Source organism: Halichoerus grypus, chromosome 6 (genome assembly GCF_964656455.1).
Source record: "Halichoerus grypus chromosome 6, mHalGry1.hap1.1, whole genome shotgun sequence".
NCBI lineage: Eukaryota > Metazoa > Chordata > Mammalia > Carnivora > Phocidae > Halichoerus > Halichoerus grypus.
Window position 1 is genome coordinate 83713455 of NC_135717.1, and position 109944 is coordinate 83823398.

The following is a 109944-nucleotide window of genomic DNA, read 5'->3' on the forward strand; positions in this document are numbered from 1 at the left end:
GTGTATGGTGTAAGAAAGTGGTCCAGTTTCATTTTTCTGCATGTGGCTGTCCAGTTTTCCCAACACCGTTTGTTGAAGAGACTGCCTTTTTTCCATTGGGTATTCTTTCCTGCTTTGTTGAAGATCAGTTGACCATATTGTTGAAGGTCAATTTCTGGGTTCTCTGTTTCGTGCCAGTACTATTATCTTGATGATTACAGCTTTGTAATACATCTTGAAGTCTAGAATTGTGATGCTTCCAACTTTTGTTTCCTTTTTCAACATTACTTTGGCTATTCAGGGTCTTTTCTGGTTCCGTACAAATTTTAGAATTGTTTGCTTCAGCTCTGTGAAAAATGCTGGTGGTATTTTGATAGGGATTGCATCGAATGTGTAGATTGCTTTGGGTAGCATAGATATTTTAACAATATTTGTTCTTCCCATCTATGAGCATGGAATGTTTTTCCATTTCATTGTGTCTTCCTCAATTTCTTTCATAATTATTCTATAGTTCTCAGAGTACAGATCTTTTACCTCTTTGGTTCGGTTTATTCCTAGGTGTCTTACGATTTTTGGTGCAGTTGTAAACGGGATCAATTCCTTGATTTCTCTTTCTTCTGCTTCATTGATAGTGTACAAAAATGCAACTGACTTCTGTGCATTGATTTTATATCCTGCCACTTTGCTGAATTCCTGTATCAGTTCTAGCAATTTTGGGTGGAGCCTTTTGGGTTTTCTACACAGATTATCAAGTGATCTGCAAAGAGTGAGAGTTTGTCTTCTTCTTTGCTGATTTGGATGCTTTTATTTTTTATTTCTTCTTCTTGTCTCATTGCTGAGGCTAGGACTTCTAGTACTATGTTGAACACCAGTGGTGAGAGTGGACATCCTATTGTGTTCCTGACCTTAGAGGAAAAGCTCTCAGTTCTTCCCCCTTGAGGATGATATTCCCTGTGGGTCTCATATATGTCCTTTATGATGTTGAGGTATGTTCCTTCTATTCCTACATTGTGGAGGGTTTTTATCAAGAAAGAATGCTGTATTTTTTTCAAATGCTTTTTCTGCATCTATTGAGAGGATTGTATGGTTCTTATCCTTTCTTTTATTAATGTGGTGTATCATGTTGATTGCTTTGTGGATGTTGAACCACCCCTGCAGCCCAGGAATAAATCCTACTTAGTCGTGGTGAATAATCTTTAAAGTGTACTGTTGGATCCTATTGGCTAGTATCTTGTTGAGAATTTTTGCATGTGTGTTCATCAGGGATAATGGTCTGTAATTCTCCTTTTTAGTGGGGTCTTTGGTTTTGGGTTCAAGGTAATGCTGGCCTCATAGAATGAGTTTGGAAGTTTTCCTTCCATTTCCATTTTTTGGAACAGTTTCAGAAGAATAGGTATTAATTCTTCTTTATTTCAAAGAGAGAAATAATACTCATCTATTTATTCATTTTAGAAATATAGATTGAGTTCTTATTTTTGCAAGGCAGAGCACGATCTTAATTTTAGAGAATTAAGTCCTGATATCACTATTTGAGACATCTCTATTTCAGATATACATCTCTTTATCTCTATTGATCTCTATTTCCTATTTCATAGGAAACTCAAACTTAGAATGTTCGAAAATGAGCTCTTGGTTTCCCATCTAAAATAGTCTCGTGCTGCCGGTTTCTTCATATCCAGAAAATTAAAAAAAAAAAAAAATTAAGGCTAAATTGAAATCTTGTCATTCCTCAACTCAAAAGCCTTCACTGGCTTTCTATCTTGCCCAGAATAACATTTAAAAATCCTTATCATCTACAAGGTATCACATGTTCTAGCCCGTCTACCTCACCGACCTTCTCCCTGCAAATGCACATCCATTCATACTGGCCTCTTACTTTACACAGTCTCAAAATTCAGAGTCTTTATCTTCAAGATGACTTAGCCTGGACCCTCCTCTCAGATATCTGCCTGGCTCAGTTTTTCTCTTCTGTGAGGTTGTTGCCCAAATGTCACCTTCACAGAGAGGCTTCCCTAATCACCTATACTAATCAGTATCCCACCATCACTCTCTATTTCCTTATCCTGTTTTTGTGTTTCTCCAAAGCACTTATCATATGATATGCGATGTATTTGTTTATTTACTGCTTCTTCCCATTAGAATATAATATATATGTGAACAGGAACTTTGTTTTTTACTACTTTATCCCTACCCAGGAGAAAATTTGCACATAATAGGTTTGCAATATATGTTTTCTGAATGAGTATTAAATGAGGCATTAGGTTAAATATAGTTTGTATCAACAATGCTTATTTGTTTTATGAATTACACATTTAATTCTGTATTGCCATACAAGCTTGAGTATCTAACCTCTGAAGCCTACATCAGTGTTTCCTGAACAGATATATCACAAAATACTATTGTAGCAGTTACTTATAAGTACCACAAAAAAAATTAGTTGGAAAAATCCTGCATATCCTCCAATATCCCACTTTGAAGATTCACAGTGCATCTTGTCCCATAAAGTCCTCAGATTCTTATATAAGTTAATCTTAAAGTTGAATAAAACACTATTCTGAAATTAATTTGGGTTGTGAACACCTTTTTTTTGGTATACCCATGTGATAACTACATCCTATAGAGATGTCTTCAACAAACCACCAATGCTTTAGTCCTAAGGCCTGGGTTAGGCCATCAGTTTCCCAAGCAGTGAGGACTCACAGTTACTCTGGTGAGTTCAGCTCTGAGCCCCACTGATGGTTACAGTGGTTCAAGTACCAATCTATCCCATTCCGAATTAATTAGGAAATTCATAAAGAAGAGTCAAGCAATCATCTTAGTAAATAAGCTAAAACTGTGGGGAAAAAATGACAACCACATCATTTATATTGCAGATATGTAGGCACAAATCTACCTTTAAAATTTGCCCACTTCCTCTCACCCACAAGTAATCTGGTTTCTTTTAAATGAAATGTATCCTTGTTCATTATATTCCAGATTGCCATGTAGGGAACTGAAGTCATATTCTACTTTTAGCCATCTCCTTTATGCTCAGAAAACAAATGATGTTAACCGAAGACTCTGTACAATTCTGAATGTCACTTATAGTCAGAGAATGCATGACTCAGAGAAACCACACTGCCTTAAAAGAAGTTTCTAATCATCTTGATTTATTTAAAACCCTCAGCCTCCATACAAATAACAGATTTAAGTCTTAGCCTAATGTTCCTTTCACTGGAATATTTCTGAAAACAATTTTCTAGATGTGATAGCTCAGTTCCCCACAGTGAATGAATGTTTACAGATTTTTATATGCTAACTGCATAGTTCACACCATTTCTGCTCTCTTGTGTTATAAAAGAGAACAGCTGGTGAACAGCTGTATAAGAGAGCAGGCATCATAAAATTAGGACTGGTGCTCAGGCTAGGGCCTGAAGATAGACAAGAATCTCCTGGAAATATTGGGCAAGTCACACACTTGGGCATTATTTTTTTTCTTAATAGTAAAATATGCTGACAATGATACACATTTCATAAAGCTGTGACTTTGAAATGCAATAATGCATGGAAAGATCTTAGTATTCTAGAAAACACTCATTAGGTGTCCAGTTTCACACTCACTTTGGTATCTAATATCTATTATATCATCTCCTGAGGCAGGAAGAATCACATTTTGATAGGTTTTCCCAGAAATAAGCAAAAACAAAAAACAAAAAACCTTAATACCAAACACCACCACCATCTTCACCACAGCTTCCTGCAAATTGGAACTGTAACAACTCTCTGCAACTTGAACAGTCTCTGTGAATTTCAGGACTGAGCTGGAGACAGGAACTGAAACCATCCTTTCCCTAGGGAATAAAGGAGAATTCACTAGCATTGGTCATCTAGAGATGGTACCTTCATTTTGGTTTTCACTAGCCCCAAGCTGAATGGCTGCATGGCATCAAGAACAAAGGATTATATAGAACAATAGGAACACCTCAGTTGTGACAGTCTAAAGTAATTTTTTGAGGAACTACAGGAAATGAAAATAAAGTATTTTTAAATGCTCCAGAAAAAAAGTATTTGGTATTATACTTGCTGATGGCCTCTTTGCAGTCATAGAAAACCATTCCCACGCATGAATGATAAAGCAATTGTTTCCAGAAAGCAATTAAGGGACCACCATTGCGGATAAGCTTAGTATTAGAAAGAAAAATGTGAAGAAAGAATATGCTTATGCTAATAAATATGCTTATGCTAATAAAAATACATTTGCATCACAACTTTACTGCAAAGTCAGTCCTGAATTTGAGTTAAAAGTATGTATCCAGGGGGCGCCTGGGTGGCTCAGTCGTTAGGCGTCTGCCTTCAGCTCAGGTCATGATCTTGGGGTCCTGGGATCGAGTGCCGCGTCGGGCTCCCTATTCCACGGGAAGCCTGCTTCTCCCTCTCCCACTCCCCCTGCTTGTGTTTCCTCTCTCGCTGTGTCTCTCTCTGTCAAATAAATAAATAAAATCTTAAAAAAAAAAAAAGTATGTATCCAGGTATGTATCCAGGACCCTGTGGACAGCGGTGCAAGGGGACCCAGGGCCCGGCACTCTCCGACCGGGGGTATAGCTCCATGAATAACTTACATAACCCCCCACATTGGACTATCTGGAACAGGAGCGGGCTCATCATGCAAGAAAAGGGACAGTTACAGCCCTTGAGAAGTGCGTACTTGAGCTTCCCGGAAAAGGAAGAGGACTGGCAAAGGGAGGCCAGGTTCGTGCTGAAAGAGTTTGATGCTCTAACGCGAAAGACAGAGCGTCTACGGCAGCCTGCTCCTCCCTGGGGCAGGCTGCAGGAAATGGAGAACTTACTGGTCCGAGTATGCAGCCACCAACCTGCAGATGCAGCTGCCCTGACCGACACATTTCAGCACGATACGTATTGTGGCGATGCTTCCAGGCACCAACACACGCCAGAATGGGAGACTCGTGAATCTCAAATACTGGGAACTGATTGTTGCACTGGAGAAGTGGAAGAGAGGGGAGAAAGCCACGCTAGAGAAGCAGGGCAGGGGTGAAGTACGTCAGCAGCGACACTGTGGCGTTCTGGGGTGTCTACCCTTGCTCCTTTCCTTCTGCCACGTGCAAGGGCGGCCACCGTGCAGCACAGCGTTCTGCTCCCGCCACCCTCTGGGCGGGATGCAGGGTTCCTTCCTTGACCCTCTTCAGCTATTAAGGATGCAGTTTCTTGGGAGGATTTTTTTTTTTTTTTTTTAAGCCGTAATGTTCTATTAGGCCGAACAGCACAACCTCATATCTTAGCTGTAGGGGAAGACTGTTTTTAAGGAAGTCAGCTATAGTATTGATCCTCGCTGGAAGTAGTTTTCTGTTTTTATCGTTCCCTAAATAAATTCCGTTTTCTCCTCAAATTACGTCTCTCTCTCCTACAATTATATTTAGAAGTTGACAGGTAATGGATAGAACTGCCTAATGATGATAACAGAAAATAGCAATATTATCGAGGTTTCATGCTGGTGTGAGGGTCTCTCTCACAAAGGGAAAGAAAGTGTTTCTTGTATCCAGTTGATACCTTGGTATGTGTTTGGGATTTGGCTTGTGTCTGTATTTAGTAAGCACATATTATTTATTAGCAATGACCCATAATAAAAAATACTTGCCATTTTAAAAGCAAAAAAAAAAAAAAAAAAGCATGTATCCACAAAATATTTATTTTAAAAAACTTCTTCCAGCTGAGCAGTGACCATCCTTAGCACTGTGACTGTGGTCTTGAAATGATATTTTCCACTAAGAGAAAGCTGAGTTTCTCATAAAAATGGATGATTTCATATCTGGGGGAAGGAATGTAGAGGATGAGCCTAGAACCATTCCAAATAGCAAGGAAATTATCAAATACTTCTAGGGTCATGTCAAAAATACTCAGAAGTCAACTTAAAGAGTCTTTCTCTGGTTAAAAGTGATATTATTTGAGCTTTAATATGAAGAATTCTAATGGATTGACACCCATCAAATATCTTTAAATCCATGAGTTTATAATGGTATTATAAGAACTAATTGAACTACCTTCTGAGAGTTGCAGAGAACAAATTCATGAATGTTGATAATCAGTAAGTAAGTTGAAAGAATCAGGTATATATCCTGCATTTCTCAGATGAAATGTTATAGGTACAAGAGTAGAGAGGAAAAAAAACTCTTAATAAAAGTATCCCAGCTGATAAATGACAAATAAATTATACACCTACAATAACAGTATCTTGGAACTCAGTGCATTTATGGATCTAGTCATCAAATACCCACCAGTGGCTACTCGCATCACAAGAAGAGAAAATTGTGTGATAGAGTTATGCAGCTTCTGGGTACTGAAATTCTTACTAATGAAAAGAAAATAAGTCATAAGATTATTCATTTTGAATAGAATTATGGCTTTTGAAAGGGTTCATAGTATAATAAAAGCTAGAAATAAATTATGTATTAAGAAAAATTACCATAATTTAAGAATACCAAAGATAGAAGGAGTATTTTTAAAAATTCCAGAGAAAAAGAACAAATCTCCTACAAAGGAAGAAAAATCTGATTTACCTCATGTTTCTCAATAGTAACATTGGATGCAAGAAGACAATGGAATAATATTTTTTATCTATTTTTTAAAAAGTATTTGGAATCTAAAATTTGTATCCAGCCAAATAGTCTTTTCTATACAAGAACACTATATAAATATTCTACCCAAATAAATCTATCACTGAAAATATAAGTGATAAGCCCTTAAACATATAAGTAAATGCAGGCAAGTGCTGCCAAAGAAACAAGAAGGGAGAATCAAACATTTTAATAAAATTTATTGTTTTATAAAATGACCTAAGACCTTTAGTGAAGTTTATTGTTGTCTCAGAAAAAGCTAAGACCAAAGAAATTTTTAAAGGAATGTATATCTGTAACAATCTAAAAGCTTAAGTAGAGACAATAGCAACGTGGAGCCTGGGGACGAAAAACATTAAGAATGTGCTAACATTGCATGTCTTTTTAAGGAGAAATATAAGGACATTGGTAAGTGTGTGAGTTATTACTTATGTTTGTCAAATATTCTAGTTTTACTATCTTCTGATCATATGGGATGATTTTACTTCTCAGTCCCTGAAGTTAAGTGGAGTCTTGTGGCTCCTTCTGGCCAATAATATGTGACACGTGTCACTTTTAGGGCAAAGTATTTAATACCAATGAGAGACCCTCCAGACCTGTCTTTCCCCAACAGTCATTGCCATTATTCCACATAGTGGCTGTTTCATCTGTTTTGGCTGCCAAGCAAGGAGAATTGTAACATAGAACCTAGCAAACTAGAAATTGTTATGTGGCATGAGAAAGAAACATTTTGGTTTGTTTTGGTATAATTGTTTTTCATAGTATAATATACTCTATCCTGACTAACACAATGTCTAAGAAATTAATAAGGGCAATAATCACAAGCATGAATCTGAGGTTAAGAGTAACCACTGTAAGCCAAAAATAAAATGTAACTTTTTAAAGTAAGAAAATATTTTGATTAACCTAATGAAAAGCAGGAAGCAATTTTTAAAAAGAAATAAAATTGAAAAAGAGTACACTGAAAATCTGAAACAAGATGATAACTCAGTATAAAATTATCTCAATAAATATAAATGGGTCGAACAAACTATTTAAAAAAAAAAAAAAACAGAGACCAGGGCACCTGGGTGGCTCAGTCATTAAGTGTCTGCCTTGGGCTCAGGTCATGATCCCAGGGTCCTGGGATCGAGCCCTGCATCAGGCTCCCTGCTCAGCGGGAAGCCTGTTCTACCTCTCCTGCTCCCCCTGCTTGTGTTCCCTCTCTCGCTATACCTCTCTCTGTCAAATAAATAAAATCTTTAAAAATAACAGAGACCAAAAAAAAAAAAAAAAAAAAAAAAAACCAAAGAAATCTTCAAGTTGGATCAAAGGCTGCTGTCTACAAGAGACATGTAAAACAAGTAGAAACATCAAAAAATGTTGAAAGAATGAAATGAAATAAAAAATGAAAGAAAAAAGATAAAAGAAAAAGATTCAGGCAGTATGAACAAAAGAAAGCTTGACTATCAATTTGAAGTTCTAATAAAATAGAATTCAATGCAAAATAATATTATAACTGATGAAAAAGAATGTTATATATTGTTGAAAGGAGCCATAGAAGAAGGTTTAATCATAATAGTGGAGAGAGAGAGAGATTCAAAATATATGAAAGAACAACTGACAGACATAGAGGGAGAAACAGGTAAATCAAAATTTGTAGTTGGAGATACTAGCACATTTTTCTGAACTGGTAGATTAAGCACACTAAAATTAAGCAGAGACATCAAATGTCTAACCAATTCAAGTAATAAGCTTAAAATATTAAGCCATTCTTATTCATGCACAGCAAAGAATTCTCTTTTTTTACTTCTATAGGTTTTTTTGTAATTTAATAGACATTATTTTTTAGAGAAGTTTTAGTTTCACAACTAAATTGAGTGAAAATACAGAGTTCCCACATATTCCCTCCAGAAGCATACACACAGCCTTCCCCACCATGAACACCCCACACTAGTGTGGTATATTTATTAAAATCAATGAACCAACACTGAAATATTTTTATCAATCAATGTCTATAGTTTATATTAGGGTTCGCTCTTTGTGTTATACATTCTAAAGGGTTTTGACAAATGCATAATGATATGTATCAACCATTATAAGATGTAATAGTTTTCACTGCCTTAAAAATCTTCAGTGCTCCATTTATTCATCCCTCCCTCCCCTCTGAAACCATGGCAACCACTGATCTTTTTACTCTCTTCAAAGTTTTGCTTTTTGCAGAATTTCATATAGTTGGAATCAGATAGTATGTCTTCTAGGATTGGCTTCTTTCACTGAGTAGTATGACTAAGTTTTCTCCATCTCCTCTCATAACTTGATAGCTCATTTCTTTTTAGCTCTAAATAATATCCTAAATAATATTCCATTGTCTGGCTATTTATCCATTTCATACTGAAAGGGCATCTTGGTTGCTTTCAGGCTTTGGTGAGTATGAACAAAACTGCTATCAACATTTGTGTGCAGGTTTTTGTGTTCACATAGGTATAAGTGCCTGACAGTTTGGTTTTGGTTTTCGTTTTTATGGTAATGCAAATGTCTGACTTAAGCTTTTAACTGAAAAGGTGGCTATGTCAAATAAACACATTGCCAACAACATAACTAGATAAAGAGCCAGACCTTCTGTTGGCCACAGTGTCAGGAGTTCCATAGGTGAAATCTAAAATTGGCCCCCATACACAGAAGGCAAGGAGAGACTGAAGAAAGAGGCTGACCACTCCAGATTGTGGGTGGCAGTTTTAAGAAGCAAGGAACTTACATATGAGGTTTGTCTTGATTGACTAAAGACAAGTAGACCACCACACTTGTTCGCCAGAATTTTAAAGTTTATATAAAGGGCTTAGTGAGATTCAATCACACAACCACGTCTTCGACCTGTCCAGATAGTCTCAAAAACTCATTACTCTCTCAAAACTACATCCTTAAAATGATTCCCAGTACAGACCAGGAGGCAGAACATACACCCCAAGAACAAGAGAGGGAATGAGAATTACTAATTACTTGGGTCAAGCTCACAGGGCAACCAGTGGTCACATCCTTTTGATGGCCTCCTCCAATATTGCCCTCCACTCCCTGAAGTTTCGTTTTAGAGATCTTTGGTTGACTTAGATAACAGACCATTTGGTTGCTTGTTTATCCTTTTCTATGTTTTAAATACCACTCTTACGTTTGTTTTAAATTCACCAATAAAGAGGTTAACTCACAAAACTCTAGGACCTTCTCACCTAGGCCTACTCCCCAATAAAAGCAGAACTCCAGGCTTATTCACTCTCTCTCTCTCTACCCCTGACTTTACTGTGTGGCCCCAGGCATGCTGGTACCCTCCAGGACTTGTGAGTATTAAATCTAATGTTGTTGTTGTTGTTGTTTCTCCCCAAAGTTTCCTGATGGTTATTGCTGGGGGCATCTTGCAATCGTAAGGACCACAAAGGCTGGTCCAGACAACATTGGTTCCAAAAGGGGAGATGTCTGTGTGGATTTGCAGTGGGCCCATGTGAACTCCCCAGGCATGTCTAGCTGATAGCATCACTTATTGATAGGCTGAGACCAACACAAAACGGGGTAAATAGACAAAAATTACTGAAAATGACTCAGATGTATAATTTGAGCACCTGGGTATATACTGAATCCATTTACTTAAATGGGGAGCACTAAAAGAGGCAGTTTTTTGGTAAAATCTAGGGCCTCCTTTCAACATTTTAAATTCTTACTAAAGATCTCCAAGCGAAACAGCAGGACCTACTTACTTGGAACTCAGAACAGAGTTCAAACTAAATGGAAATTTAAACATTAGAACAGGAAGTCTGATTACACATCACAAAGCAGTGTCTTTCAATAGTATTGCATTTCACAAGCAAGTCATAAAAAAAAACCCTTGCCAGGGGTGTCTGACTGGCTCAGTTGTTGGAGAATGCGACTCTTGATCTCAAGGTCATGAGTTTGAGCCCCCTAATGGGCAAAGAGCCTACTTAAAAACAACAACAACAACAACAAAACACCCTTGTCATATTTCCATTATGTAAAGCTTTGATGAATCACGGGTAAAGAGGAAGAGGATTAGTTCCCTTACACTTCAGCATGTGTTTGTTAGTCTACAAACTTGTATGTTTTTACAAACCACCAGAACACAAGCCTTACTCCTGTTCTCCTACATTTATTCTGTCTCATGTGTTTTAAAATTAAAATCTGCCAGCATGACTCTGACCATTTAATGGCAACTCTCTTCAATCCTCCTAAATATATTCACTCTTCTCTGTGTCCAATCTTAAGAAGGAAAACTTTGCTATCTCAGAGTTTGAGAATATTTGTTTATTTTATTTATTTATAGGTTTGTGTATTTTTTCAATGTCCATCCTGTTAAATTGTAAGAGTTACAGTTTATTTATTTATTTATGTTTTAAGTAAGCTTTGTACCCAATGTAGGGCTTGAACTCATGACTCCAAGATCAAGAGTCCCATGCTCTACAGACTGAACCAGCCAGGTACCCCAGAGTTATAGTTTAAAGCAGGAACTGTTATGGGGCACCTGGGTGGCTCAGTTGGAGACCAGGAGACAGAACATACACCCCAAGAACAGGAGTGGGAATGAGGATTTCCAATTGCGTGGGTCCAGCTCACACAGCAACCGGTGGTCACCGGTAGTCACATCATTTTGCCCACCTCCTCCAATAAAGAAAGAAAAACTTTTCTCCAACAAAGAAATAAAAATCTTCACCAATGGGGATCCCAGATGATGGAGCAGCCCAGAGTCCCTGCTGCTATGTCTCTTTCCCAAGGCTGGAGTTGTCCTCAGTGATGACACTTGCCCTCAGGGGCCCCAGTCACAGCTATGCCCCATTCTCCAGGATCCGGATGACACAGCACCTTGCTATATGCAGACCAGAGCTGCTGCTGCTCTACCTGCTGGGTACCAAGTCATGCTTTCACTGCCATTATGAGTGTGAGCTGCAGGGTTCTGACCCCACCCTGGGGTTCCAGTTCTCCGCTCTAACCAGTCATTGCCAGGACTGAACAGTCATTTCTCTGCAACCCATCCCCTGCGTTCTGACATGTCCCTAATGGGCCACCACCAGGGATGTGCTGCTGCTATCCTGTTACTGCCCTGGGAAAAGAGCTGGACTTTGACCCAGCATGCCCAGGCTGTGCTGAACAAACTAGAAGTTCAACAAAGAAATAAAAATCATTAAAAAAACAAACAGAAATTCTGGAGGTGAAGCATACAATGAATAAAAGCAGAAATACAATAGTGAGCTTCAACAGCAGCCTCAGTCAGGCAAAAGGAAGAATCGGAGAACCCGAAGACGGATTTCTTGATATTATCCAGAGGAGAAGAAGAAATTAGAGTGAAAAAGAGAAAAGAAACCCATGTTAATTATGGACCTCATAAAGAAATCATATTCACATTATGGGAGTTCCACAAGGAAAAGATAAGGAGAAATGGACAGAAAATTTATTTAAAGAAATAATGACTATAAACTACTCAAATCTGGGGACACATATGGACATTCAGGTACAAAAAGCTCGAAGATATCCAAACAGATTCAGCCCAGAGATCTTCACTGAGATACATAATCAAGCTCTCAAAAATCAAAGAAAGAGAATTTTGAAAGCAGCAAGGGAAAAAAGGCTCATTGCATACTCCCCAGTATCCCAATAAGGTTATTAACAGATTTGTCTCAAGAAACCTTGCAAGCCAGGAAAGACTGGGATAATATATTCAAATGCTGGAGAAAAAAACAAACAAACAAACCCTTTCAGCCCAGGATATTTTACCAATGAAGAGGAGATACAGTATTTCCCAGACAAGCAAAAGCTGAGGGAATTTATCACCACTAGATATGCCTTATGAGAAATACCACAAAGAGTTTTTCAAGCTAAAATGACAGGATGCTAATTAGTACCATGAAAACATATGAAAATATAATATTCACTGGTAAAGGTAAAGATATGGTCAAAGTCAAAATATTCTAATATTGCAATGGTGGTGGGTAAATCACTTTGAACTATAGCTATTAGATTAAAGACAAAAATGTTCATGGCTACAATATTTTGTTAATGGATACACAATATAAAAAGATAGACATTGGGACATCAACAACATAAATTGCAAGGGGGCAAATAAATGTATAGAACTTTTTTATAAAATTGAAGCTAAATTGTTATCAGATCAAGGCATATTGTTATAACTATAAGATGTATTATGAAAGCCACATAATAATCACAAAGCAAAAGCCTCTAATAGATACACAAATGATGAAGACAAAGAATCAAAGTATACCATTACAAAAAAATATTCCACTCACAAAGAAAAACAGCAAGAGAGGAAGAACAAAGGAACTACAAAATAATCAGTAAGCAATTAACAAAATGGTAATAGTAAGTCCTTACTTATCAATAATTACTCTAAATGTAAGTGGTTAGGGGCGCCTGGGTGGTTCAGTTGGTTAAGCATCTGCCTTTGGCTCAGATCCTGATCCCACAGTCCTGGATCAAGCCCTATGTTATTTTCATACCACTTGCCATACCAGGGAGCCCGCTTCTCCCTCTAACTCTGCTCCCCTGCCCCTGCTCTCTCTCTCTATCTCAAATAAATAAATAAAATATTTTTAAAAAATAAAAAATAAAATAAAGGTAAGTGGTTAAATTCTCCAGTTAAAAGACATAGAGTAGCTAGATAGATTTAAAAAACAAAAAACAAGACCCAACTATATGCTGCCTACAAGAGACTAACAAGCTTTAAGGACACCTATAGCCTGAAAGTAAAGGGATGGAAAAAAATTGTTCCATGCAAATGGTAACCCAAAGAGAGCAGAGTAGCTATACTTTTATATAAAACAAAATATGTGTTAAGTCAAAAATGTAACAAGAGACAAAAAAAGTTGTTATAGATGATTAAGGGATCAATTCTTTAAGAAGATATACCAATTACCAGTTGTATGCACCCAATATTGGAGTGCCTAAATAGATTACACAATTATAAATGTATCTGAAGGCAAAAATAGATAGCAATGTAATAATTGTAGGAATTTTAATACCCTACTTTCAAAATTGAATAGATCATCCAGACAAAAACTCAACAAGGAAATAATTAATTTAAACTACTAAGATTCTGACTGATTTCACTTCTGGTCACCAATTTCAATTCTGTATGAAATTCCAAAATGGGGAGGTGAGCCCCACACCAAAAAGCAATTCTCCAACACCAGCAGAGTGTCCTAAAACTAAACTCAATTCTAATACTATCTAACTGGAGGTAGTGTCAGATCTCACTGCCCTCCCCCCCGCCCCCAGCCCCAACCCAAACTTCAAATGCAAGTTGTTAAGTCCAGGTTCTCACCTCTGCTTCTGAGTGACTGGCTATAGATCTGAGGTTCCCATGACCCCCTCTTTGGACTTGATTAATTTGCCAGAGGGGCTCAGAGAACTCAGAGAAACATTTTGCTTACTAGATTACCAGTTTATTATGAAAGTATAGCTCAAAAATAGACAGAAGAGATGCATGCATAGGGCAAGGTATGGGGAAAGTTTCAACTTTCTAATCACATGGTTGCTTTTCCTTGCAACCAGTCTTCATCATTAGGTGCTTTCCAAAAATCACCTCTTAAATATACCAAAAGACACCTATCTCATTTTCATCACTTAGGAAATTTCAAGAGTTTTAGTAGAAAGAGAACAAATATATACTTCTTATTGTAAATCACATCACCATTATACTTCAGATGAAATGGGCCTAAAGACATATACAGAACATTTCATTCAAAATCATCAGAATACACATTCTTGTCAAGTGCACATGGAATATTCTCCAGGATAGATCAAATGTTAGGTCACAAAACCAAGTTTTAACAAATTTGAGAAAATTGAAATCATATCAAGTTATCTTTTCCAACCACAGTGGTACGAAAATAACAGGAAGAAAGCAAGAGAATTTATAAATACGTGGAAATTAAACAACACACTCTGGAACAACTAACGGGTCAAAGAAGACATCAAAAGGGAAATCAAAAACTATCTGTGGACAAAGAAAAATGAAAACACAATAAATCAAAACTTACGGAATGCAGCAAAAACAGTTTCAAGAGGAAAGTTTATAATGAAAAATTCCTGCTTTTCCCTCTGCCTGCCGCTCCCCCTGCTTGTGTTCTCTCTCTCTCTCTCTCTCACACACACACACAAATAAATAAAAAATAAAATATTTTTTTAAAAATCTCAAATAAACAACCTAACCTTACACGTAAGGAACTAGAAAGAAACTAAGCCTAAGTTAGCAGAAGTAAGGAAATAAAGATTATAGCAGAAATAAACTAAATAGAGACTAGAATGTCAACAGAAAAAATAAGTAAAACAAAGAGTTGTTTTTTTGAGAAGATAAACAAAGTTGACATTACCAAAAAAAAAGATGACTAAAATTATGATTAAAAGAAGATACATTACAACTGATACCACAGAAATAGAAAGGATCATATGAAACTACCCAGAATAATTATAACCAAAAGTTAGATAACTTAGAAGAAATTGATAAATTCCTAAAACACACAACTCATAAGACTGAATCATGAAGTGATAGAAAATCTTAACAGACCAATATTAAGCAAGGAGATTTGATCATCAATTTAAAATCTTCCAACAAATAAAAGCCTAGAACCAGATGGCCTCACAGGTGAAATCTACCAAATATTTGAAGAGTTAATACTAATCCTTCTCAAACTCTTCCAAAAAATTAAAGCCAAAGGAACACTTCCAAACTCATGTTATGAGGGCAGCATTACCCTGATACCAAAGCTAGATAAGGACACTGAAAGAAAACAAAATTATAGGCTAATATCCTTGCTAAACATAGATGCAGACATCATCAAAATACTATCAAACCAAATTCAAGAGCACATTAAAAAGATTATAAACTATGATCAAGTGGGACTCATCCTTGAAGTGCAAAACTGTTTAAACATACACAAATCAATAAATGTAACTAACACATTACAGAATAAAAGAAAAAATCATATGATTATTTCAATCATGTAAGAAAAAACATTTGACAAAATTTTGAATTCTATTTGATAAAAGTGGAGAAAATTACAGTAGAAATTGATATATTAAAAGGGTAAGAAAGAAAGCTATTTTGAGGGACACTTGTTTAAAAAGCTGTATTGGAAGTAATGAAGAGATGTCTCCATTTCTTTTTTTTTTATAGATTTTTTAAAAAGATTTTATTTATTTGAGAAAGAGAGAGCACGAGTCGGCGGGGGAGGAGTGGCAGAGGGAGAAGGAGAAGCAAACTCCCTGCTAAGCAGGGAGCCCAACCTGGGACTCAATCCCAGGATCCCAAGATCATGACCTGAGCCAAAGGCAGACACTTAACCAACTGAACTACCCAGGTGCCCTAGATGTCTCCATTTCAAGCAAGAATTTACACAATAAACTACAAGGAAACAGCTCCCGAAGGGTGGAATGGAAATGAGAGAGATACTCTGAGGCTTCTCCTGGGACCACCAGCTCTTCCTTCTGTCAGATCTGCAAAATAAAAGCAGAAAGCCACAATCTTCTCAATCTAATGGTTCAGGAAACCAGTTTCCTAGAAGTCTGGAGCATGGAAAGAGATGACTAACAACCTAAGATTAATAATAATGGGCAAAATGTAAGCTAGAAGAATCCTAGAAACACCTTCTGAACAAATGGCCAAATATAAACTTTGGCAATACTGAGAAGTCCATACTGCCTATTTTCCTATTCTCTTTCTTCTTGAATGGCATTCTCCCTTTACTGCCCTAACTTTCCCCAAGCTTTACTATTTTCTCCAATTTTTCATCTCCCAGAATTATGGTTTTTTTTTAATCTTCCTAATTGCTCATAAGGCTCAGTTGTTTCTCTAAATTCATCTTTTCCTAACATATTATCATGCTCTGATCTCTACTACAGTACTAAGATGTGAATGTTTGTTCATACACTGAAGACATATAAATGAATTACCTTCGTGTCATATACATGCTTGTCTTTTGAAAGATCTAACATGGTAATTAAATAGAGAAACTTAATGGGAAACACCAGGTAAATGATTTTAACATATTTGGAGAAATCCTTAACATTTTTTTATTTTTTAATGTTCTTTTGCTTGCATTTTTCTGAATATAAAGGAAAAGCTTTTAAATTTTGGGGGGACTTTAGCTCTTACTTCTTTTGAGGTGAATTTTATATCTGAAGTTTCCTAGCCTTTAAGAGTACAATGACTAAGGTCCAATCTTTCTGAATAAATCCAGGTTTCCTGGATAAAAACGTCAGAGAAACAGACATAAGAGGTTCCTGGTATGCCTTACGAGCACAGTGTTTCTAGAAGAATAACCTCAGAGTTGTGGGTGGAAGTGAGAACTTATTTTCTTTTTCACTTCAGTGAGGGGGTAGAAGTAAAACCAAGAATGGAGGATTAGGAAATGATGTTAATTCCAAGAGTGATGTTCTATAAGTAAGCAAACAAGTGAAAGAATTATACAATTAGATAATCTTAGTACTGTACCCATGAAGTAAATGTCTTAGGAGGAAACATAAGTCATTTCACTCTAGGAAGATAAGCAACAGCTCAATTTTACAGATATGAATTAGAGTTTAAGGAAGGAAATAATAAATAGCATGGGATCCATGAATATTCTATAGTGTGGGACATGCTTGTAAAAATAGAATCCTTGAAGTTTCAAGAACCTTAGAAGATTGTTAATCAGTATTCATGAGTCAAGTACACATTGACTCATGAAGCACACAATGGAAAAATATTTCATGATTTTCTTGGCTAAATAACAGTAGAATTTCCAAAACAAGAAAGGGTGACATAAGAGTTTTGGAATGTCAGAGGCAGGTTCCCTGTCTTCAATACCAATAACTCAGTGAGGCTCTCTAAATCATCCTTACCCCAAATCATTGATCAAAGCACGTTCTTTTTTTTTTTAATTTTTTTATTTTTATAAGCAAACAATGAATCATGGAACGCTACATCAAAAACTAATGATGTACTGTATGGTGACTAATATAACATAATAAAAATAAATAAATAAATAAATAAATTCAATTAATTAACATATAATGTATTATTGGTTTCAGAGGTACAGGCCTGTGATCCATTAGTCTTATATAACACCCAGTGCTCATTACATCACATGCACTTCTTTTTTTTTTTAATTTTTAAATTTTTTATTGTTATGTTAATCCCCATACATTACATCATTAGTTTTAGATATAGTGTTCCATGATTCATTGTTTGTGCATAACACCCAGTGCTCCATGCAGAACGTGCCCTCCTCAATACCCATCACCAGGTTAACCCATCCTCCCACCCCCCTCCCCTCTAGAACTCACACGCACTTCTTAATGTACATCACCCAGTTACCCCATCCTTCCACTCCCCTCCCCTCCAGCAACCCTGTTGGTTTCTTATGATTAAGAGTGTCTTGGGGTGCCTGGGTGGCTCAGTCATTAAGCGTCTGCCTTAGGCTCAGGTCATGATCTCAGGGTCCTGGGATCGAGCCCCATATCAGGCTCCCTGCTCAGCGGGAAGCCTGCTTCTCCCTCTCCCACTCCCCCTGCTTGTGTTCCCTCTCTCACTGTGCCTCTCTCTGTCAAATAAATAAATAAAATCTTTAAAAAAAAAAAAAAAGAGTGTCTCATGGTTTGTCTCCTTCTCTGGTTTCATCTTGTTTCATTTTTTCCTCTCTTCCCCTATGATCCCCAGTTTTGTTTCTTAAATTCCACATATCAGTGATATCATATGATAATTGTCTTTGTCTGATTGACTTCTTTCACTTAGCATAATACACTCTAGTTCCATCCACGTCATTGCAAATGGCTAGATTTGGGTTTTTTATGGCTGCATAATGTTCCATTGTGTATATATATACATATATATATATATATATATATATATATATATATATACCACATCTTCTTTATCCATTCATCTGTCGATGGACATCTGGGCTCTTTCCATAGTTTGGCTATTGTGGACATTGCTCCTATAAACATTGGGGTGCAGGTGCCCCTTCGGATCTCTACCTTTGTATCTTTGGGGTAAATACCCAGTAGTGCAATTGCTGAGTCATAGGGTAGCTCTATTTTCAACTTTTTGAGGAACCTCCATACTGTTTTCCGGAGTGGCTGCACCAGCTTGCATTTCCATCAAAGCACATTCTCAAGGAAGTAGTATTAAATATACAGAGACTTGAATAATATGAGATTTTGTTTTCTTGATGGGACTTTTCAAGTGGAAGAAGAGTTACTGATAAAATGAAAACTCAGGAACAAGCTAGAAATAGTACAAATTCCTTCAGGGTTCAGTGAGATCAATAGTTTATTCAGGAAAAAGGAAGAGTAGATTCTGCAATGTCACTATCAGTTTTCAGGTCCTCCTGGTAATGGAGGATGCAATAAACCAAAGGCTTGAGAATAATTTAAGGTCCAAACAAAAGAGCAAAGACATCTACCACATCAAGTCATGTAAGTATTAGACCAACTGATAGTTCCATTTTGCAACTTGTTCACCTATTCTTCATGCCCTTTTATTTTTTATTTTCTATTTTCAAGTGTACTTGACACACAATGTTACATTAGTTTCAGATATAGATTTGCCCTCTGGGTGCTGAGGAGAAGGGAAAAACTAAAAACAGGGGGGATGCTAAAGTGAAAATAAATTAAAATAAATAACAACATAAAAATATGGGCAAGATGCCAAATTAATATAAAGCAAGAGCAGACCAGGATGTGTCCTAGGTCACAAATGGAGACAGCAGAGGATCTCTGGACTATGACCAGGTACAAGTACAAAAACAAAAGATCACAAGAGAAAATCCTAGATAGACTGGCAGATTTGGAGGGAATATGTATACATTGTTCAAACAATGAATAGTGTTCCTTGTCACTTGACCGCCATCAAGAAAACAAAATCTCATATTATTCAAGTCTCTGTATATTTAATACTACTTCCTTGAGAATGTGCTTTGATGGAAATGCAAGCTGGTGCAGCCACTCTGGAAAACAGTATGGAGGTTCCTCAAATTTATGATACAAGAAGATTTTCTAGATGCAGTTTCAGACTCCACTTGTTATTGTCAATTCAAACTCTTGAGCAAGAAAATTTAATCTTTCCTCTAATTAGCAGGCACACATCTTTACTGAGGAATCCATAGATGTTTTCTGAGAACAGAAACTCTGGGTAATTTAATTTATTGGTTCATAGACTACACTTTAGGAGCAGCAGGGGTATACACTGGGAAAGAACTTACCCTTGTATCATAAATTAGATATTAAGAAATATGCAGAAAGTATGAATTTCTGTTCAAGCAGTTGTATAATAAACATTAAATTTTTTTTCTGAATCAATTTATTTTTACTGTTTATCCACATGCCATTGGACTAGACTGGAAGAAATGTGACCTTGGTTATGTTGAGATTCTCCTCTGCCACAGAAGACATATCAAGTCTCCTCTAGTGGGTCAGAGCTGAAGGCAATCAAGACCCATCAGATTCAAGAAAAACTTTTACCTCTCCCTTAATTGCCCAGAAGAATTTAGATAGAGGGCCTTGTCCAGAAAGAGAACTATCACCAGTGATAACTACAAAGAATATGGGTTAGGTATGATAAACTGAGGTTGCGGGGGCAACTTGGTGAGGCCTGGAGATCAAATTCCTCTCTGTGTCCCACTGTCTCTGCATGGCATGGCAAACATTTGTTTACCACATATTTGCTCTTCCCATCCTGTGAATTGTCTTCTTCCCTTTTGAAGTACCAGACCCTTAGCACCTTCCCCTTAGCTCAGAATGACATGTAAGCTTCAATTGCCTGACTGCTGGTGGGTCTTATATTTTTATGGGGCTGCCATATGTACATAATTAAATTTGTTTTCCTCCTGTTAATCTGGCCTATATTAATTTATTAGACCAGCCAAAGAACTAAGAAGGGTAAAGGAAATTTTTTCTCCCAAACAATAGTCAGGGGCAAACCAAGGGGAGCCAGGTGCATGCCCTTCATCCATTTCTCCACTAGTCATCATCTCTACCCACATGAACTCTCTGAGGCCCATTGGTTCTCAGCTCCTTTTGTTACATTATTTATTTGTTACCTCCTTTTAACACACTCCCTTTTTTCTCAGAACCTCTATTTTAATTTCTACTTTCTCCAAAATCCCTATAATTTCCTAAAGGTTATGATTTGGAAAACAAATGCTAGTAAGTCTAGTAAGCTACTGCTTCTTCAGCTCTGACACTTACTTTCCTTGTTGCAATGCATTATAAAATCAGCTTGCTGCCTGAATAAGAAGGAAGCAAAAATTCCCACAAAAAGGAATGTATATTTTGATCTCTGATGAGATATTTTTCACTATTCTCCCACTTTGAACATTCTTTTAATCAGTAATACTTGTGTTGTCCATAATTAAGAGTTCACTATAACTCAAGATAACCACCATAACTTGGGGTTCTGGGTGGTGCAGTTGATTGAGTGTCCGACTCTTGATTTTGGCTCAGGACATGGTCTCAGGGTCATGGGATCGAGCCCCATGTCAGGCTCTGTGCTTGCTTGGGATTCTCTCTCTCTCTCCCTCACCCTCCACCCCTCCTCCTGCTTGTGCACACCTGCACTCCCACTCTCTCCCAAAAATAAAAAATAAAAAATAACCACCAGGAGTCTGGTCCCTGGCCAAAAAATCTATGTGTAAGCTGGCAGCTTAATTCTCTTGTCAGCTCTGCTGAGCCTGTGACAACACTCAAGCTAAAATTCAAAGGAAGTATATTAGTTCCCTAATGCTGCTATAATGAATTAACACAAACTCTGTGACTTAAAACAACATAAATTTATTATCATATGGTTCTAAAGATCTGAAGTATAGAATGAGTTGGCAGGGCTGTATTCCTTTTGGAGCTCTAGAGATGAATCCATTTCCTTGCCTTTTCCAGCTTCTAGAAACCATGTACATTCCTTGATTCATGGTCCCTGCCTCCATCTCCAAAGCAAGTAGTGTATTTTCAAATCTCTCTCTCTCTCTAACTCTGACCCCTGCTTTTGTCATCATATCTCCTTCCCTGACTCTGATCCCTCTCCTTTTCTCTTGTAAGGTCCCCTTTGAGTCCATTAGGCCCACCCAGATAATCCAGGATAATCTATCTCAAAATCCTTAATTTATTAATATCTGTAAAACCCCTTATCCTATTGAATGTAACATATTCATTAGGTTTCTGGGCTTAGGGTGTGAACATCTTTGGGGGCCCATTATTCAGTCCACTATAGGAAGGTTCAAAATATTTTCTTGTTCCAGTAAAATATTAGATATATAGACTTCCATATCCAGTCACTTACAGACTTGATAAATTAGACCAGCCCTTTTGAGGAAGACAACTATAAAAAGCTAAATGAAATGTCTTTTTTAAATATCTTTACAACATCAATGGCTTTGTCAAAGATTAATTGACCATTTAGTTGTGGGTTTATTTCTGGGTTTTCTATGCTGTCCGTTGATATATGTGTCTATTTTTGTGCCAGCACCATACTGTCTTTATCACTACAGCTTTGTAATATAACTTGAAGTCCAGAATTGTGATACCTCCAGCTTTGCTTTTCTTTTTTCAAGGTTGCTTTGGCTAGTCAGGGTCCTGCGTGGTTCCATACAAATTTTAGGATTGTTTGTTTTAGCTCTGTGAAAAATGTTGTTGGTATTTTGATAGGGATTGGATTAAATCTATAGATTGCTTTGGGTAGCATGGACATTTTAATAATATTTGTTCTTCCAATCCATGAGCTTGGAATGTCTTTCCTTTTCTTTGTGTCATCTTCAATTTCATCAATGTGAGTTTTTGGGTTTTTTTAAAGATTTATTTATTTGTTTTAGAGAGAGAGAGCATGCACAAGCAGTGGGGAGAGGCAAAGGGAGAGGAAGAGAGAGAATGTCAAGCAGATTCCCTGCTGAGCACAGAGCCTGACACGGAGCTTGATCCTACAACCCTGAGATCATGACCTCAGCCAAAATCAAGAGTCAGACACTTAACTGACTGAGCCACCCAGGTGCCCTTCATCAATGTTTTATCGTTTTCAGAGTATAGGTCTTTCACCTCTTTAGATAGGTTTATTCCTAGATATCTTGTTTTCGGTGCAATTGTAAACGGGATTGATCCCTTAATTTCTCTTTCTGCTGCTTCATTATTAGTGTTTAGAAATGCAACAGATTTCTGTATGTTGATTTTGTATCCTGAGACTTTACTGAATTTGTGCATCAGTTCTAGCAATTTTTTGGTGGAGTCTTTCAGGTTTTCCATATAGAGTATCATGTCATCTGCAAATAGTGAAAGTTTTATTTCTTCCTCGCCAATTTGGATGCCTTTTATTTCTTCTTATTGTCTGATTGCTGTGGCTAGGTCTCCCAGTACTATGTTAAATATTTAACAGTGGTAAAAGTGGACGTCCCTGTCTTGTTCCTGATCTTTGGGGAAAAGTTCGTAGTTTTTCCCCACTGAGAATGATATTCGCTGTGGGCTTTTCATATATGACCTTTATTAAGTTGAGGTTTGTTCCCTCTAAACCTACTTTGTTGAGGACTTTTATCATGAATGGATGTTGTACTTTGTCCAGTGCTTTTTCTGCAACCTTTGAAAGGATCATACGGTTCTTCTCCTTTTTTTTATTAATGTGGCATATCACATTGATTGGTTTGTGAATATTGAACTTCCCTTGCAACCCAGGAATAAGTCCTACTTAATCATGGTGACTTATTTTTTTTGTATGTATTGTTGGTTCAGTTTGCTAGTATTTTTTTGAGAATTTTTGCATCTGTATTCATCAGGGACATTGGCCTGTAGTTCTCTTTTTTAGTGGAGTCTTTAGCTAGTTTTGGTATCAGGGTAATGCTGGCCTCTTAGAATGAGTTCCTTTTCTATTTTTTGGAATAGTTTAAGAAGAATAGGTATTAACTATTCTTTAAATGTTTGGTAGAATTCACCTGTGAAGCCATCTGGTCCAGGACTTTTGTTTGTTAGGAGCTTTGTGATTAGTGATTCAATTTCTTTGCTGGTTATTGATCTATTCAAATTTTCTATTTCTTCCTGTTTCAATTTTGGTAGTTTCTGTTTCTAGGAATTTATCCATTTCTTCCAGGTTGTCCAATTTGCTGGCATATAGTTTTTCATATTCTCTTATATTGTTTGTATTTCTGTGGTGTTGGTTGTTATTTCTCCTCTCTCATTTGTGATTTTATTTATTTGGGTCCTTTCTCTTTTCTTTTTAATATAAAGCAGGAAAGACTATGCAATGGGAAATAGCCTCTTCAATAAATGGTGTGGGGGAAACTAGACAATTAACATGAAAAAGAGTGAAACTGGACCACTTTCTTACACCATACACAAAAATAAATTCAAAATGGATTAAAGACCTAAATGTGAGACAGGAAACCATAAAAATCCTAGAGAAGTGGAGTAACCTCCTTGACATCAGCCATAACAACTTCTTTCTAGATATGTCTCCTGAGGCAAGGGAAACAAAAGCAAAAATAAACTATTAGGACTTCATCGAGGTAAAAAGCTTCTGCACAATGAAGGAAACAATCAACAAAACTAAAAGGCAACCTACGAAATGGCAGAAGGTATTTACAAACGACATATCTGATAAAGGGTTAGTATTCAAAATGCATAAAGAACTTATAAAACTCAACACCCAAAAAATGAATAATCCAATTTAAGAATGGGCAGAAGACATGAATAGACACTTTTCCAAAGAAGACATTCAGAGGCCAACAGAAACATGAAAAGATATTCAATATCACTCATCATCAGGGAAATACAAATCAAAACTGCAATGAGATACCACCTCGCACCTGTCAGGGAATGGTTAAAATAAAAAACACAAGACACAACAGGGGTTGGCAAGGATGTGGAGAAAGGGGAACCCTTTTACACTGCTGGTGGGAATGCAAACTGGTGCAGCCACTCTGGAAAACAGTATGGAGGGTCCTCAAAAAGTTAAAAAAAGAACTATCCTATGATCCAGCAATTGCACTACTAGGTATTTACCCAAAGAATACAAAAATACTAATTCAAAGGGAAATCTCTACCCCAATGTTTATAGCAGCATTATCTATGATAGCCAAATCATGGAAACAGCCCAAATGTCCATCAACTGGTTAGTGGATAAAGGAGATGTGGTGTATATATATAATGGAATATTACTCAGCCATAAAAAAGAATGAAATCTTGCCATTTGCAACAACATGGGAGGAGCTAGAGAGTATAATGATAAGTAAAATAAGTCAGAGAAAGACAAATACTGTATGATTTCACTCACATGTAGAATTTAAGAAACAAAACAAATGAGCAAAGGGAAAAGAGAGAGAGAGGCAAACCCAGAAGCAGATTCTGAACTATAGAGAACAAACTGATGGTTACCAGAGGGGAGGTAGATGGGGGATGGATTAAATAAGTGATGGGGAGTAAAGAGTACACTTGTTATTATGAGCACCGGGTGTTGCACAGAAGTGCTGAATCACTGTATTGTACACCTGAAACTAATATTACACTGTATGTTAACTAACTGGAATTTAAATAGAAACTAAAAAGAAAAATCAATGGCTAACAAGCACATGAAAAGATGCTAATCATTAGGAAAATGGAAATGGAAAATAAAAAAAGAAAGAAGGAAGGAAGGAAGGAAGGAAGGCAGGCAGGCTAAAAGACACCCAAATTAGAAAGGAAGAAGTGAAATTGTCTCTGTTTGCAGATGCTATAATCTTATATATAGAAAATCTTTAAGATTCCACCAAGAAGGGGTGCCTGGGTGGCTCGGTCGTTAAGCGTCTGCCTTTGGCTCGGGTCATGATCCTAGGGTCTTGGGATCGAGCCCCGCATCGGGCTCCCTGCTCAGCAGGGAGCCTGCTTCTCCCTCTCCCACTCCGCCTGCTTGTGTTCCCTCTCTCCTGTCTCTCTCTCCCTCTGTCAAATAATAAATAAAATCTTAAAAAAAAAAAAGATTCCACCAAGAAATTGTTAGAATTAATAAATTCAGTAAGTTGCAGAATACAAAAATCAGCTGTGTTTTTAATTTTCTTAATGATTAGTGATTTTGAGCATCTTTCCATACCTATTGGCCATTTATATGTCTTCTTTGGAAAAATGTCTATTAAGGTCCTTTGCCCATTTTTAATTGGATTTAAATTATTTAATTTAATTTAATTTTGTTGTTGAGTTGTAGAAGTTCCTTATATAGTTTGGATATTAACCCCTTATCTGTAGCTGGTTTGCCAATATTTTTTCCCATTCCATAGGTTGCCTTTTCATTTTGTTGATTGTTTCTTTTACTGTGCAGAACTTCTAAATTTGATGTAGTCCCACTTAAATTTTTGCTTTTGTTGCCTATGCTTTTGGTGTTATATAAATTACCTGTCAATAAACTACCTGGAAAAGAAATTAAAAAACAATTCCATTACAATGGCATAATAAATACTCTACATAATAGTAATAATAAAAAACTTAGGAATAAATTTATCCAAGGAGATGAAAAATCTGTACATTGAAAACTATAATACATTGATGAAAGAAACTGGGAAAGACACCAATAAATGAAAACATATCCCATGTTCATGGATTGGAAGACTTAATATTGTTAATATGTCCATACTACCCAAAGACATCTGTAGATTCAATGTAATCTCTATTAAATACCTATACATTTTCCACAGAAATAGAAAATTTGTATAGAATCCTAAAATTTGTATAGAATCATAAAACACCCCAAATAGCTAAAGCAATCCTGAGAAAGAACAAAGTTGGAATCATCACCCATCTTGATTTCAAACTATATTACAAATCTATAATAATCAAAACAATATGATATTGGCATAAAAACAGAAACATAGACCAGCAGAACAGAATAGACAGCCCAAAAATAAACCTATGCACATACCATACAATAAATATTTAGCAAGGGAGCCAAGAATACTCAAAGGGTAGTCTCTTCAATAAACGGTAAACTGGATAATCACATGCAAAATTGGAAAAATTGGGAAAAAATTGGAAAAACTGGATAATCACATGGAAAAGAACAAAATGGACCACTATGTTATTCCACTTACAAAAACTAACTCAAAATGGATTTAAAATTTGTAGGTAAGTCTGAAACAAACTTCTAGAAAAAAACATAGAGGAAAATCTCCTTGACATTGGTCTTGGCAATGATTTTTTTTGGATATGACACCAAAAGCATAGGCAACAAAAGCAAAAATTTAAGTGGGACTACATCAAATTTAGAAGTTCTGCACAGTAAAAGAAACAATCAACAAAATGAAAAGGCAACAATGGGCGCCTGGGTGGCTCAGTTGGTTAAGCGACTGCCTTCAGCTCAGGTCATGATCCTGGAGTCCCTGGATCGAGTCCCGCATCAGGCTCCCTGCTCGGCAGGGAGTCTGCTTCTCCCTCTGACCCTCCCCCCTCTCATGTGCTCTCTCTCATTCTCTCTCTCGCAAATAAATAAATAAAATCTTTAAAAAAAAAAAAAAATGAAAAGGCAACCTATGGAATGGGAAAAAATATTGGCAAACCAGCTACAGATAAGGGGTTAATATCCAAACTATATAAGGAACTTCTACAACTCAACAACAAAATTAAATTAAATAATTTAAATCCAATTAAAAATGGGCAAAGGACCTTGAATAGACATTTTTCCAAAGAAGACATATAAATGGCCAATAGGTATGGAAAGATGCTCAAAATCACTAATCATTAAGAAAATGCAAATCAGGAGAACCTGGGTGACTCAGTCCTTAAGTGTCTGCCTTCGGCTCGGGTCATGATCTCGGGGTCCTGGGATCGAGCCCTGCATCAGGCTCCCTGCTCGGCGGGAACCCTGTTTCTCCATCTCCCACTCCCCCTGCTTGTGTTCCCTCTCTCGCTGTGTCTCTCTGTCAAATAAATAAAGTCTTTTAAAAAAAGAAAAGAAAATGCAAATCAAAATCACAATGAGATATCACCTTACATCTGTTAGGATTGCTAATCTCAAAAGATACCAAAAGAAAATAAATGCTAATATCAAAAGATAATAAATGCTGTCAAGAATGTGGAGAGAAAGGGCTGTTGATAAGAATGTAAATTGGAAGAGCCACTATGGAAAACAATATGGAGGTTCCTCAAAAGATTGAAAATAAAACTTACATATGATCCAGCAATGCCTCTTAATGAGTATATATCTGAAAGAAATGAAAACACTATTTTGAAGAGATATCTGCAACCCCATGTTTATTGCAGCATTATTTACAATAACCAGGACATGAAGACAACCTGTCTATAAATGGATGAATGAATAAAAATAGTGTGGGATATATACAATGTAATATTCAGCCATAAAAATGAAGGAAATGCTGCATTGTGACAACATGGATGGACATTAAGGGCACTAAGCTAAGTGAAATAAGTTAGAGAAAAACAAATACTGTATGATCTTACTCACACATAGAATCTGAAAAAGCCAAACTTATAGAATGAGTAAGTCACAGGAATAAAAGACTCAGCATAAGGAATATAGTCAATGGTATTATAATAGTACTGTATGGTGACAGATGGTAGCTACACTTGTGCTGAGAATAACACAATATATAAACTTGTCAAATCACTATGTTGTATACCTGAAACTAATGTAATATTGTGTGTCAACTGTACTCAAATAAAATGTAAATTAATTAAATTAAAAAGCCACTCATACAAATAGACTTTAATAGTGGTTCAGGTGCTGGGGTGTAGTGGAAATGGGAAAATGTTAGGCAAAAAGTACCAACTTCTAGTTATAAGAGGAATATAAGTCCTGGGATGTAATGTACAGCATGGTGACTATAGTTAACAACACTGTATTGTATACCTCAAGTTGGTAAGAGAGTAGAACTTAAATACTCTGGCCACACACACACACACACAAAATGGTAATTATAAGAGTTGATGGATTTGTTAACTAACCTTTTGAGGTAATCATTTCACAATACATACATATATCAAGTTATCGCACTGCACACCTTAAACTCACGCAATATTATATGGCAATCATATCTCTTTAAAGCTGGAAAAACACTGTTGGAACTAATACACAAGGTCAGGAAAGTTGTAGGATACAAAATCGACCTCAAAAGTCAGTTGCATGTCTATACACTAACAACAAACAATATAAAAAGAAAATTAAGAAAGCAATCTCATTTACAGCAGTACCAAAAGAATAAAGTACTTAGGAATAAATTTAACCAAGAAAGTGAAAAACTTGTAATTTGAAAACTACAAAACATTTCTGAAAGGAATCAAAGAAGACACAATTTAAATGGAAAGACATTCCATGTTTACGGATGGGAAGGCTTAATATTAAGCTGTTAAGACTTAATATTAAAAGTTAAAATGCCCATACTACCCAAAGCAATTTACACAGTCAATGTCATTCCTGTCAAAAAAAATTTTTTTCAGAAAAAAATACTAAAATTCAGATGGTACCTCAATGGATCCAGGATAGTCAAAACGATCTTGGGAAAAAAAGGAACAAATTTGAAGGCCTCACACTTCCTGATTTTAAAACATGTTACAAAGCTGTGGCTCTCAAAGCAGTATAGTACCAGCACAATGACAGACGTATACACCAATGGAACAGAATAGACAGTCCCAAAATAAACTTTTGAGTATATGGTCAGATGATCTTTAATCAGTTTCAAAAACTATACAATGGGTAAAGGATAATCTTTTCATCAAATGGTGTTAGGAAAACTGGATATCCACACGCAAAAGAATGAAGCTAAACTCCTACCTGACACCATATACAAAAACTAATTGAACACAGAAGAAAGACTTGGGTGATAAGAACGTGTGTTCATCAGTCTGCTAGTCCATGGGTCCCGCCCTGGCTCATACAGCTTTCAGTCATGACTTGCTGCAACGTGCAGATAGGAAATCCCCCCAAACTTCCAGGCCACTGCCCTTGGGGATAGCACCTTCGAAGAGGTGAAGCTTTCTGGACTAGAGGGAAACACTTGGTCCTCTTTTTCTACCTGCATGGCTTTACCTTTGTCTGCCCCCCAGAGATCATCACTTTCAGCAAGCACGCTGAAGACTTCCACAAGCTGGGTTGTGAGGTGTTGGTCTCTGTCAACTCTCAGTTCACTCATCTGGCTTGGATCAACAGTCCCCAGAAGGGAGGAGGCTTGCCCCCAACATCCCCCTGCTGGTCAATGTAACCAGAAGCTTGTCCCAAGATTATGGCATGCTGAAGGAAGATGGAGGCATCGCCTACAGGGGCCTCTTTATCACCAACGGCAAGGGTATCCTTCTCTAGATCACTGTCAATGATTTGTCTATGGGGGTGCTCCATGGACAAAGCTCTGTAGCTGGACCAGGCCTTCAAGTACATGGATGAACATGGGGAAGTCTGTCCCACTGGCTCGAAGCCAGGCAGTGACACATCAAGACCAGTGTGGGCCAATGAATACTTCTCCAAATACAGCTAGGCTAGCAGACAGGTGGAAAGCTCGGGTTCTTGGCCCCAACCTGTGCCCCTACAGGGATAACCCATGCTGACCCAGGAAAGGCCAGACCTGCCCCTTCAAATTCCATAGTCCCTGACCCTGGAGAGCAAGGCCAAGGCCTTCTCATTCTCCCAGCTGAGAGCTGATGAATGGTGACCTCCTCCCTGGAGCCCACCTAGCTAGAGGCCTAGAGGTGAACAATAAAATATTAGGACAGGAAAAAAAAGGGGAAGAATGACTTAATGTAAGACAGAATACTGTAAATATCATAAAGAAAAAGCGTTATAACATTGGAGTTGGCAATGATTTCTTGGATATAACACCAAAAGCACAACAAAGAAAAGGCAACAAAGAAAAAAACACAAATGTAAGTATATCAAACTTAAAAACTTCTGTGCATCAATGGAAATAATCAACAGAGTGAAAAGGCAACCCATGGAATGAGAGAAAATATTTGCAAATCATATATCTGATAAGGAGTTAATATCTAGAATATATTAAAAACACATACAACTCAAAAACAAAAAACCAAATATCCCAAATTTAAAAATGGGCAAAGGGGGGGCACCTGGGTGGCTCAGTCAGTTTAGCGTCCAACTCTTGATTTCATCTCAGGTCATGATCTCAGGGTTGTGGGATCGACCCTGTGTCATGCTCTGCACTGGGCGTGGAGCCTGCTTAAGATTCTCTCACTCCCTCTCCTTCAGCCCCTTCCCTCCCCTGGACAGAAGGAAGGACGGAAGGAAGGAAGGAAGGAAGGTAGGAAGGAAGGAAGAAAGGAAAAAAAGAAAGAAAGAGAGAAAGAGGAAAGAAAGAAAGAAAGAAAGAAAAGAAAGAAAGAAAGAAAGAAAGAAAGAAAGAAAGAAAGAAAGAAAGAAAGAAAGGAAGGAAGAAAGAAAGAAAGAAAAAGAAAGAAAGAGGAAAGGGGGAAAGGAGACAGGGAGGGAGAGAGGGAAGGAAGGAAGGAAAAAGGAAGGAGGGAAAGAAGAAAAAGTCATTGATGGCATTTAAAAAAAAAGGGCAAAGGACTTGAATAGACATTTCTTTAAAGAGAGTATACAAATGACCAGCAACTATATGAATAGATCCTTTTGTTTATTATTTTTTATTGTAATTCCAGTATAGTTAACATACAGTGTTATATTAGTTTCAGATGCACAATATAGTGACTCAACAATTCCATGCATTACTCAGTGCTCATCATATAAGTGTACTCTTAACCCCCTGCACCTATTTCACCCATCCACCTATCCCCCTCCCTCTGGTAACCATCAGTTTGTTCTCTATATTAAGAGTCTGATTATTGGTTTGTCTCTCTCTCTTTCTCTTTTTCTCTTTGCTGGTTTACTTTGCTTCTTAAATTCCACATATGAATGAAATCATATGGTATTTGTCTTTCTCTGAATGACTTATTTCACTTAGCATCATAATACTCTCTAGCTCCATCCATGTCATTGTAAATGACAAAATTTCTTCCTTTTTGTGGCTGAATTAATATTCCATTTTATATATATACCACATCTTCTTTATCCATTCATCTATTGATGGACACTTGGACTGTTTCCATATCTTGGCTATTGTAAACAATGCTGCAATAAACATAAGGTTGCATATATCCTTTCAAGTTAGTGTTTTCATATTCTTTGGGTAAATACCCAATAGTGCAATTACTGGATCTTATGGTAGTTCTATTTTTAATTTTTGAGGAATCTCCATACTGTTTTCCACAATGGTTGCATCACTTTGCATTCCTACCAACAGTGCATGAAGGTATATGAACAGATTCATAATATTGCTAATTATTAGAGAAATGCAAATCAAAGCTATAATGGAATTATAATAATCTTATACCCATTAGGATGGTTGCTATCAAAAGAAAAAAAAACAAGTGTTGTCAAGAATGTGGAGAAATTGGAATACTGTACATTCTTTGTGAGAGTGTAAAATAGTACAGCCACTATGTAAAACAGTGTGGTGGTTCTTCAAATAAATTAAAATTAGAATTACTATATGATCCAGAAATCCAACTTCCAACGTAACTGAAAGCAATTCTCATAGAGACATTTGCACACCCATATTCACTGTAGCATTAGTCATAAAAACCAAGAGGTAAAAGCATCCCAAATGTCCAACACTTGAATGGATAAATGATATGCAGTATATGTACAATGGAATATTATTCAGCCTTAAAAAGGAAGAGAATCCTGTTACTGCTACAACATAAATGAACTTTGAGGACATTATGTTAAGTGAAATAAGCCAGTCACAAAAAGACAAATACTGTATGGTTCCACTTATACTCATTCAAGCAGAGAATAGCAGGCATGGTGATTGCCAGGGACTGTAGGGAGGGGGTAATGTGTAGTCGTTGTATAGAGTTTCAATTTTACAAGATGAAAAAGTTGTAGAGATCTTTTTGCAACAATGTGAATATGGATAACACTACTGAACTGTACATTTAAAAACAGCCTGGGTGGCTCAGTCGTTAAGCGTCTGCCTTCAGCTCAGGTCATGACCCAGGGTCCTGGGATCAAGCCCCACGTCGGGCTCCCTGCTCTGCGGGAAGCCTGTTTCTCCCTCTCCCACTCCCCCTGCTTGTGTTCCCTCTCTCGCTGTGCCTCTCTCTGTCAAATAAATAAAATCTTTAAAAAATAAAAATAAATAAAAATAAAAATAAAAACAGTTCAGGGCTGCCTGGGTGGCTCAGTCGGTTAAGCATCTGACTTTTGATTTCAGCTCAGGTCTTGATCTCAAGGTTGTGAGTTCAAGCCCCTCTTTGGGCTCCATGCCAAACAAACAAACAAAAAACAGTTCAGATGGTAAATTCTGTATTTTCTTCCACAACTAAAAAAAAATTTAATGCAAAATAAAGAAAAGTACCTACTGCTTCTGTGTTGATCACCACCAAGTGAGCACCCATTGCAACATAGCTCTGCTGACTCTTTGACCAAAAATTCTGTTCAGTAGAATGAAGTCGCAGTTGGAACCAAATGATTTCCAAGTACTTGGGCAACATGCCCAGACATTTCCTGTGTTTCATGAAAGAGAAGGATGAGTGCAAGATGGCATAAATAAGATTAAAGAGGTATTTTTTATACACAAAATTCCAAGGATCTGCATTTGTTTTCTAGAGATGGGTTTCTTATCTCATGTATTTACTGTTTCCCTGAATTATATAATTTGGGGCCATAGATTTGCTTTTAAATAAACATTCTTTAGCATTGAGTCTTCAATATTTACTAAGGTTTACTTGCATAATTGTTCTAGATTATCTGCAAAGAAAAATCATTATCAAGTTTTTTTCCCCCTGATTTTCAAATCCTTTATGCATTAGAAACACCAACGTCTCTCTGAATTTCAAATGACTAATACAAGTGAATAATTTTAGCATATATCTATATATATACCTAAATAATAAGTCATTTAGATTTGTTGGGGTTTGAGTGTTTTTAGAGCTATTTTAATATATCTGGTCTTCTTGGGCTTAATCTTTTGATCCATATTGCTAAGATTCATCTGTGTTGTTGTATGTAGGTCTACTTTATTTATTTATTTTTTTTTTTTTAAAGATTTTATTTATTTATTTGAAGAGAGAGACACAGCGAGAGAGGGAACACAAGCAAGGGGAGTGGCAGAGGGAGAAGCAGGCTTCCCGCCGAGCAGGGAGCCCGATGCGGGGCTCGATCCCAGGACCCTGGGATCACGACCTGAGCCGAAGGCAGACGCTTAACGACTGAGCCACCCAGGCGCCCCTACTTTATTTATTTTTTATGTTGTTATATCATTACATATTAAGTGATGAGAAACAATGTGTAGACTTTTTTATCTTTTATAACATTATGAGTTGAATAAAATAGATAGACCATATCTGTTTCATTTTAATATTAGCTGCTTTTAGAAGTCTATCTCAATTATGTATTCTGTTCATTATTAAAGATTGCTTTTCATAAAACTCCTCAAATCATGTATTAACATATTATTTTAATTTAAAAAGTCGAATTTGATGAACCGTTTTGGTGGTGGGGATTGTCTTTGTCAGATTATGTACTGCAGACATTTTTCATATGATGAATATGCTAAATCTCCAGCTCTGAGGTTGACAAAAATATTGAAAGCTGTGATGAATAGAAGCACTTGTCAAAAAGGTACACTCATTAATATTTTATTTTCCCAATTGTTCTGAGAATGGGCTCATCAAGGTACTTCGTAAGCATTAAAAAACAAGGGTAATTAATAGTCATTTGATAAGACTTACCGAAACCTTTTTTACTGTACCTCCTCAAAATTGAGAAAACAAATGACTACTGACTGAGAAATAAAAAACCATTTGCAAATTATTCTATTTGTTATTCTTTACCTTCAATAACACTAAGAATAATCTAATCAAATTCTCCATTAACACATCATTACAAATAATTTTTGATAACAGAATACTGTATGATTTTTGGCAAATAACTCTGAAAAAGTTCAAAAACTGGTGATAGTCTAACAAATCACCTTCTATTCCTATCTACTTATTTATATCAGTAAGATTTATCAGTATGTGTCACTAAATTAAAAAATAGGAATAGAATTGATACTGAATTCTCATTGTAGTAATATTAGGATACATCTGATTGCATTTTGTAAAGTCCCATTCATCTCATTAAAAGATGAGTTTCTAACAGTTTTACTTTATTGGTAATAATTTATCAAAATTTGTAATAAAGATGTGATGTTTTGAATATTATAACCTCATAATTGTAATTATAAGTCAATCCAGAAGAAATTTTATAACATGTAAAGTCTAATATTCCCCAGGAAATAAAAATATTGGACATATATTACATATTTTAGAAAACTGAAGAAGTATGATATAAAGTATGATATAGTTGAAGGGAGAAAAAGAATAATGTTGAACACTACATCAAAAATAAAATAAAATAAGGGGCACCTGGGTGGCTCAGTCTGCCTTCGGCTCAGGTCATGATCACCAGGTCTTGGGATGGAGCCCAGCATCGGGCTCCCTGCTCAGCGGGGAGCCTGCTTCTCCCTCTCCCTCTGCCTGCCACTCCCCCTGCTTGTGCACGCGCTCTCTCTCTCTCTTGCTCTTGCTCTCTCAAATGAATAAATAAAAAAATCTTAAAAAAAAAATAAATCTTTTAAAAAATAAATAAAATAAAAATTAAAAAAAAATAATGTAAAACATCCAACTGTTAAAGAATACATGTTCATATTTTTATGAATGATGGTAGTAGGGATAACACTTCTGTAATAGTATTTAAATACTAGAAGATAGACTTTAAGAAGAGATGTAAGAGTTTTTTAAATGTCAATATTTATAATATTTCATAACTTAAAGCCTTTATAACAAAGGCTTTTGTTCCTATAACGTGAACGTGATGAAAAACTTCAGATGTCCAAATAAATGTTATAAGGAGGCACATTGTCTTTCAAAATTCTTATTGGGGATTGGCAAGCAAAACAGTTTGAAAACCATTGGTCTAGGTAGAGCACAGGCCTACTGAAGAAACGGACTTTACCCAGACATCTGAACATCTCAACACTCTGACTGAGACTATGGGAAACAAATTGGAGAAGATACATCGTGGCTATCAATTATTTTTTAACTATAATCTAAGTGGAAATTTTGTGTTTAGACTTTTATTTTTCCTTTTCATTGTAACAAGAATTTGAGAAGATACTGTTGAAATTTGAGCACTTTTACTTGCTGACATGTTATTATATAAAATAATTTTATCATGTAAACTTGAATCATGTAATTTGAATTAGTTGCATTGAACAGCCTCATTGGACATGAATAATATTAGGTTGGATATACTTAAGGAGTAAATTTGCAGTCTCTTATGCCACACAAATGTGGCATTAATTTAATCAATATCCATCTCTGTCTCATTCATTTCAGAGCATTCCAAAAGCAAAGGCTAAAGCGTCCATTGCTGCTTCCCAGAGGCATTCTTTAAAACTCCAGTTGTGGGAGTGCCTACAAAGGGTGGGAGGAAGACTATCCTGATAGAATTATGTTTTCCTCTCCAGAAGGGCCAGCTCCACAATTGTTTGACAAAAGAATCCCAATGTGACAAGAGAACCAGAGGTCAGGGAGAGAAAGAAAATCATCCCTCACCACCCCATACACAATATTCTTGTCAAATACCAAAAAAGGGAAAATTCCAACATCTCACAGAAATACAAAGAAACATCTGCCCTCTTTACCCCTTATAGGTTTCTGCATAGAAGCAGGGGATCAGATTATTTAGTTCTTAAAGAAGTAAGAGTCTGAAATCTATTTGGATTTTTTTTCTTGGAAGGAGTAAGGCCGTAAAGACTACTACCAACATGCACTTGGCCTTTCTTTGGCTTTTTTCACTAGGTATAGTGTGAGGCAGGCAATGATTCTGAATTCAACTGTCACTAACTCTTCACATATGAAGTTACCAGGACTATATTTTAGAGTGAGGGCAGTCTCATCCTGAGCCATGTTCCAAGATCCAAACTGACCAGTAATAAAGCTGATTCTTGGAATGGAGAAGGCTATTATTGAGAACTTTAGCTATCAAAAAGAGGATTTTATCCACTTGATAAGGATGAGGATAATGTGAAACAAGAACTGTTATGAATAGGGGTGCCTGGGTGGCTCAGTCAGCTAAGCCGTCTGCCTTCAGCTCACATCATGATCCCAGGGTCCTGGGACCAAGCCCCACATAGGGGTCCCTGCTCAGCGGGGAGTCTGCTTCTCCCTCTCCCTCTGCCCCTCGCCCCCCAGTAATGCTCTCTCTCAAATAAATAAAATCTTCTAAAAAAAAGAAATTAATAACTGTTATGAATAACTTCTAGTGTTGCCTTGAGCAAATTTCATGGTGTATGTTGGTAGCATTTATTCAGATCAAGAAGTCTGGAGGAAAAATTGTTTTGAGGGTGAATCTAGAGTCTGATATGAACATGTAAGTGTAGAAATATCTTAAGGCAGAGATTTTATTTAAAAAAAAAAAGAATAAACCAATGTTGAGCTCAACCCTGTCCTCTCTCTGAGAAAAGGGAAAGTCTTTAGGCATTGCAACACCTTACCTGCCATGCTTGTCCCTTCACTGAAGCTGGTTAATATTACGTATGTAGTTCAGACAGCCTTTTGTCAGTTTTGCCATATGTAAAATGATAAGTCACTGTGAAGGAAGAAGGATTAGTATTCATGTTTTTGGTTTTTTTTACTATAGAGCCTCATGCTTTATATATCTGTACCAAGCTGGCTTGCTTCCAACCACCACCAACTCTTCTCTCTAGGCAAGCTCAATAAAGACCATGCTGAATTATTACCTATTTGTATTCATTAATCATGTTCGCTTATATGCCCGTAACATTTATCTTTCCCCATTGAAATTTAAGTTCTATATTCCAGGGCAGATTTTATCTGTTTTCCACATCAATCAATCTCAAACACCTAGAACAGTGATGCTCACGAAGTAATCAATAGATATTTGTTGACTCACTGGCTGTCTGTTTCTCCTTAATTTTAATAATCCTGAAGCAAGCTTGCAGATTATTTTGATATTTTCCAAAATTTCTGACTGTTGATAGCTACAGATAAACATATAGGGTAAATAACTACCAAGAGGAACCTTTAAACATTTAGACATTTTAAATATCTCAGATAAACATTAACTTTTATGTTTAAGGGTGTGCACTTTAAGCAAGACCTGTTCTCTCTCAGGTGCTGCCATAATTCTTCACTTACTCTTTCTTGTCCTTCTACTAATGAAGCTCAATACTGTCAAACCTTTCTATCTTGGAGTCCTCAATATCTGCTTCCTTTTAATGAAATAACTATTCCTAAGCCTCCTTCTCTTTTGCACTTGGCCGTGAAAAGTAAAGCAGACTTTAACTTAGGTGATAATTGTGTTTTAATAAAGACTGTGTGGGAAAAAAAAAAAAGACTTTGAGATTGATTTACATCTCAGAAGGAACTTCAAACATGGCCCATTTGACGTAGGAAGTCACTTTCACTCCCTCCCAGACTATTTGATACTATTTTTAATCACCTTATCAGCAAATAGAAAACCAAACTGTAGCTTAAAGAGCAAAAAGATCTTTGTAACTTCTCACAAAATGAACTTGAAGTATTTATTTGGAAGTAAATTGAATAGGGAAAAAATATGTTATTCCCTTATATCTTCAATATTTCATTTGAAAACTTTTTCTTCTCATACTGGGAAACACTCCCACATGAAAATCAAAGAGCCTAATCTCTATTATGATTATAAAAGTAATTATAGTTGCACTCTCAAAATAGGGTTTTTGTGCCCGCAGAACACGTGATCACTAGGGAACCCAGTAGCGGAAGACAGTGTCTTAGAGGGTGTCTACAACTAACACACATTCATATGTGAGGTCATGATGGGGAAAGTGCTAATAAAACCAGGTGGAGTAGATCTGGAAGCAGAGTCAATTATCAAAAGATGGAAAAAGAGGAGGGACAGGAGGAGGAGGAAAAATCAAAAATGGTATTCCAAGTCAGAGCTAACATATTAATGGGGTAAAAGAGAACATATCCTAGGAAATCTTAATAGAACATGATAGGAAAAGGAATCAAGAGATATGACACCCAATGAAGAACTTTACCCACACAGCTCGCAATGAAACAAGCACAGAGGAGTGCTATGGAAATCATAGCAACATACCAGGATCTCACTTGGGACCGCCATACTTATTTCTCTGTCAGATCAGCAAGAAAAATGCAGTTATCAGGGGGCCAGGAAATGAAAATTCCTAAGAAGCTTAGAGCAATGAAGAAACCAGATGAAGAATCTGAGTAATTAAAAACCTAAAACAAGAGGAGAGCTTAGAAACTCTCTCAGAATAAATAAACAGGTGCTGCCTCTATAGTCCTAAATAATCTGGGCAAAACTCACCCTCAGACACCTGTAATTTCCATTTCCTTATTCTTTCTTCTTAAATAATATATTAATGCATTGAGTCCCTGTTTTGCCAAAAACATCACTTTGTCTCCCTCTTCCTATACCACCGTATTAATATTTGGTTTCTTACTCTTTCAAGTGCTTCTGGCTCTGAGGAATTATTCTTTCTTTCAGCTTCCCATGACTCTTATTGTGGTGTCCAATCTTTTTCCCATCAATCTGTTGTCTACCCCTTCTCTCCAGGTGACTTTTATCATCTCACCATCACTTCTACCTTCTTCTCTGTAACTGAGAAAAGGAATGCTCACCTCTTCCTTAAGGTTGCCCTTCTCGTACCATTATGTGGGCTCCCTGTACTCAGAAGGTGTCTCAGACTCTTTCTCAGAAGATGTCAACTAGAGCTCTGCTTCATTCAAAGAGATCAAAGACAAACTGCTAAACACTCTTATAAGGCTAAGATACATAAACCATACCTTGAAGGGGAAGCTGTGGTTTGGACTAAAGTTTCTAGTGATTTAAAAATACTGGGAAAAATAAAAGAGGAAATTGGGGGGCACCTGGGTGGCTCAGTCATTAAGCGTCTGCCTTCGGCTCAGGTCATGATCCCAGGCTCCTGGGATCAAGCCCTGCGTCAGGCTCCCTACTCAACAAGGAGCCTGCTTCTCCCTCTCCCTCTGTCCCTGCTTTTTTTCCTTCTCTCGCGGTGTCTCTCTCTGTCAAATAAATAAATAAAATCTTTTAAAAAAATTTTTAAAAAGAGGAAATTGAGACACATATCCAAAACTGTCCATTCTAACTTTGACAAGAGCATTCAGATCGTGTGTTCAATTCCTGACATAAAATCTCTCTCTCTGATTCCTAGTTATTCTGGCATGCAAAATAAAAAATTTCATATGCCCTAAAAGAAATTTATTTGTAGGTCTTAAGTACTCACAAGTCAACCTTTATGTTGGATTTTAGGGAAAGCTTAATCCATGTCTTGAACAGTGTCTTAGGAAGTAAGCAGAAGTCTGACGGACTAGATATGGCTTCAATAATAAGGGTAATATAGAAATTACATAAAGATCCACAGACATTGTTCAGGAATATGATTGCAAAATGGAAGATTCTGGACTCTATCTGCAAAAGCAATGAAACATTCTTATTGCATCAAGACCAATATTGGGCATAGTTTAGTAATCTTTTATTATCTCCCTGATTAGGAAAGGGGGAGCTCGAAAGGGGTATAACATCAAAGACAGGCTTCATTAATTCCTTATAATTACTCAAGGGCTTGGGGATCCTTCATAACATACAGTCTCTAGAATGTAGATCTTTCTCTTTATTAATATCATGAATATCTCTACATTCTCAAGTGAGCAATCTTGAATACGAAAACAAACAAGCAAACAAACAAAAAAACCGTGCTATGGATAGGTGCATATTGAACTTAACAAGCTTTTAAAGTGATGGAATAGTTATAGCTAATGATAAAATAGATATTGAGAACCCTAGAAAATTTTCCCTGGTGTTGGTTAGAGATACAACAAGTCATAAAGGGAAAAGGAGAAGTGGTTATAAAACATCTCCATCGGCTTCCAGTTCCCCTCAGAGATAAAGAAACATAAACCCAAGGACTAACTCACTTGATGGTCCAAAGAAAACAGTTCTTGTAAACCATATATATATATATATATATATATATATATATGAAAATCAATTTAAAGACCTATTTGCTTCTTTTCCCATCTCCAATGTATGCTCCCCAAGTCACTTTTTGCTCTTGACCATTGTCCTGTGCTCTATTCCTTTGTCCTGTATACATTTCTAGATTACAGTAGCAAGCTTTGAATAGAGTGCTGAGATGGTAGAAGCAAAAGCAAAAAGGAGTAGTACATCAAAATAAAATATAAGACAAAAATTGATAGGGAGAAAGGGAGATTGGATCAAAAGCAGACTTGTGGTAGGTTCAGGTCAGACGTACAGATAAATGCAGCATATTTCAGTCTAATAAGGGAGTAAAGCAAAAACTAGCAATGGAAAAGATAATAACTTACACAGATTAAAAATAAAATCACATACTATTAGAGTCAAAGTACATATTGTTTTTTCAGCTTGAACTCTTTTAAAGGGGACATCAGAAGTGAATCAGCAATTTGAACCAAATCCCTTTTCAACAAAGCAGCACTGGTTTGCCCTTTTGAAAATTATTGTCCATGATTTAACTAAGTAGACCCAGTTTGATTCTCTTAAGAACTTAAAGACAATTAAATCAATAGTTGGTGGCAAGCATTACCTTCTAAGAGATACTTAGATATTCTTCCAAACAAATGTGTAGAGGATATTTTTGGTATACAGACTCACATGTACAAGATATATAGCATCTCATTATTTTCAATTTATGAGATTATTATTGTTGTTTCTTATTACCACTGGCAGATAAGAAATTTCCTATAAGTCATTCTTGGGATGATCCTTTGGGATTATATCAAGATGCTGGGGATTACCTAATTCCAAGAAATTTGGGGAAGAATGGCTGATCATTGTTCATGGATCCAGACAGGTTATCTGCCTCAAGTCTTCAGTGCCATGATAGCTCCCCAATGCTTTGAAGCCAACTTTCTCTGGCTAGTTTTTGTTGTTGTTGTTGTTACAAGGGTTGGTCTACAACAAAATAATTCTCCATTACTAGAAGTGGAACGGTTTATTTGGGTAACCTTAAATGATTTTGTTTTTCTTTAGCCCTTATAAGAGGACTATAGTAGTGAAATTAACATGTTGGGAAACTGAAATCAACCCAGATAAATAATGAAACTCTTCTAGGTCACTAACCCATTTGAAATTCTGATGAAAACTTCAGATCCATTTAAAGAATTTTTTTCACAAATGCAGGAAAAAAATTATATATTTTTATATATTTTTATTGAAAACTAATTTCCCTTGGCCAACAGACACATCAAAAGATGTTCAACACTACTAATTATCAGTGAAAATGCAAATCAAAACCACAATGAGATACCACCTTACACCTATCAGAATGGCTAGAATCAAAGAGACAAGAAATAACATGTTTGCGAGGATGTGGAGAAAAGGGAACCCTTGTACACTATTGGTGGAAATGTAAATTGCTACAGACACTGTGGAAAAAAGTATGGCAGTTCCTCAAAAAATTAAAAATAGATATACCACATGATCCAGTAATTCCACTACTGGGTATTTAGCCAAAGAAAACAAAATACTGATTTGAAGGGATATATGTACCCCTATGTTTATTGCAGCATCATTTACAATAGCCAAATTATGGAAGCAGCCCAAGTGTCCATCAATAGGCAAATGAACAAGAAAAATGTGGTGTGTACACACACACACACACACACACACACACACACACACAGAGGAAAATTATACAGCCATAAAAAATGAGTTCATGCCATTTGAGGCAACATGGATGAACCTAGAAGGTATTATGCTAAGTGAAATAAATCAGACTGAGAAAGGCAAATACTGTATGATTCCACTCAAATGGAATCTGAAACAAACAAAAATCACTGAACCGTGCTCTAAAAATGTTAGCTTCTTCCTTTAGACTATTGCATCTCAATAAAGTTTGGTCACTAAAAATAATATACTGTTTTATATCAGTCAAGATTTAATCAGACTTAGATAATTAGGAAATTTATTACCTTTAATTATTAAAAAGTCAGAGTAGAATATGCTTCAGTAATAGTTGATTCAGTGGCTCAACAATACCCATAAGAAACCAGATTCTTTCCATTGCCCTACTCTTCCATCCATGGTGTTCCTGTCATCCTAAAGCTACTTCCCCTCATAGTGATAGAATGACCATCAGTAGCAGGCAGGACTACATATTTCTCTGTTCCTATTCTTTGGGAGAGGGAGATTAGCTTCCTGATTCATCGGAGAACAAGGAGAGGTGATTCACTGGCAAACATGCAATTTGTGCCTATTCCTAAACCAACCACTAGGATGACGTTTTGATTGCCTTGGACTAACCAGTATCCACTCACAGAGCTGAAAGGTCACAAGGTACCTGGGCTGCATGAAAGTGACTCTCTAAATAACATCAAAGTTTTGTTTCTAAGGAAGAAGGTATAAATAGACCAACAATATGCACCACAGTACTAAATACTGGTTCTTTATTATATAGTTTCGTTTGCAACAATTTTTAACTGATGTAGAGCATTTCATTTTGTAGAGAGAATGTGATTAATCAAATATTTATACTGAACATTTGGCTTAATACACTTGGATTACTACATTATTTCTTCCATCCTTGAGTCACTGAATTCATCTTTGACAAAGTAGGTACCATGGATGATTTCTATATTGGCAAAGACAAAACTTAATTTATGTTTCACTATTATCATCAAGACAAAATTAACATTAACAAACCCTGAAGAGTTGTCATGTGTCAGCAGATTCCCACCTTCAGAGAACTCATCCAGGCTGATCATTTTCGCTCCGATGGGCAGAAGTATTTTCCCTGGTACTAAAGATTCCACTGTTACTGCCTCCTATTCCATTTACTAAGTGGCAGGTTGACTAAAAGGGCTTTAAGTGTTGGTAGATTTATCTGTTTATATGTTTGTTTTTAATAGCAACCATAAAGATGAATATAGGGCCTAAAATTCTAAGTATATTTCACTCATAAGCTTAAATATATCTGCTTAATAAACCAACATAAACACACTTTCTTCAAATAGTTTTGTCTGTAGTCTCTATTTTTCTTTTACCTCAAAGAGAACAATTACCTAAACTTCAATCAACATTTTAAAATCCACTTTCTAGAACAGTGGTCTGAAAACAATTTTTGTTTGGTCATACTTAGTATTTGAAAAAAAGGAGTGCTCAGCTGGATAAGCATCTGACTCTTGATTTCAGCTCAGGTCATGATCTCAGGGTCATGAGATCAAGCCCCACGTTGGGCTCTATGCACTCATCGTAGAGTCTGCTTGAGATTCTCTCTCCCTTTCCCTCTGCCCCTCCCCCTGCTCATACTCTCTAAATAAATAAATAATTGGAGAAATTGTATATGCACACTTATATCAAATATTTATTTAAGAACCACACACCTATGATGTAATATAATATGCCTACTATGCAAGAATAAGAAATTGTATAAAAAATAAACACTAATTTTGCATTTTATTTACTAATGATAAAATTAATCTATTCTCACTTTGTAACTGTCAATCTTTTTAGAGACAGCAATGTGATTGAATATGTTTCATTATTTTGCAGAATCTGATTCAAAACTAATATAATTCAAAGGTGTTTCAGGTATACATTGCTGAATAATAAACCACCCCAAAACTTAGTGGCTTAAAGCAACAATCTTATTTTTCACAATTCTGTCCATTCATTTGAAGTCAGCTAGATGCCTCTTCATTTTTTTTTTTTTGAAGGTCACTGACTTTATTGATTTAAAAAACTTCACAAGGACAGTGACTATTCTACCAAAAAAGGAGCCAAATAGCATAAAACAGACCAGTGGGGGCAGGGGGTGAAGGAAGGGCCAGGAATCCACTCGGAAAAGCTGGTAATTGTTGACACGAAACTGGCAGGGCAAGAAGGGAGATGCATGCAAGAGCGAGAATTTCAAAAAAGTTGAAATGGTGAGGGGAGAGAACTCCCGAAGACCTTGAAGTACATCAGAAGTGAGTACAACAACAGCAATGTCTTCCTTGGTAGAGGACAGGGGAGGAGTCCCCATGCGGCTGCAAACTCTGGAGACTCAATGCTGGGGCTAGGGACTGGGGGCTCCCCAAGAGAGCCTCACAAGAAGGCGTCACACCACTCTCGAAGGCACCCGAAGCAGTCCCAGGACTGCTTGGCATTGGCACCACATGTGTCCTTCAGCCATTCCCGGAAGAGATCTTCATCTTTCTTTAGCACCAGAAACTGGCCAAGGACCACATAGGCCTTGTCAAAGCCCCTTTCCTCCAGCTTCTTGCCCAAGACTTCACCAACCCCGGCCAGGCTCCCCACTGGCTTTTCCCCCATGGGCTCTGCCACGAAGTCTCGGTGCTTTTGGGAGGTTGTCATCTTGATCAGCTTAATCAGCAGCTCCGGCTCCTTCCTGTAACGGCTCCTCCCACCACGCGGCTCGCCTCTTCATTTTCATATCACTCCTTAAACACAAATCTTACACAAACTCTGTTACCCCACAATCTTGATTTAGTGGTGCTTTATGGAAAATTAAAGAAAATAGGATCTGAATCACATCCATAAAATGTAAGGTGGAGGTTAAAGTCCCAGCAGTAACTAATGTCACCAATTCTCCCTTGCACTTCAGTTCAAGCACACCCTCTATTCTGACAATCAAAAGCATTAGTAAAGTGGTTCTTTTTGCCCTTCACTCCAACCCCATATTATTGAAATAATAGTGGGAAAAGCTCTTTGTAAGTAAGGCTTACCTAGAATTCTTCCAGAATTGTAAGTTGCTCTCTGAAGAATAAACTGGTAAATTCTACATACAATGGATAAGATCAGATCTGTATAAAAATAACTCATTTTTAGATACAGTCAGGAAATGAGTGGCAAATGTAATTACTCAGTTGCATCAAGATAATCAGGGCATAATCTCAAGAGGTCACACTGGGATAGCCATGGCTAGAATCAGCTTTATTATGATCAATTATAATTAGCATATGAAAGCAATGAATAACAGGCTTTACTGTAAATATGTAAAAGTAAATATGTTATACATTGTAGTATAAATAAAATGGTCAGCAAGAACTTCAATGAAAAGGGGAACAAGAATAAACCAGGAGCCATTCTGAGTGGCAATCTACACACAGAAACTATAAAACTGAAGCAAAGAAAAAAACTAGGGATTATAAATCTATGTCAACTCACTAGTAGTTACTTCTAATTCTAAATCTCTAATGTTCAATTTCTGATTTCCCTTCGACTGTACACTGATGTTAAATGACAGTCTAAGACTGAACAGAGAATGTTAAGAAACCCAAATAGTCTACTGGGACAAAGCTGGAACTTAACTTCCATTGATGTGTATCATATTCCAACTGTCACATAATATGCTTCAGTTAAAGGTAATAAATATGTCTGAGAGGAATGGAAAGTAACAGGATTATTTCGCTTTTGACCAACCTCATGAAAAAAAAAAATCCAGACAAATGGAGGAACCCCATCATATAATTATATCAATATCTAACTCCTTAGCAAAATATCTAACTCCTCTAACAAAAATTTGGAAAGGATGCTCATGCTTCCTCCATGTGTCTGCAAAAGAGCTCTCCAGTATGGTCTCTACACATGGAGAAGGCACAAATGAATGAATCTGTATACTGATTCTATCATAAATGGAATAGGTGACAGCCTACTGAAAAATGCTATGAAGATTCCTTACACAAGACTTACACATGAATAAAAAGAGCAAGTTAGCTATCTCTGTAATAGTGGATACCAATTCAACTACATGTTCATGCAGAATGTTCCCATTCATAAGTAGATCTTCATCACCTTGCAAATCGACTTGTGATGTCCATTACAAGGAACATCGTTCCAGCCCCATTTTCTTGATAGATAACGAAAATGTAGCTTAACACAACCCTCATCAAGATTACTGGGTTCACCCGAGTGCCAAAATCTGAAAGGGAAAAAATGGATGAGGTTGTTTCTTCAAACAGTGCTTTGAAAAGGGCAAGGGAGGGGGCTGGGGCTGAACCGTGTGGAAGTCAAGGTCAGATATGCCCAAATCATTCCTTCTCTAATTCTCATGCAGTTTCTCCTCTACCTGAAGCTCTGGCATTTCCTCAAAAACTTACATCACCCAGTATTGTGTCATCTTATTGCATTAAACATTCTCCTAACAGATAGCCCTTCTATTTGTCCATCATTATGTCCTGTTCCCAAGGGACTGCCAGTCCATAAGCTCCCTTAAATGATGGAAAAGAAAGATTTCATCCCAGTCCCAAGTATCATTATAGTTGTTTCCTTTTTTTATATATATATTGCTTTTGGAGTCCAAAGAACTAGTTAAAACCCCTAAATCTGCTAAGATCCTTGTTATCTTAGATATGTAATTTAATTTCCCTGATTTCCATATCTAAAACATAGTAACTAGAGTCATATTCCTATATGTTTCACACAGTGATAGGAGGATCAAAGGTGGTATTGTACTAAAACGCACTGAAGTATTTAAGAGTTTTAAAAAAGACCTACGTAAATATGAGATATTGTAACTATCAGAAGTTAGCTCATTTGCTTTATGAGAAATATTAAATCAATAATCGGCCATGATCTTAATTGACATAAATTTTTGTTCTATTTAGAGATATAATGTAGTAATTAGAAGTACAGACTTCGGTGTCAAATAGAGCTGGATTTGAGGATCATTTGTTACCAATGCTAGATAATCTTTGCTGAGTTATCTAAACTCTCTAAACTCAATTTCCTCACCTCTACAGTGGGAAAAATAATACTGTGTGCTTCATAGAGTTCCTGTGATGATTAAATGAGATAATAAATAAAATTATTTAACCCAAGAGTTAAAAGAAGAGTAAGCTATTTTATTTTCATAGCTGATAGTTGTAACACTCTAAAATCCCTGCATGATCCAGGGCTCAGGATTCCTTTATCTAATTCTGTACTCACGTGACACTTTCATTGTATGGTGTTTGATCAACCCATTTCCAATCTCTTTTTCCCTTTGGGTCTGACAGCCCTATATAATAAGCAGAATATGTATCCAGGTTCTGGAAGATAAAATCCTAAAGGAAGAAAAGAGTTATAGCCTTTAGAGTATTCAGGTAGAACGGAGTTCTTTACAGCCTTAGGGAGAAGAGAAGAAAAGGAAAGGATCCAGGAAGAGCGACAGGGGGGCCCTGCCCAGAAGCTGAAGTCTTCTCCGGCTGAACAGTGCAGGATCAAAGAGATCACTTGTGAGCATGGTGCTTGGCTCAGTCTGCTCAGGCTGCTATAACAAAATACCACAGACTGGGTAGCTTATAAACAACAAGTTTCTTTCTCACAGTTCTGGAGGTTGGAAATTCCAGATCGGGGTACTAGCATGGTCAGGTGAAGGCCAGCTTTTTCTCCCTGTGTCTTCACATGGTAGAAGGGGCGAAGCAGCTGGGTGGGGTCTCTTTTATAAGAATACAAATGCCATTCATCAAGGTTCCACCCTCAGTATCTAAGCACGTCTCAAAGGCCCCACCTCCAAATACCGTCATCTTTGGGGGTTAGGATTTCACCATATGAAGTTTGGGGGAGACATAAACATTCAGAATACAGCAATGTTCAACACAAATGGAAGCAATTTCTATCCAGGATCATAATGAATTCTCATCTCAGATTCACTTCCCCCTTTCGCTAAGAGGTGGTATTCTTCAAAGTCATGCATGAAAAATTTTTTTGCAGATTCAATCATTTTCCTTTCATAACTTCTTTAACTTCATTCCTGATTGTTGACTGTGATTCTTCATGATTGAACTTTGTTTCTCTATTGCTATAATACCCCTTTCTCAGTGAAATAGTTAATAATTTATAAAATATTTACATGTTGAAATAATAAACTGATATTCAGCCTAAAACATTTTCGTTCTTCAACTCAAACCCCACATATGATACTTTAAATGCCCCAACTTATTTTGGGAGAGATTAGTTTTATGGAAACAGGAAGAAGGTGTAGTATCTGAAGGCTTAGGTAGCCTTTCTTATCAGTTTTACTAAAAGCCTTCTGCCATACCACCAATATTCCAAAACAGTGAAAAACCTCCTTAGACAAGGGGCGCCGGGGTGGCTCAGTTGGTTAAGCGTCTGCCTTCGGCTCAGGTCATGATCCCAGGGTCCTGGGATCGAGCCCCACATTGGGCTCCCTGCTCGGCGGAGAGCCTGCTTCTCCTTCTCCTTCTCCCTCTGCCTGCAGCTCTGCCTACTTGTGCTCTCTATCTCTGTCAAATAAATAAATAAAATCTTTAAAAAAAAAAAAAAACTCCTTAGACAAGAGAGGTATACAACAACTAGGCAGGACTCCTGACTCCATCATCTATTAGAAAGTACCTGTTAGGTGCGCCTGGGTGGCTCAGATGGTTAAGCGTCTGCCTTCGGCTCAGGTCATGATCTCTGGGTCCTGGGATCGAGTCCCGCATCGGGCTCTCTGCTCCTTGGGAGCCTGCTTCTCCCTCTGCCTCTCTCTCTCTCTGTCTCTCATGAATAAATAAATAAAATCTTTAAAAAAAAAAGAAAGAAAGTACCTGTTCGTCCTTAGTGTTTATCACCAGCAGGTGAGCCTTCATTTCTGAGCAGTTCCTCTCACTCTCAGTCCAATTTCTTGTTATAGTAGAAATAAAGTAGCAGTTGGAACTAAATGACTTCCAAGCCTTTGGGCAGCAGCTCCAATCTTTCTCTGTATTGACAGAAGGCCACAGATGTCCAATAAAAAAGAAAAAGTTTAAGTGTGTTGTATTACAAAATTCAGGACCCAGGAAGACCTCAAGGAAACTGGAACTTGCATCTTCACCCAGAAGTGGCAAGGAGCCCACCAATCAGGTGTCAAGGAGATCAAGTCTACCTATGTCAGGCAGTAACAAGGTAGGGTCCCATCTCCCTTGCCAGAGTGGTGTCAGAAAAAGCCAGCTAAAACAGAGGACTTAAAGAAGATCCAGACTCTTAGATATTACACAATAATATCTAGGTTTCAATGGAAAATTACCCATCATACCATGAATTACAAGTTCTCAAAATTAATTTTAAAAAAATTTTTTATTAACATATAATGTATTATTTGTTTCAGGGGTACAGGTCTGTGATTCATCAGTCTTACACAATTCATAGAGCTCACCATAGTACATATCCTCCCCAGTGTCCATCACCCAGCCACCCCATCCCTCCCACCTGCCTCCACTCCAGCAACCCTCAGTTTGTTTCCTGAGATTAAGAGTCTCTTATGGTTTGTGTCCCTCTCTGGTTTCGTCTCGTTTCATTTTTCCCTCCCTTCCTCTATGATCCTCTGTCTTGTTTCTCAAATTCCTCATATCAGTGAGATCATATGATACTTGTCTTTCTCTGACTTATTTCGCTTAGCATAATACCCCCTAGTTCCATCCACATCATTGCAAATGGCAAGATTTCATTTTTTGATGGCTGCATAATATTCCATTGTGTGTGTGTGTGTGTGTGTGTGTGTGTGTGTGTGTGTGTGTGTATCACATCTTATTTATCCATTCATCTGTTGATGGACATCTAGGCTCTTTCCATAGCTTGGCTATTGTGGGCATTGCTGCTATAAACATTGGGGTGCATGTGCCCCTTCGGATCACTGCATTTTTATCTTTGGGGTAAATACCCAGTAGTGCAATTTCTGGGTCATAGGGTAGCTCTGTTTTCAACTTCAAAATTAATTTTTAAAAAAGAAAATAAATACATGCCAATATCAAGATAAAAGAAATATTAGAATTATCTGACAAAGATTTTTTTTTTTTTTAATTTTTTTAAGATTTTATTTATTTATTTGAGAGTGACAGAGATAGTAAAAGAGCACGAGCGGGGAAGAGAGGGAGAAGCAGGCTCCCCGCTGGTCAGGGAGCCCAATGCAGGACTTGATCCCAGGACCCTGGGATCATGACCTGAGCTGAAGGCAGACACTTAGAACTGACTGAGCCACCCAGGCACCCCTCTGACAAAAATTTTAAAGAAACCATAATAAAGATGCTTCAACAGGAAAGTACAAAGATGTTTGAACCAAATGGAAAAAAAGAATACCTCAGAAAAGAAATAGAAAATTTCAGCCAACAAATTAGAGATATAAATGAGAACCAAATGGAATTTTATAATTGAAAAATATAATAAAATAAAAAGCTCAGTGGATGGGCTCATCAGCAGAATGGAGAGGACAGAAAAAACAGTGAATTGAAAGAATAATAGAAATTACTCAAACAACAGAGACAAAATAGACTAAAAAAATAAATAGACTTCCAGTTTCCAGTCTGGCATGCAAGAAGGTCGAAATTGCCATTCCATCCTAACAACAAGTAAAAAGATGAACAAACTGCAAATCAACAACTCTTCACAGGCTAAGACACTGCTCTCAAAATTATGCAGACAGACAAATACAGAGGATCACAACTTACCGAAGCAAAAATCCAGGAGCCAAAACTTCTGTGGGAACAAATCCCAGGGTAGGGAAACCTGAACTGTAATTGTTGAATTGCTGGAAGCTCAGCGTGGAAAATCTGAGAGATAAAAACTCCAGGGTAATCCAGTCAATGGCGGGGAAGGAGGGAAAAACTTGCAGAGTTTTACCTTCTGGAGCTCTACCAGGTTTATCTGAGAAAATTCCCCTTGTGCTTCTGGCAAGGGGAGGGGCACAGCTGCGATTCTGAAACATACCAAAGCATTCTGTTCTTTTTAAATGAAGTCTACCCTCAGGAAAAACTATGTAACCAGAGCCTAACCTGCTGTGGTTTTATCAGAGCCTGGTTAGGGAAAGGGAAAATACCCACTCTAGCCATCCTGTTCCACTTTAAGGGAAGTAATTAGAAGAGCTGAGAAGCACTTCAAGTTCAAAGTCTAGAGGCAAAGACTCACTAAAAGAATGAGACAAAATTATAGGACTACAGAATGCTTCCCCTTCACCACGCCATACCGCCACATTACTAAAAGTCTATTTACAGCAGTTCCTTTTACTCAGTACATCACATCCAGCTAACAAGAAAAAATTACCAAGCATACTAAAAAACAAACAACATCCCACCCCACCCCCCAGTTTGAAGAGATAAAGCAGGCATCAGAACCAGACTCAGATGTAGCAGGGATGTTGGAATTCTCAGACCAGAAATTTAAAACGATTACTATGTTAAGGGCTGTAATGAACAAAGTAGACAGCATGCAAGAAGAGATGAGCTATGTAAGCAGAGAGACAGAAATTCTAAGAACCAAAAAGAAACATGAAAGATCAAAAATGCTGTAACAGAAATGAAGAATGTCTTTAGTGAGCTCATTATTAGACTGGACACAGCTGAGTAAAAAATCTGAGCATGAGGGTATCTCAATAGAAGCCTCCAAAACTAAAAAGAGGAAAAGAACGTGGGGAGTGGGGAAGAAGGGGGGAATAAACAGAATATCCAAGAAATGTGGAGCAGCTACAAAAGGTGCAACATATGCATAATGGGAATAGCAGAAGAAGAATAAAAAGAGAACAGAACACAAGAAATACTGAAACAATAACATTTGAGAATTTCCTCCAAATTAATGACAGATACCAAACCACAGATTCAAAAAGCTCACAGAACACCAAGCAGGATAAATGCCAAAGAAAACTACATCTAGGCATATCATATTCAAACTACAGAATAGATAGTCTATTCTTCTTATAGTATGCCTGGGTCTTGGATAAACTGAAAGCTGAACGTGAACGTGGTATCACCATTGATATCTCCCTGTGGAAATTCGAGACCAGCAAGTATTATGTGACCATCATTGATGCCCCAGGACACAGAGACTTTATCAAAAACATGATTACAGGCACATCTCAGGCTGACTGTGCTGTCCTGATTGTTGCTGCTGGTGTCGGTGAATTTGAAGCCGGTATCTCCAAGAATGGGCAGACCCGTGAGCATGCCCTTCTGGCTTACACCCTGGGTGTAAAACAACTAATTGTTGGTGTTAACAAGATGGATTCCACTGAGCCACCCTACAGCCAGAAGAGATACGAGGAAATCGTTAAGGAAGTCAGCACCTACATTAAGAAAATTGGCTACAACCCCGACACAGTAGCATTTGTGCCAATTTCTGGTTGGAATGTTGACAACATGCTGGAGCCAAGTGCTAACATGCCTTGGTTCAAGGGATGGAAAGTCACCTGTAAAGATGGGAATGCCAGTGGAACCACACTGCTTGAAGCTCTGGATTGCATTCTGCCACCAACTCGTCCAACTGCCAAGCCCTTGCATCTGCCTCTCCAGGACGTCTACAAAATTGGTGGTATTGGGGGCGCCTGGGTGGCTCAGTTGGTTAAGCGACTGCCTTCGGCTCAGGTCATGATCCTGGAGTCCCGGGATCGAGTCCCGCATCGGGCTCCCTGCTCGGCAGGGAGTCTGCTTCTCCCTCTGACCCTCCTCCCTCTCATGCTCTCTGTCTCTCATTCTCTCTCTCTCAAATAAATAAATAAAATCTTTAAAAAAAAAAAAAAAAAATTGGTGGTATTGGTACTGTCCCTGTGGGCCGAGTCGAAACTGGTGTTCTTAAACCTGGCATGGTGGTCACCTTTGCTCCAGTCAATGTTACAACTGAAGTAAAGTCTGTTGAAATGCACCATGAAGCTTTGAGTGAGGCTCTTCCTGGGGACAATGTGGGCTTCAATGTGAAGAACGTATCTGTCAAAGATGTTCATCGTGGCAATGTGGCTGGTGACAGCAAAAATGACCCACCAATGGAAGCAGCTGGCTTCACAGCTCAGGTGATTATCCTGAACCATCCAGGCCAAATCAGTGCTGGATATGCACCTGTGCTGGACTGTCACACAGCTCACATTGCTTGCAAGTTTGCTGAGCTGAAGGAGAAGATAGATCGTCGTTCTGGAAAAAAGCTGGAAGATGGTCCCAAGTTCTTGAAATCTGGTGATGCTGCCATTGTTGATATGGTTCCTGGCAAGCCTATGTGTGTTGAGAGCTTCTCTGACTATCCTCCTCTGGGCCGTTTTGCTGTTCGTGACATGAGACAGACGGTTGCTGTGGGTGTCATCAAAGCAGTGGACAAGAAAGCAGCTGGAGCTGGCAAGGTCACCAAGTCTGCCCAGAAAGCTCAGAAGGCTAAATGAATATTATCCCCAATACCTGCCACCCCAGTCTTAATCAGTGGTGGAAGAACGGTCTCAGAACTGTTTGTGTCAATTGGCCATTTAAGTTTAATAGTAAAAGACTGGTTAATGATAACAATGCATCGTAAAACCTTCAGAAGGAAAGGAGAATGTTTTGTGGACCATTTGTTTTTTTTGTGTGTGTGTGTGGCAGTTTTAAGTTATTAGTTTTTAAAATCAGTACTTTTTAATGGAAACAACTTGACCAAAAATCTGTCACAGAATTTTGAGACCCATTAAAACAAAATTTAATGAGAAAAAAAAAAAAGAAAAAAAGAGTGAATGAAAGATAAAAAAGGAACAAAGAACAAGGGCAAGATGCAGAAAACAATAACAAATATGATAGATATTGATAAAAACCATATCAATAATAAAAGATAAAAAAGATAAAGATAAAGATAAAAAGGATAAAAGATAAAAAGGAACAAAGAACAAGGGCAAGATATAGAAAAAAATTACAAATATGATAGATATTGATAAAAACCATATCAATAATGACTTCGGGTGTCAGTGGTCTAAATGCACCAATTAAAACACGAAGATTGTCAGAATGGATCAAAATACCAGACTCAGCTATATGTTGTATACAAGAAATCCACATTAAAACTTCAGAAAGAGGGACACCTAGATGGCTCAGGTTACGCGTCTGCCTTCGGTTCAGGTCATGATCCCAGGGTCCTGGGATTGAGTCCCACATCAGGCCCCCTGCTCAGTAGGGAGTCTGCTTCTCCCTCTACCCCTCTGCCCCCTGCTCGTGCTTTCCCTCTCTCTCTAATAAATAAATACAATCTTTAAAAAAAGGTCCACATAATAGTTAAAATGGCAAAATGTAATAATAGAGAGAGAATATTAAAAGCAGAAAGAGAAAAGAAAACTGACATACAAGGGAAAATCCCATAAGGCTATCAGCTGGCTTTTCAGCAGAAATTTTGCTGGCCAGAAGAAAACAGCATGATATATTCAAAGTGCTAAAAAGAAAAATACCTATGACCAAAGAATACTCTACCCAAGAATACTCAATCATTCAGAATTGAAAGAGAGATAGTTTCCCAGACAAACTGAGTTAAAGTAATTCATCACCACTAAACCAGCCTTACTAGAAATGTTAAAGGGACTTTTTTAAGTGGAAAGAAAAGGCCACAATTACAAGTAAGAAAATTATGAAAGGAAAAAATTTCACTGGTAAAAGCAAACATATAGCAAAGATTTAATTAATCACCTATGGGGCACCTGGGTGGCTCAGATGGTTAAGTGTCTGCCTTCAGCTCAGGTCATGATCCCAGGGTCCTGGGATTGAGCCCCACATCGGGCTCCTGGCTCAGCAGGGAGCCTGCTTCTCCCTCTCCCTCTGCCTCTCTCCCTGCTCATGCTTTCTCTCTCTCTCTCCATCTCTGCGTCTCAAATGAATAAATAAAATCTTTAAAAAAATTTAATTAATCACCTATAAAGCCAGCATGGAGGTTAAAACAAAAAGCAGTAAAATCAATTGTATCTATGATAATCAATCAAGGGATACACAAAATTTAAAAATGCAAGATGTAACCTCATATACATAAAATGTAAAGGAGGGAGTAAAAATTTAGTACTTTCAGAATGTGTTTGAACTTAAGCAACCATCAACTTAATATAGACTGCTATACACATAGGATGCTATATATGAACCTAATAGTAACTACAAACCAAAAAACTGTAATGGATACACAAAAAACGAAGAGAAAGAAATCCAAGCATGACACTAAAGAAAGTCATCAAACTACAAGGAAAGAGCAAGAGAAGAAGAAAGGAACAGAGAACTACAAAAACAACCAGAAAACAATTAACAAAATGGCAAAAAGTACATACCTACCAATAATTACTTTAATTTGGGGTTTTGGGGTTTTTTTTAAAAAAGATTTTATTTATTCAAGAGAGAGAGTGAGAGAGAGAGCATGAGTGGGGGGGAGGGGCAGAGGGAGAGGGAGAAGCAGGCTGCCCCCTGAGTGGGGAGCCCAATGCGGGGTTTGATCCCAGGACCCCGGGATCACAACCGGAGCCAAAGGCAGATGCTTAACTGACTGAGCCACCCAGGCGCCCCAATAATTACTTTAAATGTAAAAATGGGCTAAATGCTCCAATCAAAAGACATGGAGTAACTGATTGGATTAAAAACAAGATCCATCCATAGGCTACCTGTAAGAGACTCACTTCAGACCTAAAGAAACATACAGACTGAGAGTAAAGGGATGGAAAAAGGTATTCCATGCAAATGAAAAAGAAGAAAAAGAACAGCGTAGCAAAGCTTGTACCAGACAAGACAGACTTGAAAACAAGTAGTAAGAGACAAAGAAGGGTATACTTCTATCATTACATAATGATAAAGGGACCAATCCAACAAGAGAACATAACGGTTATAAATATTTATGCACCCAACATAGGAGCACCTAAATACATAAAGCAAATATTAACAGACATAAAGGTAGAAATTGAGAGTAATACAATAATAGCAGGGGTCTTCAACACCACACTCACATCAATGGGTAGATCACCCAGATAGAAAATCAACAAGGAAATAGTAGTCTTAAATTACATTAGACCAGATTGATCTAGCAGATATATACAGAACATTCCATCCAAAAACAGCAGAACACACATTCTTTTCTAGTGCACATAAAGCATTCTCCAGGATAGATCACATGGCCAAAGAACAAGATTCAGTAAATTTCAGAAGACTGAAATCATATCAAGCACTTTTTCCAACCACAACAGTATAATACTAAAGATCAATTACAAGAAAAAACTGGGAAAAAAGAACATGTGAAAGCTAAACAACATGCTGCTAAACAATGAAGGGGCCAACCAAGAAATCAAAGAGGAAATTTAAAAATGCAAGAAGACAAATGAAAATGAAAACATAACAGTCCAAGATCTTTGGGATGGAGCAAAAGCAGTTCTAAGAGGGAAATATATAATGATACGGGACTATCTCAAGAAACAAGAAAAATCTAAAGTAAACAACCTAAGCTTAGACCTAAAGGAACTACAAAAAGAAGAACAAATAAAACCCAAAGCTAACAGAAGGAAGGAAACAGAGACTAAAAAAAATAGAAAAGATCAATAAAACCAAGAGCTGGTTCTTTGAAAAGATAAAATTGATAAACCTTTAGCCAGACTTATTAAGAAAAAGAGAGAGGACTCAAATAAAATCAGAAATAAAGGAGAAGAAATAACTGCCACAACAGAAATACAAAGAATTATAAGTGAATGTTATGAGAAACTGAAGACCAACGAACTGGACAATCCAGAAGAAATAGATAGGTTCCTAGAAACATACAATCTTCCAAAACTGAACCAGGAAGAAATTGAAAATTTGAACAGACCAATTATTAATAACAGAATTGAACTGGTAACCAAAAACCTCCCAAGAAAAAAAAGCCCAGGACCAGATGGCTTTACAGGTGAACTCCACCAAACATTTTTTTTTTTAATAAAGATTTTATTTATTTATTTGACAGAGAGAGACACAGAGAGAGAAGGAACCCAAGCAGGGGGAGTGGGAGAGAGAGAAGCAGGCGGAACCCGCAGAGCAGGGAGCCCGATGTGGGGCTCAATCCCAGGACTCTGGGATCATGACCTGAGCTGAAGGCAGATGCTTAACAACTGAGCCACCCAGGCGCCCAACATTTATTTTTTTTTTAAAGATTTTTATTTATTTGTCAGAGAGAGAGAGAGAGCACAAGCAGGGGGAGTGGCAGGCAGAGGGAGAAGCAGACTCTCCCACTGAGCAGGGAGCCCAACACAGGACTCGATCCCAGGACCCTTAAGGCAGACACTTAACCAACTGAGCTACCCAGGCGCCCCTGAGCTGAAGGCAGACACTTAACTGACTGAGCCACCCAGGCGCCCCTCCACCAAACAGTTAAAGAAAAATTAATATCTATTCTTCCAAACCACTCCAAAAAACAGAAGAGGAAGGAAAACTTCCAAATTTGCCCTACAAGGCCCTGATACCAAAACCAGACAAAGACACTAAAAACAAAACGAAACAAAACAAGAACAAAAACAAAAACAAAAACCACTATAGGCCAATATCTCTGATGAACATAGATGCAAAATTCCTCAACAGAATATTAGCAAACTGATTTCAACAAATTAAAGGGATCATTTACCACAGTCAAGTGGGACTTATTCCAGGAAAGCAAGGGTGATACATGATGTTAATAAAGAGGAAGGGTAAAAGCCATACGATCATCTTAACAGATACAGAAAAGGTATTTGACAAAATACAACATCTGTTCATGACAAAACTCTCATCAAAGTGGGTTTACAGGGAATGTACCTCAACATAATGAAGGCCAAATATGACAAACCTACAGCTAACAACATTAATCAATGATGAAAAACTGAAAACTTTTCCTATAAGACCAGGAACAAGATGAGGATGTCCACTCTCACCACTTTTATTCAACATAGTACTGGAAGTTCTAGCTGCAGCAATCAGACAGAAAAAAGAAATGAAAAGCATCCAGGTTAGTAAGGAAGAAGTAAAACTGTCACTATTTGTGGTTGACACGATACTACATACAAAAAATCCTAAGGACCACCAAAAAACTATTAGAACCAATAAATAAATTCATTAAAGTTGTAGGATACAAAATCAATATATTATATTATATATATATCTGTTGCATTTCCACACACTAATAACAACATATTAGAAAGAAAATTTAAGAAAACAATTCCATTTACATTTGCACCAAAAAGAGTAAATTACCTAGGAATAAATTTAACTAAAGAGGTAGAAGACCTATACTCTGAAAACCATAAGACACTGATGAAAGAAAATGAAGAGGACACAAATGCAAAGATATACTATGCACATGACTCGGAAGAATTAATATTGTTAAAATGTCCATACTACCCAAAGCAATCTACAGATTCAACGTAATCCCCATCAAAATAACAACAGCATTTTCCACAAAACTAGAACAAATAATCCTAAAATTGTATGGAACCACAAAAGACCTGGAATAACCAAAACAATCTTGAGAAAGAAGAACAAAGCTGGGGGCACCTGAGTGGCTCAGTTGGTTAAGCATCCACCTTCGGCTCAGGTCATGATCCTAGGATCCAGGGATCGAGTCCCGCATTGGGCTCCCTGCTCATTGGGGAGCCTGTTTCTCCCTCTCTCTGCTGCTCCCTCTGCCACTTCCCCCTCTTGTGTTCTCTCACTCTCACTCAAATAAATAAATAAAATCTTTAAAAAAACAACAACAACAACAACAACAAAGCTGGAGGTATCACAATTTCACATTTCCAGATACACTACAACACTATCATAATAAGAACAGTATGGTACTGGCACAAAAATAGACCCATAGGTCAAGGGAACAGAACAGAAAGCGCAGAAATAAACCCACAGTTATATGGTCAATTAATCTACGACAAAGGAGGCAAAAATATACAGAGGAAAAAATACAATCTTTTCAATAAATGGTGTGAGGAATACTGGACAGCAACATGCAAAAGAATAAAACTAGACTGCTTTCTTACACCATACATGAAAATAAATGGATAGGGACACCTGGGTGGCTCAGTCGGTTAAGCCTCTGCCTTCGGCTCAGGCCATGATCCCAGGGTCCTGGGATCGAGTCCCACATCGGCCTCCTTGCTCAGCAAGGAGCCTGCTTCTCCCTCTGCCTGCCTCTGTCTCTCTCTCTCTCTGATAAATAAATAAAATCTTAAAAAATATATTTAAAAAAAAAGAAAATAAATGGATAAAGACCTAAATGTGAGAACTAAAACCATAAAACTCCTAAAAGAAAAAATAGGGATGGTAATCTCTTGGCAACATATTTATGGATATATCTCCTCTGGCAACAGAAACAAAAGCAAAAATGAAATACTGGGACTATACCGAAATAAAAAAGCTTTTCACAGCAAAGGAAACCATAAACAAAACAAAAAGGCAACCTAGTGAATGGGAAAGAATATTTGCAAATGATATATCCAATAAGGGGTTGACATCCAAAATATATAAAGAACTTATACAACTCAACACCCAAAGAAACAAATAATCCTACTAGAAATGGGCAGAGGACCTGAACAGACATTTTTCCAAAGACATACAATGACCAACAGACACATGAAAAGATGTTCAACATCATTAATCATCAGGGAAATGCAAATCAAAACTATAGTCAGATATTACTCACACCAGCCAGATAGGATCACATCAAAAAGACAAGAAATAACAAGTGTTGGCTAGGAGGTGGGAAAAAAGGGAACCCTCATGCACTGTTAGGAATGTCAATTGGTATAACCACTATGGAAAACAGTATGGAGGTTCCTCAAAAAATTAAAAATAAAAATATCATATGATCCAGTAATTCCACTACTGAGTACTGACACTCCCCAAAAACCAAAAACATTAAACCGAAAAGATAAATGCACCTCTATGTTTATTGCATCATTGTTTATAGTAGCCAAGATATAGAAGCAACCTTAGTGTCCCATTGATAGATGAATGGATAAAAAAGATGTGGTATTTATATACAGTGGAACATTATTCAGTCATGAGAAAGAGGGAAATCCTACTGTTTGTGACAACATGGATGGACTATAATTGCAGAGTATTATGCTAAGTGAAATAAGTCAGATAGAGAAAGACAAATACCATATAATTTCACTTTGTGGAATATAAAAAACAAAAGAAATGAACAAACCAAAAAACAAAAAACAAACAGACTCTCAAATACAGAGAACAAGCTGATGGTTGCCAGATGGGAAGTTGTGGGGAATGGGTGAAATAGATGAAGGGCATTAAGAAGTACAAACTTCCACTCATATTCTTTTTTTTTGGAGAGGGGGAGGGGCAGAGGAAGGGGGAGACAATCTTAAGCAGGCTCCACACCCACAATGAGCCCAACACTGGGCTCGATCTCACAACCCTGAAATCACGATCTGAGTGGAAATCAAAAGTTGGACACTTAACCAACTGAGCCACCCAGGTGTCCCCAAACTTCCACTTATAAAATAAATAAGTCATAAGTTATGGAGATGAAAAGTACAGCATAGGGAACATAGTCAATAATATTAATAACACTGTATGGTGATAGATAGTGATTATACTTACCAAGGTAAACATTAATTAACATATAGAATTGTCAAATCAATATATTGTACCCCTGAAACTAATATAACATTGTATGTTAATTATACGTCAATAAAAAAAATTAAATGATAAAATTAAATAATCTAGAGTAAAAAGACTACCAACTGTAATTCCAATGATAAGACATCTGGAAAAGGCAAAACTATATAGGCAGTCAAAATTTCAGTGGTTACCAAGAGTCTGGAAAGGAGAGTAGAGCACAGGAGATTTTTATGTAAAAATACATAACATTATGCATTTGTCAAAATCCACATAACTTTACATAGTTATTGCATGCAAATTTTATTTAATTTTATTTATTTTATTTATTTATTCATGAGAGACAGAGAGAGAGGCAGAGGCAGAGGGAGAAGCAGGCTCCCCACGGACTAGGGAGCCCGATACAGGACTCAATCCCAGGACCCTGGGATCATGACCTGAGCCGAAGGCAGACGCTTAACCAACTGAGCCACCCAGGCGCCATGCATGCAAATTTTAAAAATTCATTTAGGAGGTCCAGGGGTCCATGAAAGAATGAAGACTGTGACAAGAGAATCTAACTATATTACAAGTGTTGGAAACAACCACACTAGGGGTGGGTAGGATGACCGCAATAACTTTGGAAATGGAATGGATTAAAGACAAAAGAAACTGCACATATTCTATTCTATTTGATAAAGATATTAGATATTTAGATTAAATATTAGATAAAGATATTATCTTTATTAGATAAAGATTATCTCTATTAGATAAAGGTTCTATTCTATTTGATAAAGATAAAGACTCTATTCTAGTTGATAAAGTTGGTTCCCATGGTGGTTTGAGTTTACAACTCTGATACTGCTATATGTGTTAACTGGAATCGAATAATTATGTAAATGTACTGAACAGATGATGGGAACCAGATTTCTCTCTGTTGGAGTGGTCATTAAAGATAACAAGGGGGAGTAGGCTAGAATGATGCAATGTAATCAATGAAAGTTTTAGACATCAGTAAAAACTGATGTGTACCTTATTACAGATATACATAGTTACAGTACAAATATTTATCAATATATGTACATGCACAGGTTAGTACACACATATATATTTCCTTGTTCTGTGAACTGAGGGGGCCTAAAAGAAATAACACCTCATTAGCAATGAGCATACCTAGTATCCAAATATTGGTTTCTTTTTTAATTTTTTTATTGTTATGTTAATCACCATACATTACACCATTAGTTTTTGATGTGTTCCATGATTCATTGTTTGTGCATAACACCCAGTGCTCCATGCAGAACGTGCCCTCTTTAATACCCATCACCAGGCTAACCCATTCTCCCACCCCCCTCCCCTCTAGAACCCTCAGTTTGTTTTTCAGAGTCCATCGTCTCTCATGGTTCGTCTCCCCCTCCGATTTCCCCCCCTTCATTCTTCCCCTCCTGCTATCTTCTTCTTTTTTTTTTTTTCTTAACATATAATGTATTATTTGTTTCAGAGGTACAGATCTGTGATTCAACAGTCTTGCACAATTCACAGCGCTCACCATAGCACATACCCTCCCCAGTGTCTATCACCCAGCCATCCCATCCCTCCCACCCCAACCCCCACTCCAGCAACCCTCAGTTTGTTTCCTGAGATTAAGAATTCCTCACAAATATTGGTTTCTAATACCATTCTTCAGTAACAGGAGCCATGGCTCCACAGAAAAATAGCTGATTCTAAGACTGAGACAGGAAATATACAACATAAGCCCAGAGAATATTACAGTCCCAGAAAGTAAGGAAGTGCTCAAAAACAAAGCATAACATCACATTGATGGGGCAAGTCTAAGGGCCACAGGAACGAATTGAAAGAACTCCCAGTGGCAAAGGCAGAACAATTTGAGCAACAAAATAAATATAGTATTGGACTGCAACCCAAAGTATAAGATAAATATCCATGAATACATGCTGATATAGATAGATGATTGAATAAATTAATAAACAGGATAGAAGAAACAAATACCACATACACAAGAATTTCCAATAAATTACATAGAAACTTGTTTTGAACTGAATTGTGTTCCCCAAAAATTCATGTCACTCAATGTGACTACAGTGGTAGACTTTAAGGAAGTAATAAAGGTTAAATGAGGTTATTAAAAAAGTAGGGCCTTAATCCAATAGGACTTGGGTTCTTTATTTTTTTTTTAAGATTTTATTTATTTATTTGACGGAGACAGAGAGAGAGCACAAGCACTGAGCAGCAGGCGGAGTGAGAGGGAGAAGCAGATCCCCATTGAGCAGGGAGCCCGATGCGGGGCTCGATCCCAGGACCCTGAGATCATGACTGAGCTGAAGGCAGATGCTTAACTGACTGAGCCACCCAGGTGCCCCAGGACTTGTGTTCTTATAAGAAGAGGAAGAGACACCAGAAAGCTCTCCCTCCCCATTCACACAGAGAATTGCCTATGTGAGGACACAACAAGAAGGTGGCTGTCTACAAGCCAAGAAGAAAGGCCTCACCAGAAACCAACTCTTATGTCACCTGGGACTTTTGGCCTCCATTACTGTGAGAAAATAAATTTGTTGTTTAGGCCGCCCAGTCTGTGATATTTTGTTACGGCAGCCAAGCAGGCTAATATGGATTTTGGCACCAAAGTGGAGTGTAACAAATACCTAAAAATGTGAAAGTGGCTTCGGAACTGGATGATGGGTAGAGGCTAGAAGAGTTTTGAGGTGCCTGCTAGTAAAAGCCTAGGTTGCCTTGAAAGAGCTGCTGGTAGAAATATGGATGTTAAAGGTAATCCTGGTGAGGACTCAGAAAGAAAAGAGAGCTGTAGAGAAAGCTCCTATCATCTCAAAGAATACACATATCCTATAATAAAAAGAATGTTGGTAGAAATATGAACATTAAAGGTGCTTCTGGTAAGGTCTCAGATGGAAATGAGAAGTATGTTATTGGAAACTGGAGGAAAGGCAATTCTTGTTATAAAATAGCAAAGAATTTGGTGCGTTGTGTTTAATGTTTTGTGAAAGATAGAACTTATAAACTTGAATATTTAGCAGAGGAGATTTCTAAGCAAAGTGTTAAAGCTGTGGTCTGATTTCTCTTTACTGCTTATAGTAAAATGCAAGAGGAAAGAGATAAATTGAAGAAGGTGTTAAACAAAAAGGAACCAGAATTTGAAGATTTGGAAAATTCTCAGCCTATCCATAATACAAAAACTGAGAAAGTGTGTTTGGAGAGAACACCAAGGATGTGGCTGGACAATCATTCCATAAAGAGATTACCCATGGATTTAAACAGCCAGCTCCACAATGAAGACTATTTCATTTTACAGATAAAGATATGCATATAAGAATTTTAGGTCTTATGTATTTCTACACTTAAAGCTTAAAATGACCATGAGACTCAACTTCTTAGTATGATCCACCTGTGAATCTTATTGGAAATATTGACTTGGTATCCTTATATAGTATAGTCAACCACTGAATTATAGGCATATTAGTTTTTACCTTCCATGGTCAAATTTTCTTTCATACAGTCCAATTCTGTGTGAGTGAGTTCTTTTGTAGTCTTTTTTTCAAGAAGCTGAGAATGTTTTTTTTTTAAAGATTTTATTTATTTATTTGAGAGAGAGAGAATGAGAGAGAGAGCATGAGAGGGGGGAGGGTCAGAGGGAGAAGCAGACTCCCTGCCGAGCAGGGAGCCCGATGTGGGACTCGATCCAGGGACTCCACAGGATCATGACCTGAGCCGAAGGCAGTCGCTTAACCAACTGAGCCACCCAGGCGCCCTAAGAAGCTGAGAATATTTTTGAAAAAAAAAACTGAAAAAAAAAAAAAAAAGGCCATTCATTTTCCTGGTAGTGTTATGACTTTGCCTTCTATTGTTACTTTCTTAGATTCTATTTTATAGCAACAAAATCTACAAATGCCCAATTGTTTGAGAAGGATCCCGACTACAGAAAAGATGTCTCATCACCCCACATTCAATGTAATCCTAATTCTACTGATTTTGAAACCATAGATTTCCCCAGGAACAGCTGAAAGATCAGTAGTTGAAAGAGGACATGATAGTTCCATTAGAATGACTGCAAAGGGATTTATCCATATTTTCCTTCAATACTAAATGCAAAGGCTAAGCCTGGGAGGTGGAAGAATGGAGGAAAAACAAACACTTCTATCTGAGGATGTACACAGCATAGGTCTTTGTGGGGGAAATGAGCTAATTCTGAGGAGTTCTGGGTTACCTACAGAGTAAGAATTTTTTTTTTTTTTTAAGATTTTATTTATTTATTCATGAGAGACAGAGAGAGAGAGAGAGAGGGAGGGAGGCAAAGGGAGAAGCAGGCTCCCAAGGAGCAGGGAGCCCGATGCGGGACTCGATCCCAGGACCCTAGGATCATGACCTGAGCCGAAGCAGACGCTTAACCATCTGAGCCACCCAGGCACCCGAATTTTTTTTTTAATCCAACATTAATCAGGAGGAATAGGCATTATTTTCTTCATCTTCTTTCCTTTACTCTATCTACTCCTAAATGGCTCTTATTCCTCACCACACCAATATACTCACAACTTAAAAATAACTTACCTCTCCCTCTAGAAAGTGAATTTTCTTTCTTTCCTCCTTATCTGCCATTTGCTCCTTGACCCACCACATACTGGCTTCACTACTTCTTATGCCTTTTAAAAATTCGACAAATTCTTAAAGCCAAAGATACGAGGAAATCCACTTATTTGCTAAATTGGCTTTTAGATCTTACAGTCTTGGGCAGGACATTTCTCTCCCGGAACATTTCTTCCCATCTCTTTTTGTTCACCAGCTCATCTCAAAATACGTCTCTGTACACTCAAAAACCCCCGGCCTTATAAACACTAATAGGCAAATATAGCTTTGTCCTCATTTACCACAACTATCTAGGGTAGAAATGGTGCCTAACAGATGTCTCTCTAAACACAAACACATGTACACACATGTACTCTTCAATTTCTCTAAAGAGTGGAGTCCATTATTTTTATAAACTAAATTCAAATAAATAACAAAATTCCTAACAGATTCCCATTAATTGTGTCCCTCCCCACCAACCCCAAAGAAGACCTCTTTTCCAGATTTCTGGATATACCCATCATTAAATGTATCTAATGGATGTCATCTCTTTATGTAAGACAGACATTCCTCATAGATTCAGATGGGTACTTACTGATAAAAGCGATAAAAAATGAGATTGCCAATAGCAGTAGAAGTACCAGCAATGAGGCAAAAAGTAGCTTGGGAAAACTGGGGTTACTTTTGTGTGGGCTGGTCTTCTCTTTGGGAGCTGAAGGAGAAATCAAATGAGGTTCATCAGTAATAAATTCTGGCTCTTACTTCCCTTCTCCTTCTCCCTTGGATGACATAGTATTGCCAACGATATGACATTTGAAATAATATGAAAATAGGAAAAAAAGATAATAATGTTCATTGTAGAAACTTCAGAAAATATATAAAAGCACAGTATCCATTGAAATACTGTTGCTAATGTTTTGGTATATATCCTCTCAGTAATTTCTCAAAGTGTATATACATACATACATACACACATACACATGTTCCCACAGGATTGACATACCATATATACTGGTTTCTGACCTACTACATTCTTATATACTATACCATGAACATTTTTCATACAAGCATATTTTCTTCTTTAACACTCTCTATTATGGTGGCATATTATTTCATTAGATATGTAAATAATCTTCCAGATTGTTCCCAACTTTAACTACTTTAAATAATGCCATAGCACATAAATCTTTATTATAGTCATTCCCTCATCACATTCTTAAAATACAGTCAGAACTTTTTAGTCACTATTTAATGGTTAAGTCACTATTTCATTATTTTCTCAATGGGTAGTATCAAAAAGACAAGAAATAACAGTGTCGGTGAGGATATGGAGAAAAGGGAACCCTCACGCAGTTAGCGGGAATGTAAACTGGTGCAGCCACTGTGGAAACCAATGGAGGTTCCTCAAAAAATTAAAAATAGAAATATCATATGATCTATTAACTTCACTACTGGATATTTACCCAAAGAAAACAAAGACACTAAATCAAAAAGATAAATGCACTCCTATGTTCACTGCAGCATTATTTACAGTAGCTAAGATAGGAAAGCAACCTAAGTGTCCACCCATCCACGAACGGATAAAGAAAATGTGATATTTATATACAATAGAATATTATTCCACCATAAAAAAAGAAGGAACTCTTGTCATTTGTGATAACACAGATGAGCCTTGAGGACATTATGCTAAGTGAAATAAGTCAGAGAAATCAAATACCGTATTATCTCACTGATCTGTGGAATCCGAAAAACAAAACAAAGCAAAACTCACAGATACAGAGAACAACAGATCAGTGATGGACAGAGGTGGGGTGGGGGGGTGGGTTATGAGTGAAGGGGATTAAGAGGTACAAACTTCCAGTTATAAAATAAAGAAGTTGTGGTTGTAATGTATAGCATGTTTACTATAGTTAATGCTATAGATTATTACAGTATTATCAATTATTAAGTATTATTACATACTTGAAAGCTGCTAAGAGATTAACTCTTAAAAGGTCTCATCACTAGAAAAAAAAATTGGGTAACTGTTTATGGCGATGAATGTTAACTAGACTTACTTTAGTGATCATTTCACAAATATATACAAAAATCAGGGGTGCCTGGGTGGCTCAGTCATTAAGCGTCTGCCTTCGGCTCAGGTCATGATCCCAGAGTCCTGGGATCGAGCCCCGCATTGGGCTCCCTGCTCAGCCGGAAGCCTGCTTCTCCCTCTTCTACTCCCCCTGCTTGTGTTCCCTCTCTCACTGTCTCTCTCTCTCTCTGTCCAATAAATATTTTTTTAAAAATCAAATCATTACACTGTACACCTGAAACTAAGACAGTAGTCCCCTCCATTACCCACAGTTTCGCTTTACATGATTTCAGTTACCTGTGGTCAACTGTGGTCTGGAGGCAGATGATCCTAACACTAGGTAGGTCACAATGCCTATGTCACTCACCTCACATCATCTCATCACATAAGAATTTTATCATCTCACATTATCACAAGAAAAAGAAAGGTGAATACAGTTCAATATTTTGAGAGAGACACCATATTCATATAACTTTTATAGTATATGGTTATAATTGTTCTGTTTTATTACTAGTTATTGCTGTTAATCTCTTACTGTGCCTAATTTAAACTTTTATCATAGGTATATATGCATAGGGAAAAAACACAGTATATAGGGTTTAGTACTATCCACTGTTCAGGCATTCACTGGGGATCTTGGACCATATTTCCCACAGATAAGGGGGATACTATATAATGTTATTTGTCAATCATACCTCCATAAAGAAATAAAAAGAATTGTTTTCTCAAAGTTATGAAGTATTGACAAGTGGGGTATGCAATAGATTTTCTGAATGCAGGGCAATTTCCCTTGTAATGTTAGAGACTCTCTTTGTAACTTTCTCTTCTTTCATATGCAATGGTCTTTGGTTCCACTTTAGTCCGGTACTAACAAATACACCCACAACATTCTCTACTCAAATTCTTCCCCTCTAACTGAGCCTGCTAATTCATCAATAGCCCCTGCATTTGGGTTGATGGTTTCAAGACCTGTACCCAATCTCTTGACTGTATCTCACTCAGCGTCAGAAAGTACAGAACAACTTCTCAGCATAATTAGCACTCTCCTGAGCTCAGGACTGTAGAGGATTTGTCACACCTCAATTTTGTTAGAGTATAACTGTACACCCCCTTAATGCTTATCTTCAGGCAACTCAATCTTCTGAGAATCCAATGTGTCCCAACTGCGGCCAGAGAAGCAGCAACTAACATTACCTATGCTTCATTTATAGCATTCTCTCTTCATCCTTCATCTCATCATAAACTCTGACCACCAGAAAATGCTTCTTACCTGCAGGAGGCCATGATTTGGTGCTTGAGGACTTGGATTCATTTTTGAAACTCAGTTCAGCATAAGTGGTCTCTGAAGTCATATTGAGAAATCTGTTCTGTTCAAAAAATCCTTTTAACCTCTTCCTTAAAACATCTTAAAATGAAACCCAAACATGGTGGCAACTTGTCATGCTTCCTATCAAGAACAGGAGCCCCTGATAGGCAAATAACCCTAAGAGGAATCTCATGAAAATTAAAAACCTCAGAGAGAAGCCCAATCCCCAGGACCAACACAGTGAGAATCACAGCATTTAAACATATGTCAGCAAGTGTAATAAAAGTAGGAACTTAGGAACTCAAAGGGTAGATTAAAAAAAAAAAAAAAACAGGAAGTAAACAAATGGAAACTAAGCAATTGAGAAATCTTTTCTGAGACTTGTATTATCTGAACTCACCAGCAAGAATGAAATTCAAATATTTGTGTACATCTATATGCAAACATAATTATTTCTGGACCAACCTGGGCATATACGCATTCATGCTGTATTCTCTTCATCATTTGTAGCTGATCAGGCACCTTTTGGGTACCACATTCTGAGAGGATCACTGACAAAAAACTCACATGTTAGCCCCTCCACTTTCAGTCAGTATCTTCTAAAGTAGTAGGGAAGTCAAAGCTTATCACATGTCTTCTGAAGCTGCTCCCCAGTGCTGTTTTTCCCTGTTCTTAACTAACTCCCGCATGGATCTCCATTCATTTTGCTAGTCACTTCCAGCACTCCTGAAAGCAGCTCTCTCTGCTGGATGTTAATGGAGTAGGCCAGCCTTTACACCACCCATCTCTATCCCTTTAATCCCCACAACACCGCAACAAGACGATATAGGTCAATGTGACTATTTTTTAACAAGTTAGGATAATTTAATGGAATCACAAATTAGGAGATAACTCAGTCACAAATATGACTTTTTCTAAAGGACAAGAGGAAAGCACTCGAAAAATTGAATCGTTCATATAGAATCTTCCCAGACATGCTCTTAGCTCACACCCTAGATTCAGCTCTCTCCAAATGATCCTCCTTCTTTTAATCTCCCCCACCAAACTCCTCCATCACCTGCATAACACACACACTAACCTCATTTATTTCTATATCAAGGTACGTTGAAAACCATGCATTCACACTAATAACCTCTAATTCCAATCCAACACTAAAGAGTTCATTCTAGTTTTCTCCCTTCCACATTTCTAACTCCCTTCTGTTACAGTAAGAAACTTGCTTCCATTGTCTTTGACTACTTTTTTTTATTTGAGTAATCCCCTGAATTTAGTCAATTTTCTGTCTTTGTCATTCCCTGACAAAGATGCTCTTCTCTCCCTGATTGGGCTCTGACTTCCCAACCCAGGCCACCATTATTGTTGGAGCCCTTATCCTGCTTGGGTGTTCTTGCAGAGCTAGCCAACCCCCATGGACATCATCTTGCTCAGGTGTGACACCCTATGCTAGGCCACCTTCCATAGGAAATCCCCCCTTACTCTGCCTAGACTCTGACTGCTGATGCTGGCTCCCTAACCCTCACTTGGAATCCATCCTTATCCCACTTACGTTCTAAAACCCTACACAAGATCCCTCTGGATGCGTGGAAGCTCTCCTTACCCTTCCTGGGCTCGGAGTCCCCACCCTGGGCTACCCTCCCACATGGACAACTTCCTTACCCTGTCCAGCCTCTAAAACCCACACCAGGTCTACCCTCTGCATGTACACTTTCTTCACTCTGTTTGGACCATGAAACCCCATGCCAGGTCTCCCACCTCCCAGGAAGGATCATCCTGCTTAAGCTCCCTGCACCTGGCTACCCCACCACATAGACGTCCTCTTCACCTTTCCAACACTGGCACCCCAGACCAGGCTGCTTCTGATACCCTCCCTATACCAGGCTATTACCATGTGTGGACACTCTCCTCACTACAGAGTGTGGTTCCCCGTGCCGGAAATACTCTCCCACTCCGGCAGAGATGTTCTCTAGACTCTTTTGGACTCCCACACCACTCTCAAGCCAACCTCCTGAATATCACCCTTCTCACCCTGCCTGAGTTCTGACATCCTGCACCAGGCCACTGTTGCTCCCCCATCCCACCCTACATCAGACACCTACCTTGTTCTGCTCTACCTAAGATTTCATTTAGGACTGAACTGTTTGGTAAGGAAAGGGAAAAGGGTATGAAAAAAAGGTAAGATGGGGAAGGGCTGATTCTTGCAAATTTTCTAGCAAATAACTACTAGACCTAACAAGTACTTGCACACTTGCATGTGTGCACGCATACACCCTCCTCCCAAGAATAACCATTGATTATCAGAGACTTAACAATCTAAGTTTGTAAAGAAAAGACAAAGTATGTTCCTAAAGGTATCTCTCTTTCCCTGGAGTAAATTACATTATAACTGGGCGCCTGGGTGGCTCAGTTGGTTAAGCAACTGCCTTCGGCTCAGGTCATGATCCTGGAGTCCCAGGATTGAGTCCCGCATCGGGCTCCCTGCTCTGCAGGGAGTCTGCTCCTCCCTCTGACCCTCCCCCCTCTCATGTGCTCTCTCTCTCATTCTCTCTCTCTCAAATAAATAAATAAAATCTTAAAAAAAAAAAATTACATTATAACTGGATTACACTATATCACAAACAACCCCAAAATCTGAGTGGCTTACAACGACAAACAATTGTATCTCACTCACACTGCATGTGAGCTTATGGTCTGCATAAGGTTCATTGTAACTCTGCTTGGCTCTTCTCTTAGTATTTTCTCATTCTGGAACCTAGGTTCCTAGAGCAGCTCCTGATAAGCTGAAACATGCAGAAACATTCCAATTCTCTATTCAGATAAGATATACATGATATCCACTATGATCCCATTGGCCAATGGAAGTCGCCTGGACTGGATATGAATAGGGCAGGGAAATACATTCTACCTACAGGGAGACATGTCAAGGGCAGCAGAATATCACAGACTGTGTGGCTTAAACAACAATCTATTTTTCAGTTCTAGCAGCTGGTAAATCTAAGATCAAGATGCCAGCACATTTACTATCTGGTGAGAAACCCCCTTCCTAATTCATAGATGGCTGTCTTCTCACTACGTCCTCACTTGGCAGAAGTGGTGGGGGAAATCCCTGGGGTCTCTTGTATAAGGACACTGATCCCATTCATGGGAGTTCTACCCTCGTGACCTGTCACCCGCAAAAGGCCCCACCTCCTAATACCATCACATCAGGAATTAGGATTTCAACATATGAATTTTCAGGAGACCCATTCAGTCTGTAGCACTGTTTAAATAATTTAGCCAAGGGATCTCTAGAGCAGTGATCTCTAAAATGGGGCACAATACCCCAGGGCACAGAAATAAAATACTAGAACATCTATTAATAAGTATTTAAAATGTTAAGTAAAATAAGCTTTATTACTATCATACGGGCTCAGTGTTGGTTGCATGTCATGTGTGGTACAGGGTCTATCACGAGGAAAGAGTGGAGGTTCCACAACTCTTAAGTTGATGGTGTACCTTCACTTGTTCATTCACTCTCCGTATGTTCCATCATATTATAGTTTAAATATCTGTGCAATTAATAATTTGGCTGGCCTTTGTACCCAGTTCCTGGGAGGCAGCCTCTAAATCCTTAGAATTTCCTGAGTAATATGAATGTCTTTGTTATTCACAGTGGGCCCTGACAGTTTATGCTAATGAAGTCACTCTTAGTGAGCCCCTAGTTTGTGCTAACAAGATGATTCAAGATAGGGACTGACCAAGCCAGAAAGACCAACCATGGGATTAGAGGGCTGGGGCTTTGAGCCATGAGAAATCAGCCCAGACCAGGGAGGGATGGAGACTGAGTTCAGCCTTGTGGCAAATGACTCAATCAAGCATGCCTATGTAACAAACTCCAATAAAAACTCTGAGCACTGAAGCTCAGGCGAGCTCCTCTGGCTGGTAATACTATGTGTATTGTCATACATTAATGTGCATCCACAGGGACAATGAAAGCTTCATCTTTGGGACCCTCTCAGATCTCGCCCTATGCATCTCTCCCTATGGATAGTTCTGATTTTTATATCCTTTTGCTATAATGAAAGTATGGCTGGCACTTTCCTGAATCCAGTGAGTTGTTCTAGCAAATTATCAAACCTGAGGGAGTCATGGGAACCCCCAAATTTGTACAAAGTTGATCAGAAGTAAGGGAAGCCCTGAAATTCCCCAAACTTGTGGCTAGTATCTGAAATGAGGGCAGTCTTGTGGAGGACTATGACCTTAATCTATGAAATCTGGCCTAACTCCAGGCAGTTGGTATCATAAATCATTACAATACCTCAAAATGACTAGTTTCATAAGATAGTAAATATTTGTGATTTTTTTTAACAAGATGGGAAGTGACCATTTTGTTCACTTTGGCAAATTACTTAAAAGAATTGGGAAACTTAATTATTGCTATGCTTAAAAAACAAAAAAAAGACAAGTGTTCTAATTCTGCTCACTTTTCCAGTGCTATGAAATAGCTTCCAGTGCTATGCTTTAGCAGATGTTAAGGCACACGAGCATGCGTGTGTGCACACACACACAATTAACCTGGGCTTTCAAGGTAAAGGTGATTTTTAACAGTAAGTGAGAAGACAACTACTTTATAAAAGAAACTTATGGAAAGAGCGGTTGGAAAACTGATGATGAGGAAAAAATATTTCCATCATGCTGTGATTTTCCTTTTGCCAAAAATTATATAAGGATATGGCTTATCCATCTTCCTTTTTGAAATCTTCAAAATGGATGGTTTTAGTGGGTTTTGAACTCATTTATTAAGGAGTTTAAAATACAACACTCGGGGCACCTGGGTGACTCAGTCGTTAAGCGTCTGCCTTCGGCTCAGGTCATGGTCCCAGGGTCCTGGGATCGAGCCCCACATCGGGCTCCCTGCTCTGCGGGAAGCCTGCCTCTCCCTCTCCCACTCCCCCTGCTTGTGTTCCCTCTCTCGCTGTCTTTCTCTGCCAAATAAATAAATAAAATCTTTAAAAAAATAAAATGTAACACTCGTAAGTTTTTAAGAACTAGATTAATATCATGAAAGAAGATATCTACTAGGTGGTTTTAATAAAAAGATTTATAGAGAGAATTGAAAAATGAGAACCATAACTTCTTAAGTACAGCTAATGATATTCTTCCCATTTGAGCCATGTCATTATGAGGTATGTTTTACAACTGATAGCTATTAAAAGCAAGAACTGAAATAAACCAAACTTATAACTAATCCGGTATTTTGTTCTCCTAATAAGTAACATTAAATTTAAAATTGTTTTAAAATGTTATTTACTTTGCCTTTACCATATCCTTTTTATTTTTATTATAATATTCATAATGGACTTATTTGTGAGAATTATCAGTTATCTGTATAAACAACCATCTTAAATCTTAGTAGCTTAACACTACAACCATTAATTTAGCTCAAATTCCTGAGTTTGGCAAATTGGGCTGGGCTCAGCTGGATAGTTCTGGTTTGAGACAGGTGTGGCTGATCTCAGCTCAGCCTGTTCATGTATCTATGGTCAGATAGCATATTGACAGGGACTTATCTAAGAGGGGCCCAACTGAGACAGCTTATATCTGTTCCATGTGGTCTCTCATCCTCCAATAGACCAAGCAGGGTTCCAAGAGCAGCGAGAGAGCAAGTCCAATGCACACATATGTTTCAAATCCCTGCTTGCATCACAGTATGTAGTCCTTCACTGGCCAAAGCATTTCATAGTCAAGCCCAGAGTCAGTGCAGATGCTACAAGACAAATACTACAAGAAGGTGTGGTCAAATTAGGGTTATTGCTACAATCAGTCTCTCTCAGAGGGCTGAATAAATCTGGATCACAAGATGAAGTACCCATTCTCACTGGGATTTCTCCTGGTTTGATGCTCACGTAAATGCTCTGGCTGAGACAGTGATGGTGATAGGTCCTAAGACCTATACTATCCTTTGTTCCAGGACAGCAAAGAAAGAGACTCAGAAATACTCCCCGATACGTGGTACTAAGGACACTGAGATGGTCAAAAAGAGGTGTCAGTGGGCTGGTCTGTGAGAGACACCTCAGTTAAATACAAAGAAAGACACCAAAAAGGGGTGAAATGCAATCAATGAATGGAGACTAGAGGGCCCTGTCTGAGGGGCCATCATAACCTGGAGCTGGGGCAAAGACAGTGCACACAAAAAGCACACAATTCATTTACCAACCACTTTTAAAAACTGGAAGCCCACAAAGTACGGCAGGCAAACAACAGAGCATCAACAGCTCTACATATGACCAGCAACTGATAGGCCCTCAAACTGGCTAGACTGAATAATCAATTATTGGAAAGCACTGGTGTTCAGTGAAAAGAACTAAGAAAACCTGGACTGACATATTTTTCTTCTTCTGACTCTACCTTTAAAAAGAAGGGTAAGTTGGGGCGCCTGGGTGGCTCAGTCGTTAAGCGTCTGCCTTCGGCTCAGGTCGTGATCCCAGGACCCTGGGATTGAGCCCCACATCGGGCTCCCTGCTCCGCGGAGAAGCCTGCTTCTCCCTCTCCTACTCCTCCTGCTTGTGTTCCCTCTCTCGCTATGTCTCTCTCTGTCAAATAAATAAATAAAATCTTTAAAAAATAAAAAATAAAAAGAAGGGTAAGTTAATACCAGTTTTTGGAAAAATAAAATTGTTGGTTTCCCACTGCAGGTTTATGATGCTTCCATCAAATCTATACAAAGAATAATAATCAAGACTCCTAAGGCTTCTAAACATAGTTCATAGGATACCATAGCCATATAACAGCAATCCTTGGGCTGGTTCCAGTCTATGAAGAAGTTCTTAGTACCAATCACTCTATAAAGACCATCTTCACCCTTGCCCTTCCTGGTAATGTTACTGTTTATTTACTTATTGTTATGACTCAACCTGGGTTTCCTCCCCTTAAAAGCAACCAGCCCTGGTGCACCTGGGTGGCTTAGTCGTTAAGCGTCTGCCTTCGGCTCAGGTCATGATCCCAGGGTCCTGGGATCGAGCCCCGCATCGGGCTCCCTGCTCTGCGGGAAGCCTGCTTCTCCCTCTCCCCCTCCCCCTGCTTGTGTTCCCTCTCTCGCTGTCAAATAAATAAATAAAATCTTAAAAAAAAAAAAAAAAGGCAAACAGCCCTGCTATTAGTCATTACTAGTGAAAAAGGATTACAGGGCGCCTGGGTGGCTCAGTTGGTTAAGCGACTGCCCTCGGCTCAGGTCATGATCCTGGAGTCCCGGGATCGAGTCCCGCATCGGGCTCCCTGCTCAGCAGGGAGTCTGCTTCTCCCTCTGACCCTCCCCCATCTCGTATGCTCTCTCTCTCTCCATTCTCACGCTCTCAAATAAATAAATAATATCTTTAAAAAAAAAAAAGAAAAAGGATTACAATAACGGTTAACACATTTGAGTTTACTATGTCCTGCACTATGATGAATATTTGCTTTCATCATCTCAATATTAAAAATAATACTGAAAAATATGCACTGTCACTCCCCATTTGAACAATGAGAAAACTGACAGTTTAAGAAGTTATTTAATTGGCCCAAGGCCACAGAGCCAATAAAATTAGACTTTTAATTTTAATCCAGGCCTGCTGAATTCCTAAATTCGTTTGTATTCTAAAAGGTTATCTTTCAAAGAGTGATCTACCCAAGCAGAAACTGGGTAACTATCATTCAAAGAAGTTATGGTGTTTTCTGCAAAACTGTCATTAAATTTCTTTTAAATCCAAGGTTCTGATTTCTTGGAACCTGTAAGAATTAAGGATTTTGATTTAAAAAAGATGGAGTTTATGTGGTGGCTTTTAAATGGAAAGAAATGCGTGTCTCCATAATGAGCACTGGGTGTTATATGCAACTGATGAATCCCTAAACTCTACCTCTGAAACTAAAAAATTAATAATAAATTAAATTAAATTAAAAAATTAAAAAACTTTTTTAAAAGAAACGTGTCTCCAGGGGCACCTGGGTGGCTCAGTCCTTGGGCGTCTGCCTTTGGCTTGGGTCATGATCCCAGGGTCCTGGGATCGAGCCCCACATCAGGCTCCCAGCTTGGTGGGAGGCCTGCTTCTCCCTCTCCCACTCCCCCTGCTTGTGTTTCCTCTCTCGCTATGTCTCTCTCTGTCATATGCATAAACAAACAAAAAAATCTTATTAAAAAAAAAAGCATCTTACACCATGATCAGGTGGGATGCAAATCAGGAACTGTGATATACCATATTAATATAATGAAAGACAAAAAAATTACATGAACATCTCAATAGATATAGAAAAAGCATTTAACGGGGAGCCTGGGTGGCTCAGTGGGTTGAGTGTCTGCCTTCGGCTCAGGTCATGATCCTGGGGTCCTGGGATTGAGTCCCGCATCGGGCTCTCTGCTCAGCGGGGAGCCTGCTTCTCCCTCACACTCTCCCTCTGTGCTTTCTCTCTCTCTTTCTCAAAAAAATAAATAAAATCTTTAAAGAAAAAAAAGGAAAAAGCATTTGACAAAATACAACATCCTTTCATTATAAAAACTCTCAGCAAACTGGTTACAGAAGAAATATACCTCGGCATGATAAAGGCCATATATGACAAGCCCACAGATAACATATTCACAATAGTTCAAAGTTGAAAGCTTTCCCTCTAAGATCAGGAATAAGAAAAGGAATCCCACTCACCATTCCTATTAAACACAGTCCTGAAGTCCAAGCTAAAGCAATCAGGCAGGAAAAAGAAATAAAAGTCATCCAAATCAAAAAGGAAAACTGTCTCTGCAGATGATATGATCTTATAAAAAATCCTAAAGACTCCATTAAAAAAAACTGTTAGAATTAATAAACCAATTCAGTGAAGCTGCAGGTTACAAAATAAACATACAAAAATCAGTTGTATTTCTATATACTAACAATGAAACCACTGAAAAAGTAATAAAGAAAATAATCCCATTCACAATAGCATCAAAAACAAAACACTTTAGGAATAAATTCAGCCAAGAAGGTGAAATTTCTACACACCAAACACTGCAACTTTGATAAAAGAAACTGAAAACAAAAAAACGGAAAGATATCCTGTGTTCATCAATTGAAAGAATAAATATATTTTTTAAAGATTTTATTTATTTATTTGACAGAGAGACACAGCGAGAGAGGGAACACAAGCAGGGGGAGTGGGAGAGGGAGAAGCAGGCTCCCCGCCAAGCAGGGAACCCGACGCAGACTCGATCCTGGAACCCTGGTGCAGGGCTGGATCCCAGGACCCTGGCGCGGGGCTCAATCCCAGAACCCTGGGATCACGACCTGAGCTGAAGGCAGACGCCTAATGACTGAGCCACCCAGGCACCCCTGAAAGAATAAATATTGTTAAAATGTCCATATTATCCAAGCCACCTATGGATTCAATGTAATCCCTATCAAAATTCCAACAGCATCTTCCACAGAAATAGAAAAAACAATCCTAAAATTTGTATGGAACCACAAAAGTATACTCCAAAGTAATAGCCAAGCAATCATGAGGAAAAAAAGGACAAAGCCAGAGGCATCATACTTCCTGATTTTAAACTACTCTACAAAACTATAGATTTTAAAACAGTATAGTAATGGCATAAAAATAGACATATACACCAATGGAACATAATAGAGAGCCCAAAAATAAACCCCTGCATTTATCTGACCAGGTGCCAAGAACACTCAATGAGAAAAGGACAGTGACTTCAACAAAGTGTTCCGAAAACTGATTACCACATGCAGAAAAATGAAATTGGACCCCTATCTTACAGCACTCTTGAAAATCAATTCAAAATTGGTTAAAGACTTAAATGTAAGACCTGACACAGTAAAACTCCTCTAAGAAAACATAGGGAAAAAGCTCCCTGACATTGGTCTTGGCAATGATTTTCTAGATACGACCTGAAGAGCAGGAGCAACAGTAAAAATCAGTAAGTAGAACTATACCAAACTAAAAAGCTTCTGTACAACAAGAGAAACATTTTAAAAAAATGAAGATGGGGTGCCTGGGTGGCTCAGTCGGTTAAGCATCTGCCTTTGGCTCAGGTCTTGATCTTGGGGTCCTGGGATCAAGCACCATGTCAGGCTCCCTGCTCAGTGGGGAGTCTGCTTCTGCTTCTCCCTCTCCCTCTGCCTCTTGCCCCCCACCCCAACTCCTCCTCTCTCTCAAAAAATAAAATATTTTAAAAAAAAAATGAAGACAACCTATGGAATGGGAAAAAATATTTACAAACTATATTTGAGAAGGAATTAATATCCAAAATATATAATAAACTCCTACAACTCAGTAACGAAAATACAATCGAATTAAAAATGGGCAGAGGAACTACATACATTTTTCCAAAGAAGACATAAAATGGCCGTCAGCTCTTTTTTTCTTTCATTTACAAAAGGTAGGTTATGTTTATTTAGAGTCACAAGCAGTCAACTGTGACTCAAAACCACAAAGATACCATTACTACTTTACTCTATTCCAAGCCCTAGGGTGGGGCCCAGACTGGCAGGAGTGATGCTTGGGGCTCATTCACATGATAAGATGCTCAACATCAGTCATCATCAGGGAAACACAAATCAAAACCACAATGAAATATCAACTCATGACTTTGAGAATGGCTGTTGTCAAGATGACAAGAGATAACAAGTGGCAAGGATGTGGAGAAAAGGGAACGCTTGTACACCTTGATGGAAAGATAAATTATTAGTACAGTACTACTGAAAACAGTATGGAGGTCCCTCAAAACACTAAAAAGAAAACTACCATATGATCCAGCAATTGCACTTCAAGGTATACGTCCAAAAGTAATGAAAATAGGATATCAAAGGCATATAAGCACTCCCATGTTTACTGCACCATTATTCACAAAGGCCAAAATATAGAAACAACTTGTGTCCATTTATGATAAAAAAGATAAGATGTATATATGTGTATATGCAACAATGTAGATGGACCTTGAAGGGCAATGCTAAATGAAATAAGTCAGACAGAAAAAGACAAATATTGTATGTTATTACTTACATATGAAATTGAAAAAAGCCAAACTCATAGAAACAAAGAGTAGAGTGGTGATTATCAGGGGCTACAGGGTGGGGGTTGGGGAGAGGGGGTTTAAGGGTACAAACCTGAAACCAGTAGATAAGTCAGTCCTGAAGATCTAATGCAAAGCAAGGTGATTAAAGACAATACTGCATTATGAACTTCAAAGAGGTTAAGAGACTAGATCTTAATTGTTCTCACCAGAAAAAAGAAATAATAAATTTGTGATGTAATAGAAGTGTTAGCTAACAGGGGCACCTGGGTGGCTCAGTTTGTTAAGCAACTGACTCTTGGTTTCAGCTCCAGTCGTGATCTCAGGTCCTGAGATCAAGCCCTGCACCAGGCTCCACACTCAGCACGGAGTCTGCTCAAGATTCCTTGCCCCCCCCAAACCTCCTCCCCTGCCAGCCATGAGCTTTCTCTTTCTAAAATAAATAAATAAAATCTTTTTTTAAAAAAGGTGTTAGAATCACAACAGTGGTAATCATATTGCAATACATAAATGTATCAAATTAACATGTTGTATACCCAAACTAGTGTAATGTTATGTATGTCAATTATATCTCAATAAAAATTTAATTTTCTTTTAAAAAAAGAAAGGAACTCACACCATTTTCCTCTTACATTTACCATTTCATTGCACATCCTGATACCCAGAATTAGAATAGCCACCAAGCGGCAGTAGTAGTACTGTGTGCCAGACCCTGTCCTGAGCACTTTAAAATTTTAATTTTATTGTCACAATAACCCAATAAGGTAGGAACTATTATCCTCATATTGCACATGAGGAAACTAAGGCAAACAAAGGTTAAGTAACTTGTCCAAAGTTAAAAAGCCAGTAAGTGGCAAAGCAAAATTTTGTACCACGGCAATCTGTTCCCTCCCAAATCCATGCTCATAACCACTACTATACTTTACTACCTATTAATCATCTATTTTGATGGGGAGGTCATTAAAATTAGTAAGTATATTCCCCATTCAAATATTTATTTAAGTATTAAAGTCTAAAGAAAATCTTATTCTCCACTTCATTTCCTGCCTACCTAAACAGCAATTTTTCTACATTCCCAACAAACTTTGCATCAAATGCATGTTTATACTCCATAGATGTGTCCCTTGAGTCTTTCTTCTATGTCTTTCTTTTTAAACACCTTCCTTGTCACCAGGCTGTCTGGGCAGTATTTCCTACAGTTGTGCTAGAGTTGCTAGAGGGAGCTCGCCCTCTAGTGGTCCCATGCTGATATGCAGCCAGATTAAGCATTCACAGAAAGTGCTCCAAGGCCTTCTTTCCTATTACAGTTTCAGTGGCAGAGCACACATAAGAAAAAAGAAAATATTGGGGCGCCTGGGTGGCTCAGTCGGTTAAGCATCTGCCTTCGGCTCAGGTCATGATCCCAGAGCCCTGGGATTGAGCCCCACATCGGGCTCCCTGCTCTGTGGGAAGCCTGCTTCTCCCTCTCCCACTCCCCCTGCTTGTGTTCCCTCTCTCGCTGTGTCTCTCTCTGTCAAATAAATAAAATCTTTAAAAAAAAAAAAAAGAAAGAAAATATTAAAAAGCAATTAATCCACAATGGGTCTTAATGCATTACTGTATTTAATGGAGGGGATGACACTATCCCCAGACTGATAAGGCAGAACATGAGGTCACTGTGGACAATTATTTTACTCCCAGCTCCAATATAGGCAATTCAAGCATAGCAGAGCTTTTTAAAAAACATACTACCCCTGTATCTTATCTTTCAAAAGGGGACTGAAAATGATTATTACAAAATTTGAAATAAATGCCAAACCATAAAATTTCTGTGAAAACAATCACAAGGCTATTTATATCCTCCAGGCTTAAGGAACCTGGAAGTAAAGATAATAAATCACTCTCTTCGTTTTTCCTTTCTCAACAGAATATGTGCTTGATGGGCAGCTCCTGAGTAGGAGTCCTCTAGTCACAAACCATATATATTCTCTTCATGTACAGTTAAGAGGCAGTAACAGAAGTGGATTTTTTAGATGCTAGAAAATAACTAAAACATAACCAAAGTACAATGTAATCTTAGACAGTTATAATAATCAAAACGAGACAATAAGCTACCAAACCTACCCACAGCTGTGTTTTACGGTATCATTTTTCTTTTCCCGGGTCATAGGGAAAGTACCAAAGTAAAATTTTTCTTCATCACTGCTTTTCTGATCCCTAATACTGACGGACTCGGGAGCACATAAATGAGATTTTCTCCAACTATGACAAAGCATATAAGGAATACTTACGTCATGTAGCGAGGAACAACCCTGAGAATGAGTAAAAGAAGGAAAACACTCAACTTACTGATTTCTAGTCCTTCTTCACTGAAATCACTGTTTATTCAACAAGTGAGCATCGGCTATATAGAAAGGTATACAGGAAGTACAGTGAGTAGATAAAAATGCAGACATGGTCTTTATATTCAAAGAGTTTACAAACTAGTAAGAAAGAGTTTCGACAGCAACCCAAACAAAACAAAGGAGATCATTTTTCAGACTGGGAGGACAGGTGACATTTCATGAAGTAGTATTTACACTAGCTTTATGATTGGAAAGGATTTCAACAGGCAGGAAGGTATTCTAGGGCAGAGGGAATTTTAGCAAGCATTCAGTGCTCATGGTGCTAATGGCATCTGAAGAATGACTAGTACCCTAGTTCCAGGAGCATACTGTGAGTGGAAGAGAAGACAGAGTTGAGGATGAAATGGTACTATGGACTTTATTCTGTAAGCAAAGGAAAATTGCTGAAGACAATGAACTGGGGAAGAAAGGGCATGAGCAGGGCTCGGTTTAGTAAGATGATTCTGGTGGTAACAGGTAAGCTGAATTGGAGCTGGAGGAAAAGAAAGCTAGAGGCAAGCCAACTGCCTAGAAGGTTATCAGAACGGAGGAAGTGGAGTAATAAAAGTTCACACTACAACTGTGAAGACAGATACAAATGTATAACTGCGGGGATTGAGCTAAAAAAAAAAAAGATTGTCCACATTCTTCCCCAAATAAAACCTGAGGTTTAGGATACACTTCTATCAATGACAGTGCCTCACCACCTCGGTAATGGTAAGAAAGGCCATGGGTGGGAAAGCCATGTAGGCCCTATTCTAGGAAAGCAAATGGAGGTGCATCAGAACCTCTGGAGGGGACAGCATGTTACTTTAAAGAAAAAAGAAAAAAAAAAGGCAAGCACATATATCATTCTAATTCACCTTCTGTGAAAATCACTGAATGAGAACTCCAAGATCTTCTGGTTTCCAAACTCTGTGACACTGACTTTAGTTCCATCTCTTACACTGATTCCCCTCATTTAAGCTGCTTATAGTTCTGGGATGTGAGAGGTGGCCTAGATCATAAAGACAATCTGAAGTAAATGAAATGAACTATACCAGCAAATAAATAATTCCTATAAATCATCTCTATTAGGAGTGCTCTGTGGGTTTAGAACCATAAAGACAGAAGTGTAACCTGAACTTAAAAGCCCTATTTCTTGAAAAAGAGTAACAGACATTAAAATGTCTGTTTATTACCTACTGGCCCATTTATATTGGGTCAGTTAAATTAAAAAGGCACTGAAGTAGGCAAATTAAAAGATAAAGGAGACACTACCTTTTTCCACATTTTTAATTACCATTATTGCACCAATACAGCATATGCTTTATATACATATATTTTAAATTTCATTTTCAATTTTCCAGCAATTCAAATACATAATATATTATCATCTTGAGAATACAAAGAACACAACATGGAGGAAGATTGAGAAAATAGGTTCCCAGTAGTTAGTCACTAGTGATTCTATAGAACTTTCCATTTAGTGTTTTCTATTGGAATTTTAAAAATGTCCTGCCATGGCTCTGTAAGAATAGAGCTGCCTGGAACAGGAGGCAATGAAAAAAATGGACCCAAAGTTTAAAAGAGTCAGGAAGGAAATACAGGAGAGAGAATATATTTTGAAACTAAATATAAGACTCCCTTCAGCCAGAGTGTACATATCCAAAGAAGTGCTAAGGGAAGAAATGATATCCTCCCATTTCATCCTCAAAATTGCCCATTAACAAACAAAATAGGTAGTGCCCATTCACCTAAGAAAGGAAACTCTCTTCACAGCATCATAAAAGGAATGGTGGGGTAGAGGGAAGGGAAAGTGGTGGGAGAGCAACTTGCTTCTGAGATACCCCAGGTGACGGTTTATCAAGGCCATCACGTGGGCAAAACTATCACAGCTAGCGTGCCAGGGACTCTCCGACTTCCTCCATACATGACGATGTAGGTAATAGCAGCTTTCTAGTGAAGAGCTCGATGGACTGAAAAATAAATGTTTATGGAAAGGGGCCAGATACCCAGGCAGCAAGGCAATGTGGGTACTGAAAGAGAGTTACGTGCTTTCAACCCTTCTGCTCTACATATCCTGTTAAAAACTCTAAACCCTTCAACTTCAGGTCAAATAATGGGGCAAATACAAAGTAATGCCACACTTCAAATGCAGCAGATAGATGGAGCTGCAAGAAAGTAAACGCTTCTCTACAACATAACTTGGGAAACACGGCCCCTTGAACCTCCTTCATCCAACAGACACCCACTGGTCAAAGTTGTTGCACTATTCAGCAAACAAAAGAACAGTGAAAGTGCCACCAACAAAACCCTCTGAGCATAGGAAGAAACATGTAAACACATGAGAGGGTGACGGAGCTGCACCTGCCACTGGATGTTCACTGAACAGGGTAAGCCTGAAGGAGGATCTATAACACAGACCCAGGAAACAGGTCTTTCTTCATACCTATCCCTATCAAAACTCTGTATTTGTAAACACTGAGGTCAGCCAGTCCATTTTTAGGGTCTTAGGTTAATGGAAAAGGAAATTTCAAGGTTTCTGTTTCCCCTGAAATTGTTAAGTAGGGCACATGGGGTCATGAGATGATTTGGAAATAAACTAAAGAATTGAAAAGACAGAGAAAAATTTTACAGATGGTAGAGTTCATTTCCCCCGCAAAGAGACCTGGCCTTCTGAGCCCTGCATAGTCAGCCACAAGTATGGTAAGACCCATTATTCCCTGCCTTAATAGTGAACAGGAGATAAGAGATACTTTCTTGGCTGTACAGTAAGTAACAACACAGGGGAGTGATATAAACCAGCTTGAATGCAATGGAGAAGCTATGAAAAAGATTGTCCAGTAATTTTGGTTCTGGGGAGAGAAGGGGTTCCTAGCTTCCCTCACAGATTGGTGCCCTCAAGGTCCTTTTTTTTCTTCAAGCTGTCCTTAATGTCCTGCCAATGCTATTCAGAACTGGACCCAGTTGGATGGCTGTGGTGCCTGGTTTGGAACAGAGCTGCAAGACAGGAGAACAGAGAGAAAGCCAGAGGAATTAGGACAGCTACTCCATTCTTCACGTCATAGCTTCCAAGAAACTGCTACCCAGAATGTCTGAAACTACACCTCACTAGAAATTCTAATTATCAAGGCGTGAAATATCCCACTCAAACTTCATCCTACAGCTTTCTTACCCCGCCATCCCCAGCACTCCTCTACTTCCTTACCTAGAATTCCTGCCAAAGACTCTGTATGACCTGCAAATGCCCTGCTTTCCCAGTTCAAGATTTCATTTGACTGTAACACATCCTCTGTACTCTGATTGAGAGTATGGTGGTTTCACTAGGCTCATACCTGGATGCAGTGCTAAAGTCTCCCCACAAGTCACTGCTTGCAGAAACTGGAGCCGGTGCTGGTGTCGTGACAGGAGCAGGAGAATCCAAATCTAAAAGGATATCTGAATACACAGTAAAGAGATGAGAACAGAAAAGGGAAAACATAATAAAAATCTTAGAAATAAAAGCTTAGGGGTGCCTGGGTGGCTCAGTCATTAAGCGTCTGCCTTCGGCTCAGGTCATGATCCCAGGGTCCTGGGATTGAGCCCCGCATCGGGTTCCCTGCTCAGCGGGAAGCCTGCTTCTCCCTCTCCCTCTGCCTACCACTCCCCCTGCTTGTGCTCTGTCAAATAAATAAAATCTTTAAAAAAAAAAGAGAGAGAGAGAGAAACTATTAATATACACAACTTGGATGAATCTTAAGGGAAGTATGCTGAGTGGAAAAAGCCAATCCCCAAAAGTTATGTACTCTGTGATTCCATTTATATAACATTCATGAAATGACAAAATTATAGAGATGGAGAAGAAATTAGTGATTGCCTAGGGTTAGTGAGCAGGTGTGGGGCAGGATGCAGGAGGTAGGTGTGGTTATAAACGGATGACATGAGGGATCCTTGTACTGATGGAGCTGTTCTGTATCCTGACCATGGTGATGGATCCAGGAACCTACACATGATAAAAGTGCACAGAACTAAAAACACACATATACACACAAATGAGAACACGAAAATCTGGTGAAATCTAAGTAAGATCAGTAGGTGGTATTGATGTCAATTTCCTGGTGATATTTGACTTTGGTTTTGCAAATGTTACCATTTAGGGGAACTGAGTAAAGGGTACACAGGATTTCTTTGTGTTATTTTTTACAACTGCATGTGAAGCTACAATTACCTTAAAATAAAAAGTTTAATTCAAAAAAATTAAAATTTTAGACATTATCCCCAGTGCCTTCTGGAGACACTTATGAGAAGAAGTAGGTTATAACCACTTTTACCTCAAAAGTCCAGAAAGAGAAACTTTACTCTTAGCAATCAATGATAAGAATGCTCTGCATCCCTGCAATGTAAGTTAAAACTACAGATTCTAATATCTGCTTCTCTAACCTTTGGAAAACTCTTTCCGAGTTCTAATGTTCTCATTTTGAAACGGAAATAACTCTGTTTTTCCCATCAGATAGTACAGAAGGGTGAAAATATATTCACAAACCCAGATGCTGTCTAATTTTCTCCCAACTGCCTTTGTGAAGAAACAGAGAAGATTAAAAGAAATAACATTTACTGAATGGCTACAACGTTCCATGGACTGTGCTAGGTGGTGTCACATCATTTCTCCTTTACAATCCTGGGGTAATTCTAAGTCTCCATTTTATAGATAAGGATATTGAGACAGGGGTGCCTGGGTGGCTCAGTCCATTAAGCATCTGCCTTCGGCTCAGGTCATGATCCCAGGGTCCTGGGATGGAGCCCTGTGTCGAGCTCCCTGCTCAGCGGGAGGCCTGCTACTCCATCTCCCACCCCCCCTGCTTGTGTTCCCTCTCTCGTTGTCTATCAAATAAATAAAAATAAAATCTTTAAAAAAAAAAAAAGATATAAAATAGCAGAGCTATGACCAAAATCTTACTCCATCTGACTCTCAGGCCTACTAGCATCTAACCAAGGTACAATGAAGAAAATACTCTTTTTAATATCTACTCATTTTCTGACAAAGAACCTACCAAATACCATGACTCTCAGTTCACTAGAAAAGCTTTAATTCCTTACTAGACGCTGCCAGAATCACCTTGTCAGTACCAAGTGCCATTTCATGCAAAAACATCAACACACTCCTTGGCAAACAGGTGCTACCCAATCAAAACCTAAGATATGATGATTTCTCAAAGTTAAAAGTAATAGAGAGAGATTTACCTGCATCGCTACCTCCATGGTTAGATTTTGGAATGGGTGGTGGAGTGACATGATTGCTGATGGGAACGGAGGTTGGTGGGGGAATAGTGACTTTGCCTCCAGGTGGGGGTGGGAGCAAGCTTAGGCCCCCAGCCCCTGTAGTCTTGGGCTTAGAAGCACCTCCTTTCTTAGTTGTAATGTTCTACAATGAGAAAACAGAGAAGAGAAAGACAAAGTCACAAGCTTATTATAAAAATACAGGGAGTGGGGGAAAGAAATCATACTCACCCCAATACTCAACTTGATGGTCTGTCCTTCCTTGAAGCCCAGATCCAACTTAGGACGATTGTCCATGTCCTGAGATTCTTTGGAAATCTCAGATTCCTGCTTTACCCACCTTCAGTAAAAGAGTAAATTATCTTAATTTGGGATTACCTAAAAGCAGAGTCCGACACACAAATCCGAGTGTAACTAACTTATATGAAACAAGATTCCAGAAAGCAGAGTGAGGAAACATGAAGAATGAGGAAGGAAAGGAAGAAAAGCCATGAAAGAGGGCAACAGGGTTCAATGGTACTGAGGAGCCACCCAGAATACATATTTAACTTATCCCTCCAAAGGAGGGCATTTAGCTGCCAAACCCCATCCTCCATGGTTGAGGGCTACCCCTGAGGGAGTGTAATTAATTTCTCAGTCCTTCCAGGCTGCTTCCTTATGCCAACGGAGTGGAATTCCACAATTTCAGAGTTCTGAGGCAGAAAAGCTGAGTTATGCCTATGCCTGCCCTTGAAGTAGGAAGCTGACATTGTGCACAGTGCTATGCACCACAGCTGTGCCAAAACCAGGCAGGCGGAAGAAATGTTGAAACAGACATAAAACATGTCAGCTATACAAAGTAACAAAACTGGCACACAACTCCCCATGTAGCTCCCATACAGTCCTGCTATTATTATATGCCTCCCTCAGCCACTTAAAAGCAAGTGCCAATTCCCCAGAGACATAAGCAAAAGCATCTCAAGACACTGTACAAGGGACCAAAAACATGTTCCAGGTTTTAAGGAAAGGTCAAAGCAGATACAAAGATAATGTAAGGAAACAGCAAATGGGAAGATTCAAATTCATAATGAACTAGTTTACCAAATACAGAAACCAGGAGGTAAAAGAGATAGTGTCCATTCAACTGCAAAGGAGCACTTCCAAAACCTTTTAACCAGGTAACTAAAGGACAAGTTTCACTCACTTGAAGTGATCTTGCAAGGAGACGTTAAAGTCAAAGGCATCACCCCGATCTGTGAAGCCAATGCCAATGAAAGCACTACGCCCTGTGAAAAAGACAGGAATACTCAGAATAGGAAGTGTCCCTTAGGGAAAATTCCACCCAGTGAAAATTAACAGTCACCTTAACTAAATCAAGTCGGGAACATAAAACATTTTCTCACAACCCAGGGGTCCAAAAACTACATACAGCCCAAGGGCCAAATGCTGCCATCGCTTGTCTTTATAAGTAACATTTTACTTGAACACAGCTACACCAATTTGTTTACATATTATCAATGGCTGCTTTCATACTACATCAGCAGAATTAAGTGGTTACAATAGAGAACAAAAATCTAAAATGTTTATGATCTGTGTCCAAACAGAAAAAGTTTAACAACCTCTGATATAGACTATGGAGAAAAGATAGACTGCCCTAGACATAGATGATTTAAGACAGTCCCACCAAAACCCACCACAAACAATGAATGAATGGGCAATATGTGTTAATTCTTTGGTTAGCTAGACATTTTGATTTATTTACATCTACCTATTAATTACCATGTCTTGAACTTGCCTTCATATCTATTACAAGTAACATGTTAATCCTTGTCCTTTAGCAACTATAGTTAACTATGGAGAAAGGAGAGGAAAAATTTAGTAAACTGAAGTAAGATAAATGCAATTAGGACACACTTTCATTGAAGTGCATTTACCTATTTTCCTAGTATCATCCCATTCAAAATCCCAGACTCCTTACCAGTACCATCCTGGATCCGGATTACAAAGTAGCGGCTGGAATCTGTCACTGTCTCCACAGCAATACCAGGATATTGTTCTACCGGTGCCTGAGCAAAGAGCTCCCCTGACAGGTAAGAAAAGACTTCTTTGAGCAAAGGAAGCAAAAATCTAAAACCCCAGTTAACAAATATTTCCATTCCAGTCCCCAACTTAAATGTACTTAGAAAAATGCACCAAACTAATACTCTTAATATGTTAAAGAGTCAGCAGCAGATTACCTGAAACTTTATCCTCAAGTTTGATATAAGCGATCTTCCCTTTTGAAGTGATTCGGAGGCGACCGGTCCAATCAGGCTGGTCTAATTTCCAGTCAGATGCCCTAGGATAGGAAAATAGGAAGTCTCAGGTCCATATCTTTAATTACTAAAAACCTACACAGAATCATTTGCCATATTCCTGTTTTGCTGTCCTGGTTGCTTATTCTTTCTACCTATTAAATAATCAATAAGAATAACGCATGATCCCCTCTACATAGATGTCTCATTATTACATATAGCCCAAAGCAAACAAATCCTTACTACGTAAGGATTATCCTATAAGCATCAAGAAAAACATGTAAAGTACAAATACAAGCAATTTAAAAAAATTCTCATGATACTATTTCCATACTGCAGATAATAATTTATATAATAGTGGGGCGCCTGGGTGGCTCAGTCATTAGGCGTCTGCATGTTACTTTGTATAGCTGACATGTTTTATGTCTGTTTCATGTTTTATGTCTGTTTCAACATTTCTTCCGCCTGCCTGGTTTTGGCACAGCTGTGGTGCATAGCTCGGGTCATTCAGCTCGGGTCATGATCCCAAGGTCCTGGAATAGAGCCCCACATCGGGCTCCCTGCTTGGCAGGGGGCCTTCTTCTCCCTCTCCCACTCCCCCTGCTTGTGTTCCCTTTCTCAGTGTCTCTCTCTGTCAAATAAATAAATAAAATCTTTTCAAAAAATAATAATAATTTATATAATAGTATTTGACCGATCAGGTAACAACAAAGTCTACTAAATGAATTATACTAGGTAACAGAAGCCATCCCAAATCCCTAAACATATCATCATCTTTCACTGAATTCAACCAATATTTACAGTGTGTATTAAGTCACAGGCACTGTTCTAGATGCTTGGGATACAACAGTGAATGAACAAAACGAAGACTTCTACCCTCATGAGGTTTACATTATAATAGAAAACAGATAATAAAAAATAAACATAAAAAATAAGTAAAATAATTAGTATCTCAGAAGATGATAAGTGCTAAAATAAAAAGAAAATGCAGAGGCAGAAAAGGGAAATTGGGAGGGTAGTGGGAGAGTAAACAGGTTGCAACATTCAAGAAGGTGGTTGGGGAGACCTTATTAACAAGGTGAAATGTGAGCAAAAATGTGAAGGAAGCAAGAAAGTTACTCATGCAGATATTGGAGGAAGGAGGTGATTCCAGGATTGGAACACTTAGTGCAAAGGTGCTAAGGTGGGGTTGAGTCTGGAATGTTTGCCCTCAAAGGAAGCCACTGCAGTAAGAATAAAATAAAGGGATGAAGTGGGAGAGATAACAGAAGGCCAAATTTTACAGGTCTTGTAAGAATTTTGGCTTTGACTCTGAGTGAAGGAGAAGCCATTACAGGTTTTACACAGAGGTGAAATATGATCTTTCTTTTATTTTATTTGTTTTAAAAGAGTAGTTATTTTTTTAAAGACTTATTTATTTATTTGAGAGAGAGAAAGAGAGGGAGGAAGAGAATCTCAAGTAGAGACTCCCCACTGAGCGTGGAGCCGGACACAGGGCTTGATCCCATGACCCTGAGATGATCATGAACTGAGTCAAAATGAAGAGTTGGATGCTTAACCTACTGAGCCACCCAGGCGTCCCAATCTCCCTTTTATTTTAAAAGGATTACTTTATTGTGTGCAGAAGCAATGTAGGGATGTAAGTACTGAAGCATGGGGATTAGTTAAGAGACTACTGCAGTAATCTAGGAGTCATGATGGTGACTAGGAACAGAGAGCAGCAGAAGTGGCTAGATTCTGGATATATTTATTTAAAGTAAATAAGCAGGATTTTCTAATGGATTTAATGTGAAGTCAAGGATGACTCTGAAGATTTTAGCCTGAGCAAAGGAGCTGCCAATACATGACACAGAAAGGCTATAGGTAGAGCATGTCTGGGAAGAAAGATCAGGAGTTCGGTTTTGAATATGTAGAGTTTGAGATGTCAAATAGATTTTCAAGCAAAGCTATAGAGAAGGCATTTGAATATGAGTCTGGAGTTTAGGAAAGACATGTGGGCTAGAGATAGCGACGTCCATGGAAACATTACAAAATACTGAATACTTATAATCTGTATGATAAATGAATTTGAATGAAATCTAAGACGTTATTTAAATATGACCAATTTTACAAAGCACTGCCTTGTGATTTTGTTTTGTCAGCATGTGGAAAAGAGAGGGCAAAGTAAAAGTTATTAATAACTCATCCTGGGACACCTGGCTGGCTCAGTTAGTAGAGCATGTGACTCTCGATTTCAGGGTTGTGAGTTCGAGGCCCACGTTGGGTGCAGAGATTACTTAAAAATAAAATGGTAAAAACAAAACAAAATTCATCCCTTAGAAACCTGAAAATAAATACTTGCAAGTTAGAAAGGTAACAATAAGGTATATCTAAACAAGAATAAGTTTAAGGAGAGGGTAAGCAAAAGGTGGAAAGGAGAAAAATGAAAATGAGCACAGGTTTTGAACAGGATTTATAAGACAAATCTTTGTCATGTCCTCCTCTCTTGATGCCCTGCCTCAAAGAAGCTCAAGTACTTGAATCTGATCCAGACTACAATGCTCTAAAGGTCCCTGTATTTTAATTTTTTTTTAAATGAGTCATTACTTCTGTCATGCCACCATGAGCTAAACATAGTGTATTGAATATATTAGGAGCAAGCCTACTAGATGTGTTTCCTGGGACAGGTTCCTTGTCTTATTTATCTTGTATGTCTAGTGGCCAATATTTAACAAATTCTCAGTAAGCGAATGGATATTCCCAGCAGCAATTTCCCTCAGCCCTGAGCCTTAGTTCCTTTCCTGCTCCCAAAACCTAGCCTGAGGAACTCTTGGTTTCGCTGGTCTTCTGAACAGACTTCACAAATTTTCACTTACCTCAGTAATAAATCCTTACAGCAACCATATGGAATAGGCATGAAAAGCCTATCATCTCTGTCTCTCTAAGTGAAGAACAGTAACACAGTAAGTAATGATGTCTAACTTTGAAGTCCAGCATTCTCATCACATTAAAACAGACTATTGAGTTTACTATTGATTAAGCTGAGGAGGAGGGCAGTGATGTATATAAAAACGGTTTTAGAGGTTGGGAAACTATTTCTTAATCATTTATAACTTTCTCATCGACCTAAATTGTCAGTGAAAGCCTGAGAAGCAAGAGCTCACCATAGGTGAATCAAAGTCATTCATTCCCTCTAATCTTATTAGTCACTCAAACCAAGTATTCCTCCTGCTTCCTAAAAAGCCCCGTTTTTCCTTTAATGGCAGCCTAAAGAAGAATCATGCTCATAATATAAAATGGGTTCTGTAAACAAGAAGATTAGACAGACAAAAAGACATAAAAGTAATATTTATTAAGCATCTATTACATGCCAAGCATTATGCCCATTCTTATGAAAATTAAGTGAGAGGATATTGCAAGATAAGTAGTAGTATATCCATTTCTACAAATGAGGAAACCACAGTTCAAAAGAGTTAAGTGTCGGGGTGCCTGGGTTGGCCCAGTTGGTTAAGCATCTGTCTTTGGCTCGGGTCATGATCCCAAGGTCCTGGGATCTAGCCCCGCATCGGACTCCCCGCTCAGTGGGGAGTCTGCTTCTCCCTCTCCCTCTACTGCTCCCCATGCTTGTGTGCTCTCTCGTTCTCTCTCTCTAGAATAAATAAAATCTTTGAAAAACAAAAAGAGTTTAGTGCCTTGCCAAAAGCAAATAAATGGGAATCTTGATGCAAACTTAGTGCAGCTCTCTTCATTCACTATAGTAAGAGTGGCTAATGAAAAAATGCCTTTTGGAGGATAAGAAATGTCAATAATAAGCATGGAAACCATAGATAACAAGAAAAAGAGGAAAATTTAAAAAATGTTTTGATGGCTCAGTGCAATTAACTGATATAAGGACAAAAGGCTATGGATAAACTAGAAAGTGAAGGTAGAGAATGCAGATGAGAGAAGGAAGGTCTTTAAAAAAAAACCTTAAAGTAGAAGAAGAAGAAGAGAACCCCACTTTATGGTGTATCAAATCCTTTAGGAAGGCTTTACTACTAAAGTTGGAAGTCATGAGCTATTTCACCTATTTCAATGCTAACTTACGTGATTAAGTGTAATCTACAAATTTCTTCCACGTTTACAGAGTGCCCACTATGTGCCAGACACTGTACTAGACCCTGGTACTATAAAATTAGAAAAGAAACAAGCTGTTCACAGATAGTCTAGAGAAACAGATGGAGCAATCAATTACAATACAGAAGGAAGAGCACTCGCTATGATAGAGATAAGCATAGGTGCTATGGAAGCACACACAGAACATACCAAAGCCAGAATGCAAGGGTCAAGGGGGCTTCCCAAGGAAGGTGATGTCTCAGCTGAGTCATACATATTATTACCTGTAACTACCATCAAAAAGCATGTAGATTCCTATTCATGGTCAATTTGGAGTCTGATTGAAAGCCTGGAATTAGGACTACCTCCTTTGCCAAAAGGCACAACCCACAGGGTCTAATGCACAAGTCAGCAAGTACAAAGATACTGATTCATGATGAATGAACATCCTGTAAGGAGGCAAAATAATGGACACAGGAGGAGGACAACAGCCAAAATAATTATAAATGCCAAGAGGAAAATCATGATGGTGATGTGGATCAGAGAACAATAAGAACAGTATCTTATATACTTATATGCTGCTTTACTGTTTCCTAAATTCTTTCACATTTATTATATTATTTCATTTAACCCTCCAAAAACTTCTGTGAGGTACATAACTAGAGCAGGCTTTATTATCATTAACTTTTTTTTTTCCTATTTCACAGATGAGAAAAACTAAGGCTTGGAAAGGTTAAGAGATTTGTCCCAAATCATATAGCTGTTAAGTTGTCAGGGGTCATACTCATATTTCTTAACATGTAACCCAGTTAACATGTTAACTCTTTCCACTACATGACTTCATGACCTCCTACAGCATCCTCAGAACCTCACCATCATTGGATTACAAGGTGGTTAGCTGGCCCTACAGAGAAAATGCTGCATTAACTCTGGAGAGAAAAAGCTACGGGAGAGGTTAAGAAGGGAGGGGGGTAAGGAAAATAGAATATACTATGTAATCATCAAGACAATGTACTGAAAAAAAAAAAACAGAATAGACACCGACTGGAAAACCTATAATCATAACCTTTGCCCACTAGCAAAAGAACTGAAAGGAAAACCAAATGGTGGATGATATTCGGTAGCAAGACTGACAACAGCACAGAAGATAAACTGTATCACCTACAGAATGGCCAACACAATGACTACTCACAAAAGCGCACGGGGTACTGGAAATGTGTACGAGAGGGAGGACGGGAGGGGGTTTCGACAAGGGTGACAAACTGAAGGACGCAGGAAAAGAACGAACCAAAGGTGACTGGCAATGGAGCAGGCACGACTGGATGTGGATGATGGGGAGCAGATGGGTAACCCAGAGGGGCCCAAGGGAGGAGGGGTGGGAGGGTGCAGACGGTAATTTTTTTTTTAAAGCGGCGGAAACCAGGATGTCATTCCACAGTGGGGAAAGAACAGGAGGGCAGGGCGATAACAACCCAGGCAGGGAGGTTAGCGAGGTGACAACCCAGAGGTGGCAGTGGCAAGGGACTCGCAGCGTGCTACCTGAGGAGGAAACTGTCATCCCCGACCCGGTATGCGTGTGCTGCAGTGTATCGGGGTTAGTACCTGTAACCGCGGTTGGAGGCCCGGGGAGGAATCCGGTAAACGCTAACGTCTGGCTTCACACACAAAACAGACTCGTACTCCAACTCGGTCGCCATCTTGGCTCTGCACTCCGCGCCACCAGGGGCGGGGCGTAGGAACGGGGGCGGACGTAGAAGGTGGGAAGTTGGGCAGCGCGCAACTTCCGCTTACGCTACTTCCGCGCGATTTTAGTTTGGTTCTTGAGATTAACCTCCGGAGGTACGGGTCGGGGAAGCCATATTGAAACCTGGAAATCGTGAAGCTGCGCAGTTCGCCATCTTGGGTAATGGCAAAACGGCCTTTCCAGTGCGTGACCCACATTATAGAAATCTCCATTCCCGAAAGGTGATTAGGGAAAGCTCCATCTTGCCCGCAGTGCTTAGGGAGCAGGAGGACCGTCTTGAAATCTGGAGAATGTTTTTCTGACAAGAACCACTTTTTAACCATAGTTTCCCGGCAGGAAAGGGGTATCTGCCTGTTGGTAATCCCGAACCGGGTACCTACAGTAAATATATGACCCAGCAGTAGGCATGGTGGATTTTAATCCTCCAGCGTCTAAATTTTAAAAATGCCCAGCCTGATTAGTTGCCTAATAGCACCTTTTAATCTTGGATTTTACAGAACAGCACCTGTTGAAATAGTTTGCCTCACTTTCAGTGTGCATTCTGGTTATCTTTTTTGAAAATGTGAACATCTTAAACTCTTAAATGGGACCAACTCAATTACTGATAAATTCGGGAAGCCTGGGGCACCTGGGTGGCGCAGTCGTTAAGCGTCTGCCTTCAGCTCAGGTCATGATCCCGGGGGTCCTTGGATTGAGCCCCGTGGGGGGCTCCCTGCTCAGCGGGAAGCCTGCTTCTCTCTCTGCCACTCCCCCTGCTTGTGTTCCCTCTGTCTCTGTATCTCTGTCAAATGAATATATAAAATCTTTAAAAAAAAAAAATTCAATACGACTAATGAGCTATTATTTAATGACCGCTATTTGCTCCAAATCCTATTGTAATGATAAATCCTATTGAACTCTTTCCATAAATATGTTCTTTGTACACTTCGCATGTAAATTTGCCACAACACTATCACTTTGAACCAATTTAATTAGCAGGGATAGAAGATGTCAAAACCAAGTTACGAACTGAAGTCTGTCTGACTACAGTGGCAGTGGTCTCCGCCCCTTCATTATACTGACTGGTTGAAAACCTGTCTTTAATAATAGTCTACCTGGCAAAGTGATAATCTTAAAATTAAAAAGATTTACGATATATATCCCTGGCAAGGATGTGGGAAATAAGCTACTCTCATACACTAGTACCAGGAGTGTCCATTAATACAACGTTTTGAAGGGAAATTTAGCAGAATTGATCAAAATGTTGTGTATAACTTTAAATTTAGTAAAACCACTAATAGGTATCTTAGAGACTTTTTTTTAAGATTTTATTTATTTGACAGAGAGAGACACAGCGAGGGAGGGAACACAAGCAGTGGGAGGGGGAGAGGGAGAAGCAGGCCTCCCGCCGAGCAGGGAGCCCGATATGGGGTCCATCCCAGGACCCTGGGATCATGACCTGAGCCGAAGGCGGGCGCTTAACGACTGAGCCACCCAGGCGCCCCTCTTAGAGACGTTATTGTTTTTAGATTTTATTTATTTATTTTGGGAGAGCGAAGAGGAGAGAGAGAGAGCACACGAGGGGAGGGGAGGAGTAGACGAAGAAGGAGAGAATCTCAAGCAAACTCCACCCTGAGACGGGAGTCGGACACCTCGCTCCAGCTCACCACCTGAGATCATGACCTGAAAAGAGACTCTTAACCAGCTGAGCCACCTAGGCGCCCCTACAGACATTCTTATATGCACAGTAAAGTAGGTACAATATTTATTACAGCATTGTTTGTAATAGTAATATGAAACAACATGAACATCTATCAATAGAAAATATATATTAAAATATATATAACATGGGATGCCTGGGTGGCTCAGTCAGTTAAGCATTTGCCTTCAGCTCAGGTCATGATCCCAGGGTCCTGGGATCCAGTCCCACATTGGGCTCCCTGCTCAGCAGGGACTCTGCTTCTCCCTCTACCCCTCCCCCCGCTTGTGTGCGTGCTCGCTCTCTCTCTCTCACACACTCTCTCTCTCAAATAAATAAGTAAAATATTTAAAAATATAACATAAAAAATATTTTTAAATATACCTTGATATAACGGCATGATAAGAAAAGATCCATGATAAAAAACAAACAAAAAGAAAGCCAATAAACTTTCACTTAAAATTTCAGTAATCCTCAACTACTTCTGGTTCCAGAATTGTCCGTGTTCTTCATACTCTTCACACCTTTACATGCATTGAACCTTCTATCTTGAACAATTTACTCTAGCCTGTCAATTTGACAAACTGATACATTCACATATGTGCTCAAATAATATCTCCTCTGTGACTTCACCAGGTACTTTTTTTTAATTCCAATGTAGTTAACATACAGTGTAATATTAGTTTCAGGTGTACAATATAGTGATTCAACACTTCCATACGTCACCTGGTGCTCATCACAGCAAGTGCACTCCTTAATCCTGATCACACATTTATCCCATCAACCCCCACCCCCAATAACCATCAGTTCATTCTCTATAGTTCAGAATCTGTTTCTGGGTTTGCCTCTCTCTTTTTTCCCTTTGTTCATTTGTTTTGTTTCTTAAATTCCACATAAGAGTGAAATTTACCCACAGTAAAAACACATTTTATATTAGAACCCAATGCACACATATATACTTGAAACAAAGTTTTCCCAAAATGATAACCCTATTAAACATGATAGCAGTTTATAATTTTTACCGTGTTCTGTTCTATTTTATGTTATTGTTCTCAATCCACAAAACTGATTTCAATACCTAGTAGTACATCTTGACTCACTTGCTCACTATTTTACAGGTTAAAGAAAAAGTAATGAAGAAAGACCAAGCATGTTTCTGATAATTAGATCATATACTAAGATTATTATGTACATTGTACTCTGCCTTTTGAAAGAGTCATCTTACAAACTCTCCACTGGCTGTACGATAAAGTCTAATTTTCTTAGCTAGATGATTCTTCATAATCTTGCCCCAACCTTTCTTTTCAGGCTCACATAGAGCCACTTTTCTCACACCATCTTCCTTTCACTCCCAGTGTCTTCTCTAACTTAATCACATTGCTGTAATTTTCCAAACCCACCATCTTTGTTCATATTTGCACAGACTGAAATTCCCTTCCCATTCATTCCTTGGTAAAATGCCTTCAGATGTAATTTAAATATCAATTTATCTGAGAAGTTTTTCTCAACTTCCCTAAACCCTGCTCTATTCTCCCACAGCATTATTTATACTTACGTTTTAATTCTTATCACATTGTATTCAACTGTTTATAGGTACAAAGGCAAGAAACATGTTTGTGTTTACCCAATATCCATCACAGTTTTCAGAATGTAGTAAGAACACCATACTTTTTTGAATGATTGTTTCTGTCCATTTTTACTGGGATAATTTGTTCTTTCCCAATCAAAAACTGCTAAATGTCTTGGCTGGAAGTCACCTCTGCCCACCAGTAGGGGGTATCAGCTACACAATTCAAAAGTTCCGGACTGGAGACTAGATTAACTGTCCCAGAAATCAAGCTAATTTCCTCCTATGTGTGATTTTCCAAGTATATGTGATTTAACCAAGTTCAACAAAAGCACTTTTGTTAGAAATGACAGACACCTCATCCATCTCAAATTTTGATTACTTTTAGATATATTTTAAACATGAAAATAAAAGTCAAGGTTTCTTGACTTTTTTCCACCAGTAACATATTTTTCAGCTCTTTATTCTTTGCGCACATACAAAAAGCTATTTATCACAGGGTTTTCAATTCTGATTTACCTTTGCTCAGGGTACTGTTATCTTTCATGAAATCGTACTTGTTAAAGTATAAATGTTCTAAGTCCTAGGGTGGCTACAAATGCAGTGATAAAAGTTGTAATGAGATTTCAATCATAGTTTATAAATCTTCCTTACTTAGAATGGACCTAGTGACCTTGTGGTTGATATCTTGCACTTTACATATGACAGACTTGAATCCCAGACTTATTAAATCATTTGTCCAAAGACACAGTTGGTGATGAAGTCAGGATTGGAAACTCATATCTCATGATTTACAAATTAACATTCTCTTCACCACACCACACTATTTAATACAAGAAGCACCCAAGATAGTGGTACAAAAATAGTAAACTCGTGTAGTTTTGTACGCACATCCATTTTTTTCACTTAATATAAACCATAAAAATAACTTAACAAGTACACAAAAATAAATAGGATATTTACTGCAGAATTTTTGTAATTAGAAAATGGAAATAATCTAAATGTCCATCAATCTGGAATTGATCCATTCCATAAGTAAATAAATTATGGTACATCTATCAATCAAGTACTATGCACCTATTAAACATTGAGATTGATCTATATGCTCAGATATGAAAAGGTAAATTAATAAGTGAGAAACAGCAAGGTACAAAAAAAGTGTAATATTACATCATTTCTATAAAAAATAAATATAAGGGGTGCCTGGCTGTTTCAGTCAGTAGAGCATGCAACTCTTGATCTTGAGATTATGAGTTCAAGCCCCATGTTGGGTCTAGAGCTTACTTTTTAAAATAATAAATAAATAAATAATATCTAGACTTGATAGGCATAAAATAATTATGAACTATAGCTAAGATACTTAACAGGGGCTATTATTTCTGGCAAATGGAAAGGGTAAAGAAAGAGAAACTCTTTCATTTTATACCCTTCTTTATGCTACTGTTGTAATAATTGTAATAGTAAATCAAGACCTATGCATCTAAAATTTCAATACATGAAAATGAAACTACATGTTGCTTATGAAGTCATACATATGTAATAAAAGTATAAAAGCAATTAGGGGGAGAAAGTGGTTATCTCTGGGGAAAGAGAGAGCTAAAAGATTTAGGGAAGGAGTATATATCTTTTAAAAGTATCTGAAGTAGGGCGCCTGGGTAGCTCAGTTAGTTAAGCAACTGCCTTCGGCTCAGGTCCTGGGATCGAGTCCCACATTGGGCTCCCTGCTCAGCAGGGAGCCTACTTCTCCCTCTGACCCTCTCCCCTCTCATGCTGTTTCTCTGTCTCTCTCTCTTTCTCTCAAATAAATAAATAAATAAAATCTTAAAAAAAAAAAGTATCTGAAGTAAATACAGCATAATAGTAAAACCTTAATAAAGCTGATTAGTCACAACTTGATAAAGCTGATGCTAATTCTATTTTTTATATACTTACTTGCCTGTTTTAAATATGTCATCATAATAAAATAAAGAATGGGAACCCAAGAGGTAAAAATTTTAAAGTAAATAATGAAAAAATAACCTGGTAAATTACTGAGTGATGTAAGTGAGCTGCAGAATTATATGTATAATTTAAAGTGAGTATGCACAATGCTCACACACACACACTCACACATGCACACTTCACATATACTTACATGTACATAGAAAAACTTTGAAAAGGATACATTTAATAGCAATCACTTCTTGGGAATGCACTTGGGAAAAGGAGAGGTAGAGAAAGAATTTTTACTTTTGTTTTAAACATGTCTGCATTTAATTAATTGAATTAAAATTTTAAAAAAAATGTCTGCATTTGATTTTTGCAATGAGCACATATTAGTTGTATAATTCAAAAATGAACATTTTTAAAAGTTAGAAACACTGTACTGGTTTTACAATAATTTCATGATGTTTTAGTTAAATAGTAAATAGTCAGTCATTGACCTAAATCTACATCTTCCTACTCCTTGCTTCCCAATGTGGTCCTGCAGCTACTGGGTCAGGTTAAACTGGCCTGGTTTGTGAATTTGACAATCTCTAAATCTGAGAGGTCATGAATTCTAACTTTGTCCAATTGATTTACTCTGTATCCCCAACACATAAGACATGCCTGGCACATGATGTGTTCAATCAATATCTACAGTTAGAATGATGATGACCTAGAGGCCTAAGGGGGGAAAAAGCCGAGCAAGTCCTAGAATTACAGAATTTAAGATCAAAGCCACCTTAGCATTCATGGAGAAAATTCTCCTGGGTTCTACAACCCTGAATAACAAAGGATATGTCTCACTTGAATATGCTCACTTGAAGTTCCATATGAGAACTCGAGTTAGGATTCTTTTTTCTGACTTAAGAAAAATACCTTTTCTTAAGAACACCTTCTTCCTAGGTGTTCAGGTTTTAACAGCTACAAAACATGGATAATGATTTGGTCCCAGGGAGTTTTGCAGCAATAACTCATCCTTTGAGAATCTCCACTCCATCTCAAGGACATGAGGCATGTGGCAGGTGTGGGATGTAATTGGGAAAAGGATCAGACACTACAGCTAAGTATGTCTGATTTTCCTCCCAACTCTGTCATCTCATACTGCACCACCAAATGTAAATCCAACAGAAGCAATTTCTAATCCCTACTAGAGTTACTAGAGTCTGTAGATGATTTTCTAAGGAAATACTTGATTTCCAGGGTAATCTCCTTATTTAGTGAAGAGTTTTGGAAGACATTTCTCATGACACAGTCAAAAATTTTTTAAATTGGTCCATATCCAATGTTGGCAAGGATGTGGGGCAATGGAACTGGTGGGACTTTGGCTGTTTCTAGTAAAGTTGAATGTGGCCATACCAGGAATTCTCCACTGAAGTAAGCAACTCCTGCATATGTTCACTAGGTGCAAACATAAAACCAGGGGCTGGATGTTATTAGGAAAAATGCACAAGAATATTATTGCAACATTGTTTACCATTTATGACAGCAAGACATTGGAAATAAATGTCCATCATTAGACCAAATCAACTGGAGTATATTTGTATAACAGAATAATGAACATGAATAAACGACTTGCTATGTGCAGCAAAAGGGATAGATCGCAAAAACATAACATTGATTGGGGGGGAAAGTAAGTTAACAAAAGAAATAACAAGATTGTCCATTTGGGCAATATCCAAAAATGAACAAATCTAAAATTGTATGGTTTTGGGAAATACATTTAGGTGGCAAAACCATTTTCAAAATGAAAAGAAATGATAAACACAAAATTCCCAATTGTGGATATTGAGGGCCAGGGGGGAGGAAGAAGATTAGGGTGGGCAAAGGGGGCGCTTGAGTGATACTGGTTGCATTCTACTTTTAAAACTGGATGAAAAGAATTGGATGATAAATTCATGGTAGTCATTTCATTATTATTTAAAATGTACATATATATTGGACACCTGGGTGGCTCAGTCAGTTAAGCGCCTGCCTTCGGCTCAGGTCATGATCTCAGCGTCCTGGGATCGAGCCCCGCATTAGGCTCTCTGCTCAGTGGGGAGTCTCCTTCTCCCTCTCACTCTCCTTCTCTCTCTCTCTCAAATAAATAAAGAAAATCTTTAAAAAAAATAAAATAAAATGTACATGTTCATGGTAGTCATATGTACATGTTCGGTACAGACTCTTCCGAATGTATTATATACCTCACAATACATTTAAAAGGTGATACATGAAGCAGCTAAGTTGTTAGTTATTGATTTCAACAATAAATGTTCTGTATAACAACAATAATGGTGTTAACTGATATATAGCACCTTTAAAATTACAAAACGCCTGGGTGGGTCAGTTGGTTAAACGTACGATTCTGGATTTCAGCACCTGTCATAATCTCAAGGTCGTGAATGGAGCCCTGGGTTGGGCTCCTCGCTCAGCAGGGAGTCTGCTTGAGGATTCTCTCCCTCTCCTTCTACCCCTCTCCCTGCTCACATGCTCTCTCTCTCTAAAATAAATAAATCTTTTCTAAAAATTACAAAATGCTTTCACATACACTATCTCATTTATTTCTCGCAACAGTCTTGGCTGGTCTGTAGTATTATCCCCATTTTCAACAAAAATATGCTGAGATATGAAAAGATCTATTGATTTGTTCATTTAATAATTAAATGTCAGGAAGAGAACACCTTACATTTCTGATACCAACACAATAGCTGCCTATTTAAATGTTTGCATGTATTAGTAATACTATGTGTATGGTTGAATTATAGTAATGACTAACAATTATTGAATACTGAGTACTATTCTACATGCTTATGTGCATTATATCATTAATCCTCACAACAGGTAGGTACTATTATTACCCTGCTTCTTTTACAGGTGAAGAAACTGACAAAGTGTGATTAACTAACTTGTCTACTGTCACAACTGGTAAACATAGATCTAAATGTCTCCAAGACCAGGTCCTTAACCAGCATGCAACTCTGCCTCTGTAATTTTTTTTTTTTAAAGATGGAGAAAGAGACAGGGAAAGGAGGGGCAGAAGGAGAGGGAGAAAGAGAATCTTAAGCAGGCTCCATGCTGAGCATGAGCCCAACGCAGGGCTTGATCTCACAGCCCTGAGATCACAACCTGAGCCGAAATCAAGAGTCAGATGCTTAACCAACTGAGCCACCCAGGCGCCCCTGCCTCAGTAAGTTTTTCTTCTCCCTTCAACCTCTCCATCCAGTTAATGGGCAGAATATGCAAGACTTTTAGCAATTCCAGTAGATCCTCATTATTCATGAATTCTGTATTTGTGAATTAGCCTATTTGCCTAAATTTATTTGTAACCCCAAGATCAATATTCCCCAAACTTTCCACAGTCATTCTTGGACACACAGAGTGGCAGAAAATTTGACTCATTGGAAATGCACATATACAGCTGAGATTAAACAAGGTAGTGTTGTACCTTCTTGTTTCACCTCTCATACTTTATTTTTTTAAGATTTTATTTTCATTTGAGAGAGAGTGAGAGAGCAAGTACAAGCGGGGGGTGGGGGCCGGTGCAGGGAGTGGGCAGAGGGAGAGGGAGAAGCAGCTCCCCGCCCAGCAGGGAGCCCAAAGCCGGGTTTTTATTTATTTATTTGACACAGAGAGAGACAGCGAGGGAACACAAGCAGGGGGGAGGGAGAGGGAGAAGCAGGCTTCCCCCTGAGCAGGGAGCCCAATGCTGGGCTTGATCCGGGGACCCTGAGATCATGATCTGAGCTGAAGGCAGACACTTAACTGACTGAGCCACCCAGGTGTCCCTCACCGCTCATATTTTAAACAAGTGCCCTTTGCAGTCAATGTAGTGCCAAGATTTTTGCATTTTTATGCTTTTTCTTGGTGATTTTTCTGTTTAAAATGGCCCCCAAGCAGAGCGCCTGGGTGGCTCAGTTGGTTAAATGTCTGCCTTCAGCTCAGGTCATGATCCCAGGGTCCTGGAATCGAGTCCCACATCAGGCTCCCTGCTCAGCAATGAGTCTGCTTCTCCCTCTGCCACTTCCCCCTGCTTGTGTGCGCGCTCTCTCTCTCTCTCTCAAAAATAAATAAATAAAATCTTAAAAAAAAAAAAAATGAAATGGCCCCCAAGCATAGTGCAGAGGTGCTGTGTTATGTTCCTAAGTGCAAGAAGTCTGGGATATGCCTTACAAAGAAAATATGCATGTTAGTCCCGCATGGGGCTCCCTGCTCGGCGGGGAGTCTCCTTCTCCCTCTGACCCTCTCCCGTCTCATGCTCTCTCTCTCAAGTAAATAAATAAAATCTTTAAAAACAAAAAAAGAGAAACACATATAAAACAAGTTTATACAGTTGACCCTTGAACGACATGGGTTTGAACTGCTCAGGTCCACTTATAGTGGGTTTGGGTTTTTTTATAAATACAGTACAGTACTATAAATTTATTTTCTCATTCTTTTGATTTTCTTTTTAATATTTTATTTATTTGAGAGAGAGAGAGAGAAGGAGCAGGGGGAGCAGCAGAGGGAGAGGGAGAAGCAGATTCCCGCTGACCAGGGAGTTGGATGACATGGGGCTCAATCCTGGGACTCCAGGATCATGACCTGAGCTGAAGGCAGATGCTTAACTGACTGAACCACTCAGGTGCCCCATCCTTATGATGTTCTTAATATTTTCTTTTCTCTAGCTTACTTTATTGTAAGAATACAGCATATAATACATATAACATACAAAATGTATGTTAATCCACTACTATTGGTAAGGCTTCAGGTCAATGGTAGACTATTCACAGTTAAGTTGAGGGGAAATCAAATGTTATATGTGAATTTTTGACTTTGTGGAGGGTCAGCACTCCTAACTCCCTTGGTGTTCAAGGGTCAACTGTACAGTGATCAGTTGACCAAAACACTACGACCAAATGGCAGAACCTAAATCTGTATTTACCCTAGCAGCAATGGTTCAGTACCTGCCAATTCAGTGTTCTTGGTGACTTTGTGGAGCATAAACTACCATGAATACTGAGAGAATAGAGCATTCATGCGGGAGCAAGTTGTCTAAGAGGATAGGCTTTGGAGGCTAGCTGTCTGGTTCTAACTTTGCCTTTTACATAGTGGTGTGAACGACGTGGATAACTCATTAGCCTCTTTGCAACTCAGTGTCCCTTTTGACAATGAGATACTAATATTAGTACCTATCTCATCACTGGGGAGTTGGGAGAGCTAAATAACATGCAACCAATGAAGTGCTTAACACAGTGTCTGGTAGATAAGCTCTCAGTGTGTAAGTTATTACTATTATTGATACGAATTTACATTTGAAACAAGAGTTACCATGTTCATTTAGGTAAAGATAAGCACTGACACATGGATTTCAGTATTTCAGAAGCTACACAACAGAGAACATAGTTACTAAAATGGAGTAACCAGGGCGCCTGGATGGCTTAGTCGTTAAGCGTCTGCCTTCGGCTCAGGTCATGATCCCAGGGTCCTGGGATCAAGCCCGGCATCGGGCTCCCTGCTCAGGGGCAAGCCTGCTTCTCCCTCTCCCTCTCCCCCTGCTTGTGTTCTCTCTCTCGCTGTCTCTCTCTGTGTCAAATAAATAAATAAAATATTTTTAAAAAGTAAAAAAAGTAGGGGCGCCTGGGTGGCTCAGTCATTAAGCGTCTGCCTTAGGCTCAGGCCATGATCCCAGGGTCCTGGGATCGAGCCCCGCATCGGGCTCCCTGCTCAGCAGGAAGCCTGCTTCTCCCTCTTCTACTCCCCCTGCTTGTGTTTCCTCTCTCGCTGTCTCTCTCCCTCTGTCAAATAAATAAAATAAAATCTTTAAAAATAAAATAAAATAAAATAATAAAACAAATAAAATGGAGTTACCATTCTACCACCATTTTTCCCTAAGTGGCTGGCAAATGTGGCAAATAGGGCGCCTGGGTGGCTCAGTCGGTTGGGCATCTGCCTTTGGCTCGGGTCATGATCCCAGGGTCCTGGGATTGAGCCCCGCATCGGGCTCCCTGCTCTGCAGGGAGTCTGCTTCTCCCTCTCATGCTCCTCCTGCTTGTGCTCTCTCTCCTTCTGTCAAATAAATAAATAAAATCTTTAAAAATAAATAAATAAAATAAATTTTTAAAAATGTGGCAAATATATAAGGGACATCTCATCTGAAATGACCACGTGTGATACTGTGATTTATAATAAGAAATATATATCTTGATCTCTGCCCCCAGTTCTTTACACAGAGCTCCTAAAACCCTTGTAAATTCTTAAGTGATAAGAGCATTAGGAACATTTGTTCTGTATATTTGGTCTCTGAACCGGACTCCTGACACAGGGGTCCTGAAATTCTTGTAATCTCCTGGGTGACAGGAGTCTCTTTTGTCTTATGAGGCAGCTCTGGGTAGGCTCCCAGATGGCTCCTGGATGAGGGTTCTGGAGAGACAAAGCCATGATTCGAAGCTTGAAATTTTCAGCCCCATCCCCCATTCTCTTGAGAAGGTAGAAGAGTAGGAAAAGGAGTTAGTAATTGATCACGCCTGTGTGCAGAGAATGCCATAAAAATCCCCAAAGCAGGAGATTCGAAGAGCTTCCAGGCTGGTGAGCACAACCACACTGGGAGAGTAACCCATCCCACCGCATCAGGGGCAAAATTCCTGCACTGCTGCACTTCATAGGGCCCTCACCTATGTATCTCTTCATCTAGGTGTACATATGTATCCTTTCTTGTGTCCTTTAATAAACTGGTAAACATAGGTAAGTGTTTCCCTGAGTTCTGTGAGCCACTCTACTAAACAATGCAACCCAAGGGGGAGGAGGTCATGGGAACCTCCAATTTGTAGCCACGAGGCACAAAGGTTGTGAGTAACCTGGGGACCTACCACTTGCCATTAGCACCTGAAGTGAAGAGCAGTCCTGTGGGACTCAGCCCTTAATCTGTGGGATGAAACACTAGCTCCGGGAAGATAGTGTGGAATTGAGTTATACTGACACCAGCTAGTCTCAGAATTGTTTGATGCGGGAAGAAAAAAAAAAGAAAAGTCCACAGGTGTGGTAACCAGAAGTGTCAGAAGTGAAATGTCAGCTGTATGAAGGAGGTACACAGAAGAGGGAGAGGGTTTTTGGGTTTTTTTTCCCTACCAGAGGGGAACACTGGGTGGTTTCCCAACACAGTAGCACCATCTTCTGTTGCCTTTCAGTGAAAATGAAATAGGGAAAAAAAGAGGAAGAAAAGAAATGGAGAAGACATTTTCTTTTTTTTTTTTAATTATTATGTTCAATTAGCCAACATATAGTACACCATTAGTTTTTGATGTGGTGTTCAACAATTCATTAGTTGAGTGTAACACCCAGTGCTCATCACAACACGTGCCCTCCCTAATGCCCAACAGCATTTTCTAAATAAAGCACAAGTAGGATAGCTAACCTACAAAATCCACCAAAATTTACTCAAAAATTATGTAGACTTACATTTATGAGAGCTATCTGTTCCTCAATAGTCCCCACCAAAAAACGTTCCTATGGCTTCTCATCAGATTAGATAAGCACAAACCGAAAGCTTGTCCCCTTGTCCACTTTCAGTTTCACAGAATGAGAGGCCCAAAGGGTGTTCATGAAAAATGTGCCTGGACTCTCTTTCCTCCCCCTTCAATCTCCCTCCCTTGGCTATCCTAGGTACATACTATAATAGAAAAATAATAACCAGGGGCACCTGGGTGGCTCAATCATTAAGCGTCTGCCTTTGGCTCAGGTCATGATCCCAGGGTCCTGGGATCAAGCCCCGCATCAGGCTCCATGCTCTGCGGGGGGCCTGCTTCTCCCTCTCTCACTCCCACTGCTTGTGTTCCCTCTCTCACTGTGTCTCTCTCTGTCAAATAAATAAATAAAATCTTAAAAAATAATAATAATAATAACCAATAAATCAATAGAAGAAACATTTACTTTTCTTTAAACCACTCAGATCTGAATGATTTATCATGCCAAATTTGACTGACTTCTTTCAAGATCCAGGCATACATGCATCAGATACTTGCCATTTTGATGGGCTTAACAGTTTTTTACTTTGTTTTATTTACTGTTCAACTGAATTGCTTCCCTTTCTGGGTGACTTTGTTCTTCAATTTGTATTCCTTCTTGGTTCTACTATAACTATGCATAATTAGGCAGTTATGCAAGAGGAAGAAGGGAGTACATCTAATCTACATTCCTGGAGGGCCACGGGTTACGATTTGATTTGACAGAAAGGACATGACTTAACAATGGGAAAAGAACATTCTGTAAGTTATTTGTTACATGTCCAAGACGGGAGAATGGTTGTGATATAATAGGCAAAACTGGAAGCCACAGAATATTTTGGCATATTAATTGCTAACATTTATTGAGTCCTTATGTGCCAACACTCTTTCAAGTACTTGGCATGTATTTATTAACTCCTAACAATCCTACAGAGTACAGTGAATATTCCTCTGAATCAGTCATTGCCCAGCCAGGAAAATAGAAACCATTGTAGGTACGTCAAACAGGGTATTTAATATAAGGACTTGGGTACACAAGTGTTGGAAGGGCTAGAGGAATAAAAGGGAAGGAGATGATATTACTGCAGGAGGCTGCTTCCCTAGAATTGGAGAAGCGTGTCACCTAGAACGGGCAAGGATGCACTTGTCTTTGAGGCTGAGGGTTCCTGTTGCTGCATCACAGGCATCTGGGAACTCACAGGCCTGTGGAACCAGTAATCCTGCCAGAGCCCACAGGGGCCAGCAGCTGCCTCAGCCACCCGGCCCATCTCCTTCGCAGGAGTCTCCACAGTTGTCTTCTGCTATAGGAGCCAGAAGCTAAAGGATTCCCTTTCCAATCAATCTCTTTCTGTGTGTGTGTGTGTGTGTGTGTGTGTGTGTGTGTGTGCGTGCACATGTATAATATATTTATATCTATATATACTATATATAGATATATAGTTTTAATGCTTAGTCTATTTTACAGTTTTTGTTCTTTTTACTTTTAAAATAGATTTGCGGGCCGCCTGGTGGCTCAGTCGGTGAAGCCTCTGACTCTTGATTTCAGCTCAGGTCCTGATCTCAGTCAGTGGAGCATGCGGCCCTTGATCACCTGGCTGTGAGTTTGAGTTCAAGCCCCACGTTGGGCTTAGAGATTACTTAATAAATAAATTAAATAAACAAAACAGCTTTGCAATCTTTGTGAACAAACTAAGTTCCAGAATCAAATGCAATGGTT

At 38.4% G+C, this 109944-nt stretch overlaps 2 protein-coding genes and 4 pseudogenes across 5 annotated transcripts; 3 read left to right on the plus strand and 3 right to left on the minus strand.

Moving 5' to 3' along the window:
- The first annotated feature begins 29458 nt into the window (after positions 1–29458).
- Positions 29459–30040, plus strand: LOC118550804 (peroxiredoxin-2 pseudogene; annotated as a pseudogene).
- Positions 30041–42184: 12144 nt separating this feature from the next.
- On the minus strand, positions 42185–45145 carry LOC118551025 (barrier-to-autointegration factor pseudogene; annotated as a pseudogene).
- A 173-nt stretch (positions 45146–45318) lies between these two features.
- CLEC4A (C-type lectin domain family 4 member A) lies at positions 45319–73155 on the minus strand. Of its 3 annotated transcripts, XM_078075559.1 has the most exons (7): positions 68834–73155; positions 66084–66204; positions 64697–64713; positions 64400–64483; positions 49188–49339; positions 47587–47702; positions 45564–46579 (listed from the first exon to the last, which is right to left on the minus strand). In XM_078075559.1, exons 1-7 carry the CDS (start codon positions 68913–68915, stop codon positions 46432–46434), a joined length of 720 nt encoding a protein of 239 aa, XP_077931685.1. In that variant the 5' UTR covers positions 68916–73155; the 3' UTR covers positions 45564–46431. The 3 variants fall into 3 exon arrangements, with proteins under 3 accessions (XP_077931684.1, XP_077931685.1, XP_035972388.1); XM_078075558.1 differs by lacking the exons at positions 64400–64483; positions 64697–64713; positions 66084–66204 and adding an exon at positions 45319–45461 and having other exon boundaries at positions 46453–46579; positions 68834–73153; XM_036116495.2 differs by lacking the exons at positions 64400–64483; positions 64697–64713; positions 66084–66204 and having other exon boundaries at positions 68834–73149.
- Positions 51746–52925, plus strand: LOC144382033 (putative elongation factor 1-alpha-like 3 pseudogene; annotated as a pseudogene).
- On the plus strand, positions 53126–53899 carry LOC144382341 (elongation factor 1-alpha 1 pseudogene; annotated as a pseudogene).
- A 10335-nt stretch (positions 73156–83490) lies between the features above and the next one.
- On the minus strand, positions 83491–95573 carry NECAP1 (NECAP endocytosis associated 1). Of its 2 annotated transcripts, none has more exons than XM_036116531.2 (8): positions 95419–95573; positions 89686–89786; positions 89427–89531; positions 88653–88734; positions 87701–87809; positions 87434–87614; positions 85549–85651; positions 83491–85213 (listed from the first exon to the last, which is right to left on the minus strand). In XM_036116531.2, the coding sequence occupies exons 1-8, from the start codon at positions 95511–95513 to the stop codon at positions 85165–85167; spliced, it is 825 nt and encodes a 274-aa protein (XP_035972424.1). In that variant the 5' UTR covers positions 95514–95573; the 3' UTR covers positions 83491–85164. The 2 variants fall into 2 exon arrangements, with proteins under 2 accessions (XP_035972424.1, XP_077931686.1); XM_078075560.1 differs by lacking the exon at positions 95419–95573 and adding an exon at positions 92598–92662.
- Positions 95574–109944: the final 14371 nt, after the last annotated feature.

What these genes read in the sequence shown, in the direction of transcription:
- NECAP1 (XM_036116531.2), bottom strand. Translation starts at nt 95,513, where the DNA reads ATGGCGACCGAGTTGGAGTACGAGTCTGTTTTGTGTGTGAAGCCAGAC. An exon ending in GCCTCCAACCGCGGTTACAG is followed by an intron (nt 89,787 to 95,418) that starts GTACTAACCCCG and finishes TTCCTATCCTAG; the next exon opens with GGCATCTGACTGGAAATTAG. An exon ending in ACTTGAGGATAAAGTTTCAG is followed by an intron (nt 89,532 to 89,685) that starts GTAATCTGCTGC and finishes CTTACCTGTCAG; the next exon opens with GGGAGCTCTTTGCTCAGGCA.
- CLEC4A (XM_078075559.1), bottom strand. Translation starts at nt 68,915, where the DNA reads ATGACTTCAGAGACCACTTATGCTGAACTGAGTTTCAAAAATGAATCC. An exon ending in AGAAAATTTGACCATGGAAG is followed by an intron (nt 49,340 to 64,399) that starts GTAAAAACTAAT and finishes CTGTCAATACAG; the next exon opens with AGAAAGATTGGAGCTGCTGC. An exon ending in TAAACACTAAGGACGAACAG is followed by an intron (nt 47,703 to 49,187) that starts GTACTTTCTTTC and finishes TTCTTCCTTTAG; the next exon opens with GATTTTATCTTCCAGAACCT.